At 42.9% G+C, this 144179-nt stretch overlaps 2 protein-coding genes, 1 long non-coding RNA gene and 2 other non-coding genes across 6 annotated transcripts in view; 1 reads left to right on the top strand and 4 right to left on the bottom strand.

The window, feature by feature from the left end:
- nr4a2 (nuclear receptor subfamily 4 group A member 2) overlaps positions 1–5364 on the bottom strand; it is a 10022-nt gene extending 4658 nt beyond the window's left edge. Inside the window, exons 1-5 of one of the 2 annotated variants that reach the window (XM_012969938.3) lie at positions 5213–5364; positions 3909–4034; positions 2763–3429; positions 1970–2099; positions 597–760 (exon numbers count right to left, since the gene is read on the bottom strand). In XM_012969938.3, coding sequence (XP_012825392.1) covers positions 597–760; positions 1970–2099; positions 2763–3416 — 948 coding nt within the window. In that variant the 5' untranslated portion in view covers positions 3417–3429; positions 3909–4034; positions 5213–5364. 2 annotated transcript variants of the gene reach the window in all.
- Positions 5365–40918: 35554 nt separating this feature from the next.
- On the bottom strand, positions 40919–58540 carry LOC101733238. Its single transcript, XR_001925378.2, has 2 exons — positions 58292–58540; positions 40919–42197 (listed from the first exon to the last, which is right to left on the bottom strand). It is a non-coding gene; the product is annotated as an uncharacterized LOC101733238 (long non-coding RNA).
- trnaa-cgc lies at positions 58150–58221 on the bottom strand. The gene has a single exon. It is a non-coding gene; the product is annotated as a tRNA-Ala (tRNA).
- Positions 58541–58606: 66 nt separating the features above from the next.
- On the bottom strand, positions 58607–58677 carry trnag-gcc. The gene has a single exon. It is a non-coding gene; the product is annotated as a tRNA-Gly (tRNA).
- A 6909-nt stretch (positions 58678–65586) lies between these two features.
- gpd2 (glycerol-3-phosphate dehydrogenase 2) lies at positions 65587–141194 on the top strand. The gene is given in 17 exon segments (NM_001114228.1): positions 65587–65700; positions 78197–78319; positions 86940–87111; positions 87402–87526; positions 90974–91071; positions 92348–92511; positions 106233–106397; positions 107415–107559; positions 108932–109125; positions 122900–123034; positions 123657–123832; positions 124900–125031; positions 125901–126059; positions 129454–129566; positions 130882–130960; positions 132368–132466; positions 140094–141194. Coding segments are annotated over 16 exon segments (2178 nt in total). The 5' UTR covers positions 65587–65700; positions 78197–78223; the 3' UTR covers positions 140220–141194.
- Positions 141195–144179: the final 2985 nt, after the last annotated feature.

Here is a 144179-nt window from a genome sequence, read left to right as displayed (position 1 = left end):
CAGATTTACTCCCAGGCAGGGCAGTGTGCTCCCCAGTCCCAGCATTACACCCAGACTTACTCCCAGGCAGGGCAGTGTGCTCCCCAGTCCCAGCATTACACCCAGATTTACTCCCAGGCAGGGCAGTGGGCTCCCTAATCCCAGCATTACACCCAGACTTACTCCCAGGCAGGGCAGTGGGCTCCCTAATCCCAGCATTACACCCAGACTTACTCCCAGGCAGGGCAGTGTGCTCCCCAGTCCCAGCATTACACCCAAACTTATACCCACGCAGGGAATGTGCTCCCAAGTTCCAACAAAAGACCCAGACATGCAGAGAACATGCTCCCAAGTCCTAACATTACACATAGACCAGCTCCCAAGCAGGGAAAAGTGCAACTATTGCTAACGGAGAAGTTCAAGGCCTGCAGATACCATCCATTCCAGATAGAACATAGCGCTTCCCAGCAGTGCAACCCCCAAGACAGTGAATGCACTTCCACACTATGGACTGAGCAGCCCAAGATCCGCAGGTCCCAGGCAAAGAGCTCCACCACCATGTACCCCAATACTGACCAAGAGCCACAGAATTCCCTTTTGCCAAGGCCCCCACTTACCCTAGAATAGTCCAGACTGCTCACTGCCGGATTGGAGTCGACGTGGGCTCTCACTAGTGCACTGATCAGACTCACTGGGGGACTGGGGGGCGATGGTTCCTGGGGACTCTTGGGCTTAGATGGCAAGCGACCCCTCCGACCTTTTAAACTGTCTGTGCGGACCACTGCAATGAAGACAAGAAACAGGGTGTTCAGGATTCAGTTCCCACTCACATTCTTTCCTCTCATTGTTACTCTCCCTCATTACAAAGGCAGCCTTGACTCCAGCTTGCGTGCCATGGACCCGGGACTCTGCCAGTCGCTGGCACGGAAATCTGAGTGTGTGTGTGAGATCGGTGGGGGCTGCCAGCCTCTGCTCCGCAAAAAGGTGGAAAAGGCCACTGTGTCTAAGCAGCGCCCAAACTCAAGTATAAAGTGTATGCCTCGAAAATCCTACAGAAAACAGTTTGGACTAGTAACGATTCTTGGTGTATGTGTGTGTTAATGTCGGCACGATTTGTTAGAGTCGCAGTGGCATAAAAGTGAGTGGCATAACGTTCCACACAATCTCATATTCATGCAATCAGTATGGCATATAAACATATAACGTGTGTACAATTGCAATATATCTGCTAGCTTTTCTGTCTCTTTAAATTTATCTATCTATCTATCTATCATCTATCTATCATCTATCGATCTGTCTTTTAAATCCAGACAGACGTCTGTGCGCCTGTTAACTCTCTCTTTTTCTCTCTCCCTGCATCTATCTTTTACTTAAACATCTATCTATCTATCTATCTATCTATCTATCTACCTACCTATCTATCTATCTATCTATCTATCTATCTATCTATCTATCATCTATCTATCTATCTATCTATCTATCTATCATCTATCTATCTATCGATCTGTCTTTTAAATCCAGACAGAAGTCTGTACGTCTGTTACCTCTCTCTTTTTCTCTCTTTTACTTTTTTTTTTTTACTATCATCTATCTATCATCTATCTATCATCTATCTATCATCACTGTCTCCGGCGGCCTATGTACATATAATAACCCAATGATGCATAAACATATTATCACCTATATGTTATCTAGTTAACAGCCTCTCAGGGTATCGATATATTATCTACCAATCACAATCATTTCCATCGATTATTACTAATCCGCGAATCTCCAATGTCCAAACCGCGGCCCTCCCGCTCTTTTTAATCTACATCTCCCAAAGGCTGATGGAATTTGTAGCTCCATCCCTACCTCCATATCAATTAGAAGTCATTAGCTTATGCTATTTACAGAAACCTATGCACAAACATATTACATACAGATATAAATACTATAATACATAGGCATTACGCAGTGCATGGGAATAACGCATTAGCGCGACATTTACCTTCTTTGACCATACCGACAACCAGACACTTCTGGAACCGGCAGTACTGACATCTATTCCTACGCCTTTTGTCCACCGGACAGTTCTTATTCGCTAAACAAACATATTTGGCATTTTTCTGCACTGTGCGCTGTAAGGGAAAGGAAGAGGGAATTAGACTCGTTTGTTACATTCTTTTTACACCCAGTGTCACAGAGCTGAGAATAAAATAAAAAGTCTGGAATTTATATCTTTTTTTTCTGTCTCTCTTTTTTTTTTTTTGTGCATGGCATTTAACAGAGGCAAATTGATAGCATTAACATTTCAGCTGTCCCTGGCAGCTCTTGGCTGGCTTTTTATATGCCAAGAGGAGAAAGGAGAAAGCGCTCAGTAAATACAAATCCGTGGGCATTCATATTATTTACAGCCCTTGGAGAATTCTCTATTTCCAATGATAAGATTATTCAATCAGGATGGTGAAATAAAGAGATCACTTAATTTCACCATAGGGAATTCTGTTCCACTTGGTTAGCTCAGACACGGTTCTCTGTCCTAACCAATTTATCTGAAGGGGAAGGCTGGGTAAAGTACATGCAAATACATTGCATGGAAAAATAAAGGTCCCATCGAGCGACTAGTTTGCCCAGTTGAAGCCTAGGAAGGGGGCACTGGGTATGAATTTTAAAATTTAACAAACACTATGATTAAATCAACAACCCTACATGGAGCTCAGCAGCCAACTCAGTTGGGTTCATGGTGGACAGTCCCACCAACTCATCACCAACGTGATGGCTTCAAGCAATTGTGTACTTACCTTGAAGAACCCTTTACATCCTTCACATGTACGAACTCCATAGTGTTGGCAAGCAGCGTTGTCCCCACAAACAGCACAGAGACCCTCGTTTGATGGAGACCCTCTAGAAGGCGGTGAAGGTACCTGGCTGTCTATTAGTTGCGACGCATGACCAAGCTGTAGCCCAGGGAAGCCCATAGATGCCTGTTTTCTGATGGGATTGGGGACTGCAAATGTCTGTCCGTCTATTACATGGTGGGCTCCTGAGGTTTCGGGGTTCATAGACACATGGTGGCCATCAAACCGCATCTGGCAACTAGACACAGGCGTTCCAGGTGGAGACTGTTTAAAAGAGAACAAGGAAAGCCTGGGGACATGACCTCCTCTGGTGGCCACATAGTTTTGATTGAAACTGTGCAGAGAGCCATGGTTATCCCACATTGGGCTGTGTTGGACAGGGAAACCGGGGGTACTGGAAGTGGGGGGCGATGAAGGTTTGTAGTAGACTGAGCCTGAATGGGACATCATCTCCTCGCTTTGGGGCGGTAGGTGGCCGTGCTGTTGGTAGCCGTGCATCTGTATATCTTCCACTTTTACAGAAGACTGCTGGCCGGAGAGGGGCATTTGGTACAAGCAAGGAGGCTTGACGTCGTAACTTGTGTTGTAGTTGTCCATAAAGGTACTAAAGCTGGGGAGAGAAGTGGTGGCAGTGATTTCAGTGTTGGTGAGGTCCATGCTAAACTTGACAAACTCTGGAGTTAAGAAATCGGAGCTGTATTCTCCTGAAGAGTGGTAAGTGTAGCTCTGGGAAGCTGGGCTGGCTCCTTGAGGCGATGACCCATACTGAGCCTGAACACAGGGCATGGCTGTAAATGAAACAATTGAATAGATACCCATACTGTTCAGTTGGATACTTCCCATCACCATTGTACCCCTCTTGCCGTCTACCCCACTGAGAACACCCCCGGTCTGTAACCCAACAGGACTTCAATCGCCCTAGAAATTGTTGCTCAAAATCTCAGCGCTTCCCTATGTAATTATTCCTTACAGACGATTACCATTAACGATAACCCCATACACTACCCTTGCCCAATTTAATCGCCCCCCCCCCCCCACCCACTACCCTTTTAGCCAATATAATTGCTCTCCACAAATAAAGGGACAAACCTTCTGCCGGGCTGTGGGGTTTTTCGATGTAGGTAAAGGAGGACAGTGTTGTATTTCTTGTCGGAACAAACTTTCCAAGATTAGAATCGTTCGATTTAGAAGAACCCAGCTTGTCAGCACGTTTATCTGAAAGAGAAATCGAGTTGGTCGGTTTATAGCTGCGACAATGCCCATTGTGACATCGCCAAGCCACAAACAGACGTTTAATTCTGCCATCGCTGGGGCTTTTTAAAAATGAGTATTTCAGCTGGGTAAAAACCACAACGTGGAATCTGCAGCGGGGGTGTGAAGGGAATTCTGTACAGGACAATAGCTATTACTAACTTTTCTTCTGTGCCTTTTCATTCTGTAAATCACAGAAAGGCATTCTGTTGAATCACAAGCACTTGCTTTAAGGTGTGTGCAGAATTTTTTTTTTTTTTTTTAGCTCTGGTCAGCAGATCAATGGCAGCATATCACGACAAGCCTTAAAAGTTTGACAGGCTAAGAATAAACGTCAGGTGTGTCTTGAGAAGGCCTCATATAAATCTGATTAATCAGATTTATTGCCATGACTTAGATATGGGCTGGCTAGTAGATAAGGCAACAATTTTTTTAGTTCAGTAACCTAAAATAACTCAGCTGGGGGGGGGGTATGCACAGTATACATGAATAGGACAATGTTATTAATAACACATGCAATGCATTAGGCAAAGAAGCACACAGGTGTATTATAAAATATAAATAATAGGTTCGTATTGATATCCATTGTACAGAATGAAGGGACAGTCTGGCCACTATATATAGTATAAAGTAATATCTAATTCTAACTATATGCTTATTAAATACCCTTCATTCAGACCATATCCCCTGACCAGCTGAGCGGAAATACCATTTGGAAATACCAAATATAGAAGCTTTTCCCAATACACCTGCTCAATAGAGATTGGTACTTCCAAGCCACAGCCTATAGCACCTATCTCAGATACAATAGAATAATGCAGTAAGCTGCACAGCCAAACTTTTTTTTCCTCCTTCCAAAAAGTGTTAGAGCCCCAGGCCCTCTCCAACGCAAGCAGTCATTACATTGGGCGCAAAGGTATAATGAATGGATGTATGAATGTTGTATATAACTAAAGGTAAGTTGTATGTATGTATGTATGTGTATGTATGTATGTGAGTGTATATATATATATATGTAATAAGTAGGTATAAGTAGTAGCTGTGCCCATAGTAGATGGCATTGGATAAAGTGTGCGGCAGGTAGGGAAGCGCAGAGGGAGTAAGAGAAGCCGAGGGCAGGCTGCAGGCAGGCGGGCACTTACTTGCAGTGCTGTGGGAGCGGCGCCTCTATGCATGCAGGCGGGTACACATCCCCTGAGCGGAGCGCTGATGTCCGTAAGTGCCGGAGCGCAGTGATACGGTCCCTCCAATGTGCCTTTGTTTATGTGGGCTCAGTATTCCAGCGCTATCATACACTACAAGCCTCAAGCGTCACCCGACGTCAGCAGCCTCCCGGCCAATCAGCGCCGACCGGGCTCCGCGCTGTTGGCTTTGGTAAATTTCCGTCGTGACGTCACGCAGCCAGCAGCCTTTAAGGTGGGAGCAGCGAGTCCGCTCGTCGCTTTCTATAGCGGCTTCCTACAGCCGGTAACCGGGTAACCCCCCGTGTGGAAGATGCGGGTGTGAGAGACTGGGGGGGGGGGGTAAGGGGGAGCTGGGCAGCGGCTGCTCGGCGTGTTTATACTGTATACAGTGCGAGTGTGGGAATGTACTGTATGTACACAATCCGCCGCTCTCACTACTCAGCCGCCACATGTTGTCACTGTCACTCCCAGAGCCGCCTGTATGGTCGGGAGCGGAGGGGTTTACCCTTTACCTTTATTTCAATGGTAGTAATACTGTATTGATACAGATCCCCAACCTGCAGCCCTGGGGCAGCTGTTCAACTGCATCTCTCACATCCCACATGCAATTGCATGGGGTGAAGACACATGGAGCTACTTGTCGTGGCTACTAAAATAGTGCTGATCGTTTGCTGGTAACTGTCTCTGTGTGCAGAAGCAGTTCTCAATATTGCCTATGGCAGGGTATTCTCTGGCATTATTATTATTATTATTATTAAAGGAACAGTAACACCAAAAAATAAAAGCTTTAAAGTAATAAATATAATGCACTGTTGCCCTGCACTGGTAAAACTGGTGTGTTTGCTACAGTAACACTACTATAATTTATATAATAAGCTGCTGTGTAGCCATGGGGGCAGCCATTCAAGCTGGGAAAAAGGAGAAAAGGCACAGGTTACATAGCAGATAACAGAAGTTCTGTAGAATACAATAGTGTTTTATCTGTTATCTGCTATGTGCCTGTGCCTTTTCTCCTTTGAATGGCTGCCCCCATGGCTACACAGCAGCTTATTTATATAAATTATAGTAGACTTTCTGAAGTAAACACACAACTTTTACCAGTGCAGGGCAGCAGCACATTATATTTTAGTTACTTTTATACACTTTCATTTTTTGGTGTTACTGTTCCTTTAACATTTATTTATAAAGCGCCAACATATTCCGCAGTGCTGTACAATAAGTGGGTTCCATACATTGGACATACAGAGTAACATATAAAGCAATCAGTAACCGATACAGGAGGTGAAGAGGGCCCTGCCCAAAAGAGCTTACAATCTACAAGCATTTAGTAGCAGTAAAAATGTAGCTGCTACTAGTAGTGTCTTCACCCTAAGGGTTGGAGTTGCAGATCAAAAACAGTGAAAGGGTTGTATTCTGCCCATCCATGATTTATATAATACCCCCAGACAGTGGCCCCTTATCCGTCCTGTATTGTCAAAGCCTCCTTTATTCTAAATTAGTTCTCCAATTATGTAGGTTTGTGTGTTGTTTATGATAATAAATTATTAACCCTCTGCCTTTCCCCCCACTAAAATTACAAATCAGACAGTTTTGATATTGATAGATCTCCAACCTGCAGCCCTGGGGCAGGTGTTCAACTGCATCTCTCACATCCTACGCAGAGTTGCATGGGGTGAAGACACATGGAGCTACTAGCAGCAGCTACTTGGCTACTAAAATAGACAGTGCTGATCATTTGCTGATAATTGTCCCTACGTGTGTTTAGCAGAAGCAATTCTCAATATTGCCTATGGCAGGGTATTCTCTGGCATTTAGTAGCTGTGAAAAAGTAGCTGCTACTAGTAGCTCTGTGTGTCTTCACCCTAAGGGTTGGAGTTGCAGATCAAAAACAGTGAAAGGGTTGTATTCTGGATATCCATGATTTATATAATACCCCCAGACAGTGGCCCCTTACCCTTCCTGTACTGTCAAAGCCCCCCTTTTTCTAGCTTTAATTAGTTCACCAATTATGTAGGTCTGTGTGCTGTTTATGATAATAAATTATTATCCCCTGCCCCCCCCCCCCCCCCACTACTGTCTTGTTAGACAGTAAAATTAGAAATCAGACAGTTTTTATACAGTAAATACACATATACACCCTATACCTAATTATTACATCTTTTTCCACAGGCACTGTGTAAAATCCTTACCATACTCCAGTGTCCTAACCCCCCCCAGCGGGGCATTCCGTTGTTTCCCTGGGTGACAAATTAATCTGGCTGGCCCAGCTAAAGCATCCAGGAGCCCTCACACCTCCTTTGTTTATGTAGGCTGGAGTGGAAGTGCCAATCATGGGGAGGTGGACTGGCTGGGGGGGGGAGTCAGTTTGTGGCAGTGCATAGACCTCAGTGGAAACAACAGAAATACACATTCTACTCCTGTTTTCTGCGGTGCAGATTTCCTGAAGAAGGTGAAGGGTTTTGCAGATTGGACTTGAAGAGGTGCTGCAGCAGCTGGCTCTGTACCGGGGCTCCATGATAGACAAGGGTGACTTTAATCCAGCTATATGCAACTTTCTGTTGTTATTGGCACGGGGAGGTGTTGGCTGTTTGGCTTAGAACTTTCACTAATAAAGGGATTATTTTATTTATGAAATATGTGTGTATTTAACGCCACTAACCTTCTTCTAATGTACTGCATTTGCTTGAGTCACCCAGCAGCAAAATTACATAACGTTTCCAAACACATATGCAGCGTGTATCCTATAATTAGCCATGTGGGTGACAGAATGATCTCTAGTGTGGCTTCCAAGCTTGCACTGTTTTATCTCTCTGCTACAAAAGGCTTTATAATATCCTGGATTTTCCCCCTACCAAGAGCTAAGCCCATCCAGGACCTCTGAGCTGCAGGCAGCAGGCAGGAATCCTCCTCTGTAGGAATAGAAGTGGCAGCTCCTACCCCCTCGGTGGATCCAGCTGTCTAATTCCTGCCTGCTGCTGGGATTGGCAGATCACGGGCTTTTTTGTGTAGTGTTAATAGAGCAGACGCTGTGTTATTCAGAATAAAACAAACCAGCACCAGACCTTGCTCCCGACAGCTCTCTGGGAGGCTAGTGAAGTGATAGCCTTTAATTGTGCCATTAAAAAGGAAGTGCCCTCTTGACATGCTCTGCTGAATGGGTATAAAAAATAACCCCCAAAATGATGGTTCAGATTTAAAATAAATACCAAAAAAATATACTATTATATCACTGTATTACTACTATATTACACATTAGTGAATCCTAGTGTATATATGTATATCCATATATAGATATATCTATATATATATGTATATTTATTATTTCATATTTATTTACTTGCCCTTTATATATATATATATATATATATCTCAAATATTCTATTATATCACTGTATTACTACTATATTACACATTAGTGAATATTTTTGCATTTACATTTTGCTTACAATTCTTTAAATCCTAGGAGTGCTGTCCTTGTTCCAGTGCATTTTTTTGGTACTAGCACCCAGGTTTTGTTGCTGCAAATGGTGTGCACCCTATGGACTATTTTTTATATTATATAAATATATATCTATACATATATATACATATATAAGCTCAATGGGGCAGGGACCTCCTTCCTACTGTGTCTCATACCACAGGTATTGACTTGTATCTGTATTTATATTTATTTATTCTATTAATTATGACACTTGTCCTCCCTGTGTGTAGCTGTATATATTGTAAGATTGTACAGCGCTGCATATTCATGTAGCGCTTTGTCAATAAAGTTATACATACATACACATTTATTATTTCATATTTATTTACTTGCCCTATATATAGTGTGAGTAAATAAATATGTATAAACCATTTGAAAGACAATTTAAGTGACTATCTAAGGATAACCAATAGGCAGCTCATGGTAATCTGTAGCTCTCAAAATCCCAACCAACAGCCTTTTGATACAGAGAGTTGTAGTTGAACATCAGCTGGCATTTAAACATCCCTGTATTTTTAAGAATTTTTCCTACTGTGACACTGGCAGCCGCTGGGCCTGCCAGCAAACAGTTAATATAGCAGTATTCTGCCTTCGGAACATTGAGTAGCACGTGTACAGAGGCAGGCCAAGCATGAGGAGAGGAAGTGAGTGTTTCCAGATTGTTTTGAGGCTGTTTGCTTAGGTGTTTTCTAATGATCCCATAATGAAACCTCTGCTCATTCACCATCCCCCAAGCTGGTAACACCAGGCACACAGGTTAATATAAATTTGTGAAATAAATTGGTTGCAATTCCCATGCAATCAGATTGGTTGAGCCAAGGGGGTCACTAAGGAAGCAGTAAGGAAGGAGAAAAATAACAGAATGAAAGATTGTTACGTCTTTCCTGGGATGGGGCAACCCTTGCCACACCCAGTGGGCAGTGGCCAGCCAGTACAAATGACAGTGACGGACCTGGCCAATTATCTTGTGTGACCGGGTTGAGGTTTGGCTTTTGCCAAGATCTATAAGAGCATATTGTCCTGGATTCCCGTGTTTTGGAGAGGGAGCACCATATGTTTTCCATAGACACTGGAGACAATGGCAGACCTTTTGTCACTTGCCCCAGTGAAAGTCAGATGGCTAATCTCATATCCGTCAAGTGCCAGAAGGGCAATGGAGAAGGCAGGGGTGAATTCTTATAATAAAATTAAATTTATTGTGACATTTGATCCATATATGTTTCATGATGATATCTCACCTGTTATTTACCATTTATTGACACCCAGACCCACTCATGGATTACTGCTATTTATCTAAAGCATTGCATTGTGGGTGTTATGAAGCCATAGATACAATGGGATCCAAATTCCCACCACCCTAGCCAGAGCTGCACTGGAAGGCTGTCTTGGATGATGAGTGTTTCAGTCCACCATTTTGGGCAGCCTTATTAATAACTCACCTTATTAATACCATCATTTCTTACTATTCTAGTATGCCACAATAGAGCTGGGTGAGTCTGCCTCAATACCATGGTCATTAATATCTACAAGGCTGATTAATGACTCCAATCAGACGATGACAACATTGATCTACAGATGCGGTCCCTCTTCCGGCAACTGAGTGGCTCTTGGTGTCTATGGCTACAGCTACTTTCTATGTAGAGCTACTACTGGCCACAGCAATGGCAAGCAAGATGCATTTGCCCACTGTGTAGATGGCTGCTCTTTCCCTTGTTGAACCCATCTTTTCCGCTTCTTTCAGTTGCCCGCAGTGGTTCAGGAGGGCAGAAAGAACTTTGTTTCATAAGGGTTGAATGTGCTAAGAAAGTACATATGAAATTGCAGAGCAAGACCAGGTTAATAAATGGATGCCCAGATCCTCGTGGGACTGGCAGCCAACAGGTGAACATTTAGACTAATGCGCTGGTTATTTTCTTGCAGCCCCATTTATGCCTCAGCCACACCATACAAAGCCATATATACAACTTAAGCCAAAATCAATATCTCCCCCCGAAGATATATCCGTAGTTCTATCTGCCATGTATCGTGCCTTTGGAAAGAGGAGTGCGTTTCTCTATTTAGCTGCTAATTATGATGTATGAAACACTGTTTCCGACAGAAAGCGCCGGCATCTAAATGAGAAAAAGTTAGGGTTATTAATACCTAGGATCAAAGGGCACAGAATGGATCATCAGGGAGTACTTGGAGGCTGCAGCACTCTCTCCGTGTTTCCCTCTGGCCGGTACAGGGCTGCGGAGTTAATACATATAGTGCAGATGCTGAGGGGGGTCATTAATGCTTAGCCTCATCTGCAGTGGAGTTTCGGGGTTTATATGATATGCATTTGTTATTGTTGGGTGTAAATATGCACAGCTTACCCCCTTTATATTAAGGGCATGTTAGCACCCCCATAGCCTATGTACCCACTGCTTCCTTTCCAGAGGATAAAACCTTGGACTCTGAAAATACCCATTGTGATGCAAAGAGTGTGTGTAATTAAGCACTTCTGATGCTGGCACCGCGGCAGTGTAATTATCCCAGCAATATCTCAATGTGCAAATGGTCGCAGGCGTAGCAGATGAGTACGACTCTCCTGGGTGCTGCACGGGAGAGGGATTAGCATAGGAGTGCAGCACTGCTAAGCATGTTCCCACTATATAAATATAAATACAACCAATAATAAGGTTCGACAGAAATATCCACCCTGCACCCAGCCAGCTGCTAACGAACTGCAACTCCCATCATAATCTTTGGAAATTGGATTCAGAGAGGGATTCTGGGAACTGTAGTTTAGGCATTTTGGCATGACGCCCATTTATTGCCATGCCTAGGGTACTTGTTACGGGGAAGACACACAGAGCTACTAGTAGCAGCTACTGTTTCACAGCTACTAAACGCCAGAAAATACCCTGCCATAGACAATACTGAGAATTGCTTCTGCTAAAACACATGTACAGACAATTATCAGTAAATGATCAGCATTGTCTGTTTTAGTAGCCACAACAAGTAGCTGCTACTAGTTGCTCTGTGTGTCTTCACCCTTAGAGCTGGTATCAGCAGTCATGTTACAATAGAGACAGTAGCAGCTTTTGAGGAGGGTGCAGAAACCTTATGCTGTGGGTGCTATTTTGTTAGTAGCCCTCCCATTATCAGAATTGCTGACTTTTTACTGTACTGCTTCCAAAAATTACTATACTGTGCATATGCCCAGCCCAGTTTGCCACAGGGCACACCTGGGAGTGTGAGAAAATGTATTTGCCATAGTGTGCAATAGGGCCACCATCAGTAATAATGGGGACCCATACTACTAAATTATCAAGGCCCTCCCCCCACACACAGCTGCCATTATTACCTGATCACATGGGTCCTATCAAGAAGTAAATTGGGGCCCCTATGAATTAAAAAAAAAAAAAAGTCCCTTGCGTGCACAGACATGCAACTATGCCAAAACGCAGCCCGTTATCAGCCCCACCCCTTTCGCCACTCGTGCCTTTCCATCTCAGGGCCCCCCCTTCACTATAGGTAAACGGTTACTGGGTTTGGCCACTGCGGGTCCCTAATAAATTTGCACACTCAGGTTTAATTTTTTTTACTGTACTTGTCCTTTTCTTGAGTCACGAGATATTACAAACACGCGTACAGTATACACGTATGGAATACTACACCCTTGCTGTAAATCATACTTTTAGAAGTCGCCACAGAGCTCAGTGACAGTATTAATAGCACAAGGCAACTTTATCCAGGTCATGCTACTTCAAAGGGACTTCTGATGTCCTTACATTTTATTGCAGGGGGTGTATTATAATTCACAAGTGTTCCATGTGAGAGGAACGATTGAATTCATTCATTTTATTAGCTTTGGCAATCAAGGTGGAACATTTTAATTAAAAAGGCAGCAGAGAGTTAGGGCTGTACCCCCATATGTAATAAAAGGCACTAAGTTTGCCCAGAAGCAGTAACTCATAGCAACCAATAAGATGTTTGCTTTTAAATAGGTGACCGGTAAATGCTACCTGCTGATTGGTTGCTATAGGTTACTGCTCCTGGGCAAACTTAGTGCCTTTTATTACATAACCCTATGTATTATATAGTGATTCAGTAATGTGCAAATAAATTAAATATTCAGGGCCCATGGCTAGTACGGCAGCTTCAGAGCATACACTACATGTCCACCACTGCATAGTTGCTGCAAAATGTGACGACAGATCTAAGCGGCAGGGGGTAACCCTTTCCTACCCAATCAGCACATAGACTGTATTGCATGTGCGCCAATTGGGTGGATGAAGTGGGGTGCGACGGGTTAGGCCTTGGGCAACACCAGGTATTAATCTTCGACTCAACTTGCTGACGTGCAATGATGGGAAATAAGAAGCTTGGACTGGAATTGAGAATAGGCCCTGGCATTTCAAGTACACAGAGGCCCAAACAGCCCCCCACAGGCCCAATAAATAGTGAGTGTCTATGGCACCTTACAGCAGCCCCTCTGGCATTTGCCAGAACCCACAGATTGCAAGTCTGCTTTCGGGTCTGATAGTTTGGGCATCCCTGCATCTGCTGTTGATTGTCAGGTTGAACTACTGGGAATTAGGCTGATGCCACACGTGGCGTTTTTCTGCTGTGTTTTTTCTCAGCCTAAAAACGCCGTACAAGCCACACAGCCCGAGACTATGGCATTTTTCAGCCTAGTACTGGTGACGTAAGAAAATCCCGTTTCCATGGTGCTAATAGTGCGAAATAGCAAAAAAACGCTGCGTATTTCCGCTAGGTCTGGCAGCTGCCTTTGCGTATACATAGGAATAGCTTGCTTTGCAAATACTGGCGTATTTCGGCCTACACTTGAAAAATCTGTGCTAAGGCGTTTTCTAGCGTATTTCCGCATTGTGTGGTTTGCTTCGAGTCTTTTCAAGCTATTTCTATGGATGATGATATCGGGCGTTTTTCAGCCTCCGAGAGAATTAGAAAATACGCAGTGTAAAAACGCCACGTGTCATCAGCCTTAAAGGAACAGTAACACCAAAAAATGAAAGAGCTTTAAAGTAATAAAAATATAATGCACTGTTGCCCTGCACTGGTAAAACTGGGGTGTTTGCTACAGTAACACTACTATAATTTATATAATAAGCTGCTGTGTAGCCATGGGGGCAGCCATTCAAGCTGGAAAAAAGGAGAAAAGGCACAGGTTACATAGCAGAGAACAGATAAGTTCTGTAGAATACAATAGTGTTTTATCTGTTATCTGCTATGTGCCTGTGCCATTTCTCCTTTGAATGGCTGCCCCCATGGCTACATAGCAGCTTATTTATATAAATTATAGTAGACTTTCTGAAGTAAACACACAACTTTTACCAGTGCAGGGCAGCAGCACATTATATTTTAGTTACTTTTATACACTTTCATTTTTTGGTGTTACTGTTCCTTTAAGGTTAGTTAGCCCATTTCTGCTTAACATCATAATACTGAACACTTACCAGGCCCGGACTGGCAATCTTTGGGTTCTGAGGGGCTGCTGTAAGATGCTATGGACAGTTGCTATTTATTGGGCCAGTGGGGGGGCTGTTTGGGCCTCTGTGTGCTTGAAATGCCAGGGCCTATTTTGAATCCCAGCCTGTGCCTGACATATTGACAAGCACAATGCACTTTGCAAGAATTGCACATGTGACATAATTAAAGGGCCACTGACTCACTTTTTAAAGATGAGTTATTTTATCCCCTGTGCCCTTTTATTGATGAGCCAACTGCCCTGACTTATAGGACCTGCCAACATAGGTGGGATAAGAAGGTGGGATACTGATAGGTCCTGGTTATGGTCGCACCCACCATCCTGACTTGCTAAGAATGCCTTGTTTATTGGAGACAGGACATCAGAGCGGCTCTAGTACTTAGAACTGGGTCTCCTGATAAATGGGAGAAACATCTCCCCAAGAAATGTTGCACCTAGAATGGGTTATGGCCTTTAAAGATGTGTCAGCATCCCCTTTAATAGCAACCATGAATGCAACAATAACCTTAATACCTGCAGAGGCGACCCTGGCAGCTGATTTCTGGTCATAAGATTATTTGCAGATGGTCAGTTTTTAAAAGTCAGGAGCATTTCCAAGGGCTTTGGGAGTCAGCACCCTAGGGACCCAGGTACAAGGGGCGACTCACAGCGCAAGGAAATGCACATGATTGGGGGACGCAATTACTGGGAAGGGTTAAGCCCCAGCACGACGCACCCAATCACACAGGGTGGCAGGCACCCAAGCTGCTGGAAACACAATGTGCCCGGAGCTATTATTAGGCAGGGGTGTCCTGGGCAGGGGCACAAGGTGCCCAAGCTCCCCCCCCCCCCTGCCCACTTATCTTATGGCAGGAAGTGGCAGTTATCAATAGCCGGGCAGCCATTTATAGAGCAGCTATAAAAAGCAACCCGTAGTGTGGGGAAGGAGGAAGCGGCCCAGCCCCGGCCACCTTAACTTTCCCAGCCACTCGCACTCTCAGCTCATTAGCAATGGGGAGAGGGCGGGGCCCGGCCAACGAAAGGGAAAAACTGAGCCTGGATGGAAGAATAGTGCGTGACGCAGGGGGTGCCGCCGCTGACGTAACAGGGCGTCTGGCCCAAAAATAGCAGCGCCGCCCCCCCTCCCTCCTCCTCACTGTGGATCCTTCTATTTGTGTTGCAAGGGGAGCGCACCATTCGGGCATTCGGGCTAGGGGGGGGGGGGGTGAGAGATCCCAATTTCCCACAGTGTGTCATGTTCTAATAGCAGTTACTTGTCACAAGGTGCTAAGGCCCAGAATGTACCCGAGTCACCTTTCACTGGACACATTTAGCTACACACATATGATTTGGGACGGATGGGAGGTCCTGGGAGCACTATGTGCTGCTGAGGGAGCAGTGTGTGAGGGGCACCATGTGGCAGGGCAGGGGGTCAGTGGGGCACCATGTGCTTAGGCAGCAGATCTTCCACATGATTTCTAAGAAAGTCTCATTTGCTCAGTCAGTTTCTCCCCTAAAACACTTTTCTGGAGCCCCAAACTGTGAGGGGTTTGCTGGCAATAAAGGGGGCAGGGACCTACACCAACATGTTCCCATTCAGCAAGGCTGCCACACAAGCACAGCTTCGCCCAGTTTGGATAACCGGCTCAGAAGTGGGAAACTTTGGGCTCATCCAATCGTTTTGACCCTGGATCAATGATGGGCTTCTTGAGCGGGACCGGACTGGGCCACCGGGACCCCGAGAAAATACCCAGTGGGCCCCAGCGGCCCAGACCTGACGCTATTGCTGCTTCCTCTGGCCTCCGATGTCTTCCCCTGACGCGTTTCACTTACATGTTCAGAGGAGGACGTCGGACGGGGGGTTGGTTTAGGGGTGCGCAGCGGGGGGCACAGCCGGAGGAGGCACCTTGGGGGGTACAGGGCCCCTGGGGCGGCAGCCCTGGTGGGCCCTGCAACCCCCCAGTCCAACCCTGTTCTTGAGGGTCCTGCACAGAAAAGTTGGGAGTTGACCGCATTCACTGCCTAATGTCTGGGCACTTGCCTGGTGGGATTTCCCAGCCCTGACCAGATATAATCACAGAGGTGGCCATTTTGGCCTCAAGCACAGGGAAGAGTGGCCCAAACCAATATCAAATGTTTGTGGCCCATTTAAAAGGGAAAGTTTACCCCCAAACTGTTTTTTTTACTAAATAATGATAGAAAATGTAATTCCATGTAAATTTCCAGTATACATTAATTTTTAATGGTTTAAGGCTATGGGCACACCAGGCTGATTTTTGTTTTGGTACAAAAATCTGCTCCGTGTGGCTGCAGCTGGGCCGACGCAATGCCCCTGGTGCAGTCACAGGGGTTGGCTGATTGGAGCGTGGGGGCTAATTGTCGGCCTGCATTTATCTGGCAGATGGTATTCAGAGCTATGAACTTTGGGAAAGCTCTCCCAGGAGTCCATGCTGCTGCAAAATTTTGAAACATAGGGTAATCTCCCTATGTTAGATAACTGACTTAGCAGGATTCTTATTGGAACCTTCTTTTGCATATTTAATTAAGATGGAATACCTACTTTGGAATTTATTCCTAATTTTGATTTTATTAGGAGTTGATAAATCCACAAAACTTGGAGACAATAGTATTTTACTTTACATCCATATTAAATTTTATACAGCAAAAATGTTGAATAGAATGCTTAAAAAAGGGGGGTTCATTTATTAGCCTACAATGTAGGTGCTAAACCGCACAAATGTAGTTGCCAGTAGCAACCATTCAGCAGTTACCTTAGAAAGGCCCATGCAAGTAAGAAAGTGAAAGCAAAGATCTAATTGGATGCTATTAGAAGCTGCACTGGGGCAATTTAGCACCTATGTTCAAAAATCAGTGCTGTTGTGGACAATACACAAGCTATTACAGAACTATAGCTCCTAGCTATGTCTGGGATTCTGGGAGTTGTAGTTTATCAGCAGCAGAACCCGCACACAAATGGATAGAAGAAAATTTCTTAGGGGTGAGGAGCTGTTTATTCCTCTAATGAAGATGGGAATATATGCACGGGATCATATTTGTTTCTAACCAGAGGGAGAGGATAACACATGATGTTATTGTATTGCACAGGTGAAGAATATTGATTAACAGCTGCCAGAAATATCACATTATTGACTTTCCCAGTACCGAGGCTGTGCCCTGAATAAACCCAGCCAGAATAAAGGATTATTATTGTTTATACTGCATATGTATATATACCTGTGTGTGTGTATTAGAAAGGACATGAACCTTCCATTGTTGGTGGACTACAACTCCCAGCATTCTGCAACGCGTTACATAAATAATGACAAGTCCAGTAACTTTTAAGTTAACTTTGAAATTGGTCTTCATTGTTTATTTCTCATAGTTTTTTAATTATTTGCATTTCTCTTCTGTCTTTTTCTAATTTTCACTGACTCCAGCAGCCAACAACTATTGCTTTATGAGGCAGTATTACTATTATTACTTTTTATTGCTTAATTTCCTATTGATCTTTCAGTTTCTCATTCAAACAACTGCATGGTTTCTAAGGTAAGTAAGACACTAGCAACCAGCTAGCTGCTGAAATGCCAAACTGGAGAGCTACCAAACTAAAAAAATGAAGACCGGTTGCAAATTTTCTCAAAATATCGATGCCTTTATCATACTAAAAAGATAATTTAAAGGTAAACTACCCCTTTAAAGCAACACTGCAAGATAAAATGTTTTAGAAATATAAGAGGATCCTCCAATGAGAATGATTTCTGTTCATCCTTGAACCTTGTGCGTATCCCACTAGCGCAGTGATCCTTAGCCTATGGGTCAAAACCCAGAATCAGGCATAAATTTATATATATATAATAAAATTCCTTGTTTCAGCACTGGCGATTTTTCTTTTTCGTGAAACTGCAGCAAAATATTAAGTGAGAAAAGATGCCCATTGACCTCAGTGCTATTACTTGGAAAAAACGCCCGTTGACTTCAATGCGTTTTGCCAATTGTTATCTATTTTGCAAATATTTCCAGCAAATCGAAACAGAACAGATTCTCTCATCACTACCAGGGCTGTATTTAGGTCCGGTGCCGCTCTAGGCCTAACTGTGCCCCTACATTGTGGAAGTGATTGATACTTCTGGCGGAAGTGACACCACAAGCGTCACAAAACGCTGTAGGAACCCTCACCCCCCAGGGGTCTTTATTTTTTTTAAAATAATTGATTCTATAGGCACCCGAGGGTCGCCCCACTAAGGCTGCCACCCTCGGCACAGGCCCTTGGGTGCATATATATATATATCTATATTCCTGTAGCAAGTTTTTGCCATCTCATCATTAGACAGAAAATACAGAAATACATGAAATAGTCTAAAGTTCAGTTTCCCTTTAAATGGGTGCCTCATATTGTGCTTTTTCTTGTATTCTACTTGCCAGTCATGATTTCCCTGCGCCGTTGGCTCGTGATGAGGTCACCCCGCCGTGGGTATGGGGTTTGTAATGCTTTCATGTCTAATTAGTAAGTAGGCGGCTGTAATCATTCAGGGCTAAAGGGTGACATAGTTGGAGAGTTTCTGCTGTAACTGAGAAAGGGGAAGTAAAACCTCCTCTTCCATCACAGACACAATTACCCGCCTGAGAGATGGAGAAGAGACACAGACAGAAGTGCAGGCATCAGTGTGATTCTAATGGAATAAACGGTGGTTTCGATATGATTCCTTCCTCCGATGGAAAGAGCTTGTGGTTTGGATATTATTATCGTTTATATATTTATACCATATTGCCTGTGTGGGAATGGCAGGCGCAAAGTGCTAGGGGCCCATTTGTGAAGCAGCACGCTCAGTTGCAACAACAGCAAATCACAGCCCTTAAAGGAGTTGTTTATTTTTATATTAACTTTATTCCTAGCAACTTTGCAACTGGTTTTTATTTTTTATAGTTTTTTAGTTATTTGCCCATCTCTTCTGCACCTTGCAGCTAAAAACAGTTGCCGGTGAGGTTACCATGTTATTGTTATTGTTCATTTTTATTACTCATCTTTCTATTCAGCCCTTTCCTAATTATATTCCAGTCTCTTGTTCAAAACACTGCCTGGTTGCTAGGTTAAATAAGACCCTAGCAACTAGGTAGCTGTTGAAATACCAAACAGAGTTGCTGAATCAAAAGCTAAATCATTGAGAAACCATAACAAAAATTGCAAATTGACTCAGATTATCAATGTCTACGTCATAGTTAAAGATAATTTAAAGGTAAACTAATCACAAATTAGTGCAACTAGCACTTCCAATGCTGCTTCTTTGTTCTGCATCTGATTGAAAATCTGAAACAAGGAGCATAAAAACAGCCCTACATTAACATCTGCCCACTTTCCTACAGGGCCAGTATTGGTCAGGTAGGTCCATCTGAGGGCCCCATATACGGGCCAATAAGCTGCCGACTCAGTCCTTTAGTGCTATCAGCATGTAACCCCCCCCCCCTGTAAACTGTTATTTTGCACTTTGACACCCTCCCCTCACTGTACACGAGCCCTTTGGTATCTCGTGCAACAACATTCCCTTTCTTTCCTCTCCCCAAAACAAAACACTGTCACGCAATTTGTAGTGTCAGTGGCCCTAGTCACCAGCAAGCAGACATTCAAGCTCATGGTTGCTAAGGAGCGGTGATCATAGCAGTGTAGATGCCAAGGTGGAGAGATACAAAACAACAACAAAAAGATAAATACAAAAATACTGACCAATTGCAAAGAGTTATCGACTTCAGTATTGTTTTGCTGGAGGCCTGTGGGTTTAATTGGGTCAAGGTTTATACATGTTTGTAAGACAACTGTATAATTGGAATACAATTTATCCCCTGAATATTAATTACAGGTATGGGACCTGTTATCCAGAATGCTTTAGACCAGATAAGAGGACTTTCCCTAATTTGGATACAGGTATGGGATCCCTTATCCGGAAACCCATTATCCAGAAAGCTCCGAATTACGCAAAGCCCGTCTCCCATAAACTCCATTTTAATCAAATAATTCAGAACTTTAAAACTAATTTCCTTTTTCTCTGTAGTAATAAAACAGTACCTTGTAATTGATCCCAACTAAGATATAAATAATCCTTATTGGATGCAAAACAATCCTATGAGGTTTAATTAATGTTTTATTGATTTTTTACTAGAATTAAGGTATGGAGATCCAAATTACAGAAAGACCCCTTATCCAGAATACCCTTGGTCCCGAGCATTTTGGATAACGGGTCCTATACCTGTATAAGATAATTATCTTAGTTGGGATCAAGTACAAGGTGCTGTTTTATTATTACAGAGAAAAGGGAATCATTTAACCATTAAATAAACCCAATAGGGCTGTTCTGCCCCAATAAGGGGTAATTATATCTTAGTTGGGATCAAGTACAGGTACTGTTTTATTATTACAGAGAAAAGGGAATCATTTAACCATTAAATAAACCCAATAGGGCTGTTCTGCCCCCAATAAGGGGTAATTATATCTTAGTTGGGATCAAGTACAGGTACTGTTTTATTATTACAGAGAAAAGGGAATCATTTAACCATGAAATAAACCCAATAGGGCTGTTCTGCCCCCAATAAGGGGTAATTATATCTTAGTTGGGATCAAGTACAGGTACTGTTTTATTATTACAGAGAAAAGGGAATCATTTAACCATTAAATAAACCCAATAGGGCTGTTCTGCCCCAATAAGGGGTAATTATATCTTAGTTGGGATCAAGTACAAGGTACTGTTTTATTATTACAGAGAAAAGGGAATCATTTAACCATTAAATAAACCCAATAGGGCTGTTCTGCCCCCAATAAGGGGTCATTATATCTTAGTTGGGATCAAGTACAAGGTACTGTTTTATTATTACAGAGAAAAGGGAATCATTTAACCATTAAATAAACCCAATAGGGCTGTTCTGCCCCCAATAAGGGGTAATTATATCTTAGTTGGGATCAAGTACAGGTACTGTTTTATTATTACAGAGAAAAGGGAATCATTTAACCATTAAATAAACCCAATAGGGCTGTTCTGCCCCCAATAAGGGGTAATTATATCTTAGTTGGGATCAAGTACAGGTACTGTTTTATTATTACAGAGAAAAGGGAATCATTTAACCATGAAATAAACCCAATAGGGCTGTTCTGCCCCCAATAAGGGGTAATTATATCTTAGTTGGGATCAAGTACAAGGTACTGTTTTATTATTACAGAGAAAAGGGAATCATTTAACCATGAAATAAACCCAATAGGGCTGTTCTGCCCCCAATAAGGGGTAATTATATCTTAGTTGGGATCAAGTACAGGTACTGTTTTATTATTACAGAGAAAAGGGAATCATTTAACCATTAAATAAACCCAATAGGGCTGTTCTGCCCCCAATAAGGGGTAATTATATCTTAGTTGGGATCAAGTACAAGGTGCTGTTTTATTATTACAGAGAAAAAGGAATCATTTTAAAAATTTGAATTATTCATTTAAAATGGAAACTATAGGAGAGGGCCCTCCTGTAGTTTTGAGCTTTCTGAATAACGGGTTTCTGGATAATGGATCCCATACCTGCATATGGAATATTTGCCCCCCCATGAGAATAAAAATCTGTTCCTTATTGGTCAGTCTCATACAGAAGATTAGTATTATAAGGAACATATGGATATCAGAGAATCACTTTGCATAGATTTCCTTCCTTTGTTATTGTTTCTCAGATTCATCATTTTCCTGTGCCCATTGTGCCCTTGGGTAATCCCCTCCACCTGGGTGAGCTACAATGCTGGAGGCATTTTATGTAAAAGGAAGTCACAGAAATGCCAAAAAAAGACCCAGTTTTTCCTTTGATTGGTACTGATAGATATTTTCCCCTGAAGTCATTCAAGAGTGCAGCCTAGAGATTTGGCACCAACTACACATTACAGGGAAGTTCTTTTCTCAAGTGCAATTTGAGGAAAGGAAACAAATGTTAGACTTGTACTGACCATTTTCCCAGTCGTATCCTCGCCTTGTACTCCAATATAGCCCAGAACTCAGGGCCCAGACTGGCAATCTGTGGGATCTGGCAAATGCCAAAGGGGCTGCTGTAAGATGCCATAGACACTATTACTACTGGACCAGTGGGGGGCTGTTTGGGCCTCTGTGTACTTTTAGTATAATGTAGAGCATACTATTCTGAAACAATTTGCAATTGGTCTTCATTTTTCAGTTTTTAATTATTTTACTCTTTGTTCTACAGCTCTCCAGGAATTTCAGCAGTAGTCTGGTTGCTAGGGTCCAGTTTACCTTAGTAACCAGGGAGTGATTTGAGAGTGTGACTGATATATGAATAGTAGAGGGGCTGAATAGAAAGATATGTAATAAAAAGTAACAATAACAATAAAACTGTAGCCTCACAGAGCACTAGTTTTTTAGCTGCCGGGGTCAGTGACCCCCAGTTGAAAGCTGGAAAGAGACAGAAGAAGAAGACAATTAATTCAAAAACTATAAAATATAAAAAATCAAGACCAATTGAAAAGTTGCTTAGAATTGGCCATTCTATAACATTAAAAGTTAACTCAAAGGTGGACTACCCCTTTAAAATGCCAGGGCCTAGTTTGAATTGCAGTCTGGACCTGCCAGAACTCAACGCCTGTCATAGGGAAAAACAGGGTTCTGCTGCCTCTTGTGCCCATTGGTGATTCCCTGACTTACACATTAGGGGGATGCCCATGCTAGGGGGGGGTATCCATCGGGATGCTCAAGTACTGCTGCCGCCCCACCCTTAGGAATAAAGAGCACTGTGTTCATGGGAGAAGTGTAAAGTGTGGGACAGAGTAAAGAGTGCAAAATATCCTCACTGCTCCTGCCCATTCTTGCACTTTGCACCACTTTGTAAACAAGGGCCTATATCCCAGTCCACCAACTTTCCTGCCAATTTCCATCCCCATATATCATAGCCCCCCCCGTGACATCACGGCCCACCCAAAGGCCGTCATTAGGAAAGAACAAAGGTGGCAACCCTAGCAGCACGGGCAGTTTGGGATGTTTCCACCCAGTCTAACATTAACCTGAACAGTATGAGAGGGAATGTTTCCTAGTTTTTGTCGGACTCCAGAAATGTCATTGGAATTTTTGATGAAAGGTACGATGCGATGAGAGAAAAAACAAAATGCCAGATTTTTTTTGTTGTTGTATAACACTGGGATGAAGTTGACCAATTCAAAATAGTTTTTTTTTCCTCCAAAAAGGTGATGAGGGTGATTAAACAGATTGTGATTAGGCCTAAACATTAAGTCTGGGGATCAATACATTTTATGGTCAATTGATATTCTAATGTACTGTATTCAGCTAACTCTCCTCAATAGGAAGCTTGTGTGCAGCCATAGTGTGGGGACAAGGGCTTTCTAGCAAGGCTGAAACTGCCGGCTCAACCACAGGCACCTGCATGGAAAACAAAAAAAAAAGGAACAATCATTAGGAAAAATAATCATAATAATTCATTTGTTAATTTCCATTAGACAAACACAAGAGGAAAATAAGAAATAAAGGTATAGCAGCTCTTTAACGCTCTCTAGTAAATGTATATAGAATTCTTCCTATGGGGGCTTTGTGCAGGTATAAGCTGAGTACATAGAGTGACCAGAAGATGGCCACACAACGTATTTTCCAGGACGGAACCTACACAGAGACACAATAACACTCCAGGTGTTTTTCCTACGGAATTTTGTGTATTACAAAACAGAATTTCCTTTCATTATCTGCAAAGGGGAAATTCTCTGTATCGTATACAGAATACAGAGCAGCAGATCAGAATGAGAAATGTATATATTTATTTATACATATCTGTATATATGACTGTTGCTGCTGCTGCTGATTTGATGGTGATGTATCTTGTGTATAATTGTCGTTCCCCATAAACAGGCTAGGAGACAACTGTATTATTTATGTATTATAAGGGATAATGTACCCCCTACTGTAAATTATAAGGATATAAGAAATCACTGATGGGTTCTGTGACCATATAAAGGCACAAGGCTGCAGGCTGAGTTATACAGGGAACTCTGAGTATCACTCATGTATTATAAGGGATACTGTACCCCCTACTGTAAATGATAAGGATATTAGCAGTCACTGAGGGGTTCTGTGCCCATATAAAGGCACAAGGCTGCAGGCTGAGTTATACAGGGAACTCTGAGTATCACTCATGTATTATAAGGGATAATGTACCCCCTACTGTAAATGATAAGGATATTAGCAGTCACTGAGGGGTTCTGTGCCCATATAAAGGCACAAGGCTGCAGGCTGAGTTATACAGGGAACTCTGAGTATCACTCATGTATTATAAGGGATAATGTACCCCCTACTGTAAATGATAAGGATATTAGCAGTCACTAAGGGGTTCTGTGCCCATATAAAGGCACAAGGCTGCAGGCTGAGTTATACAGGGAACTCTGAGTATCACTCATGTATTATAAGGGATAATGTACCCCCTACTGTTAATGATAAGGATATTAGCAGTCACTGAGGGGTTCTGTGCCCATATAAAGGCACAAGGCTGCAAGCTGAGTTATACAGGGAACTCTGAGTATCACTCATGTATTATAAGGGATAATGTACCCCCTACTGTAAATGATAAGGATATTAGAAGTCACTGAGGGGTTCTGTGCCCATATAAAGGCACAAGGCTGCAGGCTGAGTTATACAGGGAACTCTGAGTATCACTCATGTATTATAAGGGATAATGTACCCCCTACTGTAAATGATAAGGATATTAGCAGTCACTGAGGGGTTCTGTGCCCATATAAAGGCACAAGGCTGCAGGCTGAGTTATACAGGGAACTCTGAGTATCACTCATGTATTATAAGGGATAATGTACCCCCTACTGTAAATTATAAGGAAATATAAGGAGTTCTGTGCATGGCAGTTATGTGAAAAATCTCAAAACACTGTCAGGTTCTTTTGAAAATATATTTTTATAGATCTTTTGACAATTTAAAATATTTATATTTATATTTGATACTGCAAGCAACACTCATTTCAGTGGGTAATAGTCATTTAAAGGTAAGTAGGATTAAATAATCAACACAGGATTTTTACGGCCTTTGCTGCTGAGCTGAATAAGGCGACTCTATTTTCAACTATCATAGAGAATATATGGAGAACATAGAATATATACATATAGCGGTGACTGTGTGGGCTGTTAAAAGCCATTAATTAAAGCCTGAGTAACCATAGGCACATTCATTTCTTGGAGCTTTTATGTTGAGGTGGTGTTGATAGCCTTCCTGTGCCAAGGTCCAAAAGTGCAAATGTAGATGTATTCTGCTTTCATGCAAATTGTCGCTTGATGGGTTTGAATTAAGGGGTATACACTTTATTAACTATCTATGATGCAAAAATGACAAGGGTCCGTTAAAGCTACTTAAATTCAACTGAAACCTTTCTGCTAATAGGCCAGGAGGAATTTTCAGCACTAGGCTTGTGATAGCCATGATAAGGCCCTAAGTGGGCCCTATACACTGCCGACCCCCAGCGGCTACAGGGATGGCTGTTGTTTTAACCCCTTTCCATGCAGAATCTACTTTACATCTACAGAAAAATAAAGGGAATATGAATAAATAGGGATAGTTTCCCTTGATTTTATCTTCTTGATCAGGAAGTTGTTCTGGTTCCCCTGCTAGTGCTGCATCTCACATTCTATCTATAGGGAAATACACAATGTGTTTATATGTGTGTGGGTGGGTGTGTGGGGAAATCAGATTGCAATAATATATAGTTCAAAAGACAAATTAATGACGACATTTGGGAGAAACATGTGTTTAGCTCAGCCCAGAGCTTCCCCCTTTATTTCCTCATGCTGTGACCCTGCAAGGGATGAGTATACATCACTCCCTTAAAGGGAAAGGTTAAACTTGTTGCCCTCCAGCTGTTAGTTCAGCTACAACATGCACCACCCTTGCCAAGGGGTGCAGAACTCTGGGGCTTAGAGAGTTTGGTTCCATCTTTTGGGGGTGTGAGTGCAAGTAAGGTAAATGTCTCTACGTGGGCTCTGAAAAAGCAGCACTTGGGCATAGTGTGTATAGTAAGGCACTATGATGCCTGGGGCAGGGGATGTAACTGTGGGGTAGCGTGTATAGTAAGGCAAGATGATGGCAGGTGGTGTGTATAGTAAGGCAATACTGTGCCCCAGTAAATATGGGATAGTGTGTATAGTAAGGCACTATGATGCCTGGGGCTGGGGATGTAACTGTGGGGTAGGGCGTATAGTAAGGCAAGCTGATGGCAGGTGGTGTGTATAGTAAGGCAATACTGTGCCCCAGTAAATATGGGATAGTGTGTATAGTAAGGCACTATGATGCCTGGGGCTGGGGATGTAACTGTGGGGTAGGGCGTATAGTAAGGCAAGCTGATGGCAGGTGGTGTGTATAGTAAGGCAATACTGTGCCCCAGTAAATATGGGATAGTGTGTATAGTAAGGCACTATGATGCCTGGGGCTGGGGATGTAACTGTGGGGTAGGGCGTATAGTAAGGCAAGCTGATGGCAGGTGGTGTGTATAGTAAGGCAATACTGTCCCCCAGTAAATATGGGATAGTGTGTATAGTAAGGCACTATGATGCCGGGGGCAGGGGATGTAACTGTGGGGTAGGGTGTATAGTAAGGCAAGATGATGGCAGGTAGTGTGTATATTAAGGCAATAAGGTGTCCCAGTAAATATGGGATAGTGTATATAGTAAAGCACTATGATGTCAAGGGCAGGGGATGTAACTATGTGGTAGGGTGTATAGTAAGTCAAGCTGATGGCAGATAGTGTGTATAGTGAGGCAATAAGGTGTCCCAGTTAATATGGGATAGTGTGTATAGTAAGTCACTATGATGTCTGGAGCAGGGGATGTAACGGTGGGGTAGGGTGTATAGTAAGGCAAGATGGGCCTATAAACATCTAATAACAGTAATCTGGTAAAATATGCACTAAAAATGCGGCACTGGTATCACGCATTTTGCTGTGGGATATTTACCCCAGAAGCATCCGACATATTTGGAGAATCTGCCCTATTAAAGCACTCGGACGCTTAAGGGATTAAAGGGCTTATCCACAATAGGGTTGGAGTGCCTCACCCAGCAACATTGTTGTAAATATGAGCAATGAGATTGGGCCTGAATCACCTGTGCCCAAGAGCTTACAGCATAGGAGAAAGTAGGGAGAAGGTGACAGTGATACGGCCGGATATATCTCCAGGGATTGAATAGCTGAGTGATCCAGGCAGACTGGCCCTACCGGATGCTCACTAGGAAGGGTGACGAGTGAGTTTAGCAACAAGTAAAAACAACAATGAGGAAATTGCCCAGAAATCAGTCCCTAGAAAGAGTGGCCCTGTGGGGACATTATCACACAGAGTAGCTTTTTTGCACTTTGCATTCTGCCCCACACAGAGCAGGAACTAGGGTTAGGCAGAAGAGGCACATTCCTAGGGTGCAACTGTGGGGTAGTGCTAGGCATGTACCTATTCTGCCTGCCAACCCCTAGTCTGGGCCCTTGTACCCCCACCTCCTGCTCAACACTTACCTTCAACCCCCCCCGTCACCATTTGAGTGCGCAAGCTTGTTTGCACACCCTTAGATTGTAAGCTCTACGGGGCAGGGACCTCCTTCCTACTGTGTCTCATACCACATGTCACTTATTCCCTGTGCATTTATACTTATTTATTGTATTTATTATAACACTTGTCCTCCCTGTGTGTAATTGTGTATATTGTAAGATTGTACAGCGCTGCGTACCCTTGTGGCGCTGGATAAAGTTATACATACATATTCAAACTCACAGGGGGGTCAAATGGGCAGTTGGGTTGAGTAGGGCACTGGGGCGTTTCTTACCCCTGGGCGGCTCCTCTGATGCTGCCCCCCCCCCCCGCTTACCTCAACTCACCTCATGGTAGCAGCACCCCCAGCTGACTTGGCCTGGCCCAACAGGCCACACTCTAAGGCAGGGATGGCCAGACGTTCTTCGGTCGCGATTGACCAGACCGACATGGAATACGGAAGTGTGGCGTGAATGTGTTTGTACGTGACGTATCCCCGGCTTGATCGCTGTCCACCAGAAATCCACGGGGGATTGACTGGTGGACCGCGATCAATGTATTGGCCACCCCTGCCCTAAGTTGTAGCTCAAAAACCTGTACATTTCCCATGTATACAGCTCTGCCTGTGGCCAATATTACTGTATTTATGAAGAGTGGATGTGGGGCAGTAGGTTGGCATTTCCTTGAATACTAGGGTGTGCCAAGGGGTGTGTAGGGAGCAGTGAAACTCTATTCTGCCTACCTATGGTTATCCACCTGCTAAAAAAAAAAGTGGGTATTATTTAAGTTTAAACAATTATATAGGCATCGGAGGGCCGCCCCCCCTGAAGCCCCTTGGGCCTGTGGGACAGGGTCAGACAGGGCCGGCGGGACACCAAGAGAAAACCCATTGGGCAGACCCAGGCCCGATCCCTGGCAGCAACTAAGGCCCACCACCCTCACCCCCTAAGACCGCGACATAAGTAAAATAATGCAATACACCATGCGTGCAGGAGGGGTAGAGGAGGCACGACTAGTGTTGGGGGGCCCCGAGATGGCAGCCACGGTGGGCCCCCCAACACTAGTCGCCATGTGTGCAGAGGGGTGGAGGAGGCACGACTAGTGTTGGGGGGCCCCGAGATGGCAGCCACGGTGGGCCCCCCAACACTAGTCGCCATGTGTGCGGGAGGGGTGGAGGAGGCACGACTAGTGTTGGGGGGCCCCGAGATGGCAGCCACGGTGGGCCTTGAGCACCCCAGTCTGACACTGCTGGGGGTGTTGTGTGGGTCACTGTATGCTTGAAATGCCAGGGCCCCTTTTAAATCCAAGTCCATATCTGCCCTCTGGTAATTCTGTGTTTACTTCTGTGTCACACTTGGTGCAATGTACATTGTATTCAAAGGCAAGCGGCTTGTCCTTTTTGCTGGAGTTCAATGACCTGCAGGAGGACGCCGCTGCGGAACTGCTGCCCGGGGCTGTTTCCATACATGCGGTGGCTCTGTGTGTGGTGCAACATTGTGACATGGGGTGTAATCGAGCAGGAACTGGGAATCTCCTTCCTGTTCCCCCGGGGACACAGACCTTACGGCTTCTATATTTAGTGCATTGCAAGAATATTTTCCTTTACTCGTTTGTTACGTTTCCACTTTCCCCCGATCAAAATAATGAGGATTCCAAAAATAGGTGCTCGTCTGTTTCCTAGAGGAGCGGCCAAAAACATCACGCTCCTCTGAACACAGATAATTCTATTCTTGGATCTTACTCTCGAAGAATGACAGGCCCGGCACGTTGGGCACCTGAGCAAAACAAATGGCACCCTAAGACAAGGGTTATCTGACCAATCAGCTCAGCCGCCTTATGGTTGGTTATTGTCTAATAATACATACTGTAGATATCAGGGCCGGACCCCGATACGCGCACAGGCAATGGTTGGTCATGTATAGCCCCCTTTAGCAGGCTGTATCCATGGTCACGATACCATATACATTGGCGCCCTGGAAGTTTTTTCTATGTTAGAATAGGTGCTGTACTACAGGGGTGCAGTGGTGCAGTTACCCATAGCAACCAATGAGATGAGTGCTTTCAATTTCTATTTTATAACAGAGAAATCAAAGCTAAGGGGCACATTTACTAATCCACGAATCCGAATCACGAATGGGAAAAAATCGTATTGGAAACAAAAATTTTGGAAGATCGCAAATATCACGAAAATGCTTACGAAAAAATCGTATTAGTCACGATAATATCGTATTGGCGATCCGAAAGTCACGAAATTTTCGTACCGAACAATTGTAAACAGCGGTAAAACCTTTCCGATTTTTTCATGCAAACGTCCGAAAAAGTCGTGCGCTGTACGAAAAAGTCGTGCGCCGTACGAAAAAGTCGTGCGGACGCCCGAAAAAATCGGCAAAAATACGCTCGGAGCGTTCGCATGAGCGCTCGAGCGTTCGTGCCTTTGTAAATGTGCCCCTAAGTGTTGAATGGTCACTATTAACCCAACTATATAGCTTATTGACTCCATGTGACAACACAAGGGAAGCTGATATTTTAGTTTTGCACCCTCCCCTTTCATTTTATCCCACCTTAAAGTGATACTGACACTAAAAAACTACTCTTCAAAATATGAAAGTACATTAAAAGTTGCCTATAGGTCGTGTTGATCATTTTTTTCGCTGCTAGGGCTGCTTTTGTAAGTAATTGTTACTTGAAGTTCCTAAACCAGTTTTTCCAAGTCCCTAAATATTATTAATATTATAAATATTTTCCGGCGTATAAGACGACCCCCAACTTTTCCAGTTAAAATATAGAGTTTGGAATATACTACCACCCTGTGGCTCGCAGAACCGAACCCTCCGCTCCTCCCGGGCTCCCGCGATCCAGGCACCAGAATCTAAAAAAACTACAAAACTCAGCCCCACGCCTCTGGGATCCAGCGCTGAGCTATTGTGTCCAGCATAAGCACACTGCTAATGGGTACAGCTACCTGCCAAAAAGCATCCTCTGGCTTCCCCCAGGCCCCCCCAAGCATCCTCCTGCTGCTTCCTCCAGGGCCCCCCCAGCATTCTTCAGCTCCCCCCCAGCATCCTCCTGCTTCCCCCAGGGCACCCCCAGCATCCTCCAGCTCCCCCCAGGCCCCCCTCAAGCATCCTTATACCCCCCCAGCATCCTCCAGCTTCCCCCAGGGCCCCCCCAAGCATCCTTCAGCTTCCCCCAGGGCCCCCCCAAAGCATCCTTCAGCTTCCCCCAGGGCCCCCCCAAAGCATCTTTCAGCTTCACCCAGGGCCCCCAAGCATCTTCCAGTTCCCACCTTCCCTCCCCCCAGCTGCCTCCTGCCGCACCCCGTGCGTGTGACGTCAGTACGCACTGCGCAACCTTATAAAAGTGCAGAAGTAGTGGGTAGCCGCGGGACATAGCGGGGGACACCACCGGAGCCGAAGGAAGCAGGGCCCGGACTTGATAAAAGGGGGCCCGAGCTAAGAATATTCTAGCACTGCCGGGCCCCCTTTAAAGCTAAAAACGCCCGGGCCCGGGACGATTGTCCTCCCTGTGCCCCCCTGATGGCGGCCCTGCCAGGTAAGTACCCGGCGTATAAGACAACCCCCGACTTTTTGGCACAGATTTTTCGGGGGTTAAAAAGTCGTCTTATACGCCGGAAAATATGGTAAATCCCCGCTCCTGCCCGCTCTCCTACCAGAGATCCAGAGGTGGGCGGAGATTGAAATGCACCACTGGAGGAAGCCCTGAGGTCTGGGCCCCCCTGTCCCCCTCGCGACCACAAGGTCTGCTTCCTCTGTTGCTACGCCACTGTTTGTAAATACGTATTTATAGTAAATTCAAATAAATTCTTGAATAACTGCTCTCCATACTTGCATCTCACTAAACATGCAAATCAGATTGCGTGACCATCATTCCTTTTCAATGATGCTGTAAATACTCAACACCTGAGCTGCCCTGGGCCTGGCACGTGCCCATTTGGCTTGGTTTCCCTCTTTTTGGGAACCGGTAGGGCAAACAGGCCGCTAAAGGGGAGCCCAGTGGTACGGACCAGGAGGGTGGCACCCCTGCAGTCATAACTTAGAGGGGTAGTTTAGGTTTAAATTCACTTTCGATATAATAAAGACATTGATATTCTTTTTTGTAACTTTTTTGTAATAATTTAGCAAAAAACATAACATATTTAGTAAAGACATATCCATGAAATCCAACAATGTGTCATGTATCTTCATTGCTAGTGATTGTCTAGTAAAACAGTGCGTAAAACAACAAATCAAAATAAGACACTGATATAGCAGTTCTCCAGTTTTTCAGCAGCTTTCTGGTTGCTAGGGACTTATTTACAGGCAGTGGGTTGAATGAGAAACTGTAAAATAAACAGGAGAGGCCTGAATAGATAAGTAATAAAAGTAACAATAACATTTTATAAACTCAAACAGTTAACTCTAACTTTCACCCACTGATGAATACACTTCAAAAAATCCCATAGGAATGAATAGAAAGTGGGTGAGTTTTTCACAGTTTGATAAATCTGTCCCTTAGGGACTTTAAATAAGTTAAGGAATAAATTCAGAAATATTGCTAGAGTTATGCCTATAATACTATGAGATCTAACTATAGTCTCTTAAAAGAGTGAATGGAGAGAGGGTGAGCTCTAATCTCACATTTTGATAATTCTGCCCCTAGCTACCAATCAGCAGGAAGCATTTACCTGCATTTTTAAAGCAATTATCTTATTGGTTGCTGTGGCTTATTACTCCTGGGGAAAGTGTCTTGTATTACATATGGGGGAAACGAGAAGACTTTTTTGATAGAGTGGTACATTCCGATATTGGTGCTTCTAGAGAACAGACTTTAGCCCCTATATGTGCTTTTTTGTTCCCTAGTGCCCTTGCTGTAGGGCAGTGTTGCCTACCTTATTACATGTAGTGGGCTGCATATTTCTCATGTAACATGTTCATGGGCCAAATTAAATTAAAATGGCTGTGACTGTGTTTTCAATTTATAGAAGCAGTAGATGTGTAGATCATAATCTGCCCTTGTGTCTAGCAGTACTGGGGGGTCCCTCCTGGTGTAGGCAGAATACCGCTTGCTAGGGCCATGATCTGCCAAAAATATGTTCTGCTAATGGAACCCACACTTTACTATCTTGCATATACAGGCCCGGATTTGTGGAGAGGCCACAAAGGCCCAGGCCTAGGGCGGCAGAAGTTTAGGGGCGGCATGCCGCCCCGCCGCAAGAAAATGTTTAAATTTGGCTCCCATACGGAGCAGTGGGGACCTCTCCCCACTGCTCCGTATGGGAGTTCAAAGGAGGGTTTGCGCACTGGGTCACGTTCGCGCATGTGCAGAGGGGGACAACCACAGGAGCGGCCTCGGGGCGCCTCACAGAGAAATCTGGCCCTGTGCATATACATGTACAGGGTCAGACTGGGGGCTGAAGGGCCCACCAGGGCTGCCGCCCCAGGGGCCCTGCACCCCCCCCCAAGGTGCCCCTGCCGGCCACGCCCCCTAATCCCCCCCAACAGGGGCCCCAAGCCACTGCCCAACGTTCTCCCCTGATCGCGCTTAAGTGAAATGCGTCAGGGGAGGGACACCTGAGGACGGGGGAGCGCCAACAGGGGTCGGGACTGGGCCACCGGGGCCACCGGGTTTTTTCCCGGTGTCCCGGCAGCCCAATCCGACCCTGTACATGTAGGAAACAGCAGCAGCACCAGGAGTCACCAGTGAGTGCCCAGCTGGTCAGTTCATGTGGGGGTTCAACTTAATATTCTGTTTTTTTTCTTTCCTGTTCTCATTGTTGAGTTTTTCTTGTCCTTTAATAGAAGTTCACAAAAGTGGTGCCATCATTTTGTACCAGGGCAGTAACACATAGGAACTGTGAGTTCTTATTGGCCGCTATGCTTTACTATTTTGAAGCAACATTTTGCTTTGTTAATTTTGCCTTATTGTTGTTACCCCGGTTAGGAGTAACCAACAGGGGGCTCATTTACAAACGTAGGTGCTAATTTGCATCAGTGCTGTTGGCGATAGAAACCAATGAGCCATTAGGTTTGAGCAGTCTGCTACAAGCTAGAAAATGAAAGCAAAAATCTGATGAGTCAGTATGGGTTATAGTGATGAGCGAGTCTGTCCTGTTTTGTTTTGACGAAAAATTTGCAAAACTGTGGAAAAATTCACAAAACGGCAAAAAATTAGTAAAACATGGCTACTGTGCAACTTTTTTGATGCATACAACTCTTTTTGACACAACCACAACTTTTTACTCATTGTGAATTTTTGCCGCCATTTTGCGAAAAAATCCGCTAATGGCGAAATCCATGCCTGATGAAAAATTCCACTAATCACTAATGAGTAATTGTACTGGTGCATTGCAGCCCTCTTAAATCAGCCCTATGCAATAATAAGTTAAATTAACCAATCATCTTTCTTTGCTACACCTGACTGCTCAGATTTGCTGATCTGTTGCTATGGGTTACGTCTCAGGAATAAAGTTTCTCCAGTTTTGTGAATTTTCCACCATTCTGACATTTAAATCAACAGTCTTACTATAAAATAAGTCCTGTTAAATTGAAACAAATTCACAAAGCTTTACTTTCCCTTTATTCCATATATAGAATGTGGGATATGTTTGTCCAATCCACAGGGAGAGTTTTCTTTTCCTTTTTTTTTTTCCTTCTTTGCTTTAAAAGTTTAGGTAAAAAACATATGCCTGAACTTAAGCAATTAGGGTGTCCTTATTTAGACACTTATTAAAGTATTTATACATATTATCTTAAATCTACAGCTATCATTTTGCCAATTAAAATTAGGACCGTAATTGCAATTAAGTAATTTAATTGCCAATTGAACAGCAAAATTGCTAAGTGACTAATTTTAATGCCTTTTTTAATTACCAATCATGACTGGGGAGGGAGCTAATCAAGTTAGATCAAGCAGCACCGAAGGGAAAGAAAAAACACCCAGGGCGACATCTTGAACATACGGGGACCGACTCGCTCGTGGCAAAGCGCGGCACCACCGGGTATTAATACATGCAGCTTGAATAAAAAGTCAGATTTTTCTGTTATGCTCTTTTCCTACTTTCTAAATTTCCCAGTAGAAATGTAGAAAGGAGCATTTCTTTCCCCAAAACAGGCATAAAAATGCACTTCAAAGGCAAAAATAAAGGGCACTAGATTAAAGATGACAATGTTATTAGAATTGCTATCTGGGGACATACATTATTAGCATTGCCAACTAAATTCTCCTGCTGGATGCAGAATTAGCAGTTGGTTGCTGCAGTGAATTCTATGCAGCCATGCATTTTGACATTGTGGTATAATGCATTTAAAGCGCAGGTTGGGTGTAAATATACAGATCTGCGCAGTTCATACTGAAGCAGACTCAGTTACAGTGTCGGACTGACCAGCAGGGATACCGAGGAATATACCAGTTGGCCCAGACCTGCTGGGGCCTTTGGCACATAGATAGTTTTCACTTGCACACAAAATCACCTGTTGCCCCTGAATCAGCCTGATGCCCCTAGAACCAGATGCTATCCTTGACTTCACCAGTGGGTGGTGCCTTCATGTGGTGGGAGGAGCATATAATGGAGCAAAGAGGTGCTGGCTATGTTAGGCTCATGCCACACTTGGCGTAGGGCTGATTTTTTCGGCAAGCGGAAAAACGCTTGCCGAAAATTCAGCCCTACGCCTGCTACTTGTGCCTGCACCCGAATGAATGAGATACGCTCGGGTGCAGGCACATGTAGCCGATATACGCATGAAAACGCGTGAGAATGCAAAGTCTCGTGTTTTCATGCGTATACCGGCTACATGTGCCTGCACCAGAGCGTATTCCATTCATTCAAGTGCAGGCACAAGTAGCAGGCGTAGGGCTGAATTTTCGGCAAGCGTTTTTCCGCTTGCCGAAAAAATCAGCCCTACGCCAAGTGTGGCATCAGCCTTATGCAAAAACCCACTACCTCCAAGCAGATTGGGATTAAAAATAGGCCCTGGCATTTCAATTACACAGAGACCCAAACAACCCCCAGCAGCCCAATAAATAGTGAGTGTCTATGGCATCTTACAGCAGCCCCTCTGGCATTTGCCAGAACCCACAGATTGCCAGTCCGGGCCTGCCTCCAAGGCAACTGGGTGGACATAAACCATCACAGAACAGCATCTGGAGAGAGAGTATTCAGAGGGACCTTGGCTTACGGTTCTCTGTTGGGTCCCAGTTGCCCAGTCCCAGTAATGAGCATGGGGCTTCCTTTGCAGCCCTGTGGTGCACCCAATATACTGGACTGTTTGGGGTTCAACTAGTTCAGCAACAGAGGGAGGGCTGCAAGTTGGACAATGTTGTTTTAATGGTAATCTATATCTTATTTATTAGTAGTCTCTGGGGAGCAAAGTCCTAAAAATGGACGTAATTCACGTTTTCTGCACACAGTAGCTGCATTCCCAATGAATACAGAGCTGCCTGCATTAGGCAGAGCTCTATTCATGAGGGGCAAGTGGGGAAGGCACATTGGGGCCCCCCTCCAGCCCCCTAACTTGTAGGACAGCACCAACATTTACAGGCCGCAACAGAGCCCTGGCACTTAGCAACTGCCTTTGGCTCACCGTCGCCATGCTCTGTACCCAGTGCCAGATTTCTCAGCACAGAGGGACCCCAAGAGCAAGTGAGCATTAAGCTTTGTGCTTTTGCACCCCTTGTTTCCCGTGTCAGAGTAAATTACCCCGTTTGTGATGAGAGTGGCAGATGCCATACTACACGAATCAGTCCGCTACCCATCAGTATGATAAATACATTGCCCAATAATGCAGCTATTTGTTCTGGGGCATTAAACACAAAGTGGGCACTGCATTCATACTGCTACCCCAGGGCACGCACTACTGTAGAGAGTTTGAGGGGTTAATAATCACTGTCTCACGCTGTATATGGTATGCTTGTGTGGTGGCCAATGGAACAAGAGAAAGAATGGTAAAAAGGCAAGGTTACACCATCATTCACAGGGAGAATGCGAGAGGCAGGGACTATTTGCCCACCCAGCCCCCTGGAACCCTGTGCCAGCTGGCAACACCTTGTATACGGGGCCCTGCCAAAATGGTGCCAATTGGGCCCTGCAGTTTATAAGACCGGCCCTGTGGGTAAGGCAAGCGCACGTGCAGCGATGTATTGCCCAGTACTGACCCCGCGCCTCACGTGCCCTGTAAAGAGAATCCGCGGGGAGTAGAACAGGCCGGGCACTTTGGTTACACATTATTTCAGTAACGAGATACGCAGAACAAACAGTTTTTGTAAATAAAGATAACGCCATATGAACTGTCTGCAGGCGCGACTGCGAGCATTTGGCACAGTCACTGGGTGTGTATAGGGACCCAGGGTAATAAAACGATAATCACATGTGTCTCTGACTGAATGTTCTCGATAATGTGAAGGTAGCAGCTCAGGGAGCCTTGGGTGCCCCATGCATGACTCAGGAACTGACCCCTGCAGCAGCTGTATTAGCAGCAATGGCAAATGCTAAATCTAAAGCGGCTTTGTATGAGCTTTTTCATGCCATGGGGCAATTATCAGTTCATTTACATAGTAGGGGCAAAATTATTACAAAATGATGATGTCATATGCAGGGTTGGACTGGGGGGTGAAGGGCCCACCGGGGCTCCCGCCCCAGGGAGCCTAACCCCCCTGCAGGGCCCCCCACCCGGCGTCCTCCCCGAACGCATAAATTGAACGCGTCAGGGGAGGGCGGTCGGGTAGGGGTAGCGCCGGCAAGGGTCGGGTCTGGGCTGCCGGGATATTTCCTGGTGTCCCAGCGGCCCAGTCCGACCCTGGTCATATGAAGAGGTCTATGGAAATCCTGGGGGCATAAAACCCATGGTGGGCCCTATCATACATAAAATTAAAAATGTCTCGTCAAGTTTCACATCGCATGGTCTGGAACAGGGGGCATGAATCAGTTAATATGAGGCAAGTGCAAAGGGGGGCTAAGCCAGCCGGCCACCTCGTCCTATGTGCAAAAAAGTGTGCCCATGTGCTGTAATGTTGTGGGGGGGGGGGGGGAGGGGGTTCAATGGCAAGTGGTGGAGGCAAAAGAGTGCAGACAAGGGGTAGGCAGAAGAGGTCCCTTCTTGGCGCCCCCCCCCACCCATCGCTGCACCCTAGGTGGGTGCCCCTTCTACCTTCCCCTAGTTCGGCCCTGGGGAAGTGTAAGACCGCACTATCCCCCCAGCTGCCGTATCAAAAAGGGTCCCACTAAAACTAAAATCGCAACAGGGAATAAATATTGAGGGAGGCAACAGGGTCCTGGGTTCTACCCTCAATGGGTAAAATTCTGGCATAGCCATTTTTCTTTTCAGAAGTGCTTTTCTGCCTCATTTTGCCCCTTTGACTTCAGAGAATTCTGATTCGGCTCGATCAAAGTGCCTATCAAATCAAAATCCTTTTTTAATAAAGTGAGTTGTTAGTGAAGGCTAAAAGTTGATGCCTGCATTGGTCAACCGACCATAGGAAATGTTCAGACAGAGGCAAAAGACTGAATAACTAGTTTGGGTGTGACCAGAGGTGTAAACATAGCAAAAGCAAACCTTGCACCTATTGGAGGGGCCCCAGGAAGGTATAGGGATCCTAGTTGGGAACAGACTGAATATATGTTTATGAAAAATTTTCAGTTTACTCTAAAATGATTTTGCTATGGGGCCCAGGAAATTTCAGTTAAGCCACAAAATAGGCTCTTTGCCCACAGTAGCATAATGCTCTTTTATAAAGATAACCAGATTTGGGTACCTAGGGCCCGCTGCTGCCAAATGCCTTCCCACAGAGCTAGAATCCATGCCACTGTAACAGAATGCTCTGTTATACAGATAGCTAGAACCTCAGCCATAAAGCAAGACAGGACTGTTGCAATGGGTATCAGATAGGGTCTGTGCCACTGTGACAGAATGTTAAACATACCATTTGCTGCCTTTTTGTGGTTAGTATGTGTGAATTGATTGATTTGTATTAATATTATGTTTGCCACTATGTGGGCTTGGGGAACAGATTCTCATTTGCACCCTTTTTCTTCTTCTTTTTGCTTTCTTTGTTTTAAAGCCAGCTATTTCTGCTTTAGTAATTGTGGCGTGCCCTCCCAAAGCTATTTGTTTCCACTGTGACAGAATGCTGTTATACAGATAGCTAGAATCTCAGCCATAAAGCAGGGCAGGACTGCTGCTTACAATGGGGGGATCAGATAGGATCTGTGCCACTGTGACAGAATGCTCTGTTATACAGATAGCTAGAATCTCAGCCATAAAGCAGGGCAGGACTGCTGCTTACAATGGGGGGGATCAGATAGGATCTGTGCCACTGTGACAGAATGCTCTGTTATACAGATAGCTAGAATCTCAGCCATAAAGCAGGGCAGGACTGCTGCTTACAATGGGGGGATCAGATAGGATCTGTGCCACTGTGACAGAATGCTCTGTTATACAGATAGCTAGAATCTCATCCATAAAGCAGGGCAGGACTGCTGCTAACTTAATCCTTTCTCTCTGAAGGAACACTACCTGTAGCAAATTGACTTGCAGACATATAAACGTATTGTCGATAATATCCCTATAATGAATGTGCAGCCCCGCTCAGTTCATGGTTCCCAGCTACCTAATGAAGCCCCAGACTAGATCCTGCCTGGATAAGATCCGTGAGTGCAGGGGCCCCGCAATAGCCCCCCGAGCAGACTGATCCTCGCCGTGATATGAAATGTTACACAGGAAGCAGTAATTATAGCTGTTGTTGTGTACGGCAGCGCTGGTGATTTTATCGCACTCGTGCGGACCCTGCAGACTGATGCCAGCGCAGTTATTTCCAGCACGGAGGCAGGAGTGAGTCACTGAAGCGCGCTGATCGGGAGGGCTACGGGGGAGATAAAAATAAGTGACAATAACGAAATACAGTAACGCATCGTATTCCAAAAATAACAAGGACGGCTCTAATTACTGTCTGTAGTAACGACGTTTATAGGGGGACCTTAATGAGTTCATGGAATCACCTTTGCCACCCAAACACTGGCTCAGAACCTGTTATGCACATCATTTTAACTACTGTTTTCTACTGAACTATAGAGTATTAAAGGGGAACTTTACCCAAAACCTGCTTTTTGTATAGCCGAGCAAGTAGACTAAAGGTGCCCATACACGGGCCGATTATAGCTGCCGATATCAGTCCCTTGGACCGATTCGGCAGCTTATCGGCCCGTGTAGGGGCAGAAACGAGGGGCCTGGCCGACCGATATCTGGCCTCAAATTGGGCAGATATCGATCGGGCAGGTTAGAAAATCCAGTCGGATCGGGGACCGAATCGGCTCGTTGATGCGGTCCCCGAACCGTCTGCCCCATTGCCGCGTGCAGAATTTGATCCTTTGGGCCCCAGGGCCAAACGATCGAATTCGCCTACATGCCTCCCCAATATCGCCACCCGTAGGTGGGGATATCGGGTGAAGATCCGCTTGCTTGGCGACATCGCCAAGCGAGGGGATCTGCCCATGTATGGCCAGCTTAAGGCAGGGCAAGATCTCAGTTTTGTGGGATGGAGCTGAACTATTGTCCCCAAATGCAGGCAGCAAATGGGTGGCAGGTCATTGTCTATACGTGTGTTTTAGCAGAGGCAATTCTCAGTATTGTCTATGGCAGGGTATTTTCTGGTGTTTAGTAGTCATGACAAGTAGTTGCTACTAAGTAGCTCCGTGTGTCTTCAACTTAAATGGCCAGGTCGATGCAGGTATTTAAATCAATGTGGCAGGACAGGTGCGGGTTTAGGGTGGAGTCTTTTTTTTAGAACTGCACATCACTACCCTTAGGGTCTGCTATCAGGGGGTTATTCCAATTGGGGGGTCCCATGGTGGTGGGCAAAAGTCCCAAAATTGTGATTTGTAGGCTTTAGGAAGGTGGGGATTGTGGGGTAGCGAGAAGTGGTGGAACATGGCTGGGCTGGGCCCCCTGCTTAAAAAAATGTCTGGGCTCCCATCTCCCAAATAAAACAGATGCTCCCCCTGGTGGTATGGTAGTTACACAAGTGGTAGGGGGTGTGGCTTGAGTTTCCTTGTTCTAATTAGAACTAAAGGGTCTCTAATATATAGAAATAATAGTTTACTATTCTTTAAGGGGGTCGGAGTCGGAGCCCCCGTCCAGAGGTCTCCGAAATGCCTGCATCTGTGATTAACAAAGGATAGCTGTTGTTGAACTACAACTCCCAGCAACCCCTGACAGCTTACTAAGAGTTAGAAACAGCTGGAGGGAGGAACATTAGACATCAGAGGACAACACAACAAACACAAAAGGGGGTAAAACTGTTCCCCGAGTCGCACAGTGTTTCTTGATTAGAGGAAACAAGTAACAAGCGGGAATCTGCTACTATGAAATATTTGACTGATAGTCGTTTAGGTGAGGGGCTAATTGGGCCATATGGGGACCTGCTACGTTCCATATGGTGTCTGCTCAGCCGTGCCTGTCACCGGCAACAGCTGCACCCCGACACATCAAGCTGTGCTACTCGCGGCACTGTGCGTATGGCTGCGTGTGTGACTGTGTGTGTTTAGTGTGTATTGTGGCAGGGTTTATAAATTATAATTCTGGATGCCCCACCAACCTCTTTACTCAGCACTGAACTACAATTCCAAGCAACCCTCGGCTATTAGGGAATGCTGGGAGCAGTAGTTCTGCAGAAGCTGGAGAGCTGAAGCTGCTGGAAGTGTCACAGTTAAAGGGGAACTAAACACGCAGAGGACCCACTGCAAATACCCAATCACATCACCTCTTCTGCCGAAAAGACAACTTGTGCCCCCCCCAGACCTGGTGCCGACATCCAAAGCTGGTCAGCAGGATTGGCAGGTCTAGTCAAGTCACTGCCACGGTGGTGATGGCCAACCATACGTACTTGCCCTGCTATAGGATCAGCGCCATGGTGCCTGGGGCCAGAAATAATGCAGCCAAACATGGCAGTACAACCTCACCGCACAGCTTGGCACTAGGTATGAGGAAATAGTTGTCTTTTTGCCAGTCGGGGAGATGGGGTGGGGTAGAGATCAGGGGGGCACAGATAAGCTAAGTTCCCCTTTAATACACTTTCCTGTTTCATTGTATCTAAGCATATATCAGCTGTCACGCTGGGCAGAGGATCAGGCAATATTTCCGTCAGTATTCCAGCCTATCCGATGTGGCCCATCCTCCAAGGATCCAATGCAAACTCCATGTCCAGTTACTTGAACCACCCATAGCCATGGGCCATAAGCTCAGCCTTCAGGCCTGGCAGCAGCACCAACAGGTGGGCAATGGGGAGAGGGAGGAGTCATATCTAAATTAAACCAATAGTAGAATTTGTCCTGCTGATTATTTAGGAACATCCTTAATTTCCCTGCTGGGGGTTATTGTGGCCTTTCAATAGGAAGCCAGGAGCAGCTTGTTGTCCTTCAGCTGAAGAGTGATGAGGATACAATGGAAATGATCTCTTCTCCAATAAAATTGTAGTCTCTGTAGAAAGAGGAAACCAAATTACATAAATCTCGTGTTATCAAAAAATACATGAAAGCATTAAAGGGACAGTAAACGGCAGGACTCTAAAGCCGGGGATACAAGGTAAAGGTGGCCATACACGGGCCAATGTCGGTCGGTCAGTCTCGGCAGCTTATCTGCCCGTCTATGGACACCACCAATGGGCCTCACTGACCGAGATTGTAGTGCCTTAATTGGGCACTGTATCTATACCTGATTGGGCCATCAACATGGTGGGCCCAATTGGGATAATCCAGTCATTTGGCCCCTGAGCCTATGGGAAAATGACCACATAAACGTGCTGATGCACTCCTCACCTAATGGGACTCCAATAGCAAACAGGCCGGAGCACCCAAGGGCACCATACAGGGCTAATAAGCTGCGACTGGAGGAGTGAGGCTTTTATGGGCCAGTGTATGACCAATTTTAGTCGATTTGCATTTAGGGCCTGTGCTAAGGTAAAGGTGAACTTCCCCTTTAAGCACTAGTCCCACACACAGAAGCAGCCGTCTAGCACATTGCTCCACCCCCGCAGTGGTTTAAACTGTCAGTGGCCCCCCCCACTCCTTCCTTTTTGTCTGGGCCACTTAGGAGACACAGCAGGGAGTTTTCCCTGAACAAACACAAAATATCTGGGCACTCTATTACCCTGGGCGCCTGCCAGCTCCTGCATTGTTCTGAGCAGTCGGAGGAGGCCAAACAGACTGGCATCTGCTCCAGAGCGAGCTCAAAGTTAAAAGCACATTTTTTAATGATACAACTTTTTGTTGGGCTGTTTTTGTTCTTAGGTTGCATTCTGGTTGTTAGGGTCACTACCCCTAGCAACTATACAGTGATGGAAGATTAGCAGGAGGTGGTCTGTAATGGAAAGATAAGAATTAGTAAAAATAGTAATTGTTCTCACAATTAAATCCTATCGGTTGGGGTGTCGTGTCCAGATAGTAGGGAAGCACCGAACCCTGGAATTCAGTATTTGCCCGAACCTCCAAATCCTTGGGTATGGGTCCTGCCTAACTGAATCTGAAAGCGGAGGTTGCCATAGGGAAATGCCAATGTGCACGTGGAGTGCCCACAAATTTTTTCCAATACATAGGGTTCAGATTCGTTTAGGCCTGGCACTTGGATTGGGCTGAATCTTGAACCAAACCCAGGATTAAGTGCATCCCTACCAGATAACGGGTCTTACAGCAATGGCTCATGGGAAATTAATGCCAATGGTTATTGCCTGAACCCTGACAGCAAAGCTGCCATCAGGGGGGGGACCCCAAAAGGTGCAAACTTGAGATTCACTAATTTGTGGGACTTGTGGGGTGTGGGTGCATGGTGGGAGGGTTTTTGGAATAATGGGGTGCGGCTGGGCAGATCGGGGCACGGCCAGGCATGCAGGGCATTTTTTTCCCTAATTGTTGGCAGGGCCCACCTTCCAGGGAGCTCAATGCTGGGCAAATAATTGGCACTCCCTGCCAACTCAGCAGTATAGAGCCCCCTGATTCCTAATGGATTCCCTGACTGCAGTGCACACACGGGTTAGGCCATTATTTATCACTCTATATTCCCGACTGCCTGACCGGAGCACACTGCCAGTGCCCAGGTACATACCATTCATGCCAACGGGAGGGCGTTTCTAAGTGTTTTGCCACTGGCCAAGCTGAAAATGACAGGGGTGGCAAAGCACAACGGCACCCATGTACCACTTCCAAATGAAAGGTAACCTGCCTGTTACAAGTGCCGCTGTCCTAAAACCAAATCTAAAGCTTTTAGGTGCATTTCCCCTTTAATATTTGCCACTATAAAGGGAAAGGCCTCAGTTTCCTCTCTGTACAGGTTGGAGGAAGGAGTTACGGGCAGCTACAAACACACCTTTGGGTTGGGGGCTTATAGGAATCAAGGAACTCCAACCTGCAGCCTACAAGTCCCAGCATCCCCTGACAACATTCCGCTCATAACTCAGACCTTCATTCCCCCCCGCACATTCCCCTGTACCCTGGGTACCAACGCTTAGCAACAGGCAGGCTGCCTCCCACCCACACCCCTGGCACATACTTTACCCTCCTCCACCTCTTGTTCCGGTTCTTGCCCACGTACCATCCACCACGGGGGGGGGGGGGGCCTCTCCGTTCCATCTTCAAGAGGTTCTGCAGCAGCCACAGGAGGGAGGGGAAACTACACTCTGTAACCTGTCTGTGTGACTCATGTACCCTTTGCAACTCCCAGTACCCTCTGCAACTCCCAGTAGCCTCTGCAACTCCCAGTACCCTCTGCAACTCCCAGTAGCCTCTGCAACTCCCAGTAGCCTCTGCAACTCCCAGTAGCCTCTGCAACTCCCAGTAGCCTCTGCAACTCCCAGTAGCCTCTGCCTCTCTCTACTACAACTCCCAGCAGCCCCTCTAAGCTGAAAGTTGCAATTCAGTAACTGCAAAGGTGCATCCCTCCTGCAAGGTTTAACCTCTTCACTGCCAAGGGTACAGGACAGGCTCAGCAACCAAGGAGTTAAACTCAGTTCTCTCAGTGCATTTTTAGCTAATTATAACCCAAATATCTCTATTTTTTTAGCTGAATTTTTTCCAGGACCTCCGTTTCTACTCTTTGTGCCCCCATAGATCCGGCGGAGGGTTGTTTTTCCAGCCCGGAGATAAAGCGCCGCATTGTATGAGCGCAGCCGGCCAGTCGCAGCACCGCAAGCCCGGCTCCCCAGCCAAACGCGTCATGCGTGACGTCAACGGGGCCTGTCTCCGTGACGTCAGCCGCTCTCAAAATATCCCCCGGGGGCGGTTCCAGGGCCGGGGCTTCCAGGCGGGTTGGGCGCTGATGCGCAGCCCGAAATAGTTCCGAGGCGCAGCTGGGAGAGCGGCTGCGGCTTCCCCCTACCCTCAGTGTCAGTAGGAAAGTCTCTGCTTTCCATTGGGGGCACCGTCACTGCCGTGTGAGTAGCAGGGGAAGAATGCAGAGGAGGAATGCGGCGGGGCAGCTCCCCATAGGAACTCTCACACTGCCCGACCAAAAACTCACGCACATAATCGGCGCAGCTAAAGGAGTTCCCCTTAGAGGGGGGAGTAAGGCCGCTGTGCAGTCCCCCCCTCAGTAATGCAGCACTTGGTGCCGCCCTACAGGCTGTGCGCATTGGTGCCATTTAGGAAAGGTGCCTGTGCTGTTATGTGGGGGAGGGGACGGCATTGTGTAGCCTTATAACCTTCAGTAAGATTCTGAGGCAATTTGCAATTGGTCTTCATTTTTCATTATTTGTAGTTTTTTTTTTTTTAATTATTTAAAGTTTTGTTCAGCAGCTCTTCCAGTTTAGAGTTATGGTTGCTAGGGTCCAAATTACCTTAGCAACCATAACTCTAAACTGGAAGAGCTACTGAACAAAACTTTAAATAATTAAAAAAAAAAAAAACTACAAATAATGAAAAATGAAGACCAATTGCAAATTGCCTCAGAATCTTACTCTCTACGTCATACTGGAAGTTATAAGGCTACACAATGCCATCCCATCCCCCACATAACTGTGGTTTGAATGAGCGGCTGATATATGAATAGGAGAGGGGCTGAATAGAAAAATAAGCAATAAAAAGTAGCAGTAATAAAACTGGATCCCCACAGAGCAATAGTGTTTTTTGGCTGCTGGGGTCAGTGACCCCCCGTATTTGAAAGCTGGAAAGAATTCGAAGAAAAAACTGTAAGAAATAAACACTGAAGACTAATTGAAAAGTTGCTTAAGACTGGCTATTCTATAACATACTAGAAGCTAAATTAAAGGTGACCTGCCCAGGAAACCACATGGAACACGGTTATGGAAAATTGCGCATGGAATCAATAGTAAAGTAAGAAATTAAAGGGAAACTTAAGTTTAAATTTGCCCCCAATGTATATATTTTGGCAACCCCCCAGTCTGATTTTGCACAAGATGAACCTCTCCCAATAAACACCCTACAGTGCCCCATACTTATATTTCCCTTCCCTTGCAGTGCATCAGTTCAGTGTTGCTTTATGGCAGAAATCCAAGCTATCTTGATAACACAGTATTCTGACCACAATGGTCAGGGCTGCAATCACAACTCCAGTGTTTACAGCACTGCAGGATTCTGAGATCTATTAGCGGAGCAACTAAGATAAGGGAAGCTTAGCAAAGCAAAGGGAAACAACTACTTGGTGGGTTTCTAATGGCCGTTGTATCTGCCCATAGATTTGCAGAAAAAGGTAACTGGAATATTTTAAGAACAAAAGGCAATTTTGGGGGGGGGCCGTATGCGCATATTATAGACATATTCCAGAATGCTAATGTGTGCTAGCCCTGCAGGGCCTCTTTACACAGAGCACACCGGGCCGATGTTTGCCAGGGAGATTTCTCTATGTGCCTTAAATATTTGGCCGGCCTTAGGCGAGTGAGGTTGCCACGTGTGTGAGGTTTGCCTACGCAGCCTGAAGAGACCTGTGAGGTTGCCTCTATGAAGCGCTCCCTTGTTCCTACCTTCGGAGTGCATCATCCGGCTCAGCAAACTCGCTGCTCTCACTTATTAATAAATGTTGACTTTACGGCTGGATTGCGTCTCTCATCTTGGCGGTAGAGAAAGGGGTTAATTATGGTGCAGAGACCACAGAAGTGAAGTTGTTACCATTTCACCGAAGCGGCGGCACATACGGTCCCCCTGATTGGAAACGAAGGCCAGTGGCAGTGTGTAGGGCCCTGCGATTACCTGATGTAGTTTTATACAGTATGGGGGGGGGGGGTCAGATGGTCACATGATTCTATTATGATCTCATAAAAATCAGTAAGGATGATGGCACACTGGGCATTTTCTTTGGCAGGTTTACTTCAGCCAGCAGAGGATCACAGCATGGTAGCGCACACCCCAGTCTGCCTGTTACCCCCGATAATACAACTGGATGTAACTGAGTGGCTACACTGAGTGGTGACAGGCGCACCTCCTTAGAGCATTGAAACATCGCCACTCTGTGCCCAATAGGGTGCTCTACATTCAGTAGTTTTAGGGGAGGTGCTTTAACCCCCACTGTAAAGTGCCATTAGCCTTGAGGTAGCCATACACTGCAAGATCTGCTTGCTTGGCGAGTTCGACCTAGTAGATCATCTCCCCTTATGCCCACCTACAGGGGGCTAATTTTGATTTGCTGAAATCGCCTGCGCAGCGTGTGCCATCCCACTAGCGACTTACAATTTCGCCGGTGGGATGGTAGTTCGGGGAGATTAGTCGCCCGTGACAAGGGAGATTTGTTGCGGGCGACTAATCTCCCTGTGTGGGATGGCACACTTTTTCGGCGATTTGCGCGAAATTGCGCCGCCGCGTGTGCCATCCCACCGGCGACTTGCAGTGTCGCCGGTGGGATGGCAGGGGAAGGCAACTCGGGTAGATTAGTCGCCCGCGAACAGGGAGTTTTGTCGCGGGCGACTAATCTCCCCGTGTGCCAGAGCCCTTATAGGGGCCAAGGTTTTACAACTGGGATCATTAGGGCTCATTTATTATCTGGTAGCAAAGGTGCACAGAAGCAGGCATTAAGCACGCCCATTTTGTTTGTACTTTGCACCTTGTCCCTGGGAGATTTACAGCCCACTAATGGGGTGTGAGTTAGAGGAGGAGTTTGGGTAGGTCATGGGTGCATGGGCATTATATTACATTACATTCTACATATTGGCATGACCTACTGCCTCAAGGTAACCATTGTGCTACTAATTGGGGCCCCCTAGGTGGGGTGATGGCCCCGCAGAAGATGAGGCATTTACACCTATCTAGGGTTGCCATTAATACCGGCCACATATTAAATCCACATCCTGCATGGCTAGTTAGCAGTTACTGTAGTTACATGCTGCGGACTGAATTGCTTTATGTGAAGCCATACGGCATGCTCTAAATCAGTGCTGTCCAACTGGCGGCCCGCGGGCCGCATGCGGCCCGCGACCCCCCTCTGTGTGGCCCCCCACCTGTCTGGCTGCTTTGATGGCTTACTCTTGTGTAAGCTTTAAATGGTATCAGTACTGTGATTAACTGCCCCCCTGCATGGTTCTCACCTCAGATTCAGGCTGTAATCCCCCTGTATTGTTTAAATATGTAATCCCCTGTGTTGTTCACACCTTTTAATCTCTGCATTGTTCACCCCCTGCAGTGTTCACACCTCAGGCTCAGGCTGTAATCACCCATATTGTTCCCCTGTTCACACCTCAGGAGCAGTAGAAACCCACAAATAATCCCTGCACTCTACAAAAAGGACATATACTGAGGTGGTACTTCAATTAAAAAGTTTTTTAATATATAGTTATTTTGCAGACTGTAGGAGCAGTGCCAGCATTGTGTCACTGTAGGCTGCCTGTGTGTGCCATACACACAGGCATCATAGGGCAAGCAGAGTATGGCACACACAGGCAGGGTAGGGAAGGCAGAGTATGGCACACACAGGCAGAGTATGGCAAACACAGGCCAAGTATGGCACAAACCAGCCAAGAATGGCAAACACAGTGAGAGTATGGCACACGCAGGCTGGGTAGGGAAGGCAGAGTATGGCACACACAGGCAGGGTAGGGCAGGCAGAGTATGGCACACACAGGCCAAGTATGGCACAAACCAGCCAAGAATGGCACACACAGTGAAAGTATGGCACACAGACAGGGTAGGGAAGGCAGAGTATGGCACACACAGGCAGGGTAGGGAAGGCAGAGTATGGCACACACAGGCAGGGTAAGGCAGGCAGAGTATGGCACACACAGGCAGGGTAGGGCAGGCAGAGTATGGCAGGTTTTTGCTGTACTACAACCATTAATATGGGTATGGTCATGTGATAACATGGGTGTGGTTTCAAGTGGGTGCGGTTTCAAAAAGGGGAGTGGTCAAAACTGGCTTCCATTATCGGCCCTCCACCACGTAGGTCGGAAAAATTCCGGCCCTCGGTACAACAGAAGTTGGACAGCACTGCTCTAAATGACTTGCTAACTAGTCACACAGGATGTGGATTCAATATGTGGCCGGTATTAGAGTGCGGTGGCCACCCTACACCTTTCCTGCGGAATCAGAGTAAAGTGCAGGACCGTTGCGCCTAAGGTGCCGATGCCCCAGACACTGGTGCCCTATTGTAGCCCCCCTTGCTCTGGGCAGTAATAAAGGAGCCCCAGGTTTTGTGCAGGAATAGGGGTTATTAGCCTGTTAATTCCTCCTCTCCTTACCAAGTGTGCAGCCCCTGTGCCAGCCTTCGCTTGGCATCTCATACCCTGATCTATTTGAGTGCCATTATGCTAATGAAGCAGCTTTCTCTTCTAATCTAATTAGAAAGCCTTACAGGCACATGATGGATTTCTAAGAATTTGCTTCTCATAATAATAGCTGGAGTGGGAGGAAACGGCCTCCTATTCTCTATAATAAACAGTGTCTGTGGATTCTTTGGGTTCTATTACTCACCAGAGATGATTAAGATGAGCCGGAGAAAGCGCAGGATTGGGACTAGCAGGATCTTTTTTTTTTTTTATAAAATATGTTGTATTAATATGTTGTGCAGGATTTAGCCTTGTTATTTACTACATTGAAATGTATAAGGCTAAAGAGGACATACAGTAACCCTTCTATAACAGCATTAATCCTCCCTAATGTTCTTGGACTACAACTCCCAGCATGCTCCAGCTTAATATTAAGGCTGATGCCACACGAGGCGTAGGGCTGAAATTTTCAGCAAGAGGAAAAACGCTTGGCGAAAATTCAGCCCTACGCCTGTTACTCGTGCCTGCACCCGAATGAATGGAATACGCTCGGGTGCAGGCACATGTAGCTGATATACGTATGAAAACGCGAGAGAATGCAAAGTCTCGCGTTTTCATGCGTATATCGGCTACATGTGCCTGCACCCGAGCGTATTCCATTCATTCGGGTGCAGGCACGAGTAGCAGGCGTAGGGCTGAATTTTCGCCAAGCGTTTTTCCGCTTGCCAAAAATTTCAGCCCTACGCCTGGTGTGGCATCAGCCTAAAGGTTAAATCATGCTGGAAGGCCAGCAACATAAAGGATTGACTCTCTAAGCAATACTGGTTCCTTCAGCAACATTTGAAAGAAAATCTTGGACAGCAAATGTAGTGTCACCCCAAATTTCACCCTAATTGACCTTCAAGCTGGGCTTTCAGATGTATCTAGGAGAACATTCTTTACAAATCTTACCCTAACTGATCTTGAGACTGAGCCCCCTCAAACACTGCTTCAGGCTAGGGGCAGCCCCGAAGTTTGGGACCCACTGTCCTAGTAGGTGACTATTATGCAATAATGGATGCCATACAAATGGAGGACTCAAGTCATGTGATTTCTTTGTTAGATAACCCTGGGCCACCCCTCCCGGACCAGTGTCAGGTGAGGTTCTCCAGCATCCAGCCCCCCCCACTATCCTGTAGTTCTCCCGCCCCACACTGAAATATGTCATTCATAGTCCTCTGTTCTACAACTCCTTGTGAGCTTCCAACAAGAATGCACCTTGGCAGGAGTTAGAAGACGTTGGAAAGGCCGAGATGGCTTGGCATTAGGAATGAACTTTTCCTCAGCTTCCGACACTTGCAGAAGTTGCCAGCGAGAGAAAGCTGTGGCCCAAGTCTGACCCAGTTGGGAACGTTCCATGTCACATGTGCCTGGAATAACCGAGTGCTCCCAAAACAACCAACTCGTACTTTAGGTTGGAGAAACACTATATGGTCAAAAGTATCCGGACATCCCTTTTCATTATTGGAATTGGCTATTTAGGCCACACCCATCATTGCCAACACAGGCACTGCATCACACAATGACATCATACAGTAGCATTCTTGACTATGCCATGATTCCTACTTTGTGGCCAGAGATTGGGGCAGACCCCCAGATAATAACCCTGTGCACAAAGTGAGTCTGTACAGAATGGGTTTGCAGAGATGGCAATGGAGGAACTTGACTCCTGACCTCAACCCAACTGGGCTCCTGTGGGATGAATTGGAATGCTAGTGAGAGTGAGGCCTTGTGCCCCAAGCTATGAATGGAAGCCAATCCCTTGAAAAATGTCCCAACATCTAGTGAAAGCCTCCTCAGAAGAGTAAAGGCTGTTATAGCAGCAAAGAGGGGGCCAATATAAGGGTTTACAGAGACATATCACCCCCCCCTATATGTTTGTAAGGTTAGTGCTCTTCCAGTAATGGCTGTAGCAGTGGTCAGGTACCCAAATGCTTGGAGTTGCTCCCAATCAGGCCTGGACTAGTAAACTGGGTTCTGGCAGATACCAGAGGGGCTCATATAACATACCATAGACAGTCACTATTGGGATTGACAGGGTCTAACTGGGATGTGCAGGGCCCATAGAAGCAGCTGCCCCAGGTTCCTGCTCAACCCCCTTCCTCCCCCAAGCAAGGGGGGGAGCACCAGCGGGGATCGGGTCTGGGTCAGCTCACAAGGGCCAGGGCCCATTGGGTTTTTTCCCAGTGCCCTGTCAGCCCAGTCCAACCCTGAGGATAGGGGGAGGCTGTTTAGGCCTCTTTGTACTTAAAATGCCAGACTGGACCTGTTCCCAATTAATTGAAAATGCACCCAGGTACCACCTTTGTGAGCCGTTTGAGCGAATAACCCCCCTAACCAACACAGAGAGTATGGCTGTTTCCCAGCTCAGCGCCATCAATCAGCGCCTGGTAGGTCTGTCTGGAGCTGGCGAGGCAGATATTTTCCATTGAGCCAGAGACCAGGATAGCAAAATCCAATCAATAAAATGAGTGAATTTGTTGTAATGGGCAAAGTACTTCCCTAGTCAACATCTTCCAGCGTGTAATGTCCAATACAAACGCATTGGTATTTCAATAATGAATTGAGCCCATGGGGTCAATTTACAAACTTAATTAATGCTGCGAAGCCGTTGGTGCCTCACAGTGCATCCGCCTGAGAAGGAGGCGAATGTGCCTGATTATATTGCGCCCTGGTACAATTAACCCCTTCACTGACATGGAGAGGAAGAAATCACCTGATCCCTCTCCTTTTGCAGAAATTGGAGGTTTTTAGTGCTGGAAAGTTGAGGTTAAAGTGATACTAACCCTTTTCTACTAATCCGTTATCACTACTAGTAATACTGGGGCAGTTTAAAGTATTTTGAGCAGCCCCAAAACACTTGCAATTAAAATGAAAGGAACAGCCCCCCCCCCATACATCTACATGAGGCGGATTTATTGGTGCAATGTCAAAATCCCTGCACCCCCCCCCCCCCCGCCGGCACACTCAGTTTTGAATGCGAATCCTCTGAAATCTTCCGCTTCAGCTCAGGCACTTTTTGGGCGACAAGTGTGCATTTTGGGTGGCAGTTGCTCCAAAGGGCACCCCCTGCTGTGATTCTCATTTAAAGTGATACAGACACCAAGGTTTCTACTTTGTAACTATTGTTGCAGCGCCGCCCTCAGGACCCAGTATTCCAACTGGTATCAGAATGTTATTTTTACAAGTATACGGGGACTGTCTTAGCAACTGTGGGGCCCAATTAGGGTCATTTTGGTTGGGGGCCACTAAACTGGGTATTGTTGGCTGGCAGGCCACAGGGGCTTAGAGGCTGGGGGGCAAATGGTGCCTGGCTCTTTCTACCTACTGCTGCTGTTATACTGACTGTTCACTTCTCTACCGGGTTTCATTGCCCCCCAACATTTCATGGCACACCATAGCCCCCGTGTATTCATAGCTTTATAACCCCCAAACATTTCATGACTTACTATGGTACCCACCAGTGGCGTTACTAGCATACAGCATGGGCCTGGAGAAAAGGCACAGGTGATGTAGTAGATAACAGATAAAACACCATTGTATTCTACAGGATCTACCTGTTATCTACTATGTGCCTGTGCCTTTTCTCCCTTTGTCCAGCTTGAATGACTGCCCCCATGGCTACACAACAGCTTATTATATAAACTATAGTAGTCTTTCTGAAGTAAACACACAACTTTACCAGTGCAGGGCAACAGTACATTATATTTTAATTACTTTAAAACACTTTCATATTTTGGTGTTACTGTCCCTTTAAGATGCTCCCATCTCCATGGGGTGGGTTAGAAACATGACTTGCAGACTCGCAAACCCATGCAGGGTCTGTCGTATGCTTCCGGCTCCCAGATGATAGTGTGAGTGGGAGGGAAAGGTAGGGTTGCCACCTGGCTGGTAGAAAGGCAAAAATATAGGAATGCCAGTATTTTTTCCAGAAAATGTGGCAACCCTAGATTTTGAGATGCTCCTAACCCTGTTGGGGGCCTTCCATCCATTTCATAGCACTGTCGCACCAAGCATTTCATGGTACAATGTGGTCCTAAATGCCTTTCCTACCATAATGTCCCCAAAACATTTCCTGACAGATACAGTGACAGCTTCCTTGCCCCAAGCCCCCCACATACTTTTCATAAGTGATCCCCAAGTACTGGGTCGGACTGGGCCGCCGGGACACCAGGAAACAACCCAGTTGGCCCCAGTGGCCCAGACCTGACTCCTGCAGGTGTCCCTCCCCTGACACATTTAACTTACGCGTGATCAGGGGAGGACGTCGGGCATTGGCTGGGGCCCCTGTTGGGTCTCCCTGTAGGAGACGCGCCCGGCGGGGACACCTTGGGGGGTGCGCGGCCCCTGGGCTGGCAGTTCTGGTGGGCCCTTCACCCCCCAGTCCAACCCTGTCCAAGTGAGTGACGTCACAATCTGATCTTGGGGGGGGTGTGACAATGAGCACTCCGAAGGGGACAGCTGGTTCTGGGAGCTTTGCCACTGTGGGCCAATAGGTTTAATCGGCCTAGGGCAAGTATATGAAGTCAATCATCTGCAGGCCTGGACTGGCAATCTATGGGTTCTGGCAAATGCCAGAGGGGCTGCTGTAAGGTGCCATAGACACTCACTATTTATTGGGCTGGTGGGGGGCTGTTTGGGCCTCTGGGTACTTGAAATGCTGGGGTCTATATTAAATCCCAGTCCAGACCTGATCATCTGGGTAATGGTCGGTTGAACAACAGTGTTATGGAAGGATTACATACCCTTTAAAACCCATGAAACTGCTGATCAGCCTACATGTTTAAGTAAGAGGAATCCTGCACGAATACAATAAACTAAGAAAACAAAAGTGATATTTTCCTTGCAGCTTGGGACTGTTTTATCCATATAAAGAACCACGTTACGTACTCCCTTTGATTTTTATTAGCGTTCGCCATTAGTTTGATATACTGAATGGAAATTAAAGGGCAATTCATTAAGGGGAGAAAATGTCCTTACTATATTTTTTTTTCTTCCCAGCTGTAAAAATTGGGATTAAATGTCAGATTCAAAAAGTTCATCAGAGTTTACCGTTATCTGCACTTTGTGAGAGTAAGCATTAATTTTCCCACAGACGATAAAACGTCTCGGCGTTAGCGACTCCCGTAGTTTTACAGTGAAATACAATAAACCTTTTCCCTTTGCTCATGTAAATCAGCCACAAGTCATATGGTAACAAGGAGCTTTCATGCAGCCACTTCTAGGGAAGCAAAGTCAGGATTTACAGTTTTGTTTCCCAGTGCTTAAAACATCTCCTCTCCTCACAGAACTATTAACAAGAGTTTTTTTCTAGGGTCTCTGCTCCCACCTGGAAAATAGCCTCTGGGAAAGGACTGGGGCTGTGGGATAGCAGGTATAGTAGGGAGAGATGGTGCCTATAGTAGCAGTGGGGGGATAATAGCCTCTGGGAAGGGACTGTGGCTGTGGGATAGCAGGTATAGTAGGGAGAGATGGTACCTATAGTAGCAGTGGGGGGATAATAGCCTCTGGGAAGGAACTGGGGCTGTGGGATAGCAGGTATAGTAGGGAGAGATGGTGCCTATAGTAGCAGTGGGGGGATAGCAGGTATAGTAGGGAGAGATGGTGCCTATAGTAGCAGTGGGGGGATAATAGCCTCTGGGAAAGGACTGTGGCTGTGGAATAGCAGGTATAGTAGGGAGAGATGGTGCCTATAGTAGCAGTGGGATAATAGCCTCTGGGAAGGGACTGGAGCTGTGGAATAGCAGGTATAGTAGGGAGAGATGGTGCCTATAGTAGCAGTGGGGGGATAATAGCCTCTGGGAAGGGACTGGGGCTGTGGGATAGCAGGTATAGTAGGGAGAGATTGTGCCTATAGTAGCAGTGGGGGGATAATAGCCTCTGGGAAGGGACTGTGGCTGTGGGATAGCAGGTATAGTAGGGAGAGATGGTGCCTATAGGAGCAGTGGGGGGATAATAGCCTCTGGGAAGGGACTGGGGCTGTGGGATAGCAGGTATAGTAGGGAGAGATGGTGCCTATAGTAGCAGTGGGATAATAGCCTCTGAGAAGGGACTGGGGCTGTGGGATAGCAGGTATAGTAGGGAGAGATGGTGCCTATAGTAGCAGTGGGGGGATAATAGCCTCTGGGAAGGGACTGGGGCTGTGGGATAGCAGGTATAGTAGGGAGAGATGGTGCCTATAGTAGCAGTGGGATAATAGCCTCTGGGAAGGGACTGTGGCTGTGGGATAGCAGGTATAGTAGGGAGAGATGGTGCCTATAGTAGCAGTGGGGGGATAATAGCCTCTGGGAAGGGACTGGGGCTGTGGGATAGCAGGTATAGTAGGGAGAGATGGTGCCTATAGTAGCAGTGGGGGGGGATAATAGCCTCTGGGAAGAGACTGGGGCTGTGGGATAGCAGGTATAGTAGGGAGAGATGGTGCCTATAGTAGCAGTGGGGATAATAGCCTCTGGCCTTAGACCGATTCGGCAGCTAATCGGCCAGTGTATAGGGACTACTTAAGGGATCTGCCCGACTGATATCGGCCTGAAATCTGCCAGATCTCAATCGGGCAGGTTAGAAAACCTAGTTGGATCGGGGACCGCATTGGCTCGTTGATGCGGTCCCCGAACTGACGGACACCTGTCGTTCTAATGTGATCGTTTGGCCCCAGGGCCAAACGACCGAATTAGCCAGAATTAGCCCGATATCACCCACCCGTATGTGGAGATATCGAGAGAAGATCCACTTGCTTGGCGACCTTGCCAAGCAAGCGGATTTTACCGTGTATGGCCACCTTTAGAGTGGGCAGGAAGAAAATATACATGCCTAGTGCCTGCCCACTGCCCCCCGGGCATATGACTGACTGTGGGGAGCAAAATACATGGGCAGTACCTAAGTAACTAAACAGCAGTACAGCGAGTAAGGTCCTCATACACGGGCCGATTCTAGCTGCTGATATTAGTCCCTTGGAATGATTTGGCAACGTGCATGGACAGCAACGACGGGCATCCCTGACTGATATCTGGCCTGAAATTGGCCAGATATCGATCAGCAGGTTAAAAGATTTAGTCGGATCGGGGACCGCATCGGCTCGTTGATGCAGTTCCCTGAACCGACGGATGACTATACCCGTTGTTCTAATTCGATTGTTTGGCCCCAGGGCCAAACGGGTGAATTAGCCACAATTAGCCCGATATCACCCACACGTAGGCCAATTCTAGCTGCCAATATCGGTCCCTTAGACTGATTCGGCAGCTAATCGGCCCATGTAGGGGCACTCCCGACGGGCCTGCCCGACCGATATCTGGCCTGAAATCGGGCAGATCTCGATCGGGCAGGTTAAAAAATCTAGTTGGATCGGGGACCGCATCGGCTCGTTGATGCGGTCCCCAGACCGACTTTTGCTATGCCTGTTGTTTTAATTTGATCCTTTGGATTCTCCCGATATCACCCACCCGTAGGTGGGGATATCGGGAGAAGATCCGCTCGCTTGGAGATCTGCCCGTGTATGGGGACCTTTAGTGTGTATGGCCACCTTATGAGCAGTACACATATAAGTATATAGCAGTACAGTGTGTAATATACAGTACATATATAGGTAAATATGAGTACATATCAGTACATCTATGAGTATATATCTAGTACACATATGAGTTAGTATTAGTACACATATGAGTATGTATCAATACATATACCGGTATATTTCAGTACATATATGAGTATATATCAGTGCATATATGAGTATATATGAGTGTATATATCAGTATATATGAGTGTATATATCAGTATATATGAGTGTATATATCAGTATATATGAGTGTATATGAGTGAGTATATATCAGTATATATGGGTGTATATATGTGTGAGTGTATGTATGGGTGTATATATGAGTGAGTATATATGGGTGTATATATGAGTGAGTATATATGGGTGTATATGTGAGTGAGTATATATGGGTGTATATATGAGTGTATATATGGGTGTATATATGGGTGAGTATATATGAGTGAGTGTATATAAGTGTATATATATGAGTGTATATATGAGTGAGTATATATGGGTGTATATATGAGTGAGTATATATGGGTGTATATATGAGTATATGGGTGTATATATGGGTGTATATATGAGTGAGTATATATGGGTGTATATATGAGTGTATATAGGAGTGAGTATATATGGGTGTATATATGAGTGTATATAGGAGTGAGTATATATGGGTGTATATAGGAGTGAGTATATATGAGTGTATATAGGAGTGAGTATATATGAGTGTATATAGGAGTGAGTATATATGAGTGAGTATATATGGGTGTATATATGAGTATATGGGTGTATATATGGGTGTATATATGAGTATATGGGTGTATATATGGGTGTATATATGAGTGAGTATATATGGGTGTATATATGAGTGTATATAGGAGTGAGTATATATGAGTGTATATAGGAGTGAGTATATATGAGTGTATATAGGAGTGAGTATATATGAGTGAGTATATATGGGTGTATATATGAGTGTATATAGGAGTGAGTATATATGAGTGTATATAGGAGTGAGTATATATGAGTGAGTATATATGGGTGTATATATAGGAGTGAGTATATATGAGTGTATATAGGAGTGAGTATATATTGGTGTATATAGGAGTATATGGGTGTATATATGAGTATATATGGGTGTATATATGAGTAGGGAGGATACAAAACACTGCTGGAGATGCCGGGGATTGAACCCGGGACCTCACACATGCGAAGCGCGCGCTCTACCACTGAGCTACATCCCCCGCTGCCGCGTCTGGGCTCTTCCCCCGACTCATAACCGGTACCGGGCCCGGGAATGGCGGCCATTCTTACCGGCTCATGTTCTCTGTCCTGCCGCGATTTCCCGCCAGGCTGGCAGCGCGCCTAAGAGCGCAGTACAGCGATTCCGTCGCAGCGTCAGTTCCACACAGGAACGTTCCATTCCATGTCCTGCCCGAGCAACACCTTCCTTCAACAAGTCTTTCTTGTTTGTAATAACCCCCCCCCCCCCCAGAGACCCCCAGCAATGGCTGGAGCGCAGGATACATCACGGTAGTTTGGTCTCAGAATATGAAAAATAAAATACAGGAAGTAAATCATACCGGAAGTCCAAGCGATAAGGTTCCGGTGAGAGGGAAAAGCTTGTGTTGCATTGGCCGGGAATCGAACCCGGGCCTCCCGCGTGGCAGGCGAGAATTCTACCACTGAACCACCAATGCCTCATATAGGGGAGAATATGTCATAAGATATTAGTACAATAGAACATACACTTACAGTCACATACAGCTTCTTTTACCATTCTGCTCAGCAGCTGCCTAAGAATTGCTGCATTCTGATTGGACCTTTGCTGCTCAAAGGAATAGGGTTTAAAGTTTCCAGAACGTCGGAGGATGCTGGGAACTGTAGTCCATAAACACAAAAGTATAGTAAAGTTATGGTGTTTTCTGCAAGAGCCTTAAGGTGTTTACGCTACCGCACCAAGCGAGAGGATCTTATCCCCACCTACGGGAGGACGGTATTGGGCTACGATCAAACTAGAATGACGGGTATAGGCGTCCATCAGTTCGGGAACGGCATCAACGAGCCAATGCGGTCCCCGATCCAACTAGTTTTTCTAACCTGCCCGATGGAGATCTGGCCAATTTCAGGCCAGATGTCGGTCGGGCAGGCCCGTCGTTAGTGCCCATACACGGGCCGATAAGCTGCTAAGGGACCGATAACGGCAGCTAGAATTGGCCCGTGTATGGACACCTTAAGATCTTCTCCATTGCAGCCATAGTGCCAGGTGTGAGCCCGGAACAGGGATTAGATGAGTAACCCCAAGCTGCACCTTAAGGTCCCCATACACTATAAGATCCACTCGCTTGGCGATGTCGCCAAGCAAGCGGATCTTTACCCGATATCCCCACCTACCAGTGGGCAATATCGGGTAGCAAGTGGCCTTGAAAAAAAGTAATCCAATCGTTCGGCCCCAGGGATTACATTTGTGGCAATGGGGCAGTCGGTTCAGGGACCACATCAACGAGCCGATGCGGTCCCCGATCCGACTGGATTTTCTAACCTGGCCGATCGATATCTGGCCATTTCAGTCCAGATATCGGTCGGCCAGGCCGCTCATTTCTTCCCATACATGGGCCGATTAGCTGCCAAATCGGTCCAAGGGACCGATATCAGCAGCTTCTATCAGCCCGTGTATGGGGGCCTTTACTCATAGCTTGTCCCCGCCCAGCTCCATGGCTAGCACAAGGCAAGGGGAAATATTCTGCTTTGTCACAGATTTGTCAGATAGCGCATATTGCAACCTCTGCATTTGGTGTGATATTGTGACTCCTAACAGCAGGGGGGCTGCCCTTTAGGCTCTGGGTGATGAAGGCAATTAGGGCCAACTGTACCTCTCAGTTGTCCCTGTAGGGCAGCCCTTAAGGTGGCCATTTTAATTCCATCATTTGGCCCTAGGCCCAAACGATCAAATTAGCCCAACATTGCCTACCGGTAGGTGGGCATAATGGGAGAAGATCCACTCGCTTGAAGACTCAAAAGACCCAACAGGCGGATCTTACAGTGTATGGCCACCTTAATGCACCTTTCCAAAATGGGGCAGGCTGGATTGACAAACTGGGGAGTGGCAGATTGTAATGAGATGCTTATGGGGTACAGCAGGCTCACCCCATAGATGGAAATGCCTGTATACCTGTCCCTATTTATGTGTGTGGGTTCCTGGTTACACAGGCAGGTAGTCGCTGGATGTCACAGGGCCTGATTAAGGCCATTAATAGGAGCAATGTATATTCTCTATACTACAGCACACTAGATCGTAGAAACTGAAGGGCCTGTAAGTGCACCCTATTATATATCCGCTTTCTGAAATGCTAACATTCTTGGAAATAGGGCTGAATGACTGATGCAGTAATGTTATTTAGATAAAGGGCTATTTCACCTACTGCCCTTTAGTTGCAGTTGAAGTAAAGCTCAGAGGACTTCCGACTCCCTCCTTCTCCTACCGTATCAAACGAAAATTCTTCAACCTCCCATATGAAATGATGGGGCCCTGAGCTCATTAAGTAACCCCCAGCCTATGTTGGTTGATCTGGATAAAGCCGGCCATACACGTACTGATAAAATCATACGAAACCTAGTTTTGCACGATTTTCGGACCGTGTTTGAGCTCCGAATTATTGTCCCAATAATTTTCGTACCATGACAATTGTCGTTTAGTTGATAGGGCAGGTTAGAAAACTTCGGTCGGCTAACGAAAATTTAGTATAGGACGATATCTTTGGGGGACCTACAATGGAAGTGACTTTCGTACTATTGGTGCCTGTCAACTATTTCATGTTCAGAAAATCCTCCGATTTAACCTACAGCTTCATACTGAATGTTAGTTTTAGATCATTGCATTTAAACGTATGATCGATATCTGAATGTTCGTCAGAAGAAGACTAAAATCTGAACTTGTATGGCCAGCTTAAGGGCTCTGGTACACGGGGAGATTAGTCGCCAGCGGCAAAACTCATTGCTCGCGGGCGACTAATCTCCCCGAGTTGCCTTCCCCCTGCCATCCCACCGGCGAACATGTAAGTCGCCGGCGGGATGGCAGACACTGCGGGGCGATTTCGGGAAATCGCCGAAAAAGCCTCGCGAGTCTTTTTCGGCGATTTGCGCGAAATCGCGCCGCTGCGTCTGCCATCCCGCCGGCGACTTACATGTTCGCCGGTGGGATGGCAGGGGGAAGGCATCTCGGGGAGATTAGTCGCCCGCGAGCAGGGAGTTTTGCCGCGGGCGACTAATCTCCCCGTGTACCAGAGCCCTAAGGAAGGTAAAGTGAGCAGAGCTAGAGGCAGCAGAATTTGGATTCAGGAAGTACTGGAATGGAAAAATTCTCTTGTTGCTCAAGTGGTAGTTCAGTTTGAAAAAAATCTCTTGAAAATCAACATCTTTCAACCGCAGGGCTTTCTTCTCCTCAATTTATTTCCTGCTGCAAACATCTCACTCATGCTGCGGGATCCCGGCTGGCCTAATAAACTGATCAAGGTCACCAAACAGGCACCTTGAGGTGGGTGATATCGGTTTGCTCCAGGGCCAAATGATCTACTCACATTGAAAGAATACATGCTGTTGGGATGAGGGCCACATCAACAAACTGATGTGCTTTTTGCCCAAATGGGATTTTTAAACCTGACATCTAGTTGATTTTTGGTCAGATAATGGTCGGGTAGGCCCATCTGATGGCCCCATAGAAGGACCAATAAGCTGCCACCTTAGTAAGTACCAAGCAGCCTGAGTCATTTGCAGCAGGAAAAAAAAAGGTTTGTTGGAATGCACATTAATAGAATGTCTGTTTCACAGAATAAGAGACAGATTTATGAAACATTCTGTTTGTGTAAACTAGGGTTTTGTGAAATTGCCCCATGGTATATTGATTAGTATAACTGGCACAGGAAGAGGAAATACAAGTGCCAAGTGCTACACAATGGTTGCCACATCACCAGGAATGTTTCCTTATATACACACATGTATAGGAACTGCTGAATCATTGCATTAAAGTGATACTGACACTAAAAAACTACTCTTCAAATTATGAATGTACATAAAAAGTAGGCATATGGCCGCCCCCTCATAGAGGAACATGGGGGATCGGATAGGGAATGTAAAAGCAACGGGCAAATACTTTTAAGGCAAAATGATAAATAACATGCAAAGACAATGTTACGATAGATGTAAAAAAAGTTTAATTTTTGGTGTCAGTATCTCTTTAAGGTATCAACCAGGCATGAAATCCAACTGGGACAAATGCCATTGGGATAATGAGCAGTACATTGAATAAAGTTGTCTTTTCATTCTCTTTAACTGCCAAAAAAATGGGCGGAGTTTGGAGGTGAATTGTGGGCACGGCTGTCTGTAACATGGCAAAGCTCCTATGCCCCCCTGATGGGTGTCACATTTACATGGCGCAGGTACCATCACATGCCATTGCCGAGTCCCTGATTCAGAATCTTTTCTACACAAGTAAAATTACTGTATCTGCAGTTTCTTGCTCATCCGTGTCAGTTTTATATGCCCGTTTGTTGAAGGGCACTGCTTTTAAATGTTAGCCATTACCTTTTTATTGCCAAACTCTGCCCCAAACTAGTGTAATAGAAACAAATACAAATACAAGTTTTTCTGTAAATATAAAACATTATTTGTTTTTTATAATTACAAAATTAACAATTAAGGTATAGTTGCCCTTTAATAATTATTCAAATTGACAATTTAACTGTTCATGTTCAGTGTGTTTTAACATATTTTTGGCTGAACTGAAATAGATACAAACTGCCACATGTTTGCTCAACTAAACCCTAATGTGCCATATTGGCGTAAGGTCATTGGTGTATGAGTCCCACTCACATATCTGTATCAGCCCCACCACCACTCATATAAATATCAGCACCAGAATGTCAGCACCCAACTCACATAAATATTAACCTTTATCACTTCCACTGATCCAGTATCAGCACTGTATCTATCTCACCGCAGAAAATGCAGGCCAAGAATCATCCCCTCCCCTTGCATCAGCCGCATAGATTTCCCGCACCCGGAATCGATGTGTCGGCCCCAGTGCAGGTACACGTGGTGAATATCTGCAACAAATATTTAAGACTTTGCATTTCAAACCAATATTTTTTTTTACAAAACTTGTATCGTTTGTATTTGTTTCTGTTACAGCCTAGTAGCATTCTCACTCAGATATCAGTCTCTCTGAGTCCCACTCACATAGATATGAGCCTGTATGAGTCCCACTCACATAGATATGAGCCTGTATGAGTCCTACTCACATAGATATGAGCCTGTATGAGTCCCACTCACATAGATATGAGCCTGTATGAGTCCCACTCACATAGATATGAGCCTGTATGAGTCCCACTCACATAAACACATGATAGATATCGGCTTGTATGAGTCTCACTCACCTAGATATTGGCCTGTATGAGTCTCACTTACATAGATATCTGCCTGAATAAGTCTCACTCACATAGATATGAGCCTGTATGAGTCCCACTCACATAGACAGAGACCTGTATGAGTCCCACTCACATAGATAATGGCCTGAATGAGTCCCACTCACATAGACACAGACCTGTATGAGTCCCACTCACATAGCTAATGGCCTGAATGAGTCCCACTCACATAGACACAGACCTGTATGAGTCTCAGTCACATAGCTATCGACCTGAAATGAATATCACTCACATAGATATAGGCCTGTATGAGTCTCACTCACATAGATATAGGCCTGTATGAGTCTCACTCACATAGATATTGGCCTGTATGAGTCTCACTCACTTAGATATCGGGCTGTATGAGTCCCACTTACATAGATATTGGCCTGTATGAGTCCCACTCACATAGGTATCGGCCTGTATGAGTCTCACTCACATAGATATCAGCCTGTATGAGTCTCACTCACATAGACACAGACCTGTATGAGTCTCAGTCACATAGATATCGACCTGAAATGAGTCTCACTCACATAGATATCGGCCTGTATGAATATCACTCACATAGATATAGGCCTGTATGAGTCTCACTCACCTAGATATCGGGCTGTATGAGTCTCACTCACATAGATATATCAGGCTGTATTAGTCTCACTCACCTAGATATCAGGCTGTATGAGTCTCACTCACCTAGATATCAGGCTGTATGAGTCCCACTCACATAGATATTGGCCTGTATGAGTCCCACTCACATAGATATGAGCCTGTATGAGTCCCACTCACATAGATATCAGCCTGTATGAGTCCCACTCAGATATCAGCCTGTATGAGTCCCACTTACCGTTATAGACCTGTATGAGCCCCGCTTACCGTTATAGACCTGTATGAGCCCCACTTACAGTTACAGACCTGTATGAGCCCCACTTACCGTTTTAGACCTGTATGAGTCCCACTTACCGTTATAGACCTGTAAGAGCCCCACTTACCGTTATAGACCTGTATGAGCCCCACTTACCGTTATAGACCTGTATGAGCCCCACTTACCGTTATAGACCTGTATGAGCCCCACTTACCGTTATAGACCTGTATGAGCCCCACTTACCGTTATAGACCTGTATGAGCCCCACTTACCGTTATAGACCTGTATGAGCCCCACTTACCGTTATAGACCTGTATGAGCCCCACTTTCCGTTATAGACCTGTATGAGCCCCACTTACCGTTATAGACCTGTATGAGTCCCACTTACCGTTATAGACCTGTATGAGCCCCACTTACCCTTATAGACCTGTATGAGCCCCACTTACCGTTATAGACCTGTATGAGCCCCACTTACCGTTATAGACCTGTATGAGCCCCACTTACCGTTATAGACCTGTATGAGCCCCACTAACCCTTATAGACCTGTATGAGCCCCACTTACCGTTATAGACCTGTATGAGCCCCACTTACCGTTATAGACCTGTATGAGCCCCACTTACCGTTATAGACCTGTATGAGCCCCACTTACCGTTATAGACCTGTATGAGCCCCACTTACCGTTATAGACCTGTATGAGCCCCACTTACCGTTATAGACCTGTATGAGCCCTACTTACCGTTATAGACCTGTATGAGTCCCACTTACCGTTATAGACCTGTATGAGCCCCATTTACCATTACAGACCTGTATGAGCCCCACTTACCGTTATAGACCTGTATGAGCCCCACTTACTGTTTTAGACCTGTATGAGCTCCAGTCACATCAGCCTTCCATTTACCACATACATACCAGCCTTTACTTATCACTGGCCAATATCTATCCGGGTCCCACTGCTATAGTCATATAGATATGAGCCCTGTGCCCGTACCTCAGTTGCTGCCCCACACAGCCGCACTGTACATCAGCAGCTCAACTCACTCACACACTGACCGGCACCGTTAAACCCGTTAAACTGCCCCCCACAGCCGCACTTTCCCACTGAACATCCCTATTACAGTTGAGGATACAGGAGTTGCGCAATCCCGAGTGGGCGGGACGTCAGTGACAGGGTACCACCAGTAGCGCTCTGCCTCCCCATTGGTCCGCTTGGCATCTGTCAAACTGCTGTACTTCCGTGTTTGGTTAGGGAGGATCTTGCGGGCCGCTTGGCAGTGTTAGGTGCCCCTGGTAGCGATGAGCAGGTGTTCGGCCGGGGTTGGTGGCTGTTCGGCTGTGTCTGTTCCCTGCTGATACCGGGGATAGGTGGCTGTGTGACTGCAAGCAAGGGGCCCTGGGAAGAATCTGCTGTGAGTATAGGACTTGTGCTAGTACAGCTGACTGGCATTAGGCTGGTGAACTAGGGGGGTAAGGGGATGTTCAGGGGATATTTTGGTTTATAAATCACTTTAAAAGCCACATCTGCTGTACGACCACATAGATCAGCTTATGGCATTCTCACTGGCTCATCCCAGCAATACCCTAAGCTCTTAGAGCATGCTGGGAGATGTAGTACTCAGCATATGGAGCTCTGCTATCTAGGAAAGAAATAAAAATGATTATAAATTACACATGACATCCTGTCAATCAACCCAGTCATCTGTATCTGTTATTAATGAAAGAGATTCCACATGAAGGTTCTGTACTGACAGGGGATGCTGGGAGTTGTAGTGCAAGCGCAGAGGTAGAGGTGTCATGTGGATATTCCTGCTGTACAGTGAATGATGGTATACATAACATTACTCCCTAATAGCTGCCCCCTCTCTGGACCCCTGGGTAGAAATGACTGCCACATTTCATCACCTCCCATCACAGCAATTCAATTTTTTTTTCAGTGTAACCTGAACACGCAGAGCCCATGTGCTCAACAAAGGGGAAATGTGACTCACACCTCAGATTGCATTGTTTTATTATTCTACATAATCACCTTTGTGACATTAGCAGAGATTGCCTTCAGATAGTTACTCTGTAAAAATGTGCCCTTATGGTCCATATGTTATAGAAATTGCCATTGCCCCATGCATTGGCCCATTCTGGCTAAATTCTGAGCGGTGCTTATAAACAGAACACTACACACGGGGGCGGGGGGGTGTAACTATAGCTGAAGCAGATCCTGTGTCTACTGGGGGGGCTCAAGGGGACACAGTTTTAATACTTGTTTATGAATAATGTCTCCTTTCTAAAGTTTATGGGGGCCCTAAAGTGAATTTGTTGGTTAGTTTTGCCACTGGCAGTTGTGAATTTGCCATTCTTTGTACCCCAGTTAGAAGCACTTACTGTATATACTCAAGTATAAGCCTAGTTTTTCAGCACCCTAAATGTGCTGAAAAAAAGCCCCCGGCTTATACTCAAGTCGGGTGCCATGGGTCCCTCTAGACTAGCACCCTCTGTCCTTTGTGTGCAAATTAGGCCACCTGCAACCAGACCCTCGAGTGCCCTGGCCTAGGCTCCCACTAGCAATACTTATTTCCCCTTATATCTCCCCCAGGACCGGGTCTGCTGCCAGTTTGCCAATGCGCAATGAGCGTGGGGTAGTACTCATATTGTTTTTGTTGACCCTCTTCTCCACTTACAGAGCTAGTTTACTGTTTTTCTTTGAAATAAATATTAAAAAACATATACCCCACTGATGCCTCAATTAATGTAATTTTATTGGTATTTATTTTGATTATTAAAACTTAGCAGTAGCTGCTGCATTTCCCACCCTAGGCTTATACTGGAGTCAGTACATTTTTCCAGTTTTCTTAGGTAAAATTAGGTACCTCGGCTTATATTCGGATCGGCTTATACTCGAGTATATACGGTACTCAGCATCTCCTGGACTGATTGTATTTGTGCCAGACTTCTGTAGGTCGATTTATTGAGAGCATTATATATATATTCAGTTTCGGTTTTCCCATTTGCTTTCAGACACAGGTCGGTTGCTATAGAGTAAAATCAACACATAGCTTAGCAACAGTTGGTAATGAATTTGGTCACTAGACAAATACACCAATGTTCTGGCTGGCAACAGTAGTTGGTGAATTTGGTCACTATACAAATGCCATGATGTTGGGCCTGTCAACAGTATTCAGTCGGCCTGGTCACTCAATGAGTCTGATCAGTAGTCAAATGCCATGATATTGTGGGTGGCAACAGTAGTCAATGAGACTGGTCTCTAGATAAATCCCATGATGTGGCTGGCAACAGTAGTCATTGAGACTGGTCACTAGATAAATCCCATGATGTGGCTGGCAACAGTAGTCATTGAGACTGGTCACTAGATAAATCCCATGATGTTGTGACTGTTAGTAGTAGTCAATGGGTCTGGCCACTAGACATATCCCATGATGTAGCTTGCAACGGAAGTCAATGAGGCTGGTTACTCATCAAATCCTATGATGTTGTGGCTGGTAACAGTAGTCAATGAATTTTGTCAATAGACAAATGCCAAAATATTGTGATTGGTAACAGTAGTCAATGGGTCTGGTCACTAGACATATCCCATGAAGTGGTGACTGGAAACAGTAGTCAGTGGGAATGGTCACTAAACAAATCCAATGACACTGGGTCTGTCAATTGTGTTACTATTATTATTTGGCTGTATATACATTTATTTTAAATCTCTTACCCTGGCTTGGCCATCCTCCGTAATGTTACAGACAGACAGAAAGGGAGCCTGGACAGCATGTTTGATAGACCACACCACCTGGAATTTACCAATCTGGATTTTTGTGTTTTCTTGGCAATGATGCCTTTATGTTGCAGTCCTGCTCAGGCAAATGTGTTTTTTTTTCCTGGAATATACTATGTTTTTTTTCCCTGTCCTTTGAAGAATGTAAAATTGAGGTCACATGTAATTTGCCAACTGTTCCTAGCCAGAGCAGTTCTCATCCATAGGCCTCAATGAAACAGGGACATCTAGTGACCAAATGATTACGCTATTGTTTGTTAGCAAGAACAGCCAAACTGCATTATTTATTGCTTTCTAGCCATGACTGGCTAGGATAATAGCCATGTAAAGCCATATCAAATTTTGTTTTGCAGGATGACAAAAATGTATTTCTATGTTGCTTGCATTCAGCAGTGCTTTATTCATTGGGGCAGGTGGTAAGGACAGGGCTGCCTTGTGCTCATTGGTAACCCTGGGGCCAATGCAAACCTTTAAATAGCAAATAATGATCAAACCACTGAAATTGTAAAACTTTTTTATATTGGAAAAAAGTTGCTTACAATAACATTTTCTTTCATTATATAAAAAAGGGCATGGGGTTAGTTCCCCTTTACCATAGTGCTACATAAGCCCTATAACCTTACAGCAATGCACACAGTGCCACCCAACCAGACAGCCATTAACATGATACCAAGGTCAGGCGGTGAGGGAGGGATAGCAGGCTATTTTGGATGGGAAAGGTTATCCCATTGCACTAAAGATGAAGTGCAGCAGCTGTGTACTGTGCTGAAATAGCACAACTGCCATGTGTGTACCTTTCTACAATCCCTAAATGTCAGCTTACTCCAAACTTACTCACCTGCACTCTATATATAGAGTAAATATAAATATAGGTAAATATATATATATATATATATAGCAAAATACCCTGGGGCAGTGCAGTTAGTCAGTAAAGGCCGGGCCTTGGGTGCTCCGCAGTGTAATGGGAGTGTATTTCCCTAGCTTTGCTGTCTGAGGGTGCCTGCAAGGAGCACCCACTTCCTGCTGTCATTGGGTGTGTCGGGTTCAGTTCATGCAGATCACATTGTTAGATTATTGATAACAGAATGTGTGTTATTGATTGATGTCACAATGGCACAAGTGCCCGCAGTGATGGAATCTGTAATCTGAAGTAGAACAAGAGGGTGTATGGTTCCGCTCCTACACTGTACAGAGCCATCGTATCCCCCATAACAACATTTCTCTTGGGTTTCACTTCTTTTTGAAACAGAACCAGGGAGCCTTGCCCTCTGCCATGTTCCTGTATGTCACCTCGCCAACCACTGATTGTGTAAATTCCCCCCCCCCCCGAATACTGATGCCCAAACAAGACAGGGCTGGCCATTGTTAGAATGCAACTTTGTGTTGGGACCAGTGAGATCCAGCTTATTACCAGTTAGCGTGCTGTTTGTGTATTGTTATTGCACTGCGGGGCAGTGTGTATATGTGTGTGTATGTATGTGTGCGTGTGTGCTTTCACTCTCTCTCTAAGGTTCTTCTGTGTACAAGGTCATTAACAACTCAATTTTGGATGCAAATCACAATGTTTTTAACCATAAAACGGCATTTTGTACCCCAGAGTAATTACGGCAACATAAAGAGTTGCACCCAGCAGCTTAGGATGTGTAGCAGGCACTCAACTGATCCCACAAACAGGCAAAGTAAAAGAAATGGCAAACTTTATTTTAAGCAAACGTAAGACGCAGGATCTCCAAATAGGCACAATTGCGCCCCATTAACAAGTGGTACCAAATAGGTGCAAGCTAACAAGTTAAAGAAGAACTAAACCCTAAAAATAAATATGGCTAAAAATAACATATCTTATATACTGAACTTACTGCACCAGCATAGAGGTTCAGCATTTCTATAGCAGTAATGATCCATGCCTTTAGGTTGAAAACAGACAGAGCTACTAGTAGCAGCTACTTTTCACTGCTACAAAAATAGACAATGCTGATCATTTACTGATAATTGTTTCTAAGTTTTAGCAGAGGAAATTCTCAGCATTTTCTATAGCAGGGCATTTTCTTGCGTTTAGTAGCCGTGACAAGTAGTTGCTACAAAGTAGCTCAGTGTGTCTTCACCTTTAAAGTTGTCACAGGAGCTCCCTAACTTGGATTCTGTTAGGAGTGTCCAGGGTCGGACTGGGGGGTGAAGGTCCCACCGGGGCTCCCGCCCCAGGGGCCCTGCAGGTGCCCCCGCCGGCCGTGTCCCCTAACCCCCCCGCAGGGGCCCCCCTAACCCGCCTCGCAGGGCCCCCCACCCGACGTCCTCCCCCGAGCATGTAAATTTAACGCGTCAGGGGAGGAGCGGTCGGGCAGGGGGAGCGCTGGCAAGGGTCGGGTCTAGTCCGACCCTGGGAGTGTCTGTGGCACTGCACATGCTCAGTGTGCTCTGGGCAGCTGTTGAGAATCTAAGCTTAGGCACCAGCCCTCAGCCCACCCCCCTTCTACCAGTGATTGGTACATATGCAGGTATCCCAACCCCCCTTGCGGATTTAGTAGAAAGTATACAGGGGCGGCAGGCTGGGGCATATAGGTACCCATGGGTTGTCACCTCAGAGCTGCCATCACAGTTACAAGCCCACCATTGCATGTATTGTAAATGTAGCCCTGGCTCCAGTGTCTGCAGTGTCAATAAATGCACTTGTCCACAATTCAATTCAACAGAAGAGGAAGGCCAGGTGCAATGGTACGTAGGGCATCTATGCAGAAGGGCATAAGTATATTTCATGAATAGTGTGCATCGGCAGGCCCTGAATGGCAATCTGTGGGTTCTGGCAAATGCCAGTGGGGCTGCTGTAAGATGCCATAGATACTCACTATTTATTGGGCTGGTGGGGCTGTTTGGGCCTCTGTGTACTGGAAATGCCAGGGCCTATTTTGAATCCTGGCCCAAGATTGCACATAGAGTAGACACCATTAGGAATTTGGGGTTTCTTGCATTATTCTCCTTCTACAGCAACAATACAGTAGGTGCCTTATTTCCAGCACTGCGTCAACACAGTTCTGGGTAGAAATTCTCACCTGCAGTACTTGCATTCCACGAGGCTTTTCAGGGATATATATTTTTAGATAGTTGCTCAAAGTACCAACCCACAACTGCCTTGCATTCATATATCGTCATGTACCATCATTCCCTAGAACTCCGTCAGTAGAGCCACTTGATCCTTTGTGCATATGTCAACATGCTTGAACGTAAAGGGGTTGGATAACACCGTTATGTAAGGTTATAAAAGCTGATTAACCCTCTCTGTGCTGGTTGACTTGCACTGCCGCCAGCTAACTCACAACCTGACACTTACAATAGCCTCTATTGTATAGAGGAACCCAGAAACCTAGAGGCAATGGTGCTACCGCTCTGTAACCTGAGTGTCAGCTTTGTATGTTCTTCTAACTGTGGCACAAAAAGGGTTAAACCAATATCTTGTAGATACTTTAATGTTATTCCATTTTTTAAATCATACCCCCCATATGCATTAAAAGGTACTAAGTTTGCCCAGGAGCCGTAACCCATAGCAACCAATAAGATGTTTGTTTTTAAACAGTTGACCAGTAAATACTACCTGCTTATTGGTTGCTATGGGTTACTACTCCTGGGCAAACTTAGTGCCTTTTATTACATAACCCCAATAGTGTCACACAGCCCAGTCTGGTTTCACTATTGTTGAACCCTTAAAGGAATAAGTCAGTAGATCCAATATATATTGAGCAATTTCATTGGTTTTAAAGGGGTAGTTTACCTTTAAATTAACTTTTAGTATGATGTAGACAGTGATATTGTCAGACAGTTTGTATTTGGTCTTTGTTTGTATTTTTCATGTTTTTTTTTCCAGTTAAGCTTTCTGTTTAGCTTTCTGTTTGTTATTTCAGCAACTATCTGGTTGCTATGGTCTAATTTTCTCTAGCAACCAGGCAGTGGTTTGAATAAAAGACTGGAATAAGTATATATTCAGGGACTGAATCTGTAAATAAGTAATAATAACAATAACATTGTAGATTCACAAAGCATAGTTTTTGGCTGCTGGGGGTCAGTGTCCCTCATTTGAAAGAGGTAGAAAAGGAAGGCAAATAATTAAAAAACTATAAAGAATAAATAATCAAGAACAACTGCAAAATTGTTAGGAATAGGTAATTCTAAAACATATTAAAGTTTTTAAAGGTTACCTACCCCTTTAAAGTTATTAGTAAATGTAATTGCAACTGAATGCAGTATTTTTCTCCCCCTTTCTGCATTTCTGGTTCTGTCTTTTGAAACAAATGTAGCAAAGAGAAACTTATTCTTAGCTGGCTTCTGCTACATTGTTTCAAAAGTCAGAGAATAGGAAGGGACAGACAGATACTGCAGTTACATTGACAAAAAGCTCTAGATCTACTGAAAATGTGTAATTCTCAAATATGGCATTGTGCCATTGCTGCCCTACACAAAGGCTCCCTTTGCCCTTTTGCTTCTCTCTGCTTGCCCCTTTTCTCTGCCAGTCCCTCTCCATTTATTGCACCCCCAGCACCAATGCCCAAGGCACGTGCCCCTTCTGCCTCCCCTGCCTACCCCTACTTCTGTCTTTGAATTATAATTTCTTACACAAGGCAAAAGGTTTGGGTTTACATCCCCTTTACACTGATGTTCCTCCCATTACAGTGCTACTACGATAGGGAACTACTTACTTTCTCAGTTACGGTAAACTGATTGTTTCCAGGAAATGGGCCAATGCTGGCCATAATTCTAGCTCATCTGAGAATAAAGACCTCTCTGAGCTGCTAATGTTTTCTGTACAACAGTGGATGGAAGAACTGAAACCATTTGTCTTGCTTAAAAGAAGAAGGAAAGGTTCAATGACTGGGGGGTACCAAATATCAGGCACCCTTCCTGTTCACAAACTGCAGTTACAGTTATTGGAAATGTAAGCCTGATCATGGTTGTGTCTGTGCCACTATTGCATTACTGGCCAAGCAGTATGGTGCCTCCCGCTCGGTGCTAGATGTGCCATAGTGGCCCATTCGGCAGAAAGGGAAGTGGGTGCAGGAGGGAAGGACCTATTGATGGCTACTGGTCTCTTAAAGAGGAACACACCGGTTAAAAACTGCTTTGTGCCATTGACTTTATATTCTTTATGCTTTCAGTTTCCAGTTCTGCCCCACTGACTACCTACTATCTTTCCACTCAGGGGTGTATATGTCCCTGCGTCTATAGTGAGTCTGTCAGTCCGTATGCCTATTTGCTCTATAGTGAGTCTGTCAGTCCATATGCCTATTTGCTCTATAGTGAGTCTGTCAGTCCGTATGCCTATTTTCTCTATAGTGTGTCTGTCAGTCTGTATACCTATTTGCTCTATAGTGTGTCTGTCAGTCCGTATGCCTATTTGCTCTATAATGTGTCTGTCAGTCCATATGCCTATTTGCTCTATAATGTGTCTGTCAGTCCGTATGCCTATTTGCTCTATAGTGAGTCTGTCAGTCCGTATGCCTATTTGCTCTATAATGTGTCTGTCAGTCCGTATGCCTATTTGCTCTATAGTGTGTCTGTCAGTCCGTATGCCTATTTGCTCTATAATGTGTCTGTCAGTCCGTATGCCTATTTGCTCTATAGTGAGTCTGTCAGTCCGTATGCCTATTTGCTCCATAATGTGTCTGTCAGTCCGTATGCCTATTTGCTCTATAGTGTGTCTTTCGGTCCGTATTCCACTATATATCTATGTGTCTGTGCAACACTGTCATACACGACAATTCAGTCACTCGTGGCCCTAATTCCTCATTGATGCTTCATCTAAATAAACCATTTTCATAAAAATTTACTTTTTTAATAGTATGTGCTATTGGGTAATCCTAAATAGAAAACTGCCATTTATAGAATTAAGGGCCGCCCCCTGGGATCATAGGATTCACAGTGCACACAAACAAGCCAAGTCACACATACATGCTAGGCCCCATCAGCCAATGAATGGGCAGAGTTCTGCCTTTTACTCCCACACTACTTCCTGTTACAGTTAGAGCTGCATCACTTCCTGTCAGCTGATCTCTGAGGGAGCACACAGCCCATCACTAAATGGCGGCTCAAGGGAAAGGGTGTAAAAGGGCAATATTTACTGATATATATATTCCAGCTTGGTGAGATTCTTTAATAGGCCACTTAACATAAGTATTGATTCTGGAGGTTGATTCAGGTTTTCCCTATAAGTCTCTGTTCTGGCTTGGTTCTTTTAGTTGCATTGTGCCAGTGTATAGTGTTTTGGAAAGAACATTTTTGCACCTTAAAATGAAGCTAGAATTCTAGCAGTATTGCGGTACGACCCATTCAGAGTGTGGATTGTGGTTAGTTAGAGGCTGTTGGGTTGTCCCATGTACAGTGGAGGAAATAATTATTTGACCCCTCACTGATTTTGTAAGTTTGTCCAATGACAAAGAAATGAAAAGTCTCAGAACAGTATCATTTCAATGGTAGGTTTATTTTAACAGTGGCAGATAGCACATCAAAAGGAACATCGAAAAAAAAACTTTAAATAAAAGATAGCACCTGATTTGCATTTCATTGAGTGAAATAAGTTTTTGAACCCCTACCAACCATTAAGAGTTCTGGCTCCCACAGAGTGGTTAGACACTTCTACTCAATTAGTCAACCTCATTAAGGACACCTGTCTTAACTAGTCACCTGTATAAAAGACACCTGTCCACAGAATCAATCAATCAAGCAGACTCCAAACTCTCCAACATGGGAAAGACCAAAGAGCTGTCCAAGGATGTCAGAGACAAAATTGTAGACCTGCACAAGGCTGGAATGGGCTACAAAACCATTAGCAAGAAGCTGGGAGAGAAGGTGACAACTGTTGGTGCGATTGTTCGAAAATGGAAGGAGCACAAAATGACCATCAATCGACCTCGCTCTGGGGCTCCACGCAAGATCTCACCTCGTGGGGTGTCAATGATTCTGAGAAAGGTGAAAAAGCATCCTAGAACTACACGGGAGGAGTTAGTTAATGACCTCAAATTAGCAGGGACCACAGTCACCAAGAAAACCATTGGAAACACATTACACCGCAATGGATTAAAATCCTGCAGGGCTCGCAAGGTCCCCCTGCTCAAGAAGGCACATGTGCAGGCCCGTCTGAAGTTTGCCAATGAACACCTGAATGATTCTGTGAGTGACTGGGAGAAGGTGCTGTGGTCTGATGAGACCAAAATAGAGCTCTTTGGCATTAACTCAACTCGCTGTGTTTGGAGGAAGAAAAATGCTGCCTATGACCCCCAAAACACTGTCCCCACCGTCAAGCATGGGGGTGGAAACATTTTGCTTTGGGGGTGTTTTTCTGCTAAGGGCACAGGACAAATTATTCGCATTAACGGGAAAATGGACGGAGCCATGTATCGTGAAATCCTGAACGACAACCTCCTTCCCTCTGCCAGGAAACTGAAAATGGGTCGTGGATGGGTGTTCCAGCGCGACAATGACCCAAAACATACAGCAAAGGCAACAAAGGAGTGGCTCAAGAAAAAGCACATTAAGGTCATGGAGTGGCCTAGTCAGTCTCCGGACCTTAATCCAATAGAAAACCTATGGAGGGAGCTCAAGCTCAGAGTTGCACAGAGACAGCCTCGAAACCTTAGGGATTTAGAGATGATCTGCAAAGAGGAGTGGGACCAACATTCCTCCTAAAATGTGCGCAAACTTGGTCATCAATTACAAGAAACGTTTGACCTCTGTGCTTGCAAACAAGGGTTTTTCCACTAAGTATTAAGTCTTTTTTGAGGGTTCAAAAACTTATTTCACTCAATGAAATGCAAATCAGTTGCTATCTTTTATTTAAAGTTATTTTTTCGATTTTCCTTTTGATGTGCTATCTGCCACTGTTAAAATAAACCTACCATTGAAATGATACTGTTCTGAGACTTTTCATTTCTTTGTCATTGGACAAACTTACAAAATCAGTGAGGGGTCAAATAATTATTTCCTCCACTGTAACTGTCCTTCACTCTGATCCGTATGGATTATTTGAGGCCCAAGAAGCTGACACATCATGAAGAGAATATGCTGGCCCGCGCACAGACCGTTAGTCAGTATGAGACACAGGGAGTTCCGCAGATCTGAGATGAACCAGCAGAACTCCCAAGGGCAGCATTTGGGTCAGACTGCAGGCTCCCTGCCCAACACCACATACCAATATGGTGCCAAAAAGGGAGAAAGGCCAGGGATGTGTTGTTGTGTGTCTGTGCATTGGCCGCCCTACCGTTAGTAATGTGCAAACAATGCTGCCTGCTGGGCTCCGGACACTCCGTGCGTCATCCCTATCCCTCTAGTATAAACACTCTGCTTCTTCACTAGCATTTTCCTACTGTCTTTAATAGGCGTTTGGCTATAATATACATATATATTATATATGTGTGTGTGAGTTATTGTTGGTTAGTGGATTAGCAGGGAAGCAAGAAGCACTGGGGCAGGGTGTGTCAGTCTGAGTACTCCCTGCTACCTGCCACAGTGGCCTTTATCTTCATATGAGTCAGGCTTTGTAATCAATAGCCCGTATGTCCCTGTGCTTGGTAAAGTCCAGTCCTCTATTGAACAATGCATACAAGCACACTCACACCCACACCCAAAAATATGGAAAAGTCCAATATCCATTATTTAAAGGGGTACTCCACCCAAACACAGCTTAAGCTTTTTGAAAAGTAAACATAATTTCAAGCAACTTTGCAATATACATCTGTTAAAAAAAATGCAGCCTTTTAATGTAATAATATGGTTTGGAACAGTTCCCTAAGCCCCGCCCCCTGTTCCCCTGCTGGTCCGACTGACTACTTTGAGACTCAAATAAAATGTAACAGTAGTCGCCTGCCCTCAGCCTGCCTTCAGCCTGCATCCTCCCAATCCCACAATTCCCTGCACATGTGACGTCAATAAGGAAAGGAACATCACAGTGCAATGCATTGTGGGTTATGTAGATCCTGCATGCTGTCTATAAGCTGGGGAGAAGTTTTACAATTTGTAACATGAATGTTTTAGTCCAGGGATCCTCAACCTTTTTTACCCTGAGCAACATTTCAATGAAAAAAAGCCTGGGGAGCAACACAAGCACAAAATCTTTCCTAGTAGGTGACCAATAAGGATTGGTTAATTAGTAGCCCATTGTGGACTGGCAGACTACTAGAGGCTCTCTGCACCAGCTTTGAGGCCACTGGGAGCAACATCAAAGGGGTTGGTGAGCAACATGTTGCTCACGAGCCGCTGGTTGGTGATCACTGTTTTAGTCCCTCCTCCCCTGCCAGGATTCCAAGTGATGCAGAAATAGGCCTGTTTTGCAGCTGAATTTAAAAATGTAACCATAAAAAAAAATGTACCATATAAAAATGGTATTTCTTCATACTTTTTGAAGGAACAAATGACTGTGTTGTGTGGGGCTCCCCTTTATATTCAGTGGTTTAAAGAAGATATATTGGAAGGTGCCAATTCGTTAGCCCCCCAGTGATTCTAATTGCTAACCTGAGACTCCAGGCCAGAGAAAAGGGAATCATTTAACCATTAAATAAACCCAATAGGGCTGTTCTGCCCCCAATAAGGGGTAATTATATCTTAGTTGGGATCAAGTACAGGTATTGTTTTATTATTACAGAGAAAAGGGAATCATTTAACCATTAAATAAACCCAATAGGGCTGTTCTTCCCCCAATAAGGGGTAATTATATCTTAGTTGGGATCAAGTACAGGTACTGTTTTATTATTACAGAGAAATGGGAATCATTTAACCATTAAATAAACCCAATAGGGCTGTTCTGCCCCCAATAAGGGGTAATTATATCTTAGTTGGGATCAAGTACAGGTACTGTTTTATTATTACAGAGAAAAGGGAATCATTTAACCATTAAATAAACCCAATAGGGCTGTTCTGCCCCCAATAAGGGGTAATTATATCTTAGTTGGCATCAATTACAGGTACTGTTTTATTATTACAGAGAAAAAAGGAAATCAATTCTGAAAATCTAAATTATTTTATTGGAGTCTATGACAGACCAGTAATTTGGAACTTTCTGGATAATAGGTTTACAGATAACAGACCCCATACCTGTAGTTATTTATGCTCGTAACCAGACTGAGTAACAATATAATGTTTTTTTTTCTTCTCTTTCACAGTATTTATCTTTTAATCGACTATAAAGAATGGCTTTTCGGAATGTGGTTAGAGGAACGCTGTTAATTGGCGGAGGTGCTGTAGCTACAGTTTTCGGGCTGTCCCATTTAACAGACAAGAGGAAGGTATGTTATTCTCCTACATTTCAGAGCTTAGTAATGTAATTTCTGTCACATGACTCACTGAAACTTGTGCATTATAATAAATAAAGTCCCCCCTGTTATAAAATATGGAGATATTAAAAGCCACCATGGAGTTCCATGACCTGTGCAAAAGAAGTCAGCCTTGTGCCTTTATATGGTTACGGGACTCCTCTGTGACTTATAATATTCTTATGCTTTACAATAGGAGGTACGTTATTCACTATATACCGGTATATCACCTGTATGGGCATTTTTTGCACTAAGGTAATATTTTAAACACAAATACACCGACAGCGATCTCCGCTGTTAGATCCTATCGATTGGGCCGCATTCACGTTAAATGCACTTGGAGGCTGATTGTAAAGTTTTCAGAATGCGATAGAAATCAATTTTTAATTAAAGACTTTTGTACTATGGAATAAAATGTCATTTTGCACGTTGTTTGCCCTAAAGGAACATGCGTCTTTAAATATAAGTTGCTTTTATGTGAAATAAGCACTTTTGTAACATTTGCAGATTTGTATGTCAATATTTCCATAATGTGATGGAATGCTTTATATATATATATATATATATATATATATATATATATATATATATATATATATATATATATATATATATATATATATATATATATATGTATATATATATAATTTTTTCACTCTTGCTGTAGTACTACAGGATAATAGTAGCAGGGAGTGAGTGGCATGCAGCAAAATACCCTCACCCAGCTTGCTGTACAGCATATTAGAGTCCTGAGCAGAACCAGTTTTTGAGACCCAGACCTGCAACCCATATTTTTTCTACCTGACCCACAACTGCCTTATCTGTAGCCTGATCCGCAACCTGCTGACCACCTTTAAACAGGAAGTGCTGTTTATATATATGTATATATATTCTATGTATATTCTATATATATAGAAGTGCTGTTTATATATATGTATATATATTCTATATATATTCTATGGAGTATATATTCTATATACTCCATATAGAATAGTACTAACTACTACATTATGTTGGCATGTTGGCTACATATAGTCTTCTGTGGGGGCAATACAAGTCGCGTAACTACTAGATGCCGTGGCCTGAGCCCCCTTACGACTGCAGGGTCTGCTTCCTATATATGCAAGTGGGCAATACATATGCCAGTAGTTCTCAGACTTATTGGGCTCCACTACCCCTTTTACTGGCTACCATTTGGCCATTATTGACTTGACCCTGGGGCTACCACCACCTCTGAACTAGGCGGCCCACAGTGGCCTTCGGCAGTGCCAAAAGAATTGGATGTACACCCTTATGCTGGAAATGGTGCCAACTGGACTTTTTCATTTTCAGCGCAGTTGTGTCTGATTTATGTCAGAGCACAAAAACTATGACAGGTGCATCTTCCGCAATTATGGGGAAGAAATTTCACTGTGGGAATATAAACATGGCAATTGCAGTCATAATTGCGATAATCCCACTGAGGTGCAGTATGGAAATAACTCTCTGATGACTTTACTATGGTTCAACAAATGAGCTATATATAGATATATATATATATCTATATATACAGGTATGGGACGCATTACCCAGAATGCTCGGGACCTGGTGTTTTCCAGATAAGGGATCTTGCTGTAATTTGGATCTCCATACCTTAAGTCTACTATATGATTATTTAAACATTAAATAAACCCAATAGGACTGTTCTGCCCCCAATAAGGGGTAATTATATCTTAGTTGGGATCAAGTACAGGTACTGTTTTATTATTACAGAGAAAAGGGAATCATTTAACCATGAAATAAACCCAATAGGACTGTTCTGCCCCCAATAAGGGGTAATTATATCTTAGTTGGGATCAAGTACAGGTACAGTTTTATTATTACAGAGAAAAGGGAATCATTTAACCATGAAATAAACCCAATAGGACTGTTCTGCCCCCATTAAGGGGTAATTATATCTTAGTTGGGATCAAGTACAGGTACAGTTTTATTATTACAGAGAAAAGGGAATCATTTAACCATGAAATAAACCCAATAGGGCTGTTCTGCCCCCAATAAGGGGTAATTATATCTTAGTTGGGATCAAGTACAGGTACAGTTTTATTATTACAGAGAAAAGGGAATCATTTAACCATGAAATAAACCCAATAGGACTGTTCTGCCCCCATTAAGGGGTAATTATATCTTAGTTGGGATCAAGTACAGGTACTGTTTTATTATTACAGAGAAAAGGGAATCATTTTTAAAAATTAGACTTATTTGTTTATAATGGAGTCTATGGGAGATGGCCTTCCCGTAATTCGGAACTTTCTGGATAACGGGTTTCCAGATAATGGATCCCATACCTGTATATATATATATTAGCGATGTGCGGGCAGGTGCCAGTCCAGGCCTTCTGCCTTTATCCCTGCCTCCGTCTATTTATTGGCATGCCCTCCTGGCCCCGTCCCCTCCGTGACATCATAGGCAGGGCGGGTTAGGCTCAGGTCTACCAATAGAGGGGGAGCTATGGTCCGGTTCAGGCACGGGTCGACTATTTGTCGAACTGCACATTACTAATATATATATATATATGTGTGTTTACTTAATATGCAGATTTTGTATTGGCCTCTAAGAGACAATGGGAAAATGAATTGGGAATCCGAATGCACCACTGCCAGCTAATTCTGCTTCTTTCAGGAGAGAGAAAAAAAGAGAATGTGGAAATCTTTTGATTTGATTTAATTAAAGTGAACTCTTTGAACATTGCACAGGCAGAGCCTTAGTGGGGTTAACTTCCTGTACAAGTTGGAATAATTACCCGCCATTGATTGGGCATCCTCTTCCCTAGGCATTGTCTCACACTCACTTGTTAACCGTATTGATCTAAATAATTCTAAGGTAGGAAAGTATACTAATTTCATCATAGAAAGTGCCACTTGCATTATTGCATCAAGATCAGGGCCATAATGAAGTAGTTTGTTTTAATCAAATGACAGAAGTTCTGCTGTGAAAGTCATACTGGGATTTACTCAGGCTAATGCCGTATTAAGTGGTTTTACAATTGCAAGATGATTAAGTTCTTTTAATTAGGTGATATAATTGGCTAATCTGACATGTTGGTTCATCAGTGAAAAGACTCTCTTGTTGGGTTTTACAAGGTGCTTAATTCTGGATAAGAAAAAAGAAGCACTTCAATTATTTTCTTATTCCTGAATATACTCTTAGCAATTATGTCTTTATACGAGTTAGAGATTGGGTTTGGAATCTCTTCAAAGAACATGAGAGACTTGCTCTGTCGATTGAATGGCCGTCTTTGAGCAGCTCACCTCTTTAAACATTTCCTATTTATTTTGTTAATTCCCTCTACCAGTAATTAATGTACCTACAAAAAAAAAGACTGAGTTACTTGTATGGGGTGAAAATTACATTTGTATTATGGGAAGGATACAGGTCTCTGAGACCTGCTGCAATTTTTAAGATGCAGGGAAACATGGTGGATGTGGATTTTTGCACTTTGCACCTTGCCCTGCTCTTAATAAACAATTCCTAGTAGTAAATGACGCCTTCCTGATGACCCTTAATGGCCATCAGACTTCTAGTATGGGATCCATTATCTGGTTAAATGATTCCATTTTCACTGTAATAATAAAACAGTACCTGTACTTGATCCCAACTAAGATATAATTACCCCTTATTGGGGCAGAACAGCCCTATTGGGTTTATTTAATGGTTAAATGATTCCCTTTTCTCTGTAATAATAAAACAGTACCTGTACTTGATCCCAACTAAGATATAATTACCCCTTATTGGGGGCAGAACAGCCCTATTGGGTTTATTTAATGGTTAAATGATTCCCTTTTCTCTGTAATAATAAAACAGTACCTGTACTTGATCCCAACTAAGATATAATTACCCCTTATTGGGGGCAGAACAGCCCTATTGGGTTTATTTAATGGTTAAATGATTCCCTTTTCTCTGTAATAATAAAACAGTACCTGTACTTGATCCCAACTAAGATATAATTAATCCTTGTTTGGAGGCAAAACAATCCAATTGGGTTGTTTTAGTGTTTAAATCTTGATTTAAACTATGGAGATCCAAATTACGGTTAGACCCCTTAACCCACATATGTCAAACACAAGGCCCGGGGGCCAAATCCGGCCCACCTGGTTGTTTTATGTGGCCCTTGGTGAGTGTATTTGACCATCCAGCCTGATCAGTTTCCATTTTCCTCACATAGTAACTAAGACTAAGGGGTATATTTATCATGCTGTGTAAAAAGTGGAGTTAAGCATTACCAGTAATGTTGCCCAAGGCATCCAATCAGTAATCAGATTTCAACAGTAGCAGAGCATCTATTGGCTGCTATGAGCAACATCACCGGTAATGTCTTACTCCACTTTTTACACACTGTGATAAATATAGTATCTTACTAAATATATTAATAAAAAATGTGGCCCGTGACTTAGCCTGTGTTTTAGATTTCGGCCCCCTTATGTGATTGAGTTTGACACCCCTGCCTTAACCGGAAAACCCCATTTCCTGAGTATTTTGGGTTATAGGTCCCATACCTCTATATGTAAGGGAGAAAATAGTCATTCTGCCACAAATCTCAGTCATTTTCTCAGGGCCCCAGTCTCTACCTACACTTTGGCAACCACTGCCTTACCAAGATTGTTTAGGAGAGTCATGGTGACAAGATCAAAGCCCACTGTCGTTTTAAAAGATGTATTTCTAAAACCTGGATAAATTTAGTAACAGGCTAAAGAACATTAATTAGAAGTGCATAAATAGGCTTTATTTGTCCTTGAATCCCCAAACAATTTGATTAAACTACAGAGCTGTGTAGCTTCACCTTCGCCAGGTTATTTGCATACTTCTGCGGCCATATTATAAATGAAAAATATTCATTCCCGAGTTTATATTTTAGCGTGGCCAATTAATGCTTTATCCTTTTATACGCAGCCACCGCTAATTTTCCGTCTGAAAATATAATTTTCATATTAAGATATACTAAATTAAAGGAGTTATTTATCAAATAGAGTAGGTACCACCTCAATAAATAAATTAAAATAAAATGACTCCATATATTAGCGGTTCCATTAGCGGGCTATGCCTGAGAGAATGCTCGCTGTTGCCAGTTAAGAGTCATTTGCATGAAACTCAGCACTACACTCAAATTAATACTGTACATGATTACAGGACAACCTGCTTGTTAATTGCCTGTAGTCTTTAAATATGCACTTCTTTCAGAAATAGACACTAATTATTAGATCTTGTTTGCTGTTACACCATAAGTTGCAAATGTCTAGGAACGTTGGGAAATTTGCAATTCTAATTGGGCATGAGCACAGGGAAAATCGATCTAATCATTCAAAATGAGGGTTGCATGCAAAATGAAGAAAATGTTTCCCTGAGATTAGGAAATCTTTAATGTGGGTTTATCAAACATTTACTTTCTTAAGTTCACTTTTGTATATTTAGCCGGAGATATGAATTCATTACCATAAACAAGAAGGGACAGGAAAAGTTCTTATTTTCAACAGAATTCAACCTTTATTTAGGACAGAGTAGGCTTTAGTGCCTTTGTATATTGGTATCACAATAGCCTTGGATACTATGCTTGTTCTGTGCAGATGGAGGGTATTTGTTTTGCTATAGTTTTAGAGGGTTTTTTTTTTAATTTGACAGATGGAGCTAAAAATGTTAGGTGTGTGTGCTTCATCTGTATATTAAGAGCTTATAGTTACATAGGGTTGAAAAAAGACCAAAAACCCTCCAAGTAAACCCAGCACACACAACCTATACTTACCTATCTATACACTCACATACAGACCCATACTGACCTATCTATCCACTCACATACAGACCCATACTGACCTATCTATCCACTCACATACAGACCCATACTGACCTATCTATCCACTCACATACAGACCCACACTGACCTATCTATCCACTCACATACAGACCCATACTGACCTATCTATCCACTCACATACAGACCCACACTGACCTATCTATACACTCACATACAGACCCATACTGACCTATCTATACACTCACATACAGACCCATACTGACCTATCTATACACTCACATACAGACCCACACTGACCTATCTATCCACTCACATACAGACCCACACTGACCTATCTATCCACTCACATACAGACCCACACTGACCTATCTATATACTCACATACAGACCCATACTGACCTATCTATACACTCACATACAGACCCATACTGACCTATCTATACACTCACATACATAAACTATATATACAAACACTAATACTACCTGTAGATATTAGTATCACAATAGCCTTGGGTACTATGCTTGTTCAAGAAGTCATCCAGGTCCCTCTTCAAGGCCTTGTAGCAGGGAGTGGCAGATTGTGGAGATCCGGATGTTGACTATCAGTTTTATTCATATCGTAACTCAGCAACATCTGGAGAGCCTTGATGTGTCCCCTAAACGGAGCTGAGAGTCTTCCTGTGTACTTGTTTTCATATAGTACCAGATGCAGATTTATTTTTAATTTCTGTTCAGAGCTCCTGACCAGTTATTTGACTGATTTGACTGATGTTGAATTTACATTTTGTCCTTGGGTTTCCATTGACTCAATTTGTTTGACCTAAAATAAATGTTATCCCTAATGCAGACTGCATCACTGGAACTGAACCCACGTGCATAAATTACTTCCAAAAATTATCACAGCCTTTAAAACAACTGAATTAGCCATTGGCTCTATACCAAGGACTTTTTTCTGCCTTTCTCTTGATTATCTAGATCAGTGATCCCCAACCAGTGGCTCAGGGGCAACATGTTGCTCACCAACCCCTTGGATGTTGCTCTCAGTGCCCCCAAACCAGGTAGTTATTTTTAAAATCTTGACTTGGGGGCAAGTTTTTTTTTTGAATAAAAACAAGATTTCCTACCAAATAAAGCCCCCTGTAAGCTGATAGGGTGCATAAAGGCTGCCTAATAGCCAATCTTAGCCCTTATTTGGCTCCTCCATGAACTTTTATGATGCTTGTGTTGCTCTCCAAGTCTTTTTACATATGACTGTGGCTCACAATTAAGAAAGGTTGGGGACCCCTGATCTAGATAATTAATATCAACGAGGTGGCCTTCTGAGGCCCACAGGCCTTTTCACTTCTTCTCCATCCAGGTTATCATGGCCTCAGAGCCGCTAATTCAGGAGATTACATAATGCTGTAATATGATGGCAAACAAGGTAACTGCACAGGGATTGGCTTAAAGATAGGGAGATTTGAGTACCGACAAAACTGAACCAATTGCTGCATAGCTCCATTTATATCCATCCGATGATACCACTATGATATACCAAATGAAACCCCAGGTCTCAAGCATTCTAGATAACAGGTCCCATACCTGTACAGAAAACTTTAGTAGAAAATACAAATAACAAAAAGAAAAGAGGTGGAAGGCACAAGAGAAAAATATAGGTGCAAAATAGGAGCTAAAAGGAGTGGCGAACAGGAAGGGAGTGATGAAAAAAGCAGAGACTAGGGTGGGTATGATTGCTAGCCACTTTGGGAAGGAGAAGAGTGAATTGGGTTTGTGAAGTCAGGAGATCACTGGAGAGAGAATAGGGGTGGAAGAGAATATGGGTCTAAAGTCAATGGAATTGCAAGGAAAAGGAGGTATAGGTAGAACAGAAGCAGAAAGGGGTGAGAAAAGGGAAAGCTAGAGCAGAAGGGCAAGAGTGAGAAAAGCAGGAGAGAAGTGTGGAGCAAAAGGGTAAAAATGAAGTTTTAAAAGAAACACATATGGGGATGCAGAGATCAAGAGGAAAGGGAAAATATATGATTTATAGAGGAAATATCAAATGGAAGCATGTGATGTGAGAACATTGTGAAAAGAAATAAGGACAGAGGAGGGAAAGAGAAGACAGAACTAGAACAAGAACTACAGAAACTATTGGGACCACAGGGATAACAAAATAAGGTAGCAGACTTGGGATCCCTAGTGTGCCTACAGAAATACACTGTATATAGGATCTTCATATATTTCTATGTGTAACTGTCTATTCAGATAGCGTTATGGTCGTACACTTGGCCCACTAAGATGCAAGTCCTGCAATATATGGCCCTTAGCATCCAAAATAGCTGAACACCACTGATCTGGAAGTTAGGCAGGATTTATTTGAGTGGAATGTTCAACTTGATGGAAGTGCATCATCATTTAGCCTAAACTGGTGTGTAATTATATATGTCTCAACATTTTTCAGCTGAAGATAGGATTACGCCCTTTGAAAAATATGCCTTGTAGTCTGGTGCTTATATATGAATAACCTTTGTGTGATTTGCACTCAAGTGACCAACAGGCATGGCTGCAGTTGGTTCAGGCTGAAATATAGAGGAATATAAAATGAAAAGCTGCCTGAAGGAGCGGTTTTATTTATTGCAGCTTTTTGGCCGCATTGTGGACGTTAATCAGTGAGTGACACTGTCTGTATTTCTAGACTTGCTTCCCCCCATAACTAGGAGCCAGTATCGGTGGTGCAGGATTCTTTTCTCATGAGTTCCTTTGGCCACAATAAAGGTTGAACTGCCGCTTCCACCCATGCTGGAGTTAATATGTCATTTGTTTCTGTTTCAGGCAAGCATAACTTCTGTGGAAGCCGCTGAACTCATTAAGTCATCCACCCAAAATGAGCTGCCCTCGAGGGAGGCCCAGCTGCTGACACTACAGAAAACAAAAGAATTTGATGTGTTGGTCATTGGTGGAGGAGCCACCGGCTGCGGATGTGCATTGGATGCAGTCAGTAGAGGTAACTGATGGGAGCCCAAAAGTTATAGGGCCCCTCTTATTGCCAAATGCAGTACTCTCCACCAACCAGTCATAATATATCATAATTCAACCTGTAGTAGACTCATCAAAACTAATTGGTCAAAGATTGCTAAATGTTACAACCCTTGGCCAGATGTACTACCCAGCGTTAGTAAATAGTTCACAATGGGTACAGCTATGAGTCTTATAGTACTGAGCAAGATTCCTTTGTAACCGGTCAAACCAACTTTTGAACCCTTGCTTGAACAAATATTGTTTTGTTTCTTATAGGCCTAAAGACTGCCCTTGTGGAAAGAGATGACTTCTCCTCGGGGACAAGCAGTAGAAGCACTAAACTGATACATGGCGGCGTCCGATATTTGCAGAAAGCCATAATGAACTTCGATATTGAGCAGGTATAGTTAGCATTGAGTAGCTAAGGATAAACCCACAAGTACTCAATGGCCAATCAGTATTACACTATTATAGACTAATATAGAAATGCTGAAAACAGAACATTCATTTCAGTATGTGAGTAAAATGTTCATGTTTACAGCAATGGTGCTTCCGGTTTAATGGTGGTCAGAGAGTAGAAGGTAGTTGGGTAGCGGGTCCAATCAATTAAAAATGCAGGTCTTGTTTTAGAAAAATTGGTATACAGGTAGTTCTAAATTTTTTGCAATATAGCCGACTTGGCGCACAAACAAATTACATTTTCAAACCTGACTGGTTTGTCTATCGTACATGGAAATCATACATGGAAATCAGTTGGGAACATCGGGCCACCATACACGCACAGATAATCATACAAAACCTGCTTATCTGTGTTTATGGCCACCAAGGGGCTGACTGCACCAGCGCCAGAGGATATTGTTAGGGGAAATTTAATCTGACTCAGTTAGACATTAAAGGAACAGTAACACCAAAAAATTAAATTGTATAAAAGTAACCAAAATATAATGTGCTGCTGCCCTGCACTGGTAAAAGTTGTGTGTTTACTTCAGAAAGTCTACTGTAATTTATATAAATAAGCTGCTATGTAGCCATGGGGGCAGCCATTCAAAGGAGAAAAGGCACAGGCACATAGCAGATAACAGATAAGTTCTGTAGAATACAATAGTGTTTTATCGGTTATCTGCTATGTAACCTGTGCCTTTTCTCCTTTTTCCAGCTTGAATGGCTGCCCCCGTGGCTACACAGCAGCTTATTATAAAATTATAGTAGTCTTACTGTAGTAAACACATCAGTTTTACCAGTGCAGGGCAACAGTGCATTATATTTTTATTACTTTAAAGCTCTTTCATTTTTTGGTGTTACTGTTCCTTTAATGGAACAGACTCAGGTCCATATGGCTGTAGACTCACACACTGTGCATAAGACCTAACTTGTTGGTTTGTTGAATATCCAGATATCGGTCACCTTTTCCAGTTGTGCCCTGCCTCCCATTTTCCATAATTTGCACCCAAAATACATTTAACCTATGACCTTCAGCTCATTCAATTGGTCTAGTTCAGTATCTCTGCTTGTTTTTAAATCTTCATTAACCCCAGTGTGTCACACTCACAATAAGCTCTGTTCAGCATATATCATATTGTTGCACGTGTCACAAAACCTGTCTAATCCTTTCCCTAGGACAGCCTACAGTGTACAAGTAAAGCCTTTGCTTTGCCTTTAATCCTCTTTGTCATGCTGGCGGCTGGTGTTGTGGCTGGCAGTGAGGGGCTGAAAAAGCACGACCAGGGGTGTGTCACTCTCCTAACGCTGCGGATTATTGTTCACCGTGAACTCACTGACCTCCCCTTTTGTCACTCTGACACAGCATGAAAAGGAAACCTCCAGTTTAACCACAAGCTTGTGGCATTACTCGGCGGCTAGGAATGAAAGAAAAAGCACTGGAAGTCGTGCATAGCAAATTAGCAGCAATAGGATTTTTAAGAATACGGTTTCCACTTTAAAAATATCCGAACATAAGTTCTGTTACACAACTGAAATCACCACAGCATGATAAATATACCAAATCCTTATGTGTAAGTGCTGAATATGAACCCAATCAGATACACAGGGCAATCCACATACGCCAGCTTGTCTGTTAGTGTTGTCACTAAGGGGTTCTGTGACCATATAAAGGCACACGGCTGCAGGCTGAGTTATACAGGGAACTCTGAGTATCACTCATGTATTATAAGGGATAATGTACCCCCTACTGTTAATGATAAGGATATTAGCAGTCACTGAGGGGTTCTGTGACCATATAAAGGCACACGGCTGCAGGCTGAGTTATACAGGGAACTCTGAGTATCACTCATGTATTATAAGGGATAATGTACCCCCTACTGTAAATGATAAGGATATTAGCAGTCACTGAAGGGTTCTGTGCCCATATAAAGGCACAAGGCTGCAGGCTGAGTTATACAGGGAACTCTGAGTATCACTCATGTATTATAAGGGATAATGTACCCCCTACTGTAAATGATAAGGATATTAGCAGTCACTGAAGGGTTCTGTGCCCATATAAAGGCACAAGGCTGCAGGCTGAGTTATACAGGGAACTCTGAGTATCACTCATGTATTATAAGGGATAATGTACCCCCTACTGTAAATGATAAGGATATTAAAAGTCACTGAGGGGTTCTGTGACCATATAAAGATACAATGCTGCAGGCTGAGTTATACAGGGAACCCCGAGTATCACTCATGTATTATAAGGGATAATGTACCCCCTACTGTAAATGATAAGGATATTAAAAGTCACCGAGGACTTATTTAAATAAAATAAATAGTTCTTCTTTTTTGACAAATGGTGCCTAGCAACTTAGCAGTGATTTTAGGTTTAGTTCTCCTTTAATTTTTCCAGACATGTTATCCTATTGTAGAAGCCGTAATCATGTTGTGTCTCTGCACTGTGTAAAGACTGGTAGAAAAGGAAACTAAAAGACACATGTAAAAGCCTGCAGAGCCCTGTATTAAACACTTCATTCAATCCCAATAACTAGGAGATAAATCAAAGTAAAGAGTATTCTACAGCATATTGAGCCGGGCCCTCGGACCCTTAAATCTTTATTTCATTGTAGCTAATTATTTTATTGACTAGTTAGCTGACATCCTTGTATCTGCTGGGAGAGTGCTTTAGTTAATCCCTGCCTGTGCAGCTTTGCCCCAGGCAATGGCTTTTATTAATCAATTGACAAGTGATAGAAAAAAGGGTCTCTGGCGGTCCCTATTATTGCAACTGGGGAGAGGTGCACTGGCTGGTATTTCTTGTAGATCTGAGGCTTTGTGGTACAGTTAAAGGGGAACTATACCCACCCAAAAAAAACATTACAATTTCCCAGAGCTATTCGGAAAACATTTTCAATTTACATGAATTATTTTTGTACTTTTCATAATATTAGTGGTTTTATACTGCTAATGTCTTAAGTTGGTAACAGGAGCATCCAGTTCATCCAGTTCTGTCCAGACAGTAATTTGATGGCGTCTCCTGATACTTCTTTGCTCAGGTCTGTCCTTCAGTGTGACAGGACCAATAGAACTGAGCTGAGAAGCATCAGGAGACGCCTAGTTCCCACAATAACAATAGAATTGTAGCCTCACAGAGCAATCAGTTTTTGGATAAAGGGGCCAGTGAAAAAAGGCAAAAAAGGTGAAAAAAGGTGAAAGGTGGAAAAAGGCAAAAGAGGAATTTAAAAACTATAAAAAAAAATTAGGACCAATTGAAAAGTTGCTAAGAATAGGATATTATATGACAGTGTAAAAGTGAACTCAAATGTGAGCAGCCCATTTCTCTTTCTGTAATACTTTTCAAATGTAATATAACAGATAAAGAAGGATTTTAGAACTAACTCTGTTTATTCTCCACTCTACAGTATAAACTTGTTAAAGAAGCTCTCCATGAACGTGCCAACCTTCTAGAAATCGCACCTCATTTGTCCGCACCTTTACCCATAATGCTGCCTGTTTACAAGTAAGTGCACATCTGTGTGTGGCCACAAGCGCAACCTATACACCTTTATTTTTCATTTATATAGGGCACTATCTGGTAGGAGTTTGTGTGTTGTCCCTGCATGGGTTCCCTCTGGGTACTCTGGGTTCCTACCACTCTTTAAAAAGATACAGCCAGGTTATTGGCTCATAATATAATTGATCCTAGTGTGTGTAATTGTGATAGGGCCCCTAGATTGTACGCTTCATTTAGGGCAGGGGCTGATGGGCAAGTAATAGGGACCTCAGATTGTAAGCTCCATTGGGGCAGGGACGGATTTCTATCCTGGGTGCCCCGAGGCCGCCCCTGTGGGTGTCCCCTCATGCGCATGCGCGAACGCGCCGCCCAGTGCGCATGCGCAACGCGCCATCTCCCCATTGCACATGCGCGAACGCTCCTTTAAACTCCCATACGGAGCAGTGGGGAGAGGTCCCGACTGCTCCGTATGGGAGCCAAATTTAAAAATGTTCTTCTAAACTTCTGCCGCCCTAGGCCGGGCCTTTGTGGCCTCTCCACAAATCCGGGCCTGCTTATGTGAATGAGGAGTAATCTCTTTAAAGTGCTTAAAAAAATAAGTAAATCTCTAAAATTACACTGTACAGCCCACAAAATAACATACCTTTCTCCCTGCATCCAGATTTATTTTGTTTCTCTATTACAGCCAGGTGAACTACAGCTCTTTGACTGACTTCCTTGTCTAGCATGAAGCTCCACCCCCTTTTGCTTTCTGAGCCCCCCTTCACTTTCCAGCTATGATGACCTCAAAGAGGTGCCTGCTGCACATGCCTGATTGATTTTATTTGGAGCAGAGGCAGTGAGCATGCCCAGTAGGCACCTCGTTTAGGTCTTCATAGTTGGATAAAGGGGGCGGCGCTTTACACTAGACAAGGAAGTAACTAAAAGAACTGCTGCTCAGCTGCTTGTAATAGAGAAAGAAAATCAATCAGCTTGCAGGAAGAACGGTATATTATTATGGGGGCTGATTAGAGTAACTTTAGGGGATTTTAAAATAAAAGGATTACAACTGATGGCTTTGCCATTGACTGCAGAAGCAACCTCCATTCTGCGTATAAATACTTGAGATGGCTCTCTTGTTATTGGCATATATGGGCTAAGCATTAGCTAAGCAGTATGGCAGAATAGATTTGGCCCATGGGAAAATAAACAAGAGATATTTCTCAAACAAATTCATTTTCTCCCAATAAACAGATATGCTTTTTTCTTACCTGTGTTTTTCTGTTTATTCTCCCTGGTTTAGATGGTGGCAGTTGCCTTACTACTGGGTCGGAATAAAGGCCTATGATCTTGTGGCCGGCAGCCAGTGCCTGAGGAGCAGCTACATCCTGAGCAAGTCTAAAGCCTTGGAGCTCTTCCCCATGCTGCAGAAAGATAAACTGGTCGGGGCAATTGTCTATTATGATGGTAAGTCACTCTCATCCAAGCGCTTTGCGTAATTAATGGAATAAAGGAATAAATATTAAGTATTAATTCCCAATATGGATCCTTTATCTCTATGTGGCATTTATATGTCAGAGCTTGGCGTGTAGTAAGCAATTATAACATCATACAAATATTAGGCTACTTACAAGTCATCTTACTCTGTAAAACCAGATGGCATGCCAGACATATGGGGTTATGTAATAAAAGGCACTAAGTTTTCCCAGGAGCAGTAACCCATAGCAACCAATCAGCAAGTAGCATTTACTGTTTAAAAACAAACATCTTATTGGTTGCTATGGGTTACTGCTCCTGGGCAAACTTAGTGCCTTTTATTACATTTATTATTTTATTACATTTATTATGGGGGATATTATCTCTGGCTCCATGAATTATGTGTTTCTTCTCTTTCAGGCAGCAAACTCCATCTTTTATTTTTGTCTCAATTTGGGTGCGTTTATACACTCACCTAAAGGTTTATTAGGAACACCTGTTCAATTTCTCAGTAATGCAATTATCTAATCAACCAATTACATGGCAGTTGCTTCAATGCATATATTTCACAATCTGCTCAGTTACTGCGTATGTAACTCAGTATGTGGGCGAAAATGCCTTGTTGATGCTAGAGGTCAGAGAAGGGTATTAGTATGGTGTTCCTAATAATCCTTTAGGTGAGTGTAGGTATCTCAGTTTCACAGTGGCATGTAATGTGCACAGTATGCAGTTGATGCTGGGCACAGACTGGCCCGGACTGGCTGTTTGTGGTTTATGGCAAATGCCAGAGGGGTGCTGTAAGATGCCATAGACAGTCACTATTTATTGGGCCGGGGGGGCTGTTTGGGCCTCTGTGTACTTGAAATTCCCAGTCCAGGCCTGGGCACAGATAGAAATAGTGTAAAAAGTTGCAAATACCCCTATAGATCCATAAACTGGGGGGTGCACTAGTCTTGTGACTTTCGTGTTGTTTCAGTGAAGGCAACATACCCCGTATGCTTGGAGTTCCGGCATCCTAAATGCAAGAGAATATACCAAGGGTGAAGGTGTGTTAGGGACCAGTGTTCCCTAGAGAGCAGGTGGCAGTTGCTTGTGTGGCTGCCAGCCATAGGGCGCCACCTGGAGGCATTTTTGGAGACTTTCCTTCAGCGCCGAGAAAGAGCCTAATAATTTTTCCATGGAACTGCTAGTGAGCACAAGGTGATAATGACAGAAAGCTGACTTATAACAATGAGCAGATACTGTATGTATCAACGGGCCATGGCCAAACGGTGGCAGTTTAGGTTTATGTCTCCATAAAATACATAAGTGGGCAAGGAAAAGGCCTGATTCAGAATGACAGCCATTTTATTTCAGATCCCAGTACATAAACAGCACTTGAACATAGCAATCGGAGTTGCCTCAAGGATTCTGACAACTGAAAAACAGATTCTTACCGCTAAAAAAAATCCCTCACTTCAAATCTGATGTGACAGGCTGTAAAAATAAATGTTCCCATCGAGTAGTTAAACGGGGAGAAGGCGCAGGGTTATCAGTCGGGCGGCCAAGGGTCCCGTCACCGGGGCATTATTTCAGCTGCTTTCAGTGGATTTATTTTTTTAACTACATTAAAAGAGTGATTTACCTTTACATTAATGTTTAGTATGTTATAGAATGCCCAGTTCTTAGCAACTTTTCAAGTGGTCTTTATTTTTTATCTTATATAGTTTTTGAATTATTTCAAATGGGGGTCACTGACCCCGGCATGCAAAATCTATTGCTTTGTGAGCAACAATCTTATTGTTACTATGTGTTCCTTATCTTTCTATTCGGGCCCTCTCCTATTCAAATTCCAGCCTCTCATTCACACCACTGCATGGTTTCTATGGTAATGTGAACCGTAGTAACCAGATAGTTGCTGAAATTCCAATCTGGAGAGCTGTTGAACAGAAAGCGAAATAATTCAAAAATCACAAATAAAAAAATAAGATCAATTACAAATTGTCCTGTAATATCATTACAGTTAATTTAATTTAAACCCAACAGATTGCACCACCGCAACCAACTTGCTTTCTGACCCCAGCAGCCCAAAACTTCAGTTTAATTGTTATTGTTTCTTTTTTGTTCTTATCTTTTGATGCAAGCCCTTTCCTATTAATATCCTTGTGTCTCGTTCAAACCACTGCCTGGTTGCTAGGGCAGATTAGACCATAGCAACCAGATTGCTGGTGAACTACCAAACTGCAATGTTGCTGAACAAAAAGCTAACTAACTGGACAGCCATTAAAAAACACTAATTGCCAATGCCCATAGAATATTAACGGTAATTCTACCCAAACACAACTTAAACTTTTTTTTTTAAAAGTAAACATAATTTCAAGAAACTTTGCAATATACATCAATTTAAAAAATACAGCATTTTCATGATTTGTAATAATATGGTTTGGAACAGTTCCCTAAGCCCCACCCCCTATTCCCCTGCTGATCTGGCTGACTACTTTGAGACTTAAATAAAATGTTGCTTGCCCTCAGCCTGCCTTCAGCCTGCATCCTCCCAATCCCACAATCCCTGCACACGTGGTGTTAATAGGGAAAGGAACATCACAGTGCAATGCATTGTGGGTTATGTAGTTCCTGCATGCTGTCTGTAAGCTGTGGAGAAGTTGTTACAGTTTTTAACATCACTGTTTTAGTCCCTCCTCCCCTGCCAGGCTTTTAAATGATGCAGAAAGAGAAGAACTGTTTTAAAGCTGGATTTCAGCATATAAAAATCGTATTAATACTTTTTAAAGGAACAGATAGGTATATTAGGGGTTTCAGTGGTGTGTGCGGGGCTCTTTGGTCCAGAAGTTCCACATTAAAGATGAACAATCCTTTTTAAATTAATGCCCTACACAGAATTGATGCAGCATATGCCAAATAAGCCAATTAAGATGGCATTGTGTTAGGATAAAGGCATAGGCACAAGGCTGGTTCCTTTCTAGATTTGGCTAATGGCACAGGCGGTTCTGGGCCCCATTCCTAATGGCATGCAGCGCTGCGGGTTACTATTAAATATTAAGTTATGTTCGCATCATTGGCACCTTCGTATCTTCGCTCCTCTCCCCCTAAAAGTAATACTATATTCCATTTTTTTTCCCCTGAAATCACAGCATTTCGCCTTGAGAGGTCTCGGCTGAATTATATGTTTGATTGAGCCCAGAGATTTATAATTATACGCTATCCTTGTTAAATGCGCCGAGTGGCTACCGCTGCCTTTAATTGAAAGCCACAAAAGAGCACACATAAATGGTGTAAGTACCAGCCGCAGCCGTTCCCAGACGAGACCAGGGGCAATTCTTGCTCTGCCCAGGCATCTGCAAAGCAAAGCATATGTCTGATGTTAGCCTGGGTGTACACAACGTGTCCTATTTATTTAAGGCACAACTTGCAAGTTTGTTACTTAAGGGTACATGTCAGACTCGATTTAGCAAAGGCTGGGATTTGGATACTCCTGAGCAGCAAAGAGGCAACATTTTGGGGGGTAGAATCGCGGCTGCTATGTGAGCAGTGATCTGTCACTTTTATTTATGTTGCTCTGGGAAAATCGGCAAAAGAGGCACCATAGGAATTTCAATAAATTAGAATATTTTGTGTTTAAAGAAGTGCTTCTTGCTAGCAGATATTCCCACATTAATATGTTATTTCATAACGAGAAACATATTTCAGTCAATTATAAAAGCAGCTAGATACGTCCATCAAAACTGATTCATTCATTCTAATTTTTATTACTTATAGGGAATTTAAACTGAACATTGAAGGTCTCTGTAATATTATATCCCATAAAACAACCCTGTTTTATATAAATAATAGTATAAATAAAAATATAGTACAGGTGTGGAATCTGTTATCCATAACCCATAATCCAGAAAGCTCTGAATTAAGGTAAGGCCATCTCCCATAGACTCCATTTTAATCAAATAATTCAAATTTTTAAAAATGATTTCCTTTTTCTCTGTAATAATAAAACAGTACAGGTATAGGACCTGTTATCCAGAATGCTCGGGACCAAGGGTTTTCCAGATAAGGGGTCTTTCCATAATTTAAATCTCCATACCTCAAGTCTACAAAAAAATCAATAAAACATTAATTAAAGCCAATAGGATTGTTCTGCCCCCAATAAGGGGTAATTATATCTTAGTTGGGATCAAGTACAGGTACTGTTTTATTATTACAGAGAAAAGGGAATCATTTAACCATTAAATAAACCCAATAGGGCTGTTCTGCCCCCAATAAGGGGTAATTATATCTTAGTTGGGATCAAGTACAGGTACTGTTTTATTATTACAGAGAAAAGGGAATCATTTAACCATTAAATAAACCCAATAGGGCTGTTCTGCCCCCAATAAGGGGTAATTATATCTTAGTTGGGATCAAGTACAGGTACTGTTTTATTATTACAGAGAAAAGGGAATCATTTAACCATTAAATAAACCCAATAGGGCTGTTCTGCCCCCAATAAGGGGTAATTATATCTTAGTTGGGATCACAGGTACTGTTTTATTATTACAGAGAAAAGGGAATCATTTAACCATTAAATAAACCCAATAGGGCTGTTCTGCCCCCAATAAGGAGTAATTATATCTTAGTTGGGATCAAGTACAGGTACTGTTTTATTATTACAGAGAAAAGGGAATCATTTAACCATTAAATAAACCCAATAGGATTGTTTTGCCTCCAATAAGGATTATTTATATTTTAGTTGGAATCAAATACAAGGTTCTGTTTTATTTTTATAGAGAAAAAGGAAATCAATTTTAAAAGTCTAAATTATTTGATTAAAATGAAGTCTATGGGAGACAGGCTTTCCGTAATTCGGAGCTTTCTGGATAACGGGTTTAATTATTAATGTTTAAAGGTTTTTTAGTAGATTTAAAGTATGGAGATCTAAATCATGGGAAAAATCTCATGTCCAGAACCTGTAGTATGGATATTAAAATATTGCCATTTTAAGCACCAAAGGCCATCCCTTGAGACACTGAGCTAACACTCAAACCAAGCTAGGTTACATCAGCCAATGAATGGACAGAGCCGTGTCTGTTATTCCCACACATATGTTCCAGTCACAGTGCTGTACACTTGCTAAACCTGCCTTTGCAGTTTCACTTGAGTCTAAAGCTTACCGTACATTGCCAGGTCTGCTTGGGCGGTTTGTTCCATTTTGACTATACTGAGCCATCTGGGTATATATGGCATATCAGGGGGCTGTTTTAAGAGAAAATTCTGTGGATCAAGAATTATCTGCTGTAGTAGAAAATTTCCGTCCCAGATCCTCTTCACTCCCTGTCCCCGTCGTTCAGGTGGACGGTCCAAAATATCGAAACGATAGAAAAGTGGACATACGTGTATACAGCCACTTGTACGATATCTATCCTTTTAGAACACAGGCTCATCAGTTGGCTACCATATGGGTAGGTCCATCTATGGCCACCCTAAAGCTCAGGCCTGGACTGGCAATCTGTGGATTCTGGCAAATGACAGAGGGGTTGCTGTAAGATGCCTTTAACAGTCACTATTTAGTAGACATTTGGAGGGCTTTTTGGGCCTTGAAATGCCAGGACCTGTTTTGACCCCCAGTCTAGGTCTGTTGAAACTGGCCGATTCAGCCGGCAGCTTTATCTAAGCATGTATGGGGCCTCCACGAATGCCTCCCCAAAAGATATCTGTCCAAAAAGGCCAACTATCTATTGGGCAAATTTGAAATCTTGCTGGGAGGGGACCACTTTGATGTGGACTATACCCAACTGGCCAGCAGAGGTGCCTATTAACTGGCCAGGAAGGCAAACAATCAGTCAACCAAATTTGGCCAAAAGTGTAGGTGGTCAAATCGGGCAAATGTCGACAGATGAGCGGATATTAACTTTTATGGCTGCATTTTAAGTAATCTTATGACATTACTTGCTCAGCAAGGTTTGTGACCAAGAAATGCAGCCTGGAGTTTTAGGGGGTGAGCAGTTTGTGAAAGTATCATTAGTGTACATATAAGAAATGTAGTTTCAGACCACTTGCCCAAGAAGCGCGCCCCCCTTTGATTTCACAGACTGATAGCAATAGAAACCTTGTTTGAGTGACAAGGCAGCCCTCTACTGACCTCCTATCATAAAGCAAGGGGTAAATATGGGACTTTGTTGCGGCCTGCACCCACTGATGCTCCCTAACTTGCCTTTTGCACCTTTATAGTAAATGACCCCTAGGGGCTGATTTACTTACCCACGAACGGGTCGAATGGAGTCCGATTGCGTTTTTTTCGTAATGATCGGTACTTTGCGATTTTTTCGTATGTTTTCGGATTCTTTACGAATTTTTCGGATCCAATACGATTTTTGCGTAAAAACGCGAGTTTTCCTATCCTTTACGAAAGTTGCGTAAAAAGTTGCGCATTTTGCGTAGCGTTAAAACTTACGCGAAAAGTTGCGCATTTTTCGTAGCGTTAAGTTTTAACACTACGAAAAATGCGCAACTTTTCGCGTAAGTTTTAACGCTACGCAAAATGCGCAACTTTTTACGCAACTTTCGTAATGGATACGAAAAACTCGCGTTTTTACGCAAAAATCGTATTGGTAACGAAAAATTCGTACAGAATCCGAAAAAATCGCAAAACATACGAAAAAGTCGCAAAATGTTCGTTTTCAAGTCGGAACTTTTCCAATTCGGGTCGGATTCGTGGGTTAGTAAATCAGCCCCCTAGTGTGTTGAGCGCTTCACTAAATTGCTCGTGCTGCATATGAATAATAAGTGGAACAGTATCACCATCATGGCTGGATGAGCATAACATGCTTGGTACCATGAAGGCCACCTCAGGCTTTTTGTGATGAATAGCTCATATTTTACATGGAATCCCTGGCACGTTTATTACAGAAATTCTGCCGCATTTCTAAGCTGTTACCCCCTGGTCCCCCTCGCCTGTCTCCGTGCCATTGCGGGCACACAGGTTTCATTAGGATCTGCTTGTAACAAACCAACCCTCGTCTGTTCCGCAGCAGCAGGTCGCTGGCACAGCAGCGGTGGCACTAACGTGCCGATGATAAGTGAATCTCCTGCTGTACCTGTAACAATTTAATTGTGCAAGTCAGCCCAGTCAGGCATCCTTGCTCATGACTTGGAGACATGAAATTCATTGTCATTATTGTCCCTGTCATTTTGTATCATTATGTCTTGACTGCGGAATTTTCCTCACTCCAATGCTTTTTCCACCTCCAGGAATGAGAGATTATGGCTGAGGCTGGGGTATCGGCAGGCCTATGAACTACATTCACCTCAAGGGAGCCGCTTATTAGACATCCTTTGCCTCTTTGACAGGCTGGATTCCACTATTTGTTCCTTATTAAAACATTTGCCCAGTGATGCATAGTCCATGTGTTCCAAGTTATGCGTTTAGATTTTAGCACATTTGTTTCAATATCGATAGTAAATAGTATATATTATTTTTAGTAAGGTTTTAAGGGCGACAAGACCAGTATATTGCACCATTTAGTTAATCACATGATCAGGATGATCCAATTATTTGGCATCAGGCCAATGAGCAGATAATATGGGGTAGAGTCCTGCAGTGGGTCAGGTACTCGCGGGTTGCTAGCAGGATTTCCTGATGCAGGTCTGTGGGTCAGGTTGAGGGTCTTACCTATATTTATTAGTTTATATTATCTATATTTTACTCTTTTATATTACTCCTTTAACCCTTTTTTTTAATGTTTTTTTTTTACCCATGTCCACTTCTGATGATGTCACTTCCGGCTTGCAGCCACAGCACTTCTTGTTTAATGGTGGTCAGCGGGTTGCTGATTGGGTTGCAGATAAGTCAGTTGTGGGTCCAGGTCATGGGTTGTGGTACGTGGGTCCAGGTTGGGTTTCAAAAATTGGTTTTGCACAGGATTCTAACATGGGGGGCCCGTGCTGTTCCAGCAGTTAAGGTGTGGTCATCAACCAACAGGATTTTTAAATATTGACTGAGGACAGCATTGTTGTGTTACAATACACAAACCAGTATCCCCCCCCCCCAGCTTGGTCAGCCACAGGCAGTAATAAATGACCCCTTCTGTCTTTTGAACTGTCATAGAATTGTTTATCCCATTACTGCTAGAGACTAATGAGGGATCCTGGGAGTTGTAGTCCACCAACAATTAAAAGGGCTTCCTGTAGGATCACTGGCTTTGTATCAATCCCTGGGCTTTACAAAGTTCATTGCCCCAGTTCCAAAATTATTATTTTTTTCTTTTTTACTTTTGTGCTTTAGTGGATAATTATAAGATACACAACATTTTGCAGTAAATCGCCAACCCCCTTTTCATTATTGCCCCTTTGTGTGGCTTAGACACAGGGTCCCTTTCTTGTCCCTAGGATATGAGCTGTCACAAGATTCCCTTGAGAGATTCTATAAATCTCAACTGGCATTTAGTCTTAGTCACTTCTAGGGATGCCGCCTTTTATGGGGGCAGGTCATGATGTAAATAGGGGCGTGGCGATAGGGCGGATGATGTCAAAATGGACAGCTTCTAACGTGAAGGGCTGCTAGGGAGTAGATCGAGGGGAGATTGGGGAAGGAAAAAGGTAGGATTGGGTCAAGAACTTAGGTGGGCAGGCCAGGAGCTAAATTTAAGGATATTACACATTTGCCAGCAACTACATTGGTGGGTGTTTTGCCAGCTAGGTCAGCAATAAAAAATGCCCGGCTGGGTGGCAACCCTAGTCACTTCTCTGGGTCTTCCTAGGGGATGGGCAGCCATTCAGTTTAGGATTGTGATGCTGAGGCTGCAACTTCTGAAGGAAAACCATGGAATTTTGAAAAAATCCTGAAGGTACATCATCACACTAATGTTTTAATGTTTTTTTTCCAGCATGGGCTTGCACAAGATATAGGGTGGTCCTGACGCTTGGCATGTGCCTAGTTATTTGTTATAATTCGTCTTCGGCAGTTGAATGGGAGTGGCACGAATGGCATTGCATGAGTGCCCCCCTGAGTGTGCCAAGGCACAGACAGTGCTGGTGTGGGGGCCCTGCACTTAGGCTGGCATCAGGCACAGGGCATCTGCATTGCTAAGTCAGCTGAGTGTATGCAGCCCACTACATAGTAATGCTAGAGAGAACCTACACTAGCACCGAGGAATTTAGCACCAAGCAGACATTTCCCATAGATATCTGCCAGGAGCATTTTCTGCTTCAGCCTCTTGGATGCTACTCAGAGAGTTTCAGCTGATGCCCCATGAAGAGATTTAGTCGTCCGCCATAGATCTTTGCTAAAGCGGGCTACTAATCTCTCCAAAATGCCTTTCCACTGACAACAATAGGAATCCCTGGTGGAAAGGCCTACGCATTGCTTTGGTTTTCCGAAGTTGTGCAAGATTCCCTCCTGCTGGCAGGGACTTTGGAAAAACCTTAGCGATTCATAGGCCTTTCCACCAGGGATTCCTATTGTTGCCCCAAACTGTGGGACTCACCACCTCAACTGGGCCCTAAGCAGTGGATGGGGACAGAGGGTGAGATTTAAAATGGATATTAACCTTTTTAATTAACCTTTAGTATCATGTGGACAGTGATAATATGAGACAGTTCGCAGTCCTCAATTTTAATTTTTACATTTTCATTCTGCATCTTTCCAGTTAAGACTTTTAGCAGCTATCTGACTGCTAGGGTCTGGTTAACCTAGCAACCAGGCAGTGATTTTAGTGAGAGGTGAGAAGATGAATAGGAGAGGAGCTAAATAGAATGATAGGTAATGAAATACAGCACCAGTGATAAATAGTTCTAAAACCATAAATATAAAAAGATGAAGGCCAATTGAAAAGTTGATAAGAATTGGGCATTCTTTCACATAAAGTTTTGAAAGGGGAACTCCCCCTAAAGGAGAACTTGTTTTTGTAGATATTTTCAGATGGTGGATTGATACACTATGAGCTAAGTAAAGCGACAGGGGTCTTTGCATCTTTTTATTTAGTAGTGTATGGTGTCAGCGACCATAGAAACCAAGCAGTGATTTGCACAAAAAAGTGGGAGATGAATTGGAAAGGATCTTAATAGATTTACTAACATAGATTATAAATTGCTTAAGTGCAGTTACCTACATGAACCACTCTGTTGTTACATTCAGCAGATTGTCAGCTCTTCTGGAGCAGGGGCTTAAGTAAGTAAATGAACATTCTCTATTATGCGCAGTGCTACAGTAACAAGACAATAAGTTTTGTTATTAAGGATCCCTTGGGTAAATAAACTTTTCTGTTTCAGTAAAGTAGAAACATGAATGTGATTCCTTCTTATAAATAGGGTGTATTTCCCCTTTACTGTGCATACCTTATCAGTGTAGCAATGTCTCCCATACACACACATAACATTACTTCACACAAAATGAATCCCTAGAATTCACACGGATATCTGAATCCTCCCCCCCCCCCCTGTTTTCCGTTAACTATAAGAAAAATGACATAATCATGGTAAATAGCTGGAAATCGCTTCTCATTATTGATCCGGCTCGGTCGCCATGAGGTGGCGCGGGGAGTGGACATCAGAACCACTAAAAAAATTGATCCCTTCTTTGCCCTTTTGCCACAGACAGATTACTTTTGTAGCAGTTCAAAGCAGCGCCGACAGATCATAAGCGAGATATTTTACATAATCAATTTGTATTAAGCATTTGGTATGCCGGCTGCATAAATCAACAACAATATCCATTACAATCCCATCCCCTTTTTTCTCTCGAATTATCATGATGGAACTGATGTTAGCACACTGAGATTTGAGTAATAACGCCGCCATGGAGTAATCAGAAATTAATTATTCCGAGCACATAGCCCCCCAGTCCCCAGCAACGTGCAGTCATTTCTCTAAGCCAAGCCGGGGAGTCTTAACTGGAGAGAGAATAATAAGCGCCGAGTCTCTTCCGATGCCCGTAGTGCCGGAGATTAATCTTCTTTTACCTCGGCCCTCCTTTATGAAAACCATTTAGATGCGTGAAAAGAGATTTCATGATGTCAAAACATATACTTCACCTGGAAAATGCACTTGTCACAGGCTTGTTTGCCTGGAATATTCTGTCATTGTGCTTGAAACAAATGGAATATTATGGCACTGGTATGGGCTGTTATTCATGGAGCGCTAGCATGCAGACTTTAAAGGAAAACTGCAATGTAGGTCTCTATAAAAAATATATTGCATAAAACAGCCCATATGTAAAACCCTGCTTCATATAAATAAACCATTTCTATAAAAATATACTTTTTTAGTAGTATGTGCTATTGGGTAATCCTAAATAGAAAATTGCCATTTTAAGTACTAAGGGCCGCCCCCTGGGATCATAGGATTCACAGTGCACACAAACAAGCCAAGGCACACATACATGCTAGGCCCCATCAGCCAATAAATGGGCAGAGTTCTGTATTTAACTCCCACACTACTTCCTGTTACAGTAAGAGCTGCATTATTTCCTGTCAGCTGATCTCTGAGGGAGCACACAGCTCATCACAAAATGGTGGATCAAGGGAAAAGATGTAGAAGGGAAATATTTACTGATATATATAAATTCTAGTTTAGTAAGATTCTTCTTACTCATTCTGGGGGTATAGTTTTCTTTTAAAGGGGTACACACACTTTATTTCATAAATCTGGCCTACCCACAATGTGTTTCTTCATAAAAGGACACTACCATCTGATATTCTTTTATGAATGGGTGACTTTTTTTCTGTTTCTAAATATATTCATCTTAGCAACACTACTTTCCCATTTATTTGAGCGGAACCCAGAAACACAGAACTACACCGCACACTGTAGGGCAATTCTGGTGGTAACTGAGCCTTAAGATCTTGATCTCTGTGGTCTGTTCTGTTATTTAGATAGCTAGAATCTCAGCCATAAAGCAATAACTCTGGGGTGTAATGTAATAAAATGGTCTAGTAACCCATAGCAACCTGTTAGGTGTTTGCTTTCAAACAGATTGGCTGAGACCTGTAGATTTTTTTTTTTTGCGCTTACGCTACCCCTTGAGTGGTCATAACAATGTTGCCTTTATCCTGGATCTTAGGGTTAATCTGAATATCAAACCAAACACACTCTAACTTAAATACTGAAATTGCAGCAACCCCCCCCCCCAAAATAGTCTCATCCAATAAAAATGGGTCACATGGCAATAAGGGTTCAGTTTGACCAATAGCATGGGAATTGCTCAGAATCCTCTATTGCATGCATCCTTAGCAAATTGCAATCAATTCCCCCCATAATCAATTTAATGCTGAATAAAGGTAATATACTAATTATTTCTGTTGTGTACAGGTATGGGACCCATTATCCAGAATGTTTGGGACCTGGTGTTTTCCAGATAAGGGATCTTTCTGTAATTTGGATCTCTTACCTTAAAGCTGGCCATACACGTGGCGATCTCACGATGTTTCGTACGACCGTCGGTCGCACGAAACATCGTCAGATCAGCCACACACCATTCAGGGCTGAATCGGCAGGTAAGGAGGTAGAAACAATAGGATTTCTACCTCCTTCTGCCGATTCAGCTCTGAAGGGAGAATTTTGGTCAGGCGCCTTCTATGGCGCCCGATCAAAATTTTCTAACTTGGCCGATCGGCGAGCCGACCGATTTCAGCAGCTTCCTGCGATATCGGTCGGCTCGCTGACATGCCATACACGCACCGATTATCGTACGAAACGAGGTTTCGTACGATAATATCGGTGCGTGTATGGCCACCTTAAGGCTACTAAAAAAATATTTAAACAGTAAATAAACACAATAAGATTGTTTTGGCTCCAATAAGGATTAATTATATCTTAGTTGGGATCAAGTACAGGTACTGTTTTATTATTACAGAGAAAAGGGAATCATTTAACCATTAAATAAACCCAATAGGGCTGTTCTGCCCCCAATAAGGATTAATTATATCTTAGTTGGGATCAAGTACAGGTACTGTTTTATTATTACAGAGAAAAGGGAATCATTTAACCATTAAATAAACCCAATAGGGCTGTTCTGCCCCCAATAAGGGGTAATTATATCTTAGTTGGGATCAAGTACAAGGTACTGTTTTATTATTACAGAGAAAAGGGAATAATTTAACCATTAAATAAACCCAATAGGGCTGTTCTGCCCCCAATAAGGGGTAATTATATCTTAGTTGGGATCAAGTACAAGGTACTGTTTTATTATTTCAGAGAAAAAAGAAACCATTTTTAAAAATGTGAATTATTTGATTAAAATGGAGTCTATGGGAGATGGCCTTTCTGTAATTCTGAACTTTCTGGATAATGGGTTTCCAGATAAAGGGCCCAATACCTGTTCAAGTTAAGTTGTCTTCTTTGAGGGTTAAGTCCTGTTTTTTTTAGGATATCAGCTCTCACATCAGCACATATGTTTCATACATGCATAAGGGTAATTTGTATTTAGTGCATACAGTAACTATAGTATCGTTTGCTGTGAAATAATGTAAGTGTACCCTATGCAGCGGGTACCATTATCCCTACTCGGTGTAAGCAGCCGCCGCGGTTGGGAGGAATCAGCCAGCTCTAATGTACAACCAGCTAATTCTGTGATGTGGAAGAAACAATGCAACTTTAAATAATCCCTGTGCGATCCAGCCAGCCATCATGTATATTGAGTGTGACAGGGACAGATGTGACAGATCGGATCTGACACACTTCCATAGCACAAGTCAGTGGCTGGAGGTGACTCATGTCCTTCCTTCTATTCTGCCCCTCTTCTGCTGCAGGACAACACAACGACGCACGGATGAACCTCGCCATCGCCCTCACTGCTGCCAGGTATGGCGCTGCCACAGCCAATTACACTGAAGTGGTACGCTTGCTGAGGAGGACAGATCCGGAGAGCGGCAAGGAGCGCGTCTGCGGTGCACGCTGCAGAGATGTTCTAACAGGTAGGGGACTTGTAGCCTGACAGACCTATGTGGCTCGGCACATTGGAACAGTTAACGCTTTCCGGGCACCGAACCTCAGCTGGGAATATGGAGAAGTTACATAGTTACATAGGGTTGAAAAAGGACCAGAGTCCATCAAGTTCAACCCTTCCAAGTAAACCCAGCACACACAACCTATACTTACTTATCTATACACTCACATACATAAACTATATATACAACCACTAATACTAACTGTAGATATTAGTATCACAATAGCCTTGGATATTCTGCTTGTTCAAGAACTCATCTGATCCCTCTTATAGGCATTAACAGAATCTGCCATTACAACATCACTAGGAAGGACATTCCCCAACCTCACTGCCCTCACCGTGAGGAACCCCCTACACTGCCCCAGCCCACCTCCAATTCACCACTGACCTGCCTCCTATCCCCTCTCTCAGCTCCCTTTCTAGCTTTCCCCACCCACTGTTTCCCCTTATATAGGGCCCCCATTTAAATCACAGCTCCCCCAATGACATCACGGACCCACCCCTGCTCTGACCTGTAAAAAGATTGAAGAAAGGTGGCAACCCAAGGGTTGGGGTCAGAGTGAAATACCCTGCATCTTCTTATAGTCCAACCTACAGCTATCCAGCGGTTATTGATTAGTAAATCCCAGAATATCTAGCCCACCCAACTACGTGACCCTCATACCTACCACATAGTGCCACCATGTTCATGTAAGAGAGCAGTGATGCAGACCAAGTAGTCTACTGCCACTAGCACTGCTGCCTGGTCTGCACCACTACCTGTCCAACCCTGGTTGTACTATGAGGTAGATATGAATGGAAGGTCATCTGGCTGGGTGGGTTTTTCCATAAATATCGCCCAAGCATGTGTCTTTATCTACTTACAGCAGCTCCATTAGGGGTGGAAAGCAATGGTTATACGTTTGCCATTGTTTTATACAATGAGCAATAGTTTCTTCCCTGCAAATCACAATAAAGATAAAAAAAAGTTCTCTGTACATTACAGGGCAAGAATTTGACGTCAGAGCAAAATGCGTCATCAACGCTACCGGGCCTTTCACCGACTCTGTGCGCAGAATGGACAATCAGGAGGTCAAAAACATCTGTCAGCCCAGTGCTGGCGTGCATATTGTGATGCCCGGATACTACAGGTAGGGGGGGAGGGTTGTTAGCAAAATAACACTTTTACAAAACAAGGCACAGATCCATTTTACATTCATATACATTCAGGCATGTACTGGCAATCTGTGGGTTCAGGCAAATGCCAGAGGGGCTTCTGTAAACGCCATAGACAGTCACTATTTATTGGGCTGGTGTTCGGGCCTCTGTGTACTTGAAATACCAGGGCCTATTTTGAAGCCCAGTCCAGGTCTGTATACAGTTATTCCTACTGTAAAATATATTTCTCTATCTCTGATTTGCTGCAGAAGAGTATAAGTTCCTTCCTAACGCAACCCAACAAACCAAAAACAATGTGTTAATACCAGTAACTCTTCCACCCCCCATTGCACTTATCCACTGTGTGTCTCAGTTCTGTTGCTCTAGAGAGAACATTGCACATCTTACCTAACCTTGCCCCTGTGCATCTATAACCTAGTTATGGGGTAAGGGGAGCCCTGGCTGGAACACAAAGTGGCCTAGAACCCAAAAAGTCTAAAACCAGGTACTGAGTAACAGCACAGCTTATTATTGTGTGCTTAGTGTTTAACCCCACTCAAGACTCAGACTAAGGGTCTATGAGACATGTAGGTTGTTGCCTTAAGCCAGGGGTCCCCAACATTTTTTTCTTGTGAGCCACACTCAGATATTAAGAGGGTTGGGGAGCCACAAACGTATGAAAAAAGTTCCTTGATTGTGCACATTAGGGGTTGTGATTGGCTTTTTGGTAGCTCCCTGCTGGCCTGCAGGAGGCTGTTCTTGAAGTTAAACCGAAAATTCTGTTCTTCCAAAACTTTTTTCCAAGTCAAAAATTAAAAAATGGGCTCAGCGTTTGAGGCCACTGGGAGCAACATTAAAGGGGGTGGTGTGCCTATGGAGTGCTGGTATCTAGGCTGATTTAAAAAAATTACTTATTAGAAGACCGCATTAGTATCCACCAGTTTGCACAGGCCCTCTATATGATCCAATAGTTGGATCTGCCCAATTTGGCCCAGTGTGTGGCTCATTTGGAGACCTTGCCAAATAATTGGTTCTCAACATGCAGCCCATGCTATAGTTTGGAGCCTTATCTCTGTTCTACTATTACTACCGGTATAAAGTAGTGCAGCCATTTTGCTTTACTTTTTTTTCTCTGCAGCTTTTCAAATTGACATTTAAACCATTTGGTCTCCAGGGTAAGCAGGGATTGGTTGTTTGCTGTGGGTAACTACCCAGGTGCCAGTAAGGTTCTAACATAGGTGTTTAACTGCACTAGTGCAACAGATTAATGCACAGGGATCCTTGATATCAATATATATTGCCTTATAGAGGCGCAATTGTATGTGCTGCTTGTAAAAGAGTAATAAAACCAATGGCATCTTTTAGTCCAGACAACATGGGACTACTTGATCCAGCCACTAGCGACGGTCGGGTGATTTTCTTTCTACCGTGGGAGAAGATGACCATTGCCGGAACAACCGACACCCCAACAGAGGTCACCCACCACCCCATTCCAACAGAAGACGATATCAATTTTATATTAACAGAAGTGCGCAACTACCTTAGCAGCGACGTGGAAGGTAAGCTGAAATGCCCTTTTTCCCTTATCTACACTGATGTCTAAAAAGAAGCTGGTGTTCTGTTATAGTGCACTAAATCACGAAGTAAACCCACACCCTGAGATGTGCAGTCTCTTTATAAAATAAGTTTATGGGCAAAGGGGGCAGCCATTCAAGTTAAAACAGGCCTAAATGGCACAGGTTACATAGCACATAAGCTCTGTAAAACACCATTGTATTCTGCAGAGCTCATGTGCTATCTGCTATGTATCACCTGTACCTTTTCTACTTTCATTGGCTGCCCCCATGGCTACACAGCAGTTTATTTATATATGTACAGTTATTTTCTACTGCAAGGCAACGATACATTATATTCTAATTACATTTAGGAAATGTAATATTTTGGTGTTACTGTTCCTTTAATATATAAAAGCTATGTTAATCAATAAGCAAATATCTGTAGCACATACTGCTACTGCTAGCACATACTAGTGTGGGACTTTATGCCATCCGCTACAATGCATGTATGTATGTGTTCTCTTCAGCTGATTTCTCTGCAGCCCTTTTCTTTGTGATTGATGTTGATTCCTGATCAGTCCTCTGAGCTATGTGACAGAGATGATCGGGGCAGGTAATAAGGCACTCAGGAATCATTACATGTGTGGAAGGATAGCCCTGGATGGTGGGACAGCAGGCAACTGTCAGAGATCTGTGGAAATCAGGGTGATCAACCACAGCTGATTAGTAATAAAGTCAGATTAACATTACGTGGCGGCTCAAAAAACCAGTACATCCTACATGAGTTAATTAATAACCAGCTCTGTAGCATCAACTTGAATGGCAAGTTGAATGGTAACCTCACTTTCTGCCAGTGTTCTGATGGGATGCAGTAACAGCCACGAGCAAACTGAGCATGTGCAGTGCCACTGACACTCAAAAGATGGCCTAACAAAATCCAAGATAAGAAGCTCCTTTGGAAAACCTTGAAGGCTTGGGTCATTACTGTTGAACCTTTGGGGTGGTAAAATGCCACATTTCTAGCCATATGCTTTTATTAGGTTTAGGAATGCACTGAATTCACTATTTTCAGATTCGGCCAAACCCCAAATCCTTCGTAAAAGATTCGTCTGAATACCGAACCGAATGCAAATCCTAATTTAGATATGTATTAGGATAGTGATTAGGATACAGAAGGGAAAGGGAGGATTTGGCCGAATCCTGCTGAAAAATGCCGAATCCCGACCCAAATCCTGGATTCCCTAATTAGGTTTAACTTCTCCTTTAACTTACTATTTTTCTTTCCCTGGTGCTCAATAGAGATACAGAGCACTTATATACGTCGGTGCTGGAGAGCCATTCTGTTAATCTTCTGCAGCATTCGGGCCTGTTTGAAGGTTGAAGCTGACTCTCTAATTCTTGGGTACACGGCTTAGTTTGGGCTCTCTGTATACACACCCTGGCAATAATCTGATCCTTATATTAGTAATTAACAGACTATTGCAGAACTTGGTACCTCCAAGAAAGACTGCACAGCTTTCACCCTTTCAGCGTATATAAGCAATATTCTTCCTTCAGCAGTGTGATGTGTGCAATTATTTAATGCGACCGTCAGCCACGTGTCACTTTATGTGCACCATTTACGGTGACAGTAATCTTTCATTATTTCTATTTCCGTCAAAAATCCCTTATTTGCCTTTGTGCCTTGCTCATCCCCTGCGGTGGTGCATTTTATTAGATAAAAGCTTCCCTCTCACAATGACATTGGTGGGCAAGACCATATCCTCAGTCAGACAGTTCTGTTGCTTTGGGATTCAGGTCTACAGGAGACAGGAAAGAGTTCCAGTTGTTCTCAGTAGAACATTGCACAACGATTCAACGTTGAAAAGTGCAAGCATACAAATTTATTTATTTTTTAATGGTTTTTAATTCTGTATGGTATCTTTTATATGAAAAGAATTCAGTGTCTGGTAGAATTAATGGTAGAAAAAGGTTTATAGATGGTTGGGATGGTTGGGATAAACTCTCTGGTGCCTTAAGCTGGGCATACATGGCAATATCCACTCAATTGTCAAGGCTGGCAAATGAGTAGATATTCACCTGATGCCCACACAATTCAGACCTGTGGGGAAAGAACCATGTTAATGCAAGGTGGTTAAAAAAAGGTACAACGTAGCTTGGTCTAGAGGAGCCAAATCAGCAGCTTATTGGCCCAATCCAACCATCCTCCTAACCAATATCTATCCAAAAATTAGGCCCATATGTATGGAGCAGGTTAAAAATCCCATCAGGTATGGGCCTAATGGGCGAGTTGATCCAGTCCTCACTCATTGGCCTTCTCAGGTTTGCAGTATGATCTGATGGAGGCCAAAGATCAGATCAAGCCAATTTCACCTGGTGCTTTGGTAGATATGTGCTCGTTTGGCGACCTCACCAACCAAAGAGATCTTAAGGTGTATGCCCAAGCTGCCTGGTTTATGTCCATATATATGATGGGAATGTCTTATACACATCCGTTTTGGATCCAGAAAGGAATTATTCCACTTATGATTGAATCCACTAGAAGTTAGGTGGGATTTATTAGACCAAAAGCTTGTACATGATGGACATGTGCCTTTTTACTATCTCAATTATCCATGTAACTGTGTTTAGAGTTATATGTAAAAATAGCAGCAGGTTGCTTCTTCTAATTAAAGGAAAGAGATTTCAACATGGGTAACCAAAGATAAAACGTATAAGACTTCTCCTCCAAGGGAATATGGGTTGACAGGTAAAAATGGTTTCATTTTGGTTTTGAAATACAATTATTAGTCAGTGTTGCAAGAAATTAGTTTAATTGCAGGCTTTGAAGTCAATATGATGTTTCCCTTTTCAGGCAAAACAGGGTCAACCGCTGGAAGGGTTGGTGGAACCTCATGGCCTTGTGCCTTTTTTATTTCCATGTTACTATGACATCAGCACTGACATCCCTAGGGGGCATTCCCATTCATAGGGAGCGCTGACGGGTCAAAGGAGACACTGATTGAAAGTCCTACTTAGCCTCAGGGTTCTGATCTCATTGAGACCTGAAACACAGCTGTGCCTGTCACTTCAGCTCACGCGGACACATTGAGCCACACACAGATCTCATTTCAAGATCTTTTTGTGATCTAATAACCCCTTTATGAAATAAGAGTCTTTTTGGGGATGCTAAAGAAACAGTCCTAGTTCTCAGCATCTCTTTGAAAATGTGAACCACTCTTGGTGATCTGCCTACAGATGCTCAAACTGATAGAATTAAGCAGTCCAGTGAAACACACAGGGCCATCATGAAGGTGGAACCTTTGCTGAGGCACATTCCCACTTGTATATAGATTTGAGCTGAAATGGTTGGAATAAACAATTTTATAACATTTATGGAATACTTTATGAGTACTGTAGGTCTGCCGTGGGACAGTAAAAATACCAGAATGGTCCGTCTTCCACCTAGTGGTTCTGATTAAATGGTTAGCATAAAAACATGTAAACTCAGCCCAAACCTAATGAATTTCCCTACAACAAACAGGATGGGGATACTGTACATGAAGGTGGCACTGCAATAAGCCTGCCATTTGTTCTGGGGGTTATTGTACATGAAATTGACAATGTATTTACACCAGCACATGTCCTGGGGGCAGTATATATGGAATTGTCACTGTATTTATCCTGCCATCCTACAACAAACAGGATATGGGTACTATACATGAAGGTGGCACTGCATTTATCCTGCCATGTGTTCTGCGGTTATGTATGTATGTATGTTGCCATGTGTTATTGGATGTACGAAATTGCCACTGTAAGGTCTATATTTATTCTGCAGGATGCTTTACCATACATAAGTAAACAGCCATAGAAGCTCTCTCTGGCAGCTGCCATTTTAGCTTGGTCTTACGTCACTTCCCTGCCTGCATACTGCTGCTTGGAACAGCTCTCAGCTCAGATTACTGCAGATGGGGGGAAGGGGAGAGAGGAGCTAACTGAGCATGCTCATGCCGTGCCCTGGAGGAGTTTGCAGAGAGAAGGAAGTGTGACACAGAAGATCATGCCTACAGAATAGAAGGAAAGAAATGCAGTGTTTCTTTTCACTGAGGACTCAGCAGTTCTGAAAGTGTTTATGGCTATATTACATAGACCTTTATGATAAAGCTTACTTAGTTTTTTTTTTACCTTTCCTTCTCCTTTTAGTTAATTAAAAAAAATAAAAAACATTAAATAAACCCAACAGGATTATTTTGCCACCAATAAGGATTCATTACATCTTAGTTTGGATCCAGTACAAGGTACTGTTTTATTATTACAGAGAAAAGGGAATCATTTAACCATTAAATAAACCCAATAGGGCTGTTCTGCCCCAATAAGGGGTAATTATATCTTAGTTGGGATCAAGTACAGGTACTGTTTTATTATTACAGAGAAAAGGGAATCATTTAACCATTAAATAAACCCAATAGGGCTGTTCTGCCCCCAATAAGGGGTAATTATATCTTAGTTGGGATCAAGTACAGGTACTGTTTTATTATTACAGAGAAAAGGGAATCATTTAACCATGAAATAAACCCAATAGGGCTGTTCTGCCCCCAATAAGGGGTAATTATATCTTAGTTGGGATCCAGTACAGGTACTGTTTTATTATTACAGAGAAAAGGGAATCATTTAACCATGAAATAAACCCAATAGGGCTGTTCTGCCCCCAATAAGGGGTAATTATATCTTAGTTGGGATCCAGTACAAGGTACTGTTTTATTATTACAGAGGACGAAGAAATCATATTTAAAAATGTTAATTAAAATGGAGTACATGGGAGATGGCCTTCCCGTAATTCAGAGCTCTCTGGGTAAAGGGTTTCTGGATAACATACCTGTATATCTATAATTAGCCTCCTGAAAAACAAAACTGACCTTCCAACTATGTCATTGTCTAGTGCCATCCATAGGTCGAGCAAAAAAAGAAAGGAAATAATTTCAAACTCTGTTATTGATTCCACATAGTTCCATTCAGCAAATATCAAGGCGCTTATAGTAAATAATCTAAAAACATACTTACATCTTATCATTTCTGCAAAAAAAAATTTTTTTTCACTTCTGCTAAAGGATCCCCATCCCGTCCCATGCTGTTATTCACTTATTCAATTAGCTGTGTTTATAGATTGCCCATTATTGAATGCACAACCGCGCTAGCCATATCAACTGACGGCAGACATGCCTTCCCTCTGCCAGACACGGTGCCAGGGCTATCGGCTTACACAGGCTTGGATCCCTTCCAGCTGTTTAATTATAGTGTCTCATGAGCAGCTATTCCTAGTTCCATTCGTTTATAAATGGAATATGCTATTTTATATCAGTGATTAGCACTTCATTTAGACCAGCTTAACAGGCTGGCAGAACATCATCTGTTCTTGATTATACCGCATAATCTTGTGGGTATATTTCACATTTTTTATATACGTGTGTTCTAGCGTGTTAGCCTGATGCGGAAAAGGTTAGTAAAAAGGCTCTGCGGGCTGTTAGGGTTTGCACTTACAATATGTAACAGTCGCCAAAAAGGAAATCACAGGTGTGTAAAGATAAACATGCAATGCTAAGTGCTATAGACGCTCACTCTTTGAAGGGCAACTAAAATGCAAAAGAAAGGAAATGCCCCCTATGCATTGGGCAAATTTTTCTTGGAAACACAATATTTGTGTTTTAAAATTCCTTTACTTTCTTTTAGTAGTAGTTTCTGACCAAAGTTGCGACTGTACTTATACAGGTATGGGATCCATTTTCCAGAATCCCATTATCCCAAAAGCTCCAAATTACGTGAAGGCCATCTCCCATAGACTCCATTATAGTCAGATAATTCACATTTGTAAAATTGATTCCCTTTTCTCTGTAATAATAAAACAGTACCTGTACTTGATCCCAACTAAGATATAATTACCCCTTATTGGGGCAGAACAGCCCTATTGGGTTTATTTAATGGTTAAATGATTCCCTTTTCTCTGTAATAATAAAACAGTACCTGTACTTGATCCCAACTAAGATATAATTACCCCTTATTGGGGCAGAACAGCCCTATTGGGTTTATTTAATGGTTAAATGATTCCCTTTTCTCTGTAATAATAAAACAGTACCTTGTACCTGATCCCAACTAAGATATAATTACCCCTTATTGGGGCAGAACAGCCCTATTGGGTTTATTTAATGGTTAAATGATTCCCTTTTCTCTGTAATAATAAAACAGTACCTGTACTTGATCCCAACTAAGATATAATTACCCCTTATTGGGGCAGAACAGCCCTATTGGGTTTATTTAATGGTTAAATGATTCCCTTTTCTCTGTAATAATAAAACAGTACCTGTACTTGATCCCAACTAAGATATAATTACCCCTTATTGGGGGCAGAACAGCCCTATTGGGTTTATTTAATGGTTAAATGATTCCCTTTTCTCTGTAATAATAAAACAGTACCTGTACTTGATCCCAACTAAGATATAATTACCCCTTATTGGGGGCAGAACAGCCCTATTGGGTTTATTTAATGGTTAAATGATTCCCTTTTTCTGTAATAATAATAAATAAATAAATAACATTTATCAGTGGGGAAAGTTAGAACTCACCATTTAATAAATACGCTTCTAAAAATTCCATAGGAATGAATAGCATGTGAGTGAGTTTTTATGTATTAAGTTCTAAACTCACAGGTTGTTAAATCTGCCACTTAGTATCTACTATTTGAGATGCTACCTTGACTCTAAGGGAATAGGTGGACTAGTTGAAAAGTAGCAGGAGGTTCTAAAAACTGTATCTCAGAAGCAGTTGGTTGGATGCAACCTGGAGATAGCTCTTGTAACATACAAAGTAACATAGTAACCTAGCAAGTTAGGTTGAAAAAAGACACACACCCATCAAGTTTAACCTTAATACCTATATATAACCTGCCTAACTGGTAGTTGATCCAGAAGAAGGCAAAAACCCCATCTGAAGCCTCTCTAATTTGCCTCAGAGGTGGAAAAAATTCCTTCCTTACTCCAAGATGGCAATCGGACCAGTCCCTGGGGCAACTTGTACTAAGAGCTATCTCCCCTACCCCTGTATTCCATCACTTGTGCTGAGAGCTATCTCCCCTACCCCTGTATTCCCTCACTTGTACTGAGAGCTATCTCCCATAACCCTGTATTCCCTCACTTGTACTGAGAGCTATCTCCCCTACCCCTGTATTCCCTCACTTGTACTGAGAGCTATCTCCCCTACCCCTGTATTCCCTCACTTGTACTGAGAGCTATCCCCCCTACCCCTGTATTCCCTCACTTGTACTGAGAGCTATCCCCCCTACCCCTGTATTCCCTCACTTGTACTGAGAGCTATCTCCCCTACCCCTGTATTCCCTCACTTGTACTGAGAGCTATCCCCCCTACCCCTGTATTCCCTCACTTGTACTGAGAGCTATCTCCCCTACCCCTGTATTCCCTCACTTGTACTGAGAGCTATCTCCCCTACCCCTGTATTCCCTCACTTGTACTGAGAGCTATCCCCCCTACCCCTGTATTCCCTCACTTGTACTGAGAGCTATCTCCCATAACCCTGTATTCCCTCACTTGTACTGAGAGCTATCTCCCATAACCCTGTATTCCCTCACTTGTACTGAGAGCTATCTCCCCTACCCCTTTATTCCCTCACTTGTACTGAGAGCTATCTCCCTACCCCTGTATTCCCTCACTTGTACTGAGAGCTATCTCCCATAACCCTGTATTCCCTCACTTGTACTGAGAGCTATCTCCCCTACCCCTTTATTCCCTCACTTGTACTGAGAGCTATCTCCCCTACCCCTGTATTCCCTCACTTGTACTGAGAGCTATCTCCCCTACCCCTGTATTCCCTCACTGGTACTGAGAGCTATCTCCCCTACCCCTGTATTCCCTCACTTGTACTGAGAGCTATCTCCCCTACCCCTGTATTCCCTCACTTGTACTAAGAGCTATCTCCCATACCCCTGTATTCCCTCACTTGTACTAAGAGCTATCTCCCCTACCCCTGTATTCCCTCACTTGTACTGAGAGCTATCTCCCCTACCCCTGTATTCCCTCACTGGTACTGAGAGCTATCTCCCCTACCCCTGTATTCCCTCACTTGTACTGAGAGCTATCTCCCCTACCCCTGTATTCCCTCACTTGTACTAAGAGCTATCTCCCATACCCCTGTATTCCCTCACTTGTACTAAGAGCTATCTCCCATAACCCTGTATTCCCTCACTTGCTAAAAAGCCATCCCATGCATATGAAGATACTGTAAGGAAGAAAGCATATTACTAGCATACTGCATTGTTAAGGTGGCCATACACTTGCCAACGCCACCAGGATATATATCTTATTGGCCCATGGGCTGAACTAACAGATACTGCAGTTAAGAACTACAGGTGGTAAAGAGAATCTGTTGTCTCTAAAGCCGGCCATACACATTAAGATTTTAGTCTTCTTCCGACAAACGTCCGGATATCGATCATACATTTAAATGCTACGATCTAAAACTAACATTCAGACTGAAACTGTAGAATAAAGCCCTAAAAAGAACAAATCGGAGGATGTTGTGAACATGAAACAGTTGGCTGACACCTATCGTACGAACGTGACTTCCTGGAAATGCGTTGTAGGTCCCACAAGGATATCATGCTCAGATTTTATTACCCGACTGAAATTTTCTAACCAGTCCAATTGACTATACAACCGATCACCATGGTACAAAAATGATTGGGGCTATAATCGGGAGTCCCCACAAGGGTGTATTATGTATGTATAGCCAGCTTTAATCTACTGATTTACCTGCCTAGTTAGGTGGAAATGGGCTAAGCTGCACGTACAAATCTAGGCATGAATGGCCAACTTTATGCAAACTAAGGCCCAACCTTTCTTATTAAATTAACACAAAGCATTATTAGCACCGCAAACACCATTTTTCGTCAACTGTAAACGAGCAACTTAGAGCAGAGCGGCATGAATGATTATGCCAGTACTTATTCCCAGTGACGTTATTTATTGTGAAATGGGTCGTTATCATTTGATGAGTACTTTACATCATTACATACAGCGGCATATAGAAAAACAACTTTATTATACAAGCTGTGTGTGTGTCATTATAATTGGATAAATACTGAGCATCATCAGATGCAAATTTTTTTTCTTGAGTAATTGCTGCCCTCCTTAGTTATTTGGCACTGCTGACTATCTAGCTGGAATTTAACTTGGAGGTCAGTCATCCAAAGGAGCACCGGTTTACAGTAAGCAATGTGCTTAACCAATACAACTCATTAGTCAGTTTCTCTCTTCTCAGTTGGGGTTGTAACCCATTGGTTTGAAAGTCACAATGTAATGCAAAGGGTTTGTTATGGAATCTATTATACAGATACCCACTATCCAGAACAACAATCCTATTGTTTCTTTAACGTCAGTGTGGTTTTATGAAGCCTTATGACATGATGTTCCTCATTATGGAAAACCCCGGGCTCCAAGAATTCTGGAAATTAGATCCCCGACAGTTAGATCCCAGTGACAGTCACCTTGCCAAATTGACAAATAATTCATAGGGGCACTTTTATTAACATTTAGTTTTTGGTGGTTTTAGAGTTTTTTGAAACCACAACTAAACTCATTTTCATGAATGTCAGTCATTTATCAAAAGATCTGAATTGAAAAAGTACGAACGAAGGAGGTAGAAAAAGTTCAAAAAAACTTGTGTGACAATATGAAAACCATGACTTTTTTGTATTGTTGCACAAATGACAGTATAAAAAAACCCCAAAAACTCCTAAAACCACAAAGCATATAAAGCATATAAAGATCTTCCAACTGTAAAAGGGCATATGTCATTGACGGGTTTCAGATGATGTATTTTTGCCTTCGGATTTTTTTCCATGGTAAAATTGTATTTTGGTATGAATGTATGTATGTATGTATGTATAACTTTATTTATAAAATGCCACAAGGGTACGCAGCGCTGAAAATGGTGCAGAAAACCTGAGTGTTAGTAAACGGGTTCCTCAATGTAATTTTAATTGTGAGGTTTTTCAGAAGTGAGGCATGTGAAACATGTATGAAATAGATTTAGAAGCACCAATTTAGATGACTGAAGTAACTCAAGTATATTGACCACTGCTACTCAGAAAATTGTGTATGTGGGTCATGGTAGGATTCATATATGATTAAAAGTCATTAGTAAATGTAATTGATTTATTTAACCCCTCTCCCTTCCATCATGCAGAGCATGTTAGAGTTAATAAATCTGCCCTGCACGTATTAACTGTGCCGACTGCAAAATGCAACGGTTTCGTCCTCTTTTAATGTCTTTATAAAGGATATGGAATTCAGCAGAGTGGCCTACAGAACAGAAAGTGCATCTACTTGTCATTCATAGACTTCTAGAGGCGCAGGGTGCCGTCTCTCTTTGTTAGCGTCACTTCAAGCGGCACGTGTGTTTGCACTGATTAGACACCGTAGTCTCAGTGCATCTCATTTACGCAAACCCCTTACACCCTCTTCTCTAGTAACGTATCGCTGCTTCCCGAGGCTCAAAGATCCAAGGACCCAGTTCATTTCTATGTGTGGTTTTAAATCAGTTCAAACGAGGGCTTGAAGCTAGTGTGCAGATACCAATGGGGACGCATTTCATGCTCTACTGTAAGCAGTGTCGGGCTGGCCTGCCAGGACACCAGGAAAACTCCTGGTGGGCCCAGGTGTCAGTGGGCCCTCCTGCTCCTGACCATTTGGCCTTCTTCGTGGTCATTCACTATTTTTGAATGGGAACAAAGAGGAAAAATAGATGGAAGAATGGATGGTAGCATGTAAACAAAAGAGACAAGGAGAATAAAGAGGTTGGGTCAGGAAAGGAGGAAAAATAGTCCGGATAATGGGTCTATAGTCTAAGGTTTTCTGGTGGGCCCCTGAGGTCCCAGTCCGACACTGACTGAAAGCTACTTTACATTAAAGTGCCCCGTATTGTATATTGCTCTACTTACCAAGGTCTCTCTAGTCTACATTCAAATGTTGGAAACAGTTTACCAGGTTTTCAGACTAAAGGATTTATTTATCAAAACTAGTCTTTGTGGGGTTTTTTGTACTTTAAATTAAAAAGTGAACGTTGCCTTATTTAATAAAAAAATCAGAATTAAAGAAACATGATTGAATAAAACCTTTAAAAAGTAGTTCTTGCATTCATGATTTTCATCTGAAAATTAAATTTCAAATTGATAATCTTTAGCAAAGAAACACTCAAATCGCTGAAAAAAAATACAAACATTGATAGATAATCCCCTGAAATCTATGCCCCTACTTATAAAGTACTAAAATAGAACGGAATTCTGTTTCAGCTGACATTTATGGATATGTATGTATAAAGTTATACATACATACATATAGGGGGAGATTCACTAAGACCCGAACGCTCCGAGCGTATTGTTGGCGATTTTTTTGCGCTTACACGACTTTTTTGCCGCTCGACTTTTTTGCGCGAAAAGTTCGGAAAGGCTCTGCCGCTGTTTACAATGGTCAGTAGGAAAATTTTGTGACTTTCGGATCGCCAATACGATATTATCGTGAGTAATACGATATTATCGTGAGTAATACGATTTTTTCGTAAGCATTTTCGGGAGATTTGAGATCTTCAGAAATTTTTCGTTTCCAATCCAAATTTTTCCCATTTGTGATTCGTATTCGTGGATTAGTAAATCTGCCCCATAGAATTGTATTTGTATTAAGTTTCACATCAAAAGGAAGCAAAATCATTTTTTTATATTTTTTATTTTATTTTTTTTAAAAGTTACAATAATACAGGAAATTTTCCAGTTTTGCCAATTTTGCCAATTTTAGCTGTTTTACAAAATCAATGAAAGGGGCTTAATGTGCAATTTACATTTCTATTACCTTCACTGTATGTCTCCCCCCATTCTGTGGCACTGGAAATGGTGGGCAGTGAATGAACATAAGGAAGAATTTCCTGTCTATTAGAAGTGCTCACTTACACCAAGGATTGTGTCCCTCACATTACAGCTATTTCATTTTGTTACTGGAAGCAAATTGGACAGTTTTTCAAAATAATTTTTTTTCTAAATTTATTGGTGCTAAAACCAATTTACGTTTCGAGATAAATTTTACTAGTCTAAATCATGTCAGAAGTGGAACTGATACTTATATAATCATATTATATATTATATTATATCATATAATTATATAATCATATTAGTAATCAATTGTTTCCAACTCTGTGACTTATATTATGACTTTTTGTAATTAATGTCTAATAAATTCTCCTGTTTGACCAGATTACAGCACAACAATTTTCGATCAGAAATTAGGATCACACATATAGCATTACTGAAAATCCCCCCATTCTTGTAGGCAATAATGAATAATACATGGTGCTGGTTTCACTGTGGGATACAAATGGCCCCTTTATTGGCGCTGCCTAAGGATCTGCCATGGCCCCTCAAATGAGACGGGTGGGGCGTGTTCTAACGGTCCCTGCGAGCAGCACAACAGGAGGAGCCAACCACAGTCACATAAGCAAAGAACAGCTTTAGTTCCCTATTATGTCCACCTAGCTGCTTTTCCTGGGGAAAGGAGTCAGCAGGAAGTGGAACAGATGGGCGGGACTAGTAGGGTTCTTGGAGAAATCAGCTTGAAACACAACTTTTTAAGCACACTCCTTCTTTATTTAGAGGTGCATAATGTACAAACATTCTTGTTTTTCCCGCAATATGTCTCCTTTAGATACTGATTTTTATTATTCTAAATTGCACTGAATTCACACATAGGCAATTTTTCATTTTCATTGCATTTTTACTTTTATAAGAAAAACTCATATATAAAATGAAGTTTAAAAAAAGAAAGCATAAAAACATATTAAATGTAAAAAAGAAAATTAAATTTGGTACTTATTCCTCTGGCTGATGCTTTGGATCTTAAGAAGAAACCGATTCCTAGGCCAACAGGAAGAAATGAAGACATGCTTAATTAATGTATCCATACGTGGGGGCGTGTGTGTAATAACCCTAAATATTCTGAGTTTCTATTAATGATAAGCATAATGCAGTATTTATTCTATCTAACAATTATATTCTGTACCTTCTGTTTGGTGGGGGTGGATTGTTCAGAGTTGTATAAGGGGCAGTTGACCACTGGCACAGTAATCATACCTTTCTAATGTTGATCAGTAATGTCAGGGATACCAGGAAATCCTTCTCATGAACTCCATATTGCCTGAAGTAAAGTTCACAATATAAGGTATCTTACTATATGAAGAGAGACAAGTTTCCTACCTAATTTGTTTCTAAAACATGTAAAATATCAAAGGCACCCTTAGGGAATCCAGCCATACATGCTAGCGTACCTTTATCATTCCGGGGAGGAAGAGATTTAGTTTCTCATTTGTCTGTGAGACGTAAAGCTGGTTTTGGGTTTCTTTGCTGTTGTTAAATTCCCTGCTCCCTTTAGCTGCCATTGGAATGAGCCAACAAGCATCAGTACTTATGCCCCAGGAGATCCATTGTTTCTTGCCTTGTAAGCTCATAGGCTGTAACCCACATTGGAGAAGGTTCTCCAGCTGAGAATAAACATTTGGAAGTAAAACCTCTAATTTGACCAAAACCAGGGTAATAATGAGAGAAAACAATGTCTCATTCTGTTGCCTTATTATAGATCTAAATGGAAAAATAAAAAAAATTCTATATTTTCCAAAAGGGAAGCAGCCAACTCATTGCTTTGAGGGGCCAGTTCTGTTGTTTGGTGACCATTCTTTGTTCTCTCCAAACCAGTACGAAGAGGAGATGTTCTTGCAGCCTGGAGCGGCATTCGTCCCTTGGTCACAAATCCCAATTCCAAAGACACGCAGTCAATATCCCGTAACCATGTTGTCGACGTTGGTGAGAGTGGTCTTGTCACAATAGCAGGTAATTTTATGCCTTATAATGGTTTCTAAGCAAATGGTGCTTTTGATTTCTTTGACAGGGAATCCTATCCCATTCTTTCAATCATAAACATGTTCTATATAAAGCTCTATAAAGCATCATTCAGTCGCTAAAGATTATCGGGTGGGTGGTTTGCAATGGTCTGTCTATTGTGCTGTAGTTACATGAATCAGCTCTCAATGGAAAATGCAGAAAAGTCTTTAATGGCAATGCCCCAAACACCATAAGAAAAGGCAGCACCTCTCCTTTGGGGAAATTGTATTGAGGCACAAAGTTTATAAACAGAAGTCTTTATTCAGTAATTTGGCCAATTCTTTTCATGAAAGTGAATAATACAGAGCAAGAACCTAGAATTTAGTACTCTGGCCACGATCAGCACAAGCACAACCAGTTAAAATGATACCTGGTGCCAATATTATTGATAGGAAAGAAAGGTAAAAAATAGATCTTAATTGTCTTAGGTTAATTTCATGAAAGCTATTTTGCCTGGGAACTGGGTCAGTTAAACATTGATTGGATATGAACCTGATCAGGAAATCCCATCTTTATGGAGTTTGTATGCTGTGTAAGGAGCTATAAGTATTAAAGATGAATTTATTGTTAGGTGGGAAGTGGACCACTTATCGCTCAATGGCAGAAGACACATTGGACGCAGCAATAAAAGCGCACAATTTGAAAGCAGGGCCATGCAGAACCGTGGGGCTTTTCCTCGAAGGGGGGAAGGATTGGTCCCCCACCCTTTATATCCGTCTTGTTCAAGACTATGGGCTTGAAAGTGAGGTAAGTGATTAAGTGTGTGTCCTGTCATCTGCTATGCTTAAAATGTAGTACAGGTATAGGACCCGTTATCCAGGATGCTCGGGACCTGGGGTATTCCGGATAAGGGGTCTTTCCGTAATTTGGATCGCCATACCTTAAGTCTACTAAAAAATCATTAAAACATTAATTAAACTCAATAGGATTGTTTTGCATCCAATAAGGATTATTTATATTTTAGGTGGGATCAATTACAACGTACTGTTTTATTATTACAGAGAAAAGGGAATCATTTAACCATTAAATAAACCCAATAGGGCTGTTCTGCCCCCAATAAGGGGTAATTATATCTTAGTTGGGATTAATTACAAGGTACTGTTTTATTATTACAGAGAAAAAGAAAATCAGTTTTAAAATTCTGAATTATTTCATTAAAATGGAGTCTATGGGAGACAATCTTTGTAATTCGTAGCTTTCTGGATAACAGTTTCTGGATAAGGGATCCCATACCTGTACAATATTTGAATTTTTTTTTTTTGCTGGGGGAATATGTCCATATGAATGCACCAAAGGCTCATAAATACTTCTAGATCTTCACAATACACGATCCATATGTTGCCAGATATGCTCTAATCTTTTTATATTGTTATAACAGAGTTGGATATGAAAAGGTACAGACTGGAATAATGTTAAATAAGGAGTAAAGCATGAATTTGTCCGTTTCCCATTTACAGATATTGGTTTTCTTCGGCTGTTAACGATGACAGTGCCAGCTCTGTGACATCTCATTCTAAGGAAATATTTTTTTTTTTTGTAAATGTGATGGCAGTAGCAAAGAGCAGTTGAAGCATCATTAGTCACAGTTACATTGATACATGCATAGTAGTGTAAGTGCTGCTCTAAGCATTTACAACACAAGTAGTTTCCACCCACACAATCAAGATTTAATACCCTCTTCAGTCTGTTTGATAAAAGCTTCTGGAAACTGACATAAGTAGCCTGCTTTTTATTTCCCCTGCTGTGCTCTGGGAAGCAGAACAGGAAGATATGGGGGGGAAACGCTGGCTGAATGGCTGTGTTTTATCTGGCAGGTGGCTCAGCATCTTGCCGCTACCTACGGAGACCAGGCCTTCGAGGTGGCCAAATTGGCCAAAGTCACAGGGAAGAGATGGCCGATTGTTGGGAAGCGGCTTGTGTCGGAATTTCCCTACATTGAAGCTGAGGTGGGTAATTGAAAAATATACTTTATAAGCTTTCACAAGGGTTTTTCAGTGTATTCTCTAGGGTATTCTATAGTGTTACAAACACAACCCCAAGTGCAGCATGCTAATATGGACCCAAATGTTTGCGCCTATCAACAGCAGTCATATAGTGTAATTGTGCACAAACATGGTCTTTGCTCTACAGTGTATTTGGAGGAGCTGATGCGCCCTCTTATAAATTGTGCCAAGGGAACCCTGTAATCACCCTGAACATGACAGTAAGTAGAGGCTTCCCTGACAGGTGGCATCAATAACCACAACTGACTGGCACCCAGCGAATCTCATTCCAATGCCAGAATGAAGGCACCATGCATTGGTTTTTCTGGTGTGCCGCTTTCATTCCTTGGAAAACAAAACAAAATAAAAGTTAGTGATTTGTGTCCAAAAAGTGCACTTAGCACCATATTCTGCACTTGTCAGTGAACCTGTATATGTTTGGGGCCCAGTAATATTAAAATTATATCATACAAAGAACTGTATTGATTGAGTGGTTCCCGCACACTGAACATGATAGACAGATAGATAGATAGATAGATAGATAGATAGATAGATAGATAGATTGACAGCACAGATAGATAGATAGATAGATAGATTGACAGAACAGATAGATAGATGATGATAGATAGATAGATAGATTGATAGATAGATAGATAGATAGATAGATAGATAGATAGATTGTGGTGCAGGTGGTCTGTGGACCATATAAATCCTTTGGAGGGCTGCAATTGCCCTTTGTACCACCAGCCCCTAGTTAGATTATTATCATGGTGTAGACCAGGATACCAACCGCTCTAGCAAAGTAATCACTCAGCGCTAATTTTCTATTACAGATTAAATACGCACTAAGAGAATACGCCTGTACAGCAGTCGATGTCATTTCCCGCCGCACTCGCCTAGGGTTTCTCAATGTCCAGGCTGCTGAAGAAGCCTTACCACGAATAGTAGATATCATGGCCAAAGAGCTTAACTGGAAGGAGCAAAAGAAAAAGGTACAGAGGAAACATTAACTTCCCAGTGTGATAATAGCTTTCCCTTATAAAGCAGGGATTCTTAAACCTCTGCTTAGGACCCCAAAAAAATGCTGTATAAGGTGGGTCTCCATGGTCTCCCTTAGATGCACTTATATTTCATTCTACAACAGAAAATTGAAAAAATTGTAATTAAAATACAGTGAATAACTCCTTTTTGCAGTTGGTTTAGGGAACTCCAGGGCAGGGGGCTGATATGGAATTACTCAGTTTACCTTACTATTTCTTCAGCCATCTTGTCTTTATTTAACATAGGGAGATTCTTTTTCACTTTTGGCTTGCGGATATTGCGCTCTGATCAAATCGATCAAACGAAAGCATAGCGCGGTTTAGGTGTTTAGATCTGGAAGAAATATGTTTAATGCTTCCAGCACATAAACAGTGGATTGTGTGTACGCAAAGCAGGCAGAATTTGCATTGGTTGGTCGCATTAAGTGGCCCACTGGCACTCTTGCTTTAAGCATGCATTTCTAATGTGACTGCCAGCATTCTTTATTTACTGTGTTAGTAGCTCTGAATCATTTAGGTGGGCAAATATTGTTTATGTCCACTTTAATAGATATATATATATATGAATGTAGGTGGGCAAATCAGGCAGAGATTGTAAGTTTCACTTCGGCAAAGACTGTAAATTGTCATTACAACAGCGCAATGTGCCACTGTGCACTTGAAGAGACTATAGCATCCCACCACCATAAACAACTGGGCCATAAGAACACACATATCTGTGTCTGTATTAAATGCTTGGCCATGCAGGTTTGTATTTGCGGCTGCTGCCCGGCCCTTAGTGCCAAAGAACATAAGAATATTAGCAAAGATACGCTGCTCACTATTTTACATTTCATAAAGCGAAGTCATTTCTTTGTAGTAAATTCCCATTAAACAGAAAATTAAAGCCACGTTGCGGCAGTTAATGTTCCAGGCACTTTGGTTATTATATTCCATCTAGAGAGGCTCCTTTGCATTCTGAATGGTTGCCACGAGGGTTTCAGCATTAATGCCAGCGTGGTGATAGCAGGGACACTGCGGGGAGGACAAGTGGCTTTAACCCTCCAAGAATTCACCCTCCCTCCTTGCAGCTCTGCACTCTGTCACAATAGATATCCAAATTAAGGATCATGCATTTAGGAAATCAGAATGAGAAATTAGGTACGGAAATAAGGATTTAAAAAGCCCACAAGCAGAAAATAAACTAAGGGGATAATAAGGAGGAGGAATTTTTAATCAGATTCTCTGTGTATTATACTGTTGCCGTTCCATGGATTTTAATGCAGTCATAACCAACACACAAATACTAAACTTTAGAGTATTGCTAAGCAAGAGATTGAAGGACATTGAGCTGCAAAGAAAGCCTACAATAAGGAAGGACTTTCATAGTATCCGTTAGTGCCAGGTTAATTAGTATTCTCTCATTGTGCCTTCTGCCCTTTCTGCTTTCCCATGCCAGGAATTTTTAGTAAGTGGTTGCCGAGGTATAGCAAGTGGACTTATAAGCCTTTTCTTTCCAGAGCTGGTTTAAGCGTAGGGCAGAAAGGGCATTTGGCCTGGGCACTTAGACTCACTGGGGGCCCTGTGGGGGAAAGCGTAGAACATCTCCCAGCATGCCACCAACACTTCAGCACACACAATGTTTCACAAGTTCACTGTGTGTATCTCTCTGCCAGATAATTTGGCTTTATCAATACAGATCTTTTTTCCACTTGGAAGACAGGGTCCCTCTTAACTCAAAACAAGTTTTGTGCATCAACCATTAATCCATAGTTCCAAGAATATCTAGGAAGCCAATATGTTTTCAACCAAAATCATACTTCCATTGACCTTCAAGATGGACTTTCAGGTGTATCTAAAGGAACAAATAGGCATCCTTCCTAAATTTTACTCTGGTCGCTATTTAAACTCAGCTCCCCTAACACTGCTCAAAGTACCCCAAGTAGGCAAGCCCCACAGTATGTGAACCACTGGTATATGGGTCACAGTATGTCCCAGTTCTGATTGGGTCTGCAGGTCTGCTTAATTTCTGACTGATCAACTAGTGGCTATGGTTCTGATTGATGGCCAGCTACTTACTGTATGTGGCTAGAGTATTTACATATGTGACCTATATGCCCCCATGGTTAATAAGATGAATAGGTAAAAGTCTGCTATTTTCAGTCCTTATCAATCTGAAGACAACTGACCATGCTTTCAAGACAAGGAATTCCATGGAACATGGGGGTGCTTCCCTGTATTTTACCTGGTAGTCAGTATATTATCCTTTCTACTTACCCACCAATGATACTAGGTAACAGTTATGGATGTTACCATTGTGCAGTAGGTACAGTAACTCCTCCTTTTCTACTAGTATTTCAGATGTCTATAGGGGGGGCCTTTATTTGTGTTCTGGCAGCAATGTCACAAGGCCTGTTGCCTTTGGACCCCCTGGTGGCACACAGCACGTTGATTGTTATCATTATTCCTTTGCTCTCCGTTAATACTTTAACCCCTTTCAGATCCGTTCCTTAATATGCTCAGGGGACCAAATTAGTGACTATTGGGATCATGCAATCAATATCACTAGTGCTAAACAGATGGCAGAAACATGTGGAATACGGTTGCTAGCACCTAATTTTATTGGACAGTTCAGAGGGTGCTAAACTTCTGTAAGAGATTCAGCATCAATAAAGCTAAACTCTTAACTCTATTGGGAGCCAAAAGCCTATTGATGGTCAAGTCAATTAAGAAAATAGGAAATACACCAGCCTGTGGCTATATACATTGTATTATCTTTGTTTTTTTTTTGTTGTTGCCTGTGGCATCATTCTATATATATTCACAACATGGCAATGCATTGGTTAACTGGTCTCATGTGTCCCAGTGGATGTGTACCTTTAAAAATGGAGGTTGGCACTAAACATGCATCCGCTAGTATTGGTAAATAGTATATTTATCAACATTAACATTTACATCAAAATCTTGCTTGTTTCATGGCAAAATGGTAAATCTTGCCAAAAATAGGTTTTTCATTTTCCTACAGAGAATAATGTTTTTATCTTATGGTTGAAGATGATGGACGTACGTCTTTTTTCAACCTAACTTACTATGTTACTATGTTATTAGGTGTAGATTGGAGACCAAATGTCATAAAAATGGTGTCAAAATCTGTCAAATTGTCAAAAATCTGTCAAATGTTACCAAAATCTGTCAAATTTTGACATTTTTGAAAGCAGGCACTAAAAAATCATGCACTTTTTTCAAATAAAAAAAAAACTCAAGAACAGTAAAAATGTGACCAGTTTGGTTGATTTTTTTATTCTGACCAGTTCTAAAAGATACTTGAAATCTAAACCTACAATTTGCTGTTATTATTGATTTCCAGGAAGAATTGGAAGCAGCAAAGAATTTTTTGTATTATGAAATGGGATACAAATCTCGATCTGAGCAACTAACGGACCGATCTGAAATTAATCTGTCACCCTCTGACGTGGACAGGTAAATGTGCCTTATTGTTCTCAAGCCAAAGTGCCAGATACACAAACAGGTTGTCAGGGGGAGCCGTTATACTAATTGTTATTCTGACATGGGGATCCAGCTATTGTGTTGCTCTGATTAATGTTCGTCATTCATTTCATCCCAATTTTATTTTTAGAGGCCGCTGAGATGCAACCTGTGTATAATATGCCAAAAATACATTTAAATAGTTTTATAGGCCTAATGAATAAGGGCAGAGGGACCCAAGCTGCTTTGATAGGCTGGAATCCTTTCTCCTTTACTTGCAGAAAGGAAGTTGTTTAGGCATGGCTCAGTTTTTGTGCTTCTAAATATGTGTGGAAAAGTTTGGTTCATGGGATTCAAACTGCAGAAGCAGCTGGAAATGGGGACTGGGACAGTAGCACAGCCTAACGTCTAAGGCAACTATGCCAAAAAGTCTTTTGTAATGCTATGATGCTCCTTATATATTGGCATTACTGTCTTCTCTTACATTGTCTTTCTCCTACATCATTTACCTTTAATGGCCAAGCCTACTTCATCTTGCTACTGGCAATGGCGAGGCACTTACCCTAACTGGCATACAAGCTGAGCCCTCCTACCACTGCTTAAAGTGCCCCAAGGGTGGGCAGCCCATACAGTATGGGAACCACTGCTTTATGGAGTCACAGTATGACCCAGACATGCATGGGTCTGTGGTTCTGCATCCATCATTTTTAACTTACTGGCCAGTGGTCCCAATGGGTCTGATTGGTTGCAATATGACCATACACTTGTGACTAGTAAACAAATATGTTACCCCAGTTGGATATTTTAAAAGTCAGCTACTTTCAGACTGTATCAATTTAAAAACACCAGGCCATGGTTTCCGAAAGGTTTTCCAGTAAGGCCCAAAATTATCTATTTTAACCAGTGTGTTACACCACTGGTAGCCAGTAAATATTTATCTGGGCATACCGACCAATCATAATATATAACATTTGTGCAGTAGGTAGCTTTTTCTCTAATGCAAGTAGGGGACCTTCAACCTACTATGTTCTCTTCCACTGTCCTCCTACATCATTCACTCAAAGTCCACTGCATCCCACTACTGGCAATGGTGAGGAACCTAAGCAGTGCACTTCTTTACTCTAAACAATGGCCCCCAACCAATTTTTGAATTTCTGACTTATGGGCTACCGTATAATCAATCACAGCCCTTATTTGAAACCCCAAGGTACATATTTCATACTTGTGTTTCTCCCCAACTCTTTTTATATTTGAATGTGGGTCATGGGTAAAAAAGGTTGGAGACTTCAAAGTGTGCTTTGTCTTCTAGGTATACAAAGAGATTTCATAAGTTTGATAAGGACAAGAAGGGATTTATCACCATACTGGACGTTCAGCGTGTTCTGGAGGTATAGTTCTTCACCATATTTGTGTCGTTCTCTGAATCTGTTAATTGTGCTGATAGTCTGGCAGGGTACTCACTCTAGGGTGTTGCCTATATACTTCCAAGTAATAAGCAAAATGCACAGAAAAAATAGGAATCTTCTATCATCATTTTAATTTATATTATTACCTGGTACCAAATTAAGTTTGCCCTGGTACAGTAACCCATAGCAGCCAATCAGCAGGAAGCAGTAGTCTGTTTTAAAGCAAACATAATAGTGGTTGCTATAGGTTACTGCACCTTGGCAAAATAAATGCCTTATACAGGTGTGGGACCTGTTATCCAGAATGCTCGGGACCTGGGGTGTTCTGGATAAGGGTACATTCCGTAATTTGTCTCTCCATACCTTAAGTCTGCTAAAAAATCATTGATACATTTAGGGGGTGATTTTCTAATGGTCGAGTTTGATTTTTGTTTTTTGATTCGAGTTCTTTTTCTTATGTCGAGTTATGTCTCAAAAACTCAAATGTCTGGTATTTATTAAGTGCAAAAAACTCGGATGTAAAAATTCGCCATGTAAAAGCTTGCGAGTTTCTATAGAAGTCAATAGGAGTCAAGCCATAGTCTCAGACTTGAATTTTTCGAGTTTTTAGAGCACGTAAACCTGAAAAATCCGAGCTATTCAAAGGAATTTTCCTTATTACTTCATAAGCGAACATTTGATATGCGAGTTTATTCGTTTTAGAAAAACAAACTCTAATACAAAAACTCGAAAATTAATAAATAAGCCCCTTAAAAAACCCAATAGGATTGTTTTGCCTCCTATAAGAATTCGTTATATCTTAGATGGGATGTAAAAGGAACTGTGTTTTTTAAATCTTAAGTTATTTGATTAAAATGGAGTCTGTGGAAGATGGCCTTTCCGTACTTCAGAGAGTTTTGGATAACAGGTTTTCGGATAACAGATCCCATACCTGTATTTTATATAGGGGAATAATTTAAGTTCCCACACGGGGTTGTTGGCAGAGGGAACAGCAGATTACATGCAGACAAACACAATAGTACACAACCAAATTGTGTTCTAATGGAGTTAGGCTGGGCAGGATCATTCTTCGCAATCTCTCTCTAGCTATTAATGAACTAAAACACATGGCTCTCTTGGCATTGTGGGATTTGTAGTTCAGCTGTAGGCTGTTCTATCACTATCCCTTCTCACTAATCCCTGACTTTGCCAATAGATCTCTTCAGCGCCTCTCTAATCAATATCCCATTGAATTAATGCAGTGTCTATATTTAACTCAATGAGGGGCCTGGCTGAGCCACAAAGTATCATTAATTACATGTCTTAAATGATGCAAATAATTGAACACACTTGTCTGTTGGTCTGGGCTCGTTTTAACAGCAAGTAACCTCTTGTTCTGTCCTTTATCAGAATGTTAACGTTCAGATGGACGCCAACAATCTGCACGAGATCCTGAATGAAGTTGATCTGAATAAGAACGGGCAAGTGGAGCTCAATGAGTTCTTGCAGGTCAGTGATTTCTCTTCTGGGGTGGAGTCAATCAGACATTGTGTTTCAATAACAAAGAGAGATTATAGTTTATTTACAGTTATCACCTTCACCTATATTTTAATATTAACCACGAATGAACCCCTCTTGGCGACCATTTGTTCTTGTTTAGTTGGTAAACTGGCAAATATTTGGGGGCAAATTTATCAAAATATGAGTTTAGAGATAATACATAAAATCTCACCCACATTCTATTCATTCCTATGGGACTTTAGGATGCGTTTGTATCAATGGGTGAAAGTTAAAACTCACCATTTGATAAATACACTTCTTGAAATCCCATAGGAATGAATAGAATGGGGGTGAGTTTTATGTATTAAAGGAAAACTATACACCCACCCAACAATGTAGGTCTCTGTAAAAATATATTGCATAAACAAGCTCCTAAGTAAAACCCTGCTTCATCTATATAAACCATTTTTAGAATTTTTTTTAGTAGTATGTGCTATTGGGTAATCCTAAATAGAAAATTGCCAGTTCAAGAATTGTGGGCTGCCTCCTGGGATCATAGGATTCACAGGGCACACAAACAAACCAAGGGCAGACAAACATGTTAGGTCACATCAGCCAATGGGCAGAGTTCTGCTTTTTACTCCCACACTACTTCCTGTTACAGTTAGAGCTGCATTATTTCCTGTCAGCTGATCTCTGAGGGAGCACACAGCCCATCACTAAATGGCGGCTCAAGGGAAAGGATGTAAAAGGGCAATATTTACTGATATATATATATATTCCAGTTTGGCGAGATTCTTTAATAGGTCACTTAACATAATATAATCTGTTGGTTAAGTATTCATTCTGGGGGTATAGTTTTCCTTTAAGCTGTAAACTCAAATTTTGATAAATCTGCCCCTTAAAGGAGAAGGAAAGGCTAATAAAGAGTTAATCTTAAGCTGCAGGCATACCTTTAGTTGTCTCAATAGTGCCCTTAAGTCTCCCCATATTTCACCTGTTCAGATGATCAGAAGCCAAACAGGAAGAAAAAATGCTGAGCTGTGTAAAGAAAGTTCCCATAATGCCTCACTCCTGCACTGAGACCAAGTGAACATGCTCAGTTAGTTAGACTATGAGTCAGCTTCCTACTGATTGGCTCAGATCCACATTCCTAAGGAGGGGAAGTGAGTTCTTAGCATTCTTGAGGGAGGGGGGAGCAGAAAGCTGCGTGTCTCTGGCACATGAAGTACAGACACAATAAATCTTTTGACAGAGAACTCAGTGCAGCGTTTCTGTGAGTGCTTATGGCTGTATTTACATAGACCTTTCTGATAAAGCTTATTTAGTTTTTACCTTTCCTTCTCCTTTAATGTTAATGCGTTTGCCAATAGTCGCTGTGCTGGCCTTTAGTAAACACTCCAGATTTCAATTGTTTCCCTATATTAAATACACTCTAAAGAACAAATTTACAAAATACAGTGAAAAAATATTTGAATCATTTTTGCAGCTTCGAGTAGAATCAATAAAGAACAATTTTTTAAATTTAATTCTATTTAATTTTTGCTTTCTCATTTTTAAAAAAAAAAAAAATAATCGTTTTTCTCGCTGTCCCCTTTCCCCCCCGCCCAGCCAGTCTCATCTTTGTAAAGTCTCCCCGAGTTGGGCAGGTATTTCAGATGTCTGCCAACTCTTTTTCCTGAACAGTGGCAATGATGAATGCCGAACATGAGATAAATTAATGCTGGGGATTTTGGTCAATGTCAGCCCTTTCTTCACTGTGTCAAGTTAAACAAACAAGATCAAGGGAGAGGGAATGGTAATTGTCTCTCTCGAGATGAGCAGCAGATAGCGGCATTGTTGAATCTAAATGCAGAATTTATTTTTTTTTTCGCCAGTTGTGTCCAGAATCACAAAAAGGAATAATTATTTCTTAATACATTTATCATCTGTTCAATCAGATTAAATGCATATTCTATTAAGCGCTGACAACAATGAATTGTTCCTTAGAAATTATCCTGGAAACATTTTTAGTCCCGGTTTGACAGGAAGGTGATATAGCCATTTCGGCTCTATATAGAATTGCTTTCATATCTTCCGGGAAAACGGAGCTGTCATTTTAAGCCCAGTGTGGATATTGTAATAGTGAAGAAGATAAAGTAGACAATAATTTATTTTCATGGGGCTTTTTTTTTTTTTTTAAGCAATAGGGTCCCAGAATTGAGCTAGAAAATTCAGATAGTGAATGGAACTGGGGAGCTTTTCAAGTAAATGCACATAAAGACCCTTTATAGTTCCGCCATTATTAAAACCTTAGCTAATAATGCCTATGGTGTCCAAGCTGCAAATATATTTATATACCTTTAGCGCTATGCTGTAAATGGCAGTTAAATGTATTTATTCCAACCCTGGTCTGGAAACAAATTGTAGTCAAGCCCTAACCCCACCCCACCAAGATTCAAAGGTCTCTGGTCACCCAAATAAAGTGAAGCCCTAACCCCACCCCACCAAGATTCAAAGGTCTCTGGTCACCCAAATGAAGGGAAGCCCTAACCCCACCCCACCAAGATTCAAAGGTCTCTGGTCCCCCAAATAAAGTGAAGCCCTAACCCCACCCCACCAAGATTCAAAGGTCTCTGGTCACCCAAATGAAGGGAAGCCCTAACCCCACCCCACCAAGATTCAAAGGTCTCTGGTCCCCCAAATAAAGTGAAGCCCTAACCCCACCCCACCAAGATTCAAAGGTCTCTGGTCACCCAAATGAAGTGAAGCCCTAACCCCACCCCACCAAGATTCAAAGGACTCTGGTCACCCAAATGAAGTGAAGCCCTAACCCCACCCCACCAAGATTCAAAGGTCTCTGGTCCCCCAAATGAAGTGAAGCCCTAACCCCACCCCACCAAGATTCAAAGGACTCTGGTCACCCAAATGAAGTGAAGCCCTAACCCCACCCCACCAAGATTCAAAGGTCTCTGGTCACCCAAATGAAGTGAAGCCCTAATCCCACCCCACCAAGATTCAAAGGTCTCTGGTCACCCAAATGAAGTGAAGCCCTAACCCCACCCCACCAAGATTCAAAGGACTCTGGTCACCCAAATGAAGTGAAGCCCTAACCCCACCCCACCAAGATTCAAAGGTCTCTGGTCACCCAAATGAAGTGAAGCCCTAATCCCACCCCACCAAGATTCAAAGGTCTCTGGTCACCCAAATGAAGTGAAGCCCTAACCCCACCCCACCAAGATTCAAAGGTCTCTGGTCCCCCAAATAAAGTGAAGCCCTAACTCCACCCCACCAAGATTCAAAGGTCTCTGGTCACCCAAATGAAGTGAAGCCCTAACCCCACCCCACCAAGATTCAAAGGACTCTGGTCACCCAAATGAAGTGAAGCCCTAACCCCACCCCACCAAGATTCAAAGGTCTCTGGTCACCCAAATGAAGTGAAGCCCTAATCCCACCCCACCAAGATTCAAAGGTCTCTGGTCACCCAAATGAAGTGAAGCCCTAACCCCACCCCACCAAGATTCAAAGGTCTCTTCCCACCCAAATGAAGTGAAGCCCTAACCCCACCCCACCAAGATTCAAAGGTCTCTGGTCCCCCAAAAGAAGTGAAGCCCTAACCCAACCCCACCAAGATTCAAAGGTCTCTGGTCACCCAAATGAAGTGAAGCCCTAACCCCACCCCACCAAGATTCAAAGGTCTCTGGGCCCCCAAATGAAGCCCTAACCCCACCGTTTCGATGCTGCCCATCAGATATTAAACATCTCTGGTCACAGGTGTGGACTAGGATTTAAAATAGGCCCTGGCATTTCTAGTACACAGAGGCCCAACCTCCTCCCCCCCCCACCAGTCCAATAAGTAATAACTGTCTATGGCATCTTACAGCAGCCCCTCTGGCATTTGACAGAATCTACAGATGCCCATTCCATGCCTGTCTAGTCATCTAACCACACCCTTTTAATACTGCCAACCAGAAATGAAAGGTTTCAGGTCATACAAATGAAGTGAAGCCCTTAACCCACCCTTTTTGATACTGGCCACTAGAAATAAAAGGTCTATGGTCACCCAAATAAAATGAAGCCCTAACACCACACTTTCGATACTGCCCACCAGCGATGTCTTTGGTCACCCAAATAAAGTGAAGCCCTAAACCCACCCTTTTGTTACTGCCCACCAGAAACTTAAGGTCTCAGGTCACCCAAATAAAATGAGGCTTTAACACTGTGCTTTGATACTGAAAATGAAAGTCCTCAGGTCACCAAAATGAAGACAGTGTTCCCCATGAATAGCACATTTTGGAAGCCTTCCTATGAGTCTGCTCCTAGAAACTTCCATTTTGCCTCAAAGATCCACCTACTACAGGATATGTGGCCTTCTCTGAAAGCTTCATGTGTACTGGATCATGCCTTATTTATGGAAAAAATGTGTTCTTAATGGTGAAGTTATTAAAACACACAAGAGTACAGCTGACTAGTAGTGTCAGTAAGTAATAAGAGCCATTTCTAGTATCACTCAGAAATAAGGGATGTAAATGTAATTTGTTCTGGAGTGTTATCATTTTTATTTGGTGTCCTGTCTGTCTTATAGTTTTCCTTTAGCACTTTTTATGGGCCTGTGAACCTTCATTTGTTGGCCTCACTGATAAAGAGTTTCTTGCCTGTCAGGGTCAAGACCTCCATTTAAAGCTTGGAAGAGGCAGAAGATGAAGCCAATTGAAAAGCTGTTAATAATAAGACATTACATAACATACATACCATTAATGTACAGGGGAATTACCCCTTTATGGCAGACTAAAGGGGTTAGAGTTGGTAGGCCAGGAGTCAGTAGTGGAAAGAATAGGTTGCAGTAGTCTAGCCTGTATAGGATATATTTGCAATATATGTATGGAACCTGTTATCCAGAATGCTCGGGACCTGGGGTTTTCCGGATAAGAAATCTTTACATGATTTGGATCTCCATATCTTTAGTCTGCTGAAATATTTAATTATTAAATAATCCTCATTAGGATTATTTTGCCTTCAATAAGGATTAATTATATTAGTTGGGATCAAGTACAGGTACTGTTTTATTATTACAGAGAAAAGGGAATCATTTAACCATTAAATAAACCCAATAGGGCTGTTCTGCCCCCAATAAGGGGTAATTATATCTTAGTTGGGATCAAGTACAGGTACTGTTTTATTATTACAGAGAAAAGGGAATCATTTAACCATTAAATAAACCCAATAGGGCTGTTCTGCCCCCAATAAGGGGTAATTATATCTTAGTTGGGATCAAGTACAGGTACTGTTTTATTATTACAGAGAAAAGGGAATAATTTAACCATTAAATAAACCCAATAGGACTGTTCTGCCCCCAATAAGGGGTAATTATATCTTAGTTGGGATCAAGTACAGGTACTGTTTTATTATTACAGAGAAAAAGGAAATTTTTAAAATTAGAATTATTTGCTTATAATGGAGTCCATGGGAGATGGCTTCCTGTACTTCGGGAACTTTCTGGATAACAGGTTTCCTGATAATGGATCTTATACCTGTACTGTCACAGTATCAAGAAGTGTTCAAGGCTGGAGTCTTTAATCAAAAGGGTTAATGCCCACCAATAGTACTTGTTAAAGTTGGAGGAGGGCCAGGTTTTTAATCAGTATTTGTATCTGGGTCTGAAATTCAAGGGTTCATTAAATGGTAGCACAATATATCTGGATATCATCTGCATACAAATGACATTCAAAGGCAAATGAAGGGACGAGACTTTCTAAAAAAAGAGGAGCAGAACCTTGAGGCATGGAGTACGAAGGTTTTGTGAGAATAAGAGAAAGTGTCAGAAAGTAAAGAGAACCAGGATGCACCAGGATGCAGTACCAGTATATATTACCCAGCATTGTGCAATTACGGTAATCAAGTTACAAACAGATATCTACAATAAGATAATAATAGGCTTACACTCTAATAAACTCCTCAGAAGAGAGGCAGTCAGTCTCACTTGCAGCCGCCCGGAGAATGATACAGAGGACAGGCAAAAACTCAAAGTGCCATAATACATCTTTTCTCGGACTTGGCCGGACATGAGCTTTAAGCACTATGGAGTGATTTAATCAGCTCTTCCGTAATTACTTAAGAGAGACAGTGATGGATCAAAAAGTAGCTTCATTTATTCAGTCTGTCAAGCTGTGAGGGCCTCGAGTCACATGTGAAGTTTCAGCCTGGGAGTGAGCTTGAAGCTCTGATACTGAACTCTCCAGCAGGGAAGCCTCATCCTAATGCCAACTCCTGTGCCCGACACTTCTACCCCATGTGCCTCTGGCTCCAAAAACTCATTTGTCCTTCACTCTAGTGAATTGATGCACCTAAATATAGATTAACTGATTTTACTTAACGTCTAATTATTAAGTGAAGGACCCAAAGCCAAGTGATAGCAACAGTGTGCTGCAGATACCATCAGTGACCACTGTGACAGCTCAAACCTAAGCCATTTGTCACCACTACCGAGTAGCGGAAGTCACAAGTGATAGAATTGGCAGTTCTAAGCAACTTTTCATTTAGTCTTCATTATTTGTTATATATAATTTTTTAGTTATTTGCCTTTTCTTATGACTCTTTCCAGCTTTCAAACGGGGGTCACTGACCCTGGCAGCTAAAAACTATTGCTCTGCGAGACTACAATTCTACTTTTTATACCTTCATTTTTAATTTAGGCCCTCTCCTGTTCATTTATCAATCTCTCATTCAAACCACTCCCAGGTTGCTACAGTAATTTGGTTCCTAGCAACCAGATAGCTGCTGAAATGCCACACTGGAGAGACGCTGAACAATAAGTGAAATAACTAAGAAACTACAAATAATAAAAAATGAAGACCAATTACAAATTGGCTCAGAATATACTCTATACTAAAAACTAAATGAAAGTTGCACAGCCACTTTAATGTGCCTATATACCGTTTTTTTTTGCTTAGCATTGTTAAAGAGTGGGTTACCCCTTGTGACAAGCAGAACAACAAGACTTAAGGTGGCCACACACGTGGCGATCTGCGATGGTCGTATGAAAAATCGTCAGACCCGCCACTAACCTTCAGGGCTGAAACGGCAGATAAGGAGGTAGAAACAATAGGATTTCTACCTCCTTCTGCCGATTCAGCCCTGACGGCAGATTTTGCTCAGGCGCCTTCTATGGTGCCCGATCAAAATCTTTTGACCTGGCCGATCGGCGACTCGACCGATATCAGCAGCCTCCTGCGATATCAGTCGCCTCACCGACATGCCATACATGCACCGAATATCATACGAAACGAGGTTTTGTACGACATTATTGGTGCGTGTATGGCCAGCTTTAGAAGTACCACCTCTACCTGTACATGTACTATACATAAGGTGTATATAAAGATTCTCATTCACCCAGGTCATTATATACAGTATCTAGTAGAATGAAGTCTAAAGCAACTGGACTTTTCTGAGTTTTTTCTTGAAAATGTTTCACCACTCATCCAAGTGGCTTCTTCAGTTCAACTGACTGGTTTTCAAGTAAAAACTCAGAAAAGTCCAGTTGCTTTAGACTTAATTCGTCTAGATGCTGTGCAGACATAAGGTATTCTCACACTTTAATTTGTATGATTATCCGTCTAAAAAAAATTAACATTTTTGGTTTAATTGTCGTTGCCTAAAGCTTATGAGCGCCATTCAGAAAGGCTTCGTGTCAAGCAGCCGCCTGGCAATTCTCATGAAGAGCGCAGAAGAGAACCTGGATCAAAGAGACCCTATTCCCGTGCATCGCAGCGGTGGCGGAGTGTGAGTCTTATGGGAATTGGACGCTCGTGGCTGCTTCTGTATGCTGGAGACCATTCCAAAGCTGCTTTTTTTTTTTGTTGTGTACACATGCAGATTTGGCACCCAGTGTGACATTGCAAATATTTATATTTTTTCAAGTATTCTTTTCCATGTTAGCATTTTTACTCTCAGGTGTTTCCAATACACAGTAATCCCTAAACTCTCTTTTATATAGATATAAAAGTGTTGGAGATGCCTTCAGCTCTATGTATGAAGGGGTATGTAACTTCCCCCCTGTTTTTGAGCTAATTCAGTGTCTTAACTTTTTGTCTTGGTTTTCAGTTTGATAAATTTAATGAATGGAGTTTCTCAATGCAAAGGAATATTTTAAAGTTCATTTAATAGGGAGAAGAAGCTAGTGTTTAAACATTAAACTTTTTACAAGTTTGCCTTTTGTTAAAACTGAGAGGTTTCAGTAGGAAACGATGTTACGGCAAAAAGGTAATATCCTAGGCTAGTTCTGATACCATTAAAGCCACTATGCTGGAGTTTTCATGGGAAATGTTCATTTCTAGAACCTAAGTTGGGAACAGCCACAAACATCACAGGGCCCATGTACATCTGCAATGCATTTGCCTACCCTGCACTCAGTTGGGTAGAATTGCATTAAAATGTGCTCCTTGCACTTACATATATATTGGCAGTTGGTGCCAAAATTGAGCGCTGCTGAGCAGGGAACATGGTTCTCTCAGCTCCCATGTAAATCAGCACAGTTCAGTTGCTTCAAAAGAATATGGCAAACAAGTCACTTGCGCTGAAATGACGCCAGCGAACCCTTGAAATTAAGCCTGGAAGACTTCAGAAATAGTGATGAGCAAATTTTTTCGCCAGGCATGGATACGCAGCGAATTTCCGCATTTTGCCATTGGCGAATTGTTTTGCAAAACTTCTGTGAAAATTCGGCGCACGGAATTTTTTTTTGTCGCACGTCAAATTGGGAGCGGCCGCGTAAAAAAAAACTGCCACAGGCCATGAAAAAACTAGCCGCGGGCGACAAAAAAGACGTGGGCGACAAAAAAAATCATGCAACAAATGCGTTTCGTGATTTTTCCACCTTTTCACGATTTTTATGGCGAAGCGGAATTGGACAGATTCACTCATCACTATTCAGAAATATTCAGCACCCCATTTGCAACAAAGCATTGGCAGCATTATTTTGATGAATTGGGCTCAGTTGCAGTAAGTGGAATTGCAGTAGGTGCAGTGCACCGCCCCTTTGACCCTGGAATTCTGGGAAAAATCTGCGTTTTGGGGAAAAAAAATATTGTGATTGCACTTTGCTCCCCGGACTTGCAGATGTACATGTGCCCTCATATGTGTATTTCTTATTGTAGCAGCTAAGAACATGGGGAGATCTCTTGTTTAACATTAAACTTAAAGAAACCTGTTTAGTGGTAAATCTCCTTTTCCTCTAATCGCCCTGAATGTGTCATTTATACAATAAGTTCCATTAATTCTGCCCCAAAATTAGCATTTATATTGATCTTCTGTATATTAAAATAGCAAGAAATGCACCCAATCCAGGATTCACTTTGGGATGTGGCTGAATTCGAGCCTTCTTCAGGATTCTGATTCGGCCGAATCCAAGTGTCACATGACTTAGTGTAATAGTAAGGATTTGGCTTGGGATTTGTCCAAATACAAATAGTATTCAGTGCATCCCTAGTAATCACCATTTCAGCATCTTTAAGGCCAATTTACCAAAACTTGAATCTTGAACAGACTCAAATTAGCTCAGTCGTTATTTCCCAACCCTATTTACAGAAAAAACCTCAAATTACAAAGACTGTTAGAAACTGTAAAAAAAAAAAAAAAAAGACTCAAGTAGGATTAAAATCATTCTTTCATTTGTTTTCAGTGATTCTGCAAAAGCTCCAATATTTTTACATTGTAAAATAGGAATTTAACATTTCAGATATTTTTGGTTGCTAAATCTTGAAAATTCAAGTTCATAAGATCTTTTTTCACTTGGAAAAACAAGAACCCATGAAATCAGCCCCTTACTCCTCGCAATAGCAAAAACTATAGTACTAGCCTCTTTTTCCAGTGCCTTTATTAACACTGATCACTAATTGCTTAAAAAAAATATGACTCCATGTTTACACCTTGTTTACAAAAATTAGCCTGCTCGTTCATCCAAGTCCTACAGGGTTCCCAAAAATCTATGCTTATCATTGTCCCAAGCCTTTGGGATTTGTTATCCCAGAGAAGCCAAAAGAACGACTGTTTCAGCAAGCAAAACCCATAGAAAGTTATGGCTAATTATAATAATGTAGTGTTTTTAAGTGGATTGGATCAATACTGATCCATTTTAGAAGATCCCAGTGATCATTACTGATCGATTTGAACTGATCTGTTCTATAAGGATAAGGATAACTCTGCCCCTAGTTATTCGCTCTTTATATATTTGTATATTTCTGTATTTGATAATTGCATGATAACATTTTACGCCACTTACTGACATTGAACACTACTGTGAAGTCACCTGTCTTAAGTCACCTGACACCATTAATTACCCTCAGGATATCTTAACGAACTAGTGGATCGATCCACCCTTGCTCTGAGATACACTGTAACTCCTGAATGCACTGTTCCATAGCCAGAAAGACTGTTCCTACACTTACACAGTGTGTCTGACTACAGACCAGAATTCTGTTTAGAACAAATCTCTGACTTATGCTTTTACATTATTTACCTACTTATATTAGAAAGTGTTAAAGCCACGGAATGTCTTTATCAGCTACAGTCCAATAGGCCCGACAGTAGGCCCATTTCCATATTGGATGCCAGTATTATGCAGTAGTTAATATAAGGGCTATATTTATAAGGCAATCTAGTTTAACGTAATACTGACAGATTTTAGTAAATATTTGGCATGTTATCCCCACAACTTGATATCCTGACGATGGAATGTTCTTTTCAGAAGATTCTATTTTTGGAGCTAGTGTAGCCTAAAATTTCTATCCCATCTTTTTGGGTAGCTTTTAGAAATTCAGGCTGCTTCACTGTTGGTTTACTCTATGGAGATAATTCTTGCAGTGGCTCCTCCCCATATCATATGATAGTTATTCACCAATAATAGGCTTCAACCCCTGCATAAATATTCAGGCTGCCAACAAGCTTATGGTAGTAGTATAGTCTTTAACTAGTCTTTAATTGGCTATACATGACCTAGCCAACTGAGTTGAGGCCAACCATTGGCCCGTGCCAAACAATCTGCAGAAGGGTATATTGCATCCCTTGGCCATCAGGATATTTCACTGTATTTTCATGCCAAAATTTTGATTAGCGAGGGGAATAGGCAGTTGACAAGAGTAACTAAACTGACAGCCACTGTCTACACTATGGTTATTTAGGTTATAACCAGTCACATTCTGCTGACGGAACCTCCAGTCATTTAAGGTCATGTTAGTTGCAATGCCAAAGGCACAAACATCAACCAGAGCCAATAACATTGAATTAAAACCATAGGAAGTAAACACAGGAATATCTGTATCCATCACTTTCCTATTTTCTTACTAAAACAACAAAAAAAAAAAAAACACTAGAGTGTTTTGTGGCCTTTTCATATTTCGGTGGGGGGAGGGGCTGCTAGTATTAAGTAAAAATGATAAGTACGCACAAAACCCAGACATTGTTTTTTTTTCACATCACAGCTTTTGAAGCCTCTTAATTTTTCAAGCTCGTCTCCATTTTTTTTAAATACCTCTAAAAAGGTTGCCTTTTGTAGCAGGTGTACTCACATCTGTGTGCCAAATGCCATGTATCCGATCATTTGTGCAAGCTCTGCTTCCGTACAGCATGATGAATGCGAATATCCATGTGGTTCCTTGTCACGTGCACTTCTTCTGCGCTTCTGTTGCCTTTGAGATAATCAGTTATTGGGAGGACAAAATGGCAATGTTATGTTTCCTGCCGCAGCGGA

Source organism: Xenopus tropicalis, chromosome 9 (assembly GCF_000004195.4).
Source record: "Xenopus tropicalis strain Nigerian chromosome 9, UCB_Xtro_10.0, whole genome shotgun sequence".
NCBI classification, from domain to species: Eukaryota; Metazoa; Chordata; class Amphibia; order Anura; family Pipidae; genus Xenopus; species Xenopus tropicalis.
This window is presented reverse-complemented; position numbering and strand designations above follow the sequence as displayed.